This window comes from Pseudorasbora parva, chromosome 14, assembly GCF_024679245.1.
Source record: "Pseudorasbora parva isolate DD20220531a chromosome 14, ASM2467924v1, whole genome shotgun sequence".
Classification (NCBI taxonomy): domain Eukaryota; kingdom Metazoa; phylum Chordata; class Actinopteri; order Cypriniformes; family Gobionidae; genus Pseudorasbora; species Pseudorasbora parva.
In genome coordinates, this window is record NC_090185.1 from 23558535 (window position 1) to 23702713 (window position 144179).

Sequence of the window (144179 nt, forward strand, 5' to 3'; positions counted from 1 at the left end):
GGCTTTAACTCCGATTTTTCCTATAGTAATGGGAAACTTGGTAATATATATAGGAATTTTAAAATTGTGATTTAGGTAAAATCTTAAATCAGTTTAAATGTTTTTTGTAAGGAATATTTTATAACTGCTTTTTCATTAGCTAGATATTATAGTGTATAATAATATAAATAGTATATGTGGGAAAATAGTAACCTATAGTATAGTAATTATTAAAATATTACTATATTATAATAATTAGTAAAATATTTTATCAATTTAATTTGATGGAGCGGTACAAACAACATTTTATTACTAAAATGGTTTGTTGACATCAGTACACCGTGACAAAAGCAAAAGTAAAATATTTAATAACTTGAAAAAATGCTTAATTATTTCTCCCACAGAAGAATAACTGAGTTTTGCAATTAATATGATTTTACTACAAAGGCATAATTAAGCTATTAATTTGCTTAAGTAAAACCGGTTAATTTTAGTTACTGCGGGTTTGCTACAAAAGTTTACACCATGTTTACTGTAGTAAAAAAAAAAACATTGTTATTTCAGAAGAGGTGAAGAGAGACATCGAAGATATAAATTACATGGATTTAACACTGTCTTATAGCCTAATGAAAAGTCAAGGGAAATAATTTATCAAGTTTGGTTGGTGATGGAAGAAAATGTACGAAAATACTTCAATACTCTAATAATAATAACGACTTTATGTCCAGTCATGCGCAATGCAAAGAACACGCTGCCCTTCGCCCCGCCTACCAAAAAAAACACAAACCAATCAAAACCACCAAAGAACTGTCAATCAAACCAACGTTTGCGGCGAAGCTAGCGTTTGAGTAACAAAAACGGGCACTAATTTAGGTAAGTGGAAATCTTTTGTAATAACCGCACGAACGATACTGATAAATACAAACATATATATATAAATATCTAAAAATAAACTTTCGAAAAGAAGACACGTTTTATTTAATTCATCTGAGCTTCAGCAGATGCTAGTTAGCCAACTATGCTACTTCAGCTAATAATAATAATAACCGATGATGCAGAAATAAATAATTTTTAAACATTAATGCACCAAAACCTCCAACTCACATGCACGTTTACATCTTTTATGTAAATAAAACACATTATATAAACCAACAATTTATTTATTTAATGGCTGTGCTTCCAAATATAAATTGATGATGCCTATCTATCTAACGTTAGAGAGCATTTAGCTGCTGTGCTGCCCTGCGGTGTTATTTTAGTATCGATATATACTATAGTTTTTGTTCGTATTTTTTAATTAGCTTTTATGTTTTCATCCTAGTTAAACTAGTAATAGTTTTTTTGTGTCTTTTTTATTTTATACAGTTATTTTGCTTTAGTACATCAAGTTTAACTAAATTAAACTAGCTGAGATAAGTTTTTTTTTTACAGTTAATGTTTATTTTATTTCAAGTAATTAAATCTTTTTTTCCTTTTTTATTTAAAGAGATAGTTCCCCTAAAAATGAAAATTAGCCCATGATTTACTCAACCTAAAGTCATTCTAGTTGTATATGACATTTTTCTTTCAGAAGACATGTCCTGGCTTATCCAAGCTTTATAATGGCAGTGAATGGCTGTTTCTGTTTTGAAATCCATGAAAGTGCATCTATCCATCATAAAAGGGCTCCACACGGCTCCAGGGGGTTAATAATATCAGGCCTTCTGAAGCGGAGTAGCGTGATTGTGTAAGAAAAGTATTCATATTTAAAGCTTTGCCAACTTTAATCTCTAATTTATGCTAACTGTCGTAGGATGCTCCAGTAAAAATATGCTAGTTCTCGTGAGAACCAATTTTTGTTTTGCTCTATCCTCTGCACTTCCGCTTTCGTCGCAGGAACTTTTGTTGCCTTCACGTGCTCTCTGAATTATCGCAAATACGAGGTGCCTAGGTAAAAATTGCGCATGAACGCCCTCTCATTTCAACATTTGAATGCAATGAGCTCGTAATCACGACTTCAGAAATGGGAATTATCACATTTCCGATAGCACGTGAAGGCTGCATTATGCCAGCGTCCTAGGTGCGTCATACGCTGGAACGCCAGCAGGGTTGCCAGATGCCAGCAGGGTTTTCCAGCCCAAAACTTCGCGAAAAACCGCCCAAAAACCGCCCAATTTTTCCTGGCTTGTTTCTCGTTTAAATACATTGAAATCATTAACAAGCTTTAAAATGACTCCTGTATCGACTAGCCTATCCGATTTCAGAAACAACATTCAGTGAAATGAATGCAATGGTCCGTGTAGGCTACTACTTTTGCGTCCATTCCTTTTTCGTTTTTAACCTTGGGAAAAAATCATTAAATGGAATGGTTGTTGTATTTTTATATACTATGTTGAATAACAACATTTATATCAAAACGTAGGCTATACACAAATTCCATGCGCACAAAATAAAATAACTTTTTTTGGATTTAAAAAAAAAAAGTTACGTTTTGCATTTTTATTATCTAAAAATTAACAGATTTATATAAAAAAATGTACATTTACAAATGTTCTTTTGTAAAATTATTTCCAGATAAAGATATGATCAGTCAAATGAAACACAATAAACTTACAAATAATGATTAGGCCTACAAATTAAAAAAATATCGGAAATGTCGTCCAATTATCTAATACTAGGCTATTATTTGATGACAATACATTTGGAAAACAAAATACAGCCATTTCTGCTTTTTTTCTTTTAAACAAAAAATCAAGCTGCACCCTTTTTTAAACTACATCTTTCATTCTGAAATAAAATAATGAATGAACAAAATGTACACAGACTTTCTCTGCCTCTGTCCGTAGTCATTCTGTTGATTCCAGAAGAAAAGGCACTGCTTATGGACACTTACATTTAAAAAAAAAAATAATAATAATAATTTATATTATTTTTAATATTACTTAAGATATTTTTTTATATTATTAAATATTCTTTAAGACAATTACCTTGCAGCCTATCTGCTAATTCTAGCTATTATTCAGTGAAAAAAGAAAAAAAAAGAAACTGCTTTTCCATATTTTATGTCTAAAAATGGAAAACGGAATGGACAAAAAAGCATCCTCAGTCTGACTATACTCATAGACATCTATATGATGTCTATGATTATACTATTAAACTATAAGCTTATGTCACGGAAAATAATGTGATCAACTCTTAGGCGATCAATGAGTGTTTATTGTCAATAGAAGTCGCTTGGAACAAAAGCCTAACATGAAAACATTATGGATATACAAAATAACCCACTATAACATTTCAATTATTTCAAATACATGAAACATGCATAGTCATGGATAACATTACATGAAAATCGCGCTGACCATATTATTTAGACAACATGTGTCAGTCTTTGCAGAAGCAGAACGTTCGTGCACGGCGGCCATCTCTAGACAAAGCATGTCAGCCAAGCCAGAGCTGTAGTGTGTGTGCGAGTGAGTGAGTGAGGCTGCTGCCTGTTGAACAGAGGGTCGTAGGAAGAAGGATCTGAAGTGCCGGTGTTTCGGCTACAAAAAACCCGCCGCACTGATCCAAAACCAGCCCAATTTTTATCCACCCGCCCAAACCTATTTTTACCCGCAAAATAGATTGCGAAACCGCCCAATTGGGCGGAAAACCGCCCAATATGGCAACCCTGAACGCCAGTCTCTCATGAACTTATCAGAAGTAAGAGATTACAGTTTGTAAAGTTTTAAATATGGATATTTTTCTTACACAAATGAATCGCTTCGCTTCAGAAGGAATTTATTAACTCCCCATGGCTGTGTGGAGCACTTTTATGATGGATAGATGCACTTCTATCGACTTTAAAACAGAAACAGCCATTCACTCCCATTATAAAGTTTGTATTCGTCTGAAAGAAGAAAGTCATATACACCTAGGCGGAATTAAATGCTCATGGTCTAATTAAAATTTTTGGGTGAACTATCCCTTTAACTATAATAATCATTTGACCCAAATATATATAGTTATTAAAAAGTGTGCAAACATCACTGTTGCTTACGCGCAATCAATGCATGTATGATATGTAAGTATGTATTTCATCTAGTCTAAATAGATACTCCTCATATTCTGTGTCCTAGAATTCCTTGAATTTCATGTAATGGGGGGTGTAAAGCAAGAGCAAACTGATGCTCCTGCATCTAAAGACTCTCAACACAACGACTCTGCTCAGGAGGAGGTAAGATCAGGACTTCTTCAGTAACCTTGTCTATTATTCGTCACATAATACCAGTACTTTAAATATGTAATTGAGTGATTGTAAAAGGTTTTGTGGTCAAGCACACTCATATTTGTCTAATACATTCTTCCCAAATTTGATTTGTATTAATTTGAGTCGATTTGTTACAGAACCAATCGACTTCACAGCCAGTAAAGAAGCGAGGCTGGCCAAAAGGGAAGAAGAGAAAGAAGGTTTTGCCAAATGGCCCCAAGGCTCCGGTTACTGGGTATGTGCGTTTCCTGAATGAGAGACGCGAACACATCCGAGCCCTTCACCCGGATCTTCCCTTTCCGGAAATCACCAAGAGACTCGGAGCAGAATGGAGCCGTCTGGCTCCTCTTGATAAGCAGGTATTATTAATAATATATTAATGTTAATTGACTGATAAATTGTTTTCTTTTAAACTGGAATATTGAATTGAATATCTTTCTGATGAAAATTGAATTATTTTCAGCGCTACCTAGATGAAGCTGAAAGAGACAAAATGCAGTATGCACGAGAACTCAGGGAGTACCAGAAAAGTGAAGCTTATCAGATAACATGTGCAAAAGTTCAGGACAAGAGAATAAAGAGAGGTGAAAATGTATATTTTTCATGTCTCTTGGTATTTGCCTTTTTGTGCATTATGCTGTAATTTGCTATTTTTTGTATTTATTTTTTTACAGAAGAGGTGGCTTCTGTCATTATCAATGCCAACAGTTCAGGATCTACAGGTTTTAAGGTAAGTGTACAAACAGCCTGAATTCCTTAATATTTCCAGAACATTCCTGAAGTAGATACTTGAAAGACGTGGAAATTGTTCTTGCAACCTGGCTCATGAAGCGATTTCCTACAGAACTCGGAATTCCCAACCAGATTTGACGTCCCTATTTTCACAGAAGAATTTCTGGACCAAAACAAAGGTGAGTTTTTTGTTTTTTTTTGCTGAGCAAAACATAAACATCTACATGTTTTCTTAAAATGACTCGATTCCCAGCGCGAGAAGCAGAACTGCGGCGACTGCGCAAGGCTAACGTGGAGTTCGAAGAGCAGAATGCAGTTCTCCAGAAGCACATCTCCGACATGTTCAGTGCTAAAGAGCGTCTGGAAGCTGAGCTGGGCCAGGATGAGCTTCGCACACAGGCTCTGCAGCGCCACCTACAGGCGATCAAACAGACACTTGTCAGCAGTCTGGCCACTGTGCCCTTGCCAGGTTAGTACCATACAGTGCCCATAATATTACTACCATGATAGATTGTTGCAATGGGATACAACTTTGTTTTTCATTTAGGCACAGGCGAGACGCCATCGATTGGAACGCTGGACTCGTACCTAAGTCGCTTGAGTAGTGCTTTAGAGAGCAGGCCTCATGAACATCGCGCCTTAGTCCTCAAGCTACAAGAGCTCTTAGCTCACCTAGACAGGTAACTATTGTGCGATACAATGTACAATAAGACCATTAGTGGACAAAGTACACAAATTAAGTATTTGAGTAAAAGTACAGATACCCTAATAAATACAATATTATTCCAGTAAATGTACAAAATAACTTGTTTATTTATTAAAAGTAAAAACTACTACTTGATCAACCATGTTAATTATTTATTCTGTTCTAGCAGCTGTCAGTTAAAATTAATGCATACATTTAATGTATTGATCTGCAAATAAATGAACGCTTATTTTATTTAAAAAAACGTTAGTAGGTCTATCCACCCTTTTCCGGCACTTGTGATGCTTTGTACGGGTTATGGGAGTAACTTCTGTTAAACTGTAAGCAGTCAGCGCAAGGTTCACGCCATGAACACAATACATATTTTTCTTAAAAATTGCAATGCCTTTTTCTACTTACCCTTTAACCATCAAAAATTAAAAGTATATTTAAAAGTGTAAAAGCATTAACAAATTACTACAACAGAAAATAAATGAATAACGGCAAAAGCTTGATATATTTCTGCAACAATGTTACAGACTTGGTAAATATGAGCAAAGGCGGCTGTGAAAATAAATCTGCATTGTTTATCCTTTTGATATTCATTCCAAAAATTTCATTGAAGTAAAAGTATTGAAAGTGTGGGGGAAATCTCATTATATTTTTTCTGTAGTTCACGTTGGCCACAATTATTGGCACCCAATTACTGCAATGTCCTTTTCCCAAGATAACAGCTCTTGAGTCTTCTAATGCCTGATGAGCTTGGAGAAAACCTGACAAGAGATCATAGACCATTCCTTCATACAGAATCTCTCCAGATCCTCCATGTTGGTGCTGCTTCTCTTCAGTTCACCGCACTCATTTTCTATAGAGTTCAGGTCAGGGACTGGGATGGTCTTGGGAGAAGCTTCATTTTGTGCTCAAAGACACAAAGGTTGATTTTGATGTTTGTTTTGTATCTTTGTCCTGATGGAAGTTCCAACCACGGCCCATTATACGATTTCTAGCAGAAGCCATCAGGTTTTTGTTTTTTTATCTGTTTGTATATGATGTAGTCCATGATGCTTTGTGTCTGAACGAGATGTCCAAGACCGCCAGCATTTAACCATGGGCATGGGTTACTTATTATCCCTGTTTGCACCAAACCCATTTGGTGGGTTTGCTGCCAAAAATCTCTTCTTTTTTTATTACATTTGACCATAGGAACCGGTCTCCAATGAAGCTTAGTCCTGTTGGACAACTGAATATTTTGTGAAACCCTCAAAACAATTTTGCTACAACCCTTTGTACATGTTAAACAATAGGATAAACAATGCAAATTTATTTTTATAGCCCCCTTTGCTCATATTGGCTAAGGGTACAGAGGGCACTGTATGACTGTAGTAATCTTAGGGCTGGGACAACGCGTCGATGTCATCGATGACGTCGACGCAAAAAATACGTCGACGCAAAATATGCGCGTCGATTCGTCAGACCCAAAATAAAGATGGCGGCGCCGGAGAGTAGTAGCAACCATAGATATACATAATAAAGTATATTATGTAATTAAGTCTATTATTTATTATGTATATCTATGGTAGCAACACGAGTGGCTCCTCAGACTTTCAGAAGTGCAAGGCTTGCGGGTTGGCGCGCGGCGCGCACGGAGCAAGCGCTCTTATACACAGGTGCGCATGCACGCGTTTTGTTGTCACGGCTACATAAACAAATTTCTGCACACAGGAAGACAGATGTTTAAATTAAGTTACGGTACCCACATCCAGTTATGGTGTCCCGCCTTTGTTTTACTGTCTATTAAAGTCTGCCGCGTTTAAGTTACGGTGTAGCCTGTGTACTGTCATAGCCTACATGTTTTCATAATGCAGAATATTCACTCAGCGCGCTGTCAGGCAGTTTGGGGCTGCCCACTGCACGAGTGTGTGCACTCGAATGCCGTGACATCGTGAGCTCACGCATACAATCAGTAGTAACAGTTCGCAATTATATCCATATATCCTTGCTTTTCTTGTAAACCCGATAAAATCCATGGCAATGAATGTCATCGGGGATGTTTAATCCACAAGCATTCTGAGAATTATTCCTACTTGTCGTTCACATCAATCTAAAAGTTGTCCTTTTAGGCTATAGGCGATTTTCATTCAAAGATGTAAAAGTAATTGCTATGTAGCCTATTGTATCATTTTTTTGCTAGATAAAAACATTAAAAACATATAGCAATAAATAATTTCTCTGTTTAGCGTATGAATGGGCAATCCGATCCAGTCTGCGCTGTCATTAGAGTGTGATAGCCAAACTTAACCCTTGATTAACCAGCGGACACTATTTGCTATTTATCTTATTACAATCACATGCATTTTTACATGATTTGTTATTTGTTCTATTTTTTATATCTTTGCATTATATATGCAAATGTTTACTCATTAGAAATAATCTTATCTTGTTCATATAATTCAGTGTCACCTATCAACCTGTAAGTTTTGCTGCACAGCAATGAAGATACTCTTTACAAGACGTATTGTGTCCTTAATAATGGCATCAGAATGCAGCCAAAGCACATGATGGTAATAAGAAGATGGCTATAATTAATTGTAAATCATCCAAAATAAATGCCATGATCATTACATTTTATACAGGTGTTACTATATTGATTTTGTAAAAGGTGATCAGCAACCAAATATTGATAATATGGAAGTTACTGCCTTTTGCCTTGGCATGACTCCACATTTTTTTGCAGACAATACAAAGGCAGAGTGCAGTAACTTCAAAATAGGGTGTGTGTGTGTGTGTGTGTGTGTGTGTGTGTATTTTGTTATGATTTTATTGAATGCATTGTTCTTGTATAGTCTTTTACTTTGGAATTTTAAGAGCAATAAACATATATTGCAATGTTAAGGAATTAGTTTTTTTCATTCAGATAATTAAATCAACATGTATAAATTGCTATTAGGCAATTAATGGGGAGATAATCGGTAATCGAATCGAATCGTAACCGAATCGGACAGGAAAAATTAATCGTTAGATTAATCGATGCATCGAAAAAATAATCGCTAGATTAATCGTTTAAAAAATAATCGTTTATCCCAGCCCTAGTATTAGACTATGTAACATGCGTTTCCTTAATCAAAAATGTTCTTTAACTGAAACATTGAGTGATAATAATTCAAAGTGATTTCTGTGATTGTGATAGGCAATCAAATATTATATTTACCTGCTTTAGAAACATTCCAAACACTGTTAATAGGGATTAGAAGTGAGAAGGGGAGACAATTACATTGTAACGCATCTGTATGAAAAACATGGAAAGAGATGCAAGGATTTGGCGTGAAAAACAAGAGATTCTTGGTGCATTCCAGTGAATTATTATATTTTAAAAATTAAAGTAGAGAGAGCAGACCACAAATGTGCAGTTTATGTTGTCCTCAGGGCTTGACATTAACACCAGACAAATGCGGAGTGTATTTCAGAAGTGGCGTGTGACGCAGTCACTCCTAATAGCCACTTTAGTGGTTTGAATTTTATTATAATGCATACATTTTTCGGCATCTGAAATAATAAACTATGTTCAATGTAGTGTTGTCAAAAATAAAAAAAAATTAGACATATTGATACTGAAATACCTGAAACACTTCCAATACTCATACTCATCATCCACAGAATAGATACACAATACTAGCTGTGCTTTCTCGTGATTCGCACAGTTTTTGTGCACAAATAAAGCCACCTCTCAGTACTAAATTGAGTTCTTTTCACTGCTTGGCAAGTATTCATGTAAACACAGTCAGTTATGTTTTAAGGGAAGGTAAACAGAAAATGCATGTATAACAGTATAATGGATCCATGTGTCAGGTCTTAAAGTAACAGCAGCCTAATTTACCTGCACTGGAAAACAAATATTGTTGGTTTAACTTAAAAAAGTAAGTAATCTGGTAAGTAACTTAATAAAATTGAGTTAATTGAAATTAAACATTTGAGTTGATACAATGAAGGAAGTTGGTTTAATAAATAGAAACTCAAAATATTATTGTATCTGAACCACATAAAAAATGTGATAAATCATGAAAATAGCTTCACTGCGTCATCACAAATAAAACACACAATTACCCAATATTCTTACAAAATCTTTTAATAATATTTGAATAAAGGTTGTCGATTCTCAAAAATGTTCACTGTATTAACTCAAATTTTAATGTTCAATGAACTCAAAATTTTAAGGCAACCAGGTAATTTTTTTACAATGTGCTGCCAAATTATGAGAGAATATAAAAAATAACTAAAAGGCAGATTTTCCCCATAGTATCGATCAAAATTTTGGCCAGTGAAAATTCTGAGTGGCTAGTAACTTTGGAAAAACACTAGCCACAGTGGCTGGTGAGCAAACAAATTGATGTCAAGCTTTAGAAAAAAGAAAATAATCAGGAAGGAAAGAAAGCAGTTACTGAAAAGAGCTCTTGCTATAGATATTCTTATGATACAATTTTATCACATTAATGGCAGAGTGGTACGTTATCCTCTTAAAGTCTGAGCATGAGAAATTACTACTTCTCAATGTTCAAGTATATTATGCTTTTAGAATGTTGTGCTGTACAAGTTTCCCAAAATAAAAATACTCTTATAAAGTACAGGTTCTTGACAAAAGTAATGGAGTAAAAAAGGCTTTGTCCACCACTGCATAAGATCTGGTAGTTATTTTTGTTTTTTTCTTCATTTTCTTCCAGTGAAAAGCTTTAAATGGTGGGATCTAAAGGTTCTACATCAGGCTGACCAAAGTTTTCAGAAGGCCTGGGACCCAATGATCTGCCTCACAAGGTGTAACAAGGGCCACACAGTTACAGTTTAATTGGATATTTTCACAAGGCTAGCTCAACCAATCAGCTAATTTGTGACACTTGATGCCGGCAGATTCTAAACATATTGACATCGATCACCTAATGCATGACATATTTGCTGTTTTGATAATTACAGCAGCTCATGGGAAGACTAAGCCCAGAAACCATGGATTAAAGGCATGCAACTATTGCCTTTGCTAGAATATTTTAATGAAATGTGAAGTGCAGCGTTTTACATTGGTTGACCTGAAGCCTTACTGCACAGCGCTGTGGATTGCAAGAAGCTCTTGATCATTTCTGCGGCATGATTTTTTACTCTAGGCGTTGAGTAACATTCTCAGTCATAATGTTTTTTAAATTAAATTTCCTTAAGTAATCTTAATTTTTGGTTGTATTCGTAAATCAGTTAGCATTGCAAAGGGTGATGAATTCTAGCATTAAATATATTTCATGTAAAGAGTTTACACTGCTTTAGTGATGTACTTGAATTAGATTTTTTTTGACTGTATGACTTATTTTATTATGGGGGAAACGTGTGGTGAAAAAAGATAATAAAATCTGGTAAGAATGGCTTTACTTTCTTTTAGATGATTATTCTTCTGTGGTTGAATCCATGTCCAGTAGAGGGTGACATTGACAACAATATAAAGAAAAGTCCTATATTCTAAAGAAAAAGGGAGTGTTCCCTTCAGCAAAATAAATATATCTCATATCCTTTGGAATTACAGTTTTGGTATATTAAATATAACATCCTTTTCGCTCTCCAGGCGTAAAAATTGAATGTAACTCTTACTGAATGCAGCTAAAACTAATAAATGTTCTCATGAAAGTAGGAAAAGTCATAAAAGGAGATAATATTATGGACGGTTAATGTCACTTTAATATAATCTTTTTAGATAATTTATTTTAATGGAGTCTGAGACCGTCATTCATTGTTAATTTGTGTTTAACGGAAAAAAAAAGTCAGTCACACAAGTTTAGAACAACATGGCAGTGATGAAACGATGACAATATTTAATTGTTGGGTGAACTATCCCTTTAAGTTAGTTTTTCGACCAATTAAAAACGGACATTGGAGTCTCATGGGCCCCGAAACCTTTTTTCTGACTTATTCCCATGAAAACAGCATTTCATATATTGTTTCATAAAAGGTGCACTTTAAAATGATAAACACTTAAGTACTGCTCCACACTTCGGCTGGATTAACGCCTGGAAAAGAGTGGAGGAGAGGCGTCCGCGTGCTCTGCTGCCTGTCACAGTACTGCTCGCGTGCACGGCTTGGACCGTGACGTCACGGTAGTAGCTATCCTCGCGGCGGCGGTGCTGAACAAGATGGCTGTGCGTCGCGTTACGAGCGGCTGAAAAAATAGCGCTAACATCACACATTGCCGGGCTAATAGCGCTTTACATCGAAAGGGGAGTTGAAAATGCCCTCGAATTGAATTATCTGAAGCAATTGGAGTAGCAGCTGTTGTTATTTTATAATTTTTTGGGTAGAGTTTGATAACGTGAAGGGGAGGTTTCTCAACACAGAAGAAATTCCATAAATCGTTTTAAAAACAGTTTTATTTTATAAAATAACTCAAAAAGGGCGCGGATAATAATAAATAAAGAGATGTCACTGCTGTGTGTTGGAGGTAAGTGTATTATTTCATGCATGGATGCATTACTTATACCAGCTGTTGGTTAAGCGCTATGTTATACATTTATTATATACCTTAGTCGTGCTAAGGGTTAAAAATTACATTGTATTAAAAAAATACTGTCTTCAGCAAATCACCGAATTCTGTTATTCTCTACCAATTTAATTAAAATGCATAGTTTAGTTGTCTTACGTGCTTTCAAGAATCAATAGTCTAAAAAAGGATCAATAGTCGGTTAAATATTCGCCTTCCGTGGAGTTTAATTGGTTTGTATTTATGCAACATGAGCTGAGCTGTAAGGTTACAGACAGTGTGTAAGAAGTGTATCCTCTGTGCAGTGCCTCTTTTTAGTATTTTAGCTTAATAACTCGCTTTATTTGGGATACATTGTTTTTATGTATTGCATAAAATGGGCAATATGCACTAGAAATGCACAGGGAGATCAGTATATTGAATCCACCCGTGTTTTAAATCCAGCCAGGATTCAGGGGTGTGTTCCCTTGATATTCCAAATGGAGCTTTTGCTGCCCTGCTCAGCTGGGATCTACTTTGATGTATGATACATCTATTTTTAACTGTGTTTACTGTACGATGGTAAAATGGCTTTACAGTTCAACGCGTTCATGAAAAATGTTACAGGTGTCATTTTCTTTGTTGTGATTGCTACATTTATTCTACTTAAGTAGACTTACAGATCTAAGTATAACAAATCCAGAACAGTTTAAATCATTATATGGTCTACTCTAAATGGACAAATGGATGGATATATGATCAGATCCCCCTTTGTGGATAGTCTGATGGATCAGGGACCCCATGTAATATATTGTAATATACTAAGTGATGCATTTTTGGCCTGCACTATAATAATATAATAAAATCTTATTATAATATTCTATTAGCAAAAGCATTATATAATCACTATTAATGTACAGAATTATTTTAATATATGTATTTTTTTAAATATTTAAATTATATTTTCTTATTAATTTTGGCATATTCAATTATATATATATATATTAAAAATATGTTACAATGAGACTGCTCTCAGGTTTATAAGTTATATTTGTTTGTATGTTTTTTTTTTCATTAAAAATAATATTCTCAATGACACAATTATTTTCAAATATTTATTTAAAATTGTATTAGTATTTAAAAACATATTTAATTAATATTATTTTTTATTTTATTAACATTTTTGGAAGACTAATATCCATTCATATTTAAAAAAATATATATTTTAATATTAAAAATAAGGGACAATGAGGCTGCTGTCATGTTTATATTGTTATATATATATATATATAGAGAGAGAGAGAGAGAGAGAGAGAGAGAGAGAGAGAGAGAGAGAGAGAGAGAGAGAAATAGATAAATAGGTGTGTGTGTGTGTGTGTGTGTGTGTGTGTGTGTGTGTGTGTGTGTGTGTGTGTGTGTGTAGTGGAATATAGATATAGAGATATAGATGTGTGTGTGTGTGTGTGTGTGTAGTGGAAATTAACAATAACCAAGATTAAAAATGCTGCAAAATTGTAGCTTATTGCTTTTGTTAACAATTCTGCTGAGCAATGTTAACATGCAACCTAGATTTTCGTTTTTTTTTATTTATATTAGGGGTCCTTGGGTTTTGTCTGAGAGTATGAATATGGACGCTGTAAATCTTTGGCTGAATGTCTTTCACTTGCACTTACTGTTAGCCTATTTGGTCTGCCATGTGCAATGGGCCACTTGCCCGTGTTCGCTTGCCATACTCAGTTCTTGATTGCCATTTAACGCAAGATGACATGCAAATCAGATTGGTCTGTTGTAGAAGATCTGTTTTAGGAGACTCAGAATTCTGAACGATACAGTAAGCCATGTTACTTTGAACACATCCCACACAGACATTCTGATCCATGGCACGTCTGCCACCACTCTGTAATTAAACAGGCAGCAGATTCACAACCAGCGTCCGAAAGTGACAGTGGGTGTGTGGGTGTGTCATATAGACTGGCATCATTCTTGGCGCCTGCCGCAGTAACCTGAGCAGATGTACTGTAAGGCTTGCCTAATTCCCCCTGGATGTGTTTTGTAGTTAAAAGTCTTGCATAACCATCTTTTTGCCAGTTTTCAGTGAAATTGTAATGTGCCTTTTCTAAGCTGTGTTTAATATAGATAAATATTCTAGGTTGTTATTTAAAATCTTGAAATCGTGACACAGAATGGAATGAGTAGATTAAAGGAATCACCAAAAAACAAAAACAAAACAAAAAACATTTGTAGTCAATTCGTAACCATTGACTTTAATTTTATGGAAAAGAGCAGCCTGCATATTCTACTACACATCTGTATTTGGGTTCCTCAATGAAAGAAAGTCATACAGGTTTTTGAAAGGAGTCAATTATTAGAGTTTTATTTCTCTGCCTTTAAAGGACTGAGGCCAGATATCGTTTTCATATTAATAATTTAATAGAATTGCCTATTTAACCTCCTATATATATATATATATATATATATATATATATATATATATATATATATATATATATATATATATATATATATATATGACTGAATTGTAGTTAACACTAACAGCCGTTACCATGTATAATTTAGCAGTGTTTCTCTGTTGTGATAGCATATTAAAAATGTGTAATACATTTTACATCGAAATAGTAATGTAAAAGCAGTATTGTTATTGTTAAATGGTTATTTCACCCAAAAATGAAAATGCTTTCATAAATTCCTCACCCTCATGTCGTTCAAAACCCGTAAGACATTAGTTCATTTTCGGAAAACAAATGAAGATATTTTTGTTGAAATCCGATGGCTCAGAAATACTTTCATTGACACCAATGTCATTTCCTCTCTCAAGACCCATAAAAGGCCCTAAAGACGCCGTTACAAAGTCCATCTCACTACATTGGTTGTACAATAATTTTATGAAGCGATGAGAATAGTTTTTGTGCGCAAAAAAAAAATATATAATGACTTGTATAGTGATGGGCCAATTTCAAAGCACTTCTTCCTGAAGCCTTGGAGCTTAATGAATCAACTTATCAATTTATGATTCGCGCGACTTTGGCGATCCGAACCGCTGATTCGATACACTGATTCATAACGGTTAGAAGCTTCGTTTTGAAATCGGCCATCACTATATATGTGGTTATTTAGGGGTTTTTTTGCGCACAAAAGCTATTCTCATCTAGCCTAGAAATCTAGACGCACCCTAGTAGCAGCAAATTTAATCTGCCCGCAAGTGTCGTCTAGCAACTCTCGATACCATTCTGAGCTGTATTCCCCTAACTCTTGCCGGACCAATCACATCGTGTATAGAGTCGGTGGGCGGGGCCATAATGACGACGGCCGAGCTGCGTTTGCGTGCTTCTAGTAAACACAGAAACTGGCGAACGGCGGCGGTCTTTCGAATCAGCTTTGACCGCGACTCTGGAAGACTTGGAGTTAAGCTTTTCTCTGAGAAAAGAACAAAGAGCGGCACTGAAGTCATTCTTAAAAAGGGAAGATGTGTTCAGAGTTTAGCCGACCGGATACGGCGAATGTTTAATCTGTCAACAAGCTCTGTTTCACCTTCGTTGCTCTGGTTGGTGGTAGCGTTATCCTATTGCGTGCAGAGGGAGTTTGAAATACAACCTTTTATCCCGCCCCTCGGCTTGAGCTGTCAATGGTGAGTTTCCAGACCAAACATCTTGATGTGGGTGTGGCTTGTCAGGCTAATTCGGATTTCAACAAAAATATCTTCATTTGTGTTCCGAAGATGAACGGAGGTCTTACGGGTGTCGAACAACATTAGGGTGAGGAATTAATGACAGAACTTTCATTTTTTTGGTGAACTAACCCTTTAACTAAAAATTAGTTTTCCTTAATTGAAACAGAGATGCAATAAAATCAAATATAAATATTAGAGTAAACGTAAAATGCGACCTCATTTAATTTATATAAATGCCTCATTTGATAAAATTACTGAAACAAAAAATTTAAAAAAATCTAATGTATATAGAAATATTAAAAAAACTAATAAAAATGATAAAAGCCCATAAAATATTAAAACTTATAAAAAAAAGGAAAAAAGTTAATTCAAAATATGAATGCTATAAAAGTATAAAAATGATACTACAATAACATAATATATTGCATTTATGCTTCTCTCCACAGAGAAAAACAGCTTTATTCCATCAAATTTCAGCACATAGATAATTAGTTTTCAGATTGATGTCATCACTGATGGATTGCTTTAAATGCCTGCATGATAAATCCAAGCTTACTTTGAAGCGTGTTTTAATATCATCCCTTTTATCCAAGCTTTTAGTCCCCACCGCAAAAAACCCTTCTCTCACATTCACCCTGAAGTGGTTATTTTTAGTGTCAGGATATAGCTCGCTATGCCCATGCCCGGCTACCCAGAGAGATTAATGGAGCGCGAGAGGAAGAGGGAAAGAGATAAAGAGGCAGCACACGTGCATGCCAGCCACATGGCAGGGAATGGTGCGTGGGAGCATGAGAGAGGAAACCCTGGCAGAGACGGGTGGAGGCAGTGGCGAGTCGTGAGCGGGAACTTTAAGCGGGGGTGCAGCTGTTGATCATTTTGAAACTGTCATACCCTGCGTTCTGTTCTGAAGAGCTCAGCCCTATGCCCTATACATGAGAGCTTTGAAGGGATGAAGGACACAACCCTGGTCCTGGAGTGCCCACACTACATTTGAGATGTGTTTTTAAACAAACACAGCTGATTCAATTCATTAGCTAGTTAGTAAAGACTCCAAGACCTTAGACGGGTGTGTCAAAAAGAAATTATTTCCAGTTGTGACCACTTTGGTTTGGAACAACCCTTCAGTACGGCAGCCATCTCATCACTGTTTTGCCTCCGCTCTGTGCCGCTCAAAATGCTGGAGATGTTCTGTTTTGTGGTCTGTCTGTAATGATAGGGTTTAATTTGTTTGTTTCAGACAGTGCATGGCCAATTTTGTCATCATATGTACTGTACACACACACTTACAACTGGAAAGACTTTATTTCTGAATGCCCACAGTAAAGATATGCTGTACACTTCATTAATCCAGCCAGTCTTATCAAATTGCAAGCGTTCTAATCAGAATGAAACATCATAATATGTGAACAATATAATTTGCGCACTAAATCCAGCCGAAACACCAGCACAGTTGGCAGATATTTAAATGCTCATGACAGAGATTATCTGCATTTCACAGTGATTGGCTGCCGCTTGGCATTTTCTGCTTAATATTTTCTCAACTTTTCCACAGTCTCGGCCACTCTCAATGCCGCTATCTATATGCTGTCAATCCCACAATGTATTGTGTGAGCATTGACCATAAAGATCGGCTTAATTTGGAATTAATTGAAAACGCCCTGCTCTGTTGAGTTCTGTCATGAAACTAGATGGCGCAGGCAAATAGGTCCTTTACTCAACCTGCTTGCAATCACATCATTCACTATAGGGCACAGCTGATTGGTTCCTGCTGTTTCAGTAGCCAATGAGCTTGCTGCTCAACCTTCAAATACTTGGTTAGCATTTTCTGTAGCAGTTACAGTGCACTTTCAGAAACCCTCCCTCTTCCCCAGCTCCACCTGTATGCTATATTGTCCAGCTGCAGCATATAATCTAGGTATTGGCAGTAGAAAGTCCCATACTTGCTCTGCAGCACCAGCAACAGCAGGCAGCGTAGCAGTTTTTATTCCACCAATATCAACATCTATACGGCTGGTCTGGAGCTATTAGCATTCTTGGACCACCAGCTGACCTATCAAACTTCAGTGTTTTGGATGCTTTTGTCCATTCTAGGCTTCAAGCAAGACTCCCTTGGTCAGTCTGGGTTTATTTACTAATTTTGACTAAGCTGATCTACCAGGTTAACTCACACCAAACCTGTACTCTGTACCAAACATTCTCTCTGCTCCGCAGGGAACTGATGTTCAATGTTCCACAAACATTCAAGTTATCATTCACAGTCTGTTGGCAAACACATAAATGCAACATGACTATATCCATTTGGTTTGCTTGTGATATCATCAGTTTTTCATAAGACCCTGACTCATATACTTAAGATTCAGTATAACTTAAAGTTACTCTCAGCAGTTAAAAATGTCAACCGGTAAGCATTTTTGAGAAAGTGAGAAATTCTGCACTGAATTTAGAGAGGTACGCTGACTGTGAAGGATTACAGTGGAAGGCTCTGAATTATTTTAAGGTCCCCTTAACCCGAGGATGCTTCACACTGAATAGGGGAATATGAATTATGAATGGGGCTGTTGACGTCACTCGGCTTTAAAAAGGAGCTCAGTTGGAGAACAGTTTTCCCCTAAGCATAATTGACAGTGACTGCCTCTCTAGCCCTCTCTACAGTTTCATAACCACCCAAATTGTTCAAAAGCTATAATAAACTTGTTTATCGGAGAATTCATTTCTTTGCTGAGCTCAGTGATTCTTTTTTTGCTTGACATGTTGGTTTAAAAGCCTTTATATGTTTTCATATTTATTTCTCTTCAACGCTTACACTAAAGTACTGCAGTGGTACCATTACCATGGTAAAACCATGGACCTTTGATATCAGGTAAACTTAAATTCACCCTATACTGTAGTATTAAATGATTATCATATTTATTTACCATGGTACCACTGTACAACATAGTCAAATTGCCTTCTCACTAATTTTGATATGTATCTTATGCCACTCTCTCCATGAAAGAAAATAAATTGATGCAAACTGGAGTCTAGGGCCTTGAGGAATCCCTTTTGCAGGAATGCAAATGTGTTAACATCGAATCTCAAATGTGCTGCCTGATATGTAAAGTGTGATTATTTTTAATACCTGTTTATCACTTATTTACATACACATCTCTCTCTATTACAGTGAAGAAAGCCAAGCTCGATGGACCACAAGGTAAGCCTGAAGCCTCACTGTATCTAGCTTTCCACACAAACCTATCTATTGTGTTTTTGCAACAGTCTAGTAAATAAAATGTTATTTCCATGCAGAGAAATTCAACACCTACGTGTCACTGAAGGTTCAGAACGTGAAAAGCACCACCATAGCCGTGCGAGGCAGTCAGCCATGTTGGGAACAGGACTTCATGTTGTGAGTTCCCCTTTCCTTAAACGGGTATTTCTTAGCAGAAACAAATGGGCTAGAAACACAATGCAAGTAAGCAAGCATGTAGATTATGTATGCAAATATTTGCACAGAGGGTCCCATTGTACATGCACTATATTGCCAAATGTTTTGGGATGCCTACGTTTACATGCACATGAACTTTAATGACATCTCATTCTTAATCCATGGGCCATCCTGAAACTATTCCTGCAAAGTTGGGAGCATGAAATTCAAAAATTGTCAAAAATGTACTGGTGTGCTGAAGCACACTTTTCAGAGTTCTTTTCACTGGAACTAAGGGGCCAAGCCGGACCCCTGAAAAACAACCCCACACTATAATCCCCACTCCACCAAATTTAACACTTGGCACAATGCAGTCAGGCAAGTACCGTTCTTCTGGCAACTGCCAAACGCAGACTCGTCCATCGGATTGCCAGACAGATTGCATCCGATGCTTTGCATTGCACCTGGTGATGTAAGGCTTGGATGCAGCTGCTCGGCCATGGAAACCCCTCCCATGAAGCTCTCTACACACTGTTCTTGAGCTGATCTGAAGGCCACGCTAAGTTAGGAGGTCTATATCTATTGACTCTGCGACTTCGGCACACTGTGCGCCTCAGCATGCATTGACCCCGCTCTGTGATTTTACTTGGTTTTACCACTTCATGGCTGAGGTGCTGTTCCCAATTGCTTCCAATTTGGGATTCCCTAGGTAGTGGCAGTCAGGTAGTACCCCTAATGGTTTCACTCTCTTTGGCCCAGATGTTGCCTAGCACTGAATGCAATAAATCTTGTCTTTATGATACAAATGTGTTTTAATTATCCTAGAAGAGTAGATACAGTAAACGAGCAGCAATAAAACATTTAAATCAGGGATGGGCAACTTCGATCTTAGAGGGCCACTGTCGTGCAGAGTTTAGCTTCAACCCTAATCAAACTCACCCGAATAAGATAGATTACTATAAATTACCGGAAAGATACAGATTGGTTAATTTTTATCAGGGTAGGAGCTAAACTCTGCAGGACAGTGTCACTTCTGGACCGACATTGTCCATCACTGATTTAAACAGTGAAGCTCAACAAAGCAATTATTAATGCTCCTACTTAGCATTATGGGTTTATTCAAAATGAACGATTATCTGCAAAATTCTTGCCAATCTCATCTTGAGTAATTTATAAGCCAGATCCAATTCAGCTCACGGTATGCAATGTTTAACGTGGTAGTAGGGCTGTTTCGAATGCCATTTTTTGAGCTTCGAAGCTTAGGTGGCAATCAATATCGAATATTCGAAGCTTCGGTGGGTGGGGCTAAATATATAATAATAGTGTCGGTTTGCATTTGTATCATCTTTCACGACTTCACGTTTCACTCTTTGGCATCGTAAATATGTTGCGGCAGACCCAGTGGAGTGCAGTGTTGCATTTTGTGCAATATGATCAGGTGGCACACATTCTTTAAATATTAATAAACATTTAATAATCTTTTAAATAGAACAGTTTCCGGTACGCATTACACGGGCAGGTTTATGCTCCGAAAACGGACAGTGCACAAGTTATACAAAACACAAAGTCTGTTGAGAGCAAGAACTTTATAAGGTATTAATAACGAACCTTTCTTTAAAACAAATGCATCCCAAAACAGAAATTAAATTAGTACCACACAGTGATTTCAACAAACTGTAATAAATAAAGAACACGGTAGCATGCTTATAAACAGTTGAATAAGAATGAATGAATTGTTTTTAAAATGACACAAAATGTAAAATCTATTACAATTAGTTTTATTCTATATAAGGGATTTATTTTGTCTTATTCTGACTTTTTGTTAATTTAAATCTTTAAAATGCGCAATGCTTTTATTGAAAACATGTTGCGGTGTTATTTTTTATTTATTATTATTATTTCAAGCATGAGTGAGAATGAGTCCGCTACGGAAGTCACGTGTTGGAAAAAAAAACAACGAATATTCGAATCTCAAAACTGAAAATCGAATGCCACCTCACCGAACGAATATTCGAATATTCGATTATTCTAGTACAGCCCTACGTGGTAGCACCACTGTCCCCAAAATTAGACCCCATGGTCTGTGAGAGGGATTTTGGATTTTAAGTCAAAGTTGAGGGTACTATTAGGATTTGATGCTACTTTAATGAGTGTAGTCCTGTAGAGCTTCACTTGGAGCGTCGCTGCAGATGCCCAAGGCACAGATGGCATTGTTGTCTACACCCACTTTGGTTTTTCTTGCTTATTTTCTGTTTCTTTTTCCTGTTAAAATGTATCTTTTTTTGTCCTTTGCTATTCTCTGGGGTCTGGTTTTTCAGCATGTCTAATCTAAATGAAATTACAGAGTCATGCAGTTTCTCCACAGTATTTCAAAAATGTGCTTTTTGTGGATTTTATCTAAGCAACTTTTGCCTTAGGTCTATTTCTTTTTAATGTGTTTTTATTATTAACTGAAGCTATATGAAACCTTCCTAACGGAGTGTCGTGTCCATATAGTCATACCATATATGAATTTCTCTGTCCATCTTTCTTCACTCCATCTTCTAGTGAGATTAACAGGCTGGATCTGGGCCTGACCGTGGAGGTATGGAACAAAGGACTGATCTGGGACACCATGGTTGGCACATTGTGGATTCCTTTGCGCAGCATTCGACAGTCGAACGAGGTACAGCCCAGATGGCCGGCCGGGCCCCCAACAGCTTGCAGCTTTTCTCATCTTCTGTAGATCTGTATGTGGAGATCTAAAGCCGATGCCTGGAATTGGCTCTCATTTCAAACATGCTGCAGAAACTATTCCCTGTATGACTCTGTGTGTTAATATTTGTTAGAATTTCGTACCAGTTTTTTAATGAAAAGTTCAATTTGTTTCTGCATTTTCGGCATAAAAGGACAGTGTCCCTGGATAAATCTGGGAATAAATGGCTTGTTTAAGGAAATAACAGTGATTGGTCACTAGCCTTTTACAGGCACAAACCCGAGCAGGTACCTCGGTAGTTGATCCAACCAAATGCACAGACAGTTTTGTCTCTGATGGCAGATATACCACTATTTCTTTTGTACTTTTGTGTTGTAGGAAGGTCCAGGACAATGGTTGACTTTAGACTCCCAGGTAATTATGGCTGAAAATGAGATCTGCGGCACCAAAGATCCCACCTTTCATCGAGTGCTTTTGGATACGCGATTCGAACTCCCATTAGGTATCCTTGCTGTTTATTACTTCCTCCAATATTGTATTTTTGCTTGTCCTAAGTTTTGTTGCTAACTTATGGTTTTCATACTTCCAGATATACCGGAGGAGGAAGCTCGATACTGGGCCAAGAAATTGGAGCAGCTCAATGCCATGAGGGACCAAGATGTGAGTCTCCTCATTCAACTCCAGCCTTGTTGTGTTTATAGTCCTCCCCAGAGACCAAGGGCAGAACATGCATTAATTTGAGTCTGTCAGAGAAATGCCTAAGCCCGAACAGCATTTTTTTTTTTTTTGAATTACTGATCTAATAAAAAAATACTTTTATCTGTTTAAACTAGCTTGCCAGTAATTTATGTTTGGTCATTTTGCAGTACACATACCAGGAGGAGCATGAGAGACCACTTCCAGTGCCATCAACTCAGTGCTGTGAGCTTTCAAGCGCAACTCACACACACTATACATTACATGGCCCCTTGGCAGGTTAATGTGTACAGAACCTCATTAGAAGACCAATCACCCCACCAGCAGGTCCAATATGAGACCGCTTCATCTCTGTGCACTTTATGGATGGCTTATCATCATGGTGCAGATTTCCTGGACAGTATTCAGCAATATCTGAAGCCTGGATGGTTTAAGGAGGAGTGGCTTGTTATAGCAGCTTTGGCTTGCCAACAGGGCATTTTTTATTACTTCAAATCAAAGTTATTAGCCATTAGCACTTAGCGTGCATAGGCAAGGTCACACCCACACTGTTGACATCCAAATTGACAACCATTCCACACCTGGTAATTTCACACTGCTTATTGATGGTCAAACATGGGCATGTGGACCACAAAGATGTATTTTTATCACAGATTTCTTAGGCTTCTTATAATTTTTGTCTTTCCTCATAGGTAACTGGAGTCTATGGGGGGACCAACAAAGTAAGTGAAACATGCAGCTTGGTGGTGACTTCAGGACCATGTTTAATAGGAACATTCCTATTAAACAATCAGATTTAAGGATTAACCCACACAATTTACACTTTCCTCAGACGATGACCCAGACAGTGCTGTGGATGATCGAGACAGTGATTATCGCAGTGAAACCAGCAACAGCATCCCACCTCCGTTCTACACCACTTCTCAGCCCAACGCATCCATGCACCAATACCCCATCCGAAATATGCACCAAGGCTCCCGCTACAGCGACATACACGACTATGACTATGATAACCAGAGAGCCATTAGGTAAATTGTCCAAATTCTTGGGTGCAGTATTGTTGCTAATAACTAGTCACTTTAGCATCTATCCGTTGGTAATAGCATTCACTGTCTCTGTACAACTTTCCTCTGTTCTTATGCATTCCTATGCATTGATGACTGTATACAAGGATTGGATGAGCAGTCATTGTATACACTTCATGGGTTTGGAGTCACACTGGTGTGATTTGAATGCAACATTTCCCCAATTGCTCGTTTTGGTCCAGTTCACTTCAAAACGAGCTTTTATTTCCTGTACATTTTGTCTTACAAAAGTGCTAATCCCGACATTCTTGCATTGCATGCTGGAGACTTTGAGACTTTCTATAAGACTCTGGCCCTGTCCCAAATGGCACCTTAATCTTTCGTGGTCCTTCTCCAAGTCAAGTTACCATTCAGACTGATGGGTAATAGTCCCCTAAGAAGTCTTCACCAAAAGTAGCTTATGAGCAGCCTTTGGAAAACTATAACAACAAATGGGCCTCCTAGCTCTCTCACAGACTTCACAGATGTGCATGAGAGAAGGCCACGAGACTGCATATCAACATCAAGTGCGTCTTTTGGGACAGGGCCTCTTTCAAAGCCTCTTGAATCCTTTATAAAGTCTTATTAATAGACAGATCCTGATCCCAAAGTGATGCTTTTTATATTAGTCTCTTAGCAGCTTGGTTAACCAATGCTTTAAGTTGGGTCATTTTCCTTCCAATGTGACCTGACGAGGTGAGATGAAAAACAAATAAAAAAGACATTTCTCATGCTCCTCCTCTTCCTGCCTCCCCCATCCCCTTCCCTCCCACCAGACGCTATGATAGTTTAGACTCCGCCACCAACGGCCGCAGCGATCTCGATTCGGCTTCTGGCTCGAGCAGGCGGACCAGCCGCCAGTACTCCTTAGACAGTAGGCACTCGCTCTCTGATAGGTGGGTCTCCGTAGCTCCTACACCTCCACCTTCTTCCACCTCCTCCTCCTGCTCTTCTTCCTGCTCCAGCCTGTGATTCCGTCCCGCTGTGATGATGTCGTGGAATTGGACTTGTCTGGTCCTGTGGTCCTCGCTATGCTTGCCATGCATGCGCACCAATCCTTTTTTTACATACATAGTCTATTGATATATTTTATCTATACCTATTTGTATATGTCCTCTATCATGATTGCTGTGTACCTGTTAATGGCCTGTCTCGTGTTATTAGGTAACTGACCCTTACACCTCACAAGCTTTTTCTTGTGTCTTTTGTACCGTGTAATCGGAATTTGGTGCAATTTTGTGAAGTCTGTTATTTGGCTGCTTTATGCCTGACAGAGTTAGAGAATAACATTGTATTTCCGAAGCCTAGTGTGTGCTAATTATATAGCCTTCAGACACTATGTTGTGTGTGGGCAGCAGGCGGGACCATGTCTAGCTGTGACAGTCCAGAGGATGTACATATCATTGATAACCCTCTGTGTGTCTCACGAACCAACCTTACTGAAAGCCATAATGTGTTGTGTGGAAAATAGGAAATGAACATTTGTCTTGGGAATTCACAGGGTTGTGTGCTAGGGAGTTAGAAAAGTTGACTAGCATATATGACTAACTAGCCGAAAGACTTGACAGAAGCTTGATTGTAAGTCTAATTGTGTTTGTGTCCCTTGGCTCTTGTATTTCCTCCAGTCCGAAGCCCAGATGCTTTTTTGGCTCAGCCTATTACACACCACATCTATTTCGCTTCTGATTCTTCATGCATTGCTAAACCTTACATCCCATAATCAATATTGTGTGTGTGTGTGTGTGTGTGTGTGTGTGTGTGTGTGTGTGTGTATGTGTGTGTGTGTGTCTCAATTTCTCATTCTCTCAATCTCTCTATACATAATTGACTCATCAGTCACTTCATCAGTGAGGATAAATAGCCTTTCTAAACCAGAAAATGCTGCACCCAAATTTTTGCGAGCTCAGTGACCCTCAATTTTTTTCTTTTATGTGTTGTTCTTTATTTTCCACCTGGACGATGACAACTCTTTCCCATTGCCATCTTATCTTAACATTTTTGTGTTTGGTCTGAGATTGTGAAACAGCTCCTTTTGAGTCCATATGTTAATGTGAGTTTTTTCCTTCGACTCCCTCAAATTAGCCTTGTGACTTGTTTTCTCTCACCACCTTTCCTGCTGAAGAAAACCCCTTCAACCAACCATGAATTTGTTTGCTTGTCTTGTCTCTGGTTTGAGCTAGTCTACCGGGCTGGCCTTACATTTGGGGGACTAGGTAAGACCAGAAAACCATCTTTAGCTGGTTTAATTAGTTGTTTTCAGCAGGGAGAGACTTCTATTAGCTGACAAGCATCATTTTCCTCTGTGGTTGGTTGTTCCTGCCTCTTACTCTCTTTTTACAGCGCTTAAACCTTTATTTAAGCAATCACCACCTTCTTTCTTCCATTACTTAATATAACTGACAGTTCTTTACTCCCACAGCCCCACTGGCAGTAGTCGCTATGCCTCCTCGGGTGAGCTGAGCCGTGGCAGCTCCCAGCTCAGTGAGGAGTTCGGCCCAGAGGATGTTGAGAGCTTCCGTGGTTCTGGAGAGTTCTACGATGAGAACGACTCCTACCATTCCTGCCATTCCTCTGTTAGCTATGGTAAAGACTCACCTGTCTGGGACCCGGATGAGCCGCAGGTCGTCTACAGTGATGATGGAGAGTACAACAAAGATGGAGGTGAAGAAGTTGCACTCTTTGAGGAAGAGGATGGTGAAATCTATGAGCAGGAGGAAGGGGAGTACCACTATGAGGAGGAAGAGGAAGGAATGTTGTATGAAGAGGATGAAGAACTTTATCCATTGGATGGCACTCTCAGTGAAGAGCAGGAGCCACCCTACACCCCTACCCCAACCAGCACTGCCCCAGCATTGGCTCCTGAGGCCCCTAACAGCCGTCCTCCCCTGGAGAAACAGGCTTCAATGCACCAGCAACAGCCCCCGCAATCCCAACCACCGTTTCAGACCATGGAGCCTAAACGAGAGTCATCCCCCCCTCAACAGCCACAAGATGTCTTTGCCAAGGTACCTCGTACCTCAACCCCACCCCGGATCTCAGAGTTGGAGCCAGAGAATGTCTCAAAGCCTGCAGGTATGCTGGCAGCTCATACAGAGGAGCCCTTGCCCACTTCTGCCACTGAGATCCCACTTGAAGAAGAACATGAGAAGGAAGCTTCTCCTGAGAGGTAAGCTCTATGTGCCAAGTCCTTGAAAGCTTAGATAAGGTGTAGTCTATCGTGACATTTTGCTGCATACAAGTTAAATCTTATAATTTCACCATCTTTTCCCAGCCCACCAAAGTTGGAGTCACCTGTTGACCCTGCAGTAAGGGCCAAAGCCAACTGGCTACGACTCTTCAGTAGGGTTCGCCTTCAGCTGCAGGAGGTATGTGAGGTCTGAAGTTGTGAAATTTATTTAAGATTTGTTTGATCAGCTTCCAAGTACATAGAAATACAGTAACCTTTTTAAATCAGATTTTGCCAGCTTATGCTTTTTCAGTTGGTTCTGTTGGCCAACATTGGGTCGCTAGTCTTTGGTTAGTTCTGCCCTTTTGTTGTCCTTTTATTTCCTGTCTTCTCCATTTCATGTTTCTTTTTTGTTGCCTGTTTTACATATTACTGTTATGTATGTTTACAAAACAAGTTTTCGTTTTGAGATTTTGTACTTTGGCCCTTTTTGTGTTCCACCCCATTTGTTTTTGTTTTTGTGTGTTTTTTCTTTCAGTTTTTTGTCATTGCAATAGCGATTGTCATGCTCTTCCCTGCTTTGCCGAAGTTGGACAAGCAGTCTGAAAGGTGGGTGTGGTAATGTGAGGGTTCAGAGTAAACACATTTTTCTGTCCATTGACTATGGCGCACTTTCTCCGAGATACACTTGGAGTTATGATAGAATAATGATGAGATAAAGATGTCCGGCAAATCCGGTCTAATTATGAGAGAGGCCTGCAGCTGACGTCAATGAGATCAGCCGACTGCAGGCTCTTACTGGGTCCAATCAAAACAGACAATGGTTATTTTCTGCAATACAAAATATATCTTTGAAATTACATTGTGAGGTCTGCATGGATATTGAAAAGAACATTAATATGGTTTAGTGGATGAATTAAAAAGAGAGATATGGAGTTCTGTCACTGATCCCTCTGTCACACTCTGTCGTCTGCAGGCTCGGGGTGAGACTCCAGGACTTGCATCACTCTTTTTGCAAGCAGGGTGAGTGTCACCAGAAGACTGCAACTCTTTTTCAGAGCAGCTAAACGTCTGAGCAATTTAAGCATAATGCTTTAGATGAGATATAATGTATATAAACATCTAAATATTGGAAAGTATCTTAAGCATTATGAATTTCTATGGAAAATGCTCTTTTCCAAAGGATTATCACTATTTTTTAAAGACCTCTATTTTTAGGGGTTCAAGCACTGTAGCCCTGAAACCCTATTGTAATTGATTACATTTCCTAGGATCAGCATTCTCCATTGAAAGTGATTGAAACTTTGTGGGCTAGTAGTACTGGTAGTACACCATCTACAATGTCACCAAGGCTAGCCCCGATCAGCCTGATGGTGAGCTACAGCGATGAAAAGTACAAAAACGCTCATAACTTCTAATTAGGAGTAGGCTCAAGTGTCTTACATTCTGATTTGATCGTCTCTTCCTTTGCGAAATTTTCAGGTATTTTGGATTGTTTGGGAAAAAAAATTATCACAGGCTGGAACTAGTCCTAGGTTTTTTGTTCGATTGGAACCAGTTAATGAGTAATGTTAATAATGATTTAAAAAAAAATGTTAAAAATGTCGATTCATGGTCTTAAAGGACCACCAAAACGTAAAAATTAGGAGGACCCACTTTTTCCTAAAAAATTTGCATGCTGTGTCAGCCCTAGAGGCTGTTTTGAAGAAATTCAAAAGAAATCGGCCACCGGGGGCACCTTTGCATTTCTCATGTGCGAAAAGGATTGTATACAGCGCGATTTTTCGCACACGTCCGAAGCATTCATACCGCATGGTAGAACTCCTCGTTTGAGACAACTTTGTCTCTAGGACCGCCGCTGTCAATAAAATTGTTCATTAAATATTGGAGGTTTTTTGCAAAAAACGACTTTGGTCAGCTTAGTTGTAGGTTTTTGGCTCAACCTCGATAACTGTTAAAAAGCTTTAAAAAACATATATTTCCTATGGTAATTTGCCTGTATTGGCTGTAAATGGTCTTTTCCATCTATGATCACAATGTTAACAGGCTTGCTAATTAAAACACAATTTTTACGCATATGCTTAAAGGCCTTAAAACACTTGAACCCCGATAATTGCTGCACTCAGCTATATTTTTAATTTTTCCTGCTCCCCTATTCAAATTAGTTGTCTAAATTAGATCAATTGGAAATTATAGATCAGATTTTTATTTATGTTAAATGTAGGTGCTACATTGCATCAATTAAATGCTGTATCTACATCCTGACTTCTCTTTGCAAAATATATCAAAGCTTACAAGCTTTTGTTCTGCTAATCAAATGAAAGAAATTTAAATGATTAACGAAGCACACACACACACACACACACACACACACACACACACACACACATATATATATATATATATATATATATATATATATATATATATATATATATATATATATATATATATATATATATATATATATATATATATTTATATATATTAATAAAATACATTTTCCTGTTTGATCCACAGGCCTGGAGGTGCTCTCTACAGCATAGACAGCATGCCTGACCTACGCAAGAGGAAAGCCATCCCTCTCGTCCGAGATCTGGTGAGTCACACTCCCCCACTTCAATACGTCAAAGTTTCAACCAAAGCATTGGTGGACAAAACATCACCTTCCTAGCTCTTCAAAAGCTCCATCAATATATGTCAGCATGGTTATTTTGGGCAGCAGTCTGTCAAGGGTCTGTAGTTCACAGAAGTCTCTACGGCACATCTGTTTGAATCACGGCTACAGGGTTAGACATTTTTAGAGCATTACTCAGCTCCATTCACCCTGTAGACTTATGAATATCCACCGGTCCAGTCAGCCTCCCGACTGCCTCATGTCTCTTTACAGTCTCTTTACAATCCCATTAATTTTGCTCTCTATATTTCTTCCTGAGCTGACTTCATTCCCTGCTAACCTTGTTTCATGCCTGTAACCTAAGTTCGAGAGCAAGCATCGTTGGTTCATGCATGGAAAGAGGCAACATAAAATATAAATTGAACCCATTAAGTTGGCATTAAATGCTCAAGAGTTGTTGCATTAGCGCTTGTTAATTAACTACATTTTTTACTTTTACTTTCTGTAAAATCTTCTTATTAGACTGACAGGAGAGTTAGTAATGTATTGATTAGACAAAGAAACGAGAGCCAAAAAAAATAGTTCAGTAGCTGACAGCTGTCGTGTAGGTCTGGCCGTACTTATTCAGCCAAGAACGTTCCTGGCAGCCTTCACCGGAGGGCTGTCAGAACAAGCAAAGGCACCAGGCTCTCTTTGACGCTACGGACTGGAAGATGAGGGAGAAATTACCATGCTGCACGAAACAGCTCCGCAGTTTGTCGGTTTTAATCCAGCTTACCATCACCGACACTGACTCTACGAGTCAGAAGCCAAAATGCTGACTTGATCAGAATTAAAACGCGTGTCAAAAACAATTCATCCAAAAGACAAAGTACCCCCCCCCCCCCCCTCTCTTTTGTATTTCTGTCTGCTCTTTCCATAGTTCAGTCTTCCTCATGCATAATTGTTGCACAAGCACTTTTCGAGACCTCTTTACATAAATACTTTATTGTTGTGGTTGAGTCAGTAGTTTTATAAAAAGTATAACTTGAATGTAGCTCTAGTTGTCATGTTTTATGACTTAATCAGCCCTGCTTGTGCAGTTTATGAAGTATGTAATCAAATGCAATCATACCAAACTTCTAAAAAATATATATAATTTATTTTCCAATGCCTCGTCTCCTGCAGGCTATGGTGAGTACTACCTTTTTTTAACACTCCTTGGTAAAATACTTCAATTCCAGCCATAAAAACTGTTTTCTGTTTCATTGTTTATGAATGTATACTTTTAAAGAATTTCGACATGGAAACTATGATGCTTTCATCACAAATTCATAGTTAAAGCGTTACCCCAAAAAGTCTGTGAAAATTCTGTCATTAATTACTCACCCTCATGTCGTTCCAGACCTGTAAGACCTTTGTTCGTCTTCAGAACACAAATTTAAGATATTTTTGTTGAAATTTGAGAGCTCTCCGTAGACATCTATTTAATTAACCTTTCAAGAACCTCAAAGGTAGTAAAGAAACTACATTGTGACTACATTGGTTCAGCCTTCATTTTATAAAGCGACAAGAGTACTTTTTGTGCGCAAAAAACCAACAAAATAACAATTTCAAAACACTGAATCAGCATATCGATTCATGATTCGTGTGTCAAACTGCTGAAATCATGTGACTTTGTCGATCCGAACCACTGATTCGATACACTGATTCATAATGCTCCGAAGCTTCACGAAGCAGTGTTTTGAAATCGGCCATCACTATATAAGTCGTTATTTAGGTTTTTTTGCACACAAAAACTATTCTCGTCGCTTCATGTATTTATTGTAGAACCACTGTAGTGAGATGGACTTTTTAACAACATCCTTAGGGCCTTTTTTGGGTCTTGAGAGAAGAAATGACATTAGTGTCAATGAATCCATCGGATTTCAACAAAAATATCTTCATTTGTGTTCCAAAGATGAACAGCGGTCTTACGGGTGTCAAACGACATTAGGGTGAGAATTTAATAAAATAATTTTCATTTTTGGGTGAACTAACCCTTTAAGGATCATTATTGCAGCTATTATCATCATAGTTTCTGGGATGTTATATATTTGTCCACAGTTTTTCTAACCCTAATTGATGGAGTGTGTAGCTTTTTATTTCTTAAACAGCCATGCAAGACATATCATGGCCATATTCCAGGATGACAATGTAAAGATTCATCAGCCTCACATTGTGAAATGATGGTTGGGAGGGTGCATGAAGAATCATTTTCACATTTGAAATTCATTGATATATATCTATATTTGCTTCTATGTAATTTTTATTACAGTTTTTTTACTTAAATTGTTATATTTTTGACAAAGTTTGACAAAATTACTGTTAAAATCAGTGTTCAGTTCATATCCTATATTAGAAAGCAATCAAATATATACACACATTTGCTTCTAATTTTATTTTAAACCCTACGTTTGTTTTCTCTTGTAGTCCCTTGTCCAGAACTCTCGAAAAGCAGGCATCACTTCTGCTATGGCCTCCAGCACACTTAACAATGAAGAATTGGTATGTCAACCAGCCCTTTTTTCTTCCTGGATATTCACATGTTGCAGTACAGAACCATTTCCCATTTACCTGTTGATTTGTTCAATGATCATGCAGAAGAGTCACGTCTATAAGAAGACCCTGCAGGCTTTGATATACCCCATTTCCTGTACCACACCACACAACTTTGAGGTGTGGACGGCAACCACACCCACCTACTGCTACGAGTGCGAGGGGCTTCTGTGGGGCATCGCTCGACAGGGCATGCGCTGCACTGAGTGTGGGGTCAAGTGCCACGAGAAGTGTCAAGATTTACTCAATGCTGATTGTCTGCAGAGTAAGATTACTTACTGAGTTTCTTTCATTACTCTCAAATATTGTATTTATTTAAATATAAATATATTTAAAATATACACTACCGGTAAAAAGTTTGGAATAATTACAATTTTAAATATTTTATATTAACCGAGCACCATATACTGCATATAAGAATAATTTCTGAAGGACCATGTGACACTAAAGACTGGAGTAATTATGCTGAAAATTCTGCCTTGCATCACAGGAATAAATTAAATTTTGAAGTACTCAAAAACATTATGATTATTTCAAATATATTGACCGGTAGTGTAAATATAAAATACATTTTTATATAAATACCTTATCCATCTTCTGCAGGGGCGGCGGAGAAGAGCTCTAAACATGGAGCTGAGGATCGCACGCAGAACATCATCATGGTGCTGAAAGACCGCATGAAGATCCGTGAGCGGAACAAGCCTGAGATATTCGAGCTGATTCAAGACGTGTTTGCAGTCATCAAGGCCACACACGTGGCGCACATGAAGCAGGTCAAGCAAAGCGTCCTGGACGGAACGTCCAAGTGGTCGGCCAAGATAAGCATCACCGGTAATGACCCCACTTCAACCAGCAGAAGTTTGTTATGTGTCATATTGGTTATCTTAGTATTAACCCTGTTTCTGCGCTCAGTTTTATGCGCCCAGGGCCTGCAGGCAAAGGACAAGACCGGCTCAAGCGACCCTTATGTTACAGTGCAAGTAGGCAAAACCAAAAAACGAACAAAGACTATCTACGGCAACCTCAACCCTGTATGGGATGAGAGCTTCAATTTGTAAGTGAACTATTTTTGTATCTCGCTTAATATATTATATCAAATACATTTTATCGAGAATCAGTGCTCACAGTGATACAAGCATGTTTCAACAGTGAGTGTCACAACTCTTCCGATCGGATCAAAGTGCGCGTGTGGGACGAGGATGACGATATTAAGTCCAGAGTAAAGCAGAAGTTCAAACGTGAGTCTGACGACTTCCTCGGTCAGACCATCATCGAGGTTCGAACTCTGAGTGGTGAAATGGATGTCTGGTACAACCTGGGTGAGTAACCAAGCCATATTTTTCTTAGAAAATATTGAAATACATTGATAAGATAAATGTAGTTATATCTGTGATCCATTTATGTTGCGATCACGTCAAGCTGTCTTGCAGTGCTTAATGATTAAATGGTTTCAACTCTTGTTTAACCTTTAGAAATTAGACCAAAAATTATAGAAAGATTAATGTGAAACTGCATGGGCAATGTTTTTTTTTTTTGCAATGTATCAAAGTGATTGACATTTCTGTTCTAAGCTCAAATATGTTTGTTTGCTTTGTTTTGTTCGCTTTCTTGCTAACAAAGCAATGTCATAAAATTGTTCCTAATGCTATCGTTGAAAGACTCTTAAAGGGATAGTGCACCCAAAAATGAAAATTCTGTCATCATTAACTCACCGTCAAGTTGTTCCAAACCTGTATGAATTTATTTGTTCTGCTGAACACTGCGGTTTGTTGGTAACCAAACAGTTTATGGGCCCCATTGATTTCCATAGTATTTTTTTTCCTCATACTATTGCAGTCAATGGTGCAAGTAAGATATTTATACAGGTTTGGAACAACTTGATGGTAAGTAAATGAGTAAATATTAGGTGAACTGTTCCTTTAAAAGTTGTATTAATTACCTAAAAAACTAAATCTGGATTAACTGATTCTACACATCCTACTTTACATTTTTTGCCCTTCTAAGAAAGCACTGGGTCATTTGGCTTAAAAAAATAAATAAAAAACATCATAAAAAAACAAAACAAATAAAAAACACACCCACAGATAGATAGATAGATAGATAGATAGATATAGATAGATAGATAGATAGATAGATAGATAGATAGATAGATAGATAGATAGATAGATAGATAGATAGATAGATAGATAGATAGATAGATAGATAGATAGATAGATAGATAGATAGATAGATTGATTGATTGATTGATTGATTGATTGATTGATTTAGATTTTTTATGATGGTTGTACGATTAATTTTTTTGTGTGATTTTTGCAAAAAAATTCATATGATCTTTTTCGTATGTTTTCTTTTGTGATTATGTATTTTTCTTTCATTTTTATGATTGTCTCACCACTTTCTTTTTTTCGAAGTTGTCTTTTGTATGATTTCAATGTTTACCAGCTTAATTTTGTTTCCTTTTAGACAAGCGTACAGACAAGTCTGCTGTGTCGGGAGCCATTCGTATGCACATCAGTGTGGAGATCAAAGGAGAGGAAACCGTAGCTCCGTACCACGTCCAGTACACTTGCTTGCATGAGGTCAGTCTGATGCTATCATGATCATGTTTTTCAATCTCATTTACTACAGTTACTACTGGTGTTCCTCAGGGTTCTGTTTTGGGCCTGCTTCCATTCGTTATCTACTTACTCCCTCTTGGTTACATTTTCAGGAAATATGGTATCTTTTTACACTGCTCTTTTCTTCCACCTTCTTTATCCAATTGTTTAGCTGAAATTAAAGATGGGTTTTTTGGCTAACTTTTTAAAAATCAATAGTGATAAAACCAAGAACTTTTAGCTTTGTGGCCCTTGCCTATGGAACTCTCCCTCTTGATATTCATAAAAGTGAAAGTCTACATACTTTCAAATCCCGTCTTAAGACTTACCTTTTTACCCAGGCCTTTTTATGACCTGCTTTTTATTAGCATACTGTTACACTGTTGTATTCTGTGACACTAATGGGATTTGTTTATTGTTATTTAATTTGTATTCTTTTTTTTATTACTGCTTGGCTTGCTTTTAAGGTGACCTTGGGTCTTATGAAAGGCGCAGTTAAATAAAATGCATTATTATTATAATTAATTTTCCACCTACGGTCATTTATCAACAAGCTACATAATCCATGCTAGAGTACATCAAATCAGTCCTTAGCAAGTACTTAGCATTTACTCCATCTTTCTCTCCACAGAACCTTTTTCACTATTTAACGGACATCCAGAACAACGGGGTGGTGAAGATACCAGATGCCAAGGGTGATGACGCATGGAAGGTTTACTTTGAAGAGACGCCCCAAGAAATTGTCGATGAGTTTGCCATGCGTTACGGAGTGGAATCCATTTATCAAGCCATGACGTATAACTGTCCCCACTATTTTGGCATTGATGTTTTACTTGTTTGCTTAGGTACTTAGGTACTTTTTGTGACTTCTTGTTTCTAGACACTTTGCCTGCTTGTCATCAAAGTACATGTGTCCTGGTGTGCCTGCAGTCATGAGCACCCTACTGGCCAACATCAATGCGTACTACGCTCACACAACCCAGGCCACCAACAATGTCTCTGCCTCTGACCGTTTTGCTGCCTCCAACTTTGGGGTGAGTGCTTGAGCCAGCCATGTCTCCACATAGTGAAATTTTCAATATTAAAGTGTTTGTGGCAATAATTTAAGGTGGTTTCTTGTGTGTTCTCTGTAGAAAGAGCGATTTGTCAAGCTTCTGGACCAGCTCCACAACTCTCTGAGGATTGACCTCTCTATGTACAGGGTATGTATGTTTTCTTGCTTGTATTTGAAGGATGATTCTTAACTAATGTTAAATGGTTAGTGTGGCGTTCCCAGTCCAGTCTGATAAATAAAGAATGATTAGCGACTAAGTATTAAAAGCATAAAGTAGTATTAAAAAGTAGTATTTCTCTTGTGTCTCTTAGAATAATTTCCCAGCTAGCAGTCCTGAGAGGCTACAGGACCTCAAGTCTACTGTGGACCTACTGACCAGTATCACATTTTTCAGGATGAAGGTTAGTTGTGAATCCCTGACGCTGTTGACGGTGTAAATTTTGTAAGCTGTATTTGGCACTTTGTGTCAATATATCATTCTAAAATATCCGTATTATTTTTGTGTGTGCGTGATTTTATTTTTATATAAACTTTTTTAGTTTAGTTTTTATACAATTTCAATTTATACAATTTCCTTTTTTTCATGTAATTTTTGTATTTCTGAAATTACATTATTTTTTTATATGATGTTTATATGATTTTCTTTTCTGTAGGATTTTCTTGTTACACGATTATCATACATTTATCTTTTTCACACAGTTCTTTTTTCCAGACAATTTTGGTATGATTTTATTTGAATTTTTTTAAATATATTTTTATGATTTTGAGAATTTTCTTGCTTCATACAATTTTCGTACGAGGTTATTTTTCTGTAAGGTGTTCTTTTATGATTTGCATACAGTTTTATCTTTGCCGTATGTGTTTTAATCTTTTTATGATTTTCATACAAATGAATTTTTTCATGCAATTTGCTGTATTTTTTTGTTTGATTTTTGTGCATTTTACTTTTTTTATACAATTTTTTATAATTTTCTTCTCTTCTATGGGAGTTCTTTTACGATTTCTTTTTCGTTTGATTTTCTTTTTTTATGATTTTAAAGTTTACATCCAATACTAAAAATTTGGTTCATAACTGAATTACCCATCTAAATGAACCATGATCCCTTCTTCTCTAGGTCCAAGAGCTTCAGAGTCCTCCTCGTGCCAGCCAGGTAGTGAAGGACTGTGTGAAGGCTTGCCTCAACTCTACCTACGAATACATTTTCAACAACTGCCATGAACTGTATAGTCGAGAATACCAAACAGACCCGGTGAGTCGACACTCCCTGGCCAAGCCACAAAGCTTTTTGCCTAGGGAGCATCCGTGTCATTTTATCAGTGCAATTCATCTCACAGCTTTTGTTTATGCTGCTTTGAAGATGTTACAGACTCCCTTCATAAATATCAAACACTCTTCCTGTTGAATTAAACATCTGACCCCTGGGCTACTTACTATATTTTGCTGCAAAGCTTTGCAGGATTGTTCCATATCTTGTTCCCCTAGAGTAGTTGGCATACATTTGCTTGTTTGCTTGCTGGCTGAAATAAGCCATTCCTGCTGTGCGCTTAGTAGGGTAATTTCTTCCGGAGTTTGGCAGATTATGAAAAGACATAATGTGCTTCAGGCTTCCATTGGATTTCAAAATGAATGCTTTTTATGCAGAACAAAAAAGGAGAGGTTCCTCCAGAAGAACAAGGTCCAAGTATCAAGAATCTGGACTTCTGGTCTAAGCTAATCACCCTTATTGTCTCAATTATTGAAGAGGACAAGAACTCTTACACCCCCTGCCTTAACCAGTGAGTCCCGCACCATGTTATTTCACAAAATCGCCCAATGCACATCCTGTTAAGGATATTAATATTCCTTGCTCTGGTCCACACAGGTTTCCCCAGGAGCTCAATGTTGGAAAGATCAGTGCAGAGGTTATGTGGAACCTGTTTGCCCAGGATATGAAGTACGCAATGGAAGGTGAGACTAAGCTAAGGGACTTTTCTTAACCTTTATTTTATTTAGATTGCTCTGTATACAAAACAGATGGTTTCAATGCAGCTTTACATAAACATGAAAATAAAAAAATCGATGATGCAAAATGTATAAAAATTTGGGAGCTCAAGTCATTGCAGTTCAGTATAGCCCCTTTCACTCTGCACGTCGGACCCGCAATATTCCCGGAACATTGCCGGGTCGCCTTCTGTGTGAAAGCAACCACATCCCGGGATTGATTACCGAATTCGACCCGGGTCGGGGACCTAGTAATATTGCGGTATTCGACCCGGGACGAGTGCTGTGTGAACAAAAGCCAAAACTAATGCCGCAACATGTACGTAGTTATTGTGCGACTCCTAGAGCTTGTTTTTTCAATAATACAACCCTGCAGTGCCAGAAGAGCTAGTCGGTGTTTTAAACGCAGAGAGTGTTCGTATACAAAAGAAACTAAAATTAAACAAGCAGAAATATGTGCAAACTGGACACAAGTCAAGACCACAGAGCTCCTTACTATCCGCGCTGAAGCTGAGATCGCTCGCCATTATACGTCACATCCGGATGTCACGTGTCAACTCGACCCGGGACCGTTACGGGTTGTGTGTGAAAAGTGCACATATTACGGTATTTCGCTGGCAGTGTGAATGGACCAAATCTAGCGGCCCGGGAACAAATGCCGGGTCGCATTATCCGTGTATTTGCCGCAATCGCAGTGTGAAAGGGGCTTAAGTAAAGTTCATCCATTATGTAACAAGTTAAATTCAGACATAAGCAGCTCTACAGAAGACCAAAGTGTTGTTATTTACGTTGAGTCAGTTCTGGGACCGTTACGTTCTATGTTGATTCATTTCAGTTCAATAAATGAATCAATGGTGCAAATTGTTGTCAATTATGAAACTAATTCGATTCAGCCGTAAAGCATCTCTACTGATACTCTACTTGTTATCTGATAGTGTAAGTGCAGTCAAATTGATAATAATACTCAATATTTAGTGTTTTTTAAACCCCATCTTTTTCTGGATTATGCTTTTGTGTGGATATATTTGTATACATATATATATATATATATATATATATATATATATATATATATATATATATATATATATATATATATATATATATATATATATATATATATATATCACTATCAAGACTCCAAATCCTCATGATATGTAATTAAAAGTTTCAGCTCAGGTCTTGAATGATCATAACTTAACTATCAGATGAGATGCAAAGAAAACAAAGTTAGAATTTTAGTTAGAAACACAAGCATTGCAGGGTTTCTCTCTGATAGCCACTTAAATTTCACACTTGGTGAAAAGTCAACATGTGGTGGATTTCTTCTCATCTGCTGATTCAGTAGGGGTCCTCCATTCTGCATAGATGTATTATATGCTGTTAAATCTTCAGCTGTCTCTTGAAGAACTTTTGTCTTCACCTCATGTCTTCCAGAGCATGAAAAAAACCGCCTGTGCAAGAGTGCCGATTACATGAACCTGCACTTCAAAGTAAAGTGGCTTTACAATGAATATTGCAAAGACCTGCCTTTCTTCAAGAGCCGAGTGCCTGAGTATCCCGCGTGAGTGGCATCCCGCACACAAAAATGATATCGCACACACTCAAAATGTCACTGTGACCACGGTATGATGGGTAATAAAGCTTTAGGTGGTGATGTTACTCTGCAGGTGGTTTGAGCCATTTGTCATCCAGTGGTTGGATGAGAATGAGGAGGTGTCTCGAGACTTCTTGCACGGAGCCCTGGAGCGTGACAAAAAAGATGGGGTGAGATTTATTTCTCTTGCTTTCTGGTTCCTTTGGCCATTCGATACAGATTCAAGAACCAATATTTTATATTATATTTTATAAATCAGTTTATAGATCAATAAAATATATATATATGCTTAAAATAGAAAAAATAAAAATAACTAATACTATTTTTAATTGTTGTTGTTATAAATAAAATGTATATCCCACATTTTAAACGTGTTTTCAGACTATTATACAGTGTAGATAGATTAATGTTTTATTTTAAATATAACTACTGAAATGTATCCCAATTACAAATGTCTTTATAATCTTTAACATACCTGTTTTACATAACATAACATATTTGTTTCGAACAGTGTTCTTTTTTGATTTTCATACTATTTTGTTTTTATTTCTTTTTTTATTGATTTGCTTTTCTGTATGATTTTTTAAGATTTTTGTACATTTCTTTTTGTAATACATTTTTTATACGATTTTCTTTTCTGTAAGTTTTAGTGCTGTCAAATCGATTAATTGCGATTAATCGATTTGACAGCACTATTATTTCTCTTTTTTTGGTACAATTTTCAAGTTTCAAAGAAATATATTAATATATAAATAATTTAGGCCTTTATATAGTATGATTATTGTATTAATACAAGTGCTGTCAAATTGATTAATCCTGATTAATACAAGTTTGTATTGTGTTGATGTTTTTTTAAAAATGTGTTTAAACAAGTTTAAGTTGTTAAATAACATTTCAAAGAGTTTAATTTCCTTATTTGACTGTTTTTATGTCAGACAGTGCAAGCACAATCATTTGAATATACTCCAGGGTTTCTACTGATAAAAAGCCATATGCCAATCGGTGAAGTAACTCTTTAAGACAATAAAACATAAAATAATATGTATTATTTAAATCTACTAAAAACAAATTCAAACTAAATAGGTTTTATAGAATAATGTGGTATATGTCATGAATTTATCAAATTATTTTAAAAGAAAACTTGGACACAAATCACTGACCCATAACAGTATATATATGACAAGTTTACAGTAAATTATAAAAGCAAAATAATATGACAAGTTTACAGTAAATTATAAAATGTTAGATGCGACAATTAATTGAGAAAAGTTTTATTTATTTTATAATTTACTGTAAACTTGTCATATTATTTTGCTTTTTACAGCTGTAATATGTAACAACAGACCTCCAGCCTGCAGCCAGACATGTCCAAATTTGATGAATGAGTGCCCTCGGAGGACCTCAGCATGTTCCTGAACCAATAAGCACACTCTTTAGTTCATTAGTTTCACCGAGCCCCCTTTGGGAAACTGCCACAGTCTCACCTCAACCCAATTATTTCCAGACGAAAGAGCTCACACCTGACGTCTAGTCGCAAATTGCTTGTGCGGTCTCTTGCGCCTTCTATTCCCAAACTTTTTTTTTGACTGCACATCCAAATCTTTCTTTCCTACAGTATCAGCAAACTTCAGAGCACGCTCTCTTCTCCTGTTCGGTAGTGGACGTCTTCTCGCAGCTTAACCAGAGCTTCGAGATCATTAAGAAGCTGGAGTGCCCAGACCCACAGATTGTTGGACACTACATGAAGAGATTTGCAAAGGTCCTAAGCAGACACTCCCTCTTTTTATTTTAATCATTATCATTCCATTTACTTTCAAACTGACATAATGCCATTAAGTAAAAGTCAAGTGCTTAGCTGAGATTTTGGTTGCAAACTTTGATAACCTACTGAAAACAAACATGTATGCATACAAATATGCATTTCAGCTCAAAATATCAAACATTTTTGAAGCTAAACAATTCAGAGTCTGTGCCCATCATACCCCAAGTGATTATCTTTGAACCTCAACTGACCATCTTTGTTGATCCTGGAACAACATTCCAAACAACCAATCAGATTTGAGTGTCAAGTTTAATGTTTATGTCAAGTTTAGGCTTACAACCGTGGTGTTTCTTCATCAGTGTTATTCACCTATCATTTCCCTCCGATTTTAGGGATAGGATTAGTACTATGTTGGTCCAAAATATGTTGATCCAGGAACATGTTTTGGCAAAATCAAGATGACCCAAGCCTTTAGCAACATTCATATTGACCTTCATGGTCAGTCTGTGAAATGGCTATTGTCTTAGAATTTGTTTTGACATGATTTCTTTGACCCACAGACCATTAGCAACGTTCTGCTCTCCTATGCAGACATTATCTCCAGGGATTACCCCAACCACTGCACCAAGGAGAAAGTGGTAAAAATCTAAAAAGCCCTGTGGAATCAGGTTATTTTTTTTGAAATAGTTGTTTAAATTCTGAATTTAACCCATTATGTTTGTTTTTTCTTTTTCTTTGATTCTAGAATGCAAAGGATGGCGCTGTTAAGGTCTGTAAATCTGACAAGGGCGAAATATGTCATGCAGCGAGATAGAGTCTCTGTCTGTATTTTATTTAGTGAGCCGAGTCAATCTTGTTGAATTTCAGGCATTTTAACAATGTTTTTGCTCCACACAGCCATGCATCCTCATCAACAATATCCAGCAGCTCAGGGTACAGCTTGAGAAGATGTTTGAGGCCATGGGAGGTAAAGATGTAAGTGAACCACAAATCTGCTGACATTGGTTTAGCAAAGCTTGGATTTGCAGAGACTTACAAGCTCGGGTGGCTTTGACCATTGCACCCAAGAAAAGAAAATGATCCCACGATTTATCCTCAAGCCATCCTAGGTGTATATAACTTTCTTCATTCAGCCAAACAGTTGGAGTTGTATTAAAAAATATTTTGAAGCCCAAAAAAGTGCATCCATCCATCATAAAAGCCCCAAAAAGTGCATCCATCCATAATAAAAGTACTCCATGGCATTTGTGTAAGAAAAATATCCATATTTATAACTTCATAAACTATAATCACTGCCTTCTGGTATTGGCCGTACGCAAGAGAAGCAAAAACAAACCCCGGTCATGAAATAAAAGTCAAAATCAAGGATTTTTAAAGAGAAATGTTGGAGCAGCTTGAGTTTGTTGCCCAGGCATTTTTGAATCTTGACACACCTAAGCTTATGCTACTCCTACATCCTACGTAATATGTCAGGTCAGAGGCGACTTTTCTGCCGGAACTCAACTAACGGATGGAAGCCAGTGATTACAGATTATAAAGTAATATGGACATTTATAAATATGGATATTTTTCTTACAAAAACACATTACTTCACTTCAGAAGGCCTTTATTAACCCACTAGAGCTATTTAGAGCACTTTTAAAGGTCCCAATCTTCGCGATCTCATCTTTGAAACTTTAGTTAGTATGAAATGTTGCTGTTAGAGAATAAATAATACCTGTAAAATTATAAAGCTCAAAGTTCAATGGCAAGTGAGATATTTTATTAACAGAAGTTCCCTTTCAAAGCCTACAGCGAACGGCCGGTTTGGACTACACCCCTGCACTTCCTTGCAGGAATAACGTAACTAGAACCGTTTGCTGACTAACCCTCCGCCCACAAGAACACGCAAAATAGGGGGCGTGGTCTTGTGTCTCTCCCATGTGGAGAAGAGCACACATTGAGCGCTTGCATCGCCCCGTTATGGTAAGAGGCGGGACCTTTCCGGGAAAAGTGCGCTAAGCTGCTGTCGAATCACAACACGGGAAGCGCTGGCTCAATCAGAACTCGTTACGTGTTTCTGAAGGAGGGACTTCATAGAACAAGGAAATCATCAGGCCGTTTTTAGGACAGAGGAAACAGCGCTGTACAGATAAGTCAATAGTGTGAAAAATACCGTTTTTTTACACGCGAAACATGAACTCATGTTATATTGCACACTGTAAACACAATCAAGGCTTCAAAAACTCACGAAAAACGGGACCTTCAAGATGGATGGATGCACTTTTTTTGGGCTTTAAAATCCAAGGTACCTTTCCCTCCCATTATAAAGCTTGGAATAGCCAGGATATTTTTAATATAACCCTTGTGTTTGGCTGAAAGAAGAAAGTCATATACACCTAAATTATTGGACAACTTTCATTTTTAGCTGAACTAATCCTTTAATGCCCCTTTCAGTTGAATGTTGAAGCGAGCGACATTTTGAAGGAACTCCAGCTGAAGCTCAACAATGTTTTGGATGACCTTGCAAGAATCTTTGCCACCAGGTGAGGTACCTTGGGATCAGAAAGAAATAGCCTTTTTTCCTCTATTTTTGGAGTAACATCTGTTCTCCACCTTGCTCTCACTAGTTTCCAACCAAACATCGAAGAAAATGTCAAGCAGATGGGTGACATACTTAGCCAGGTGAAGGGGACAGGGAACGTGCCAGCAAGTGCTTGCAGCAGTGTGGCACAGGACGCAGACAACGTCCTCCAGCCCATCATGGACTTCCTTGACAGCAAGTAAGATATTAATCTTCTTCTTAGAAATTTCACACTACCACTGCAATCTTACCTTTTTTTCCCCGTCAGCCTCACGCTGTTTGCCAAAATCTGCGAGAAGACAGTACTGAAGCGAGTGCTGAAGGAGCTTTGGAAGCTGGTCATGAACACAATGGAGAAGACTATTGTTCTGCCGCCTTTGACTGACCAAACGGTAATGAGCTGTTCAGAACTTCATTAAGAGCAGATTCTTGAGGCGTACTTCATGTAGAAATCCTTTTATATAAATGTGAAGATTGTTTACAGCATTGTATATTCTGGTATGGATCATGGAGACTGAGAAGGACTGGAAATATATCTTCTCTTGCCCAACAAAACATGTCCCTTTCCCAAATCAAATCACCTTGGACGAAAGACACATCTTTCCACTCTAAAAACTTTGGGAGTGCACCATATCATTCAAGCACCTCTCGAGACTGCTCTCTGGTCCTGTAGTCATACAGTTGTACATTTCATGTATATTAATTTTGACTCAAAAGTTTTATTAACTGTATTTCTACAGTTTTGAATCCTAGTTCATTTTTGAGAGCATTTCTACAGGAACAGAGACAACTTACTGCTTTTAATTTGTCTTGATATAACTGTTATTCTTTTTGTATTTTTGTTTGTATTTGTTTATTTTAACAAAAGAGACCCATATCAGTTTTTTCAAAGATTGTGACGGGAGACATCTCCCTATTGGCCTAGTTAACTAGTTCCCAATTACTGTTATGCTAATTGAAAAAGGACAAAAAATTAAGTAATAATTCACTCCAAAACTGTCAACATTTACTCATTTGTCGTTCCAAACTGGTAGGACTTTCTTTCATCTACGGAAACAAAAGATGTTGTTTTAATGTTCACACTGTTCTTTTCACTTCTACAACGAAGGCCCTTTCCTGTTTCAAAAAGACATTATAAAATTGGCCTATATGTCTTAAGCACTTTATTCAAAGTCATACGATGGTTTTGTGTAAAGAATTCAAATTTGAAGGGATAGTTCACCCAAAAATTAACTTACCTTCAAGTTTCTCCAAACCTGTATAAGTTTCTTTCTTCTGCTAAACACAAAAGAAGATATTTTGAAGAATATGGGCAACCAAACAGTTGATGAGCCATTGACTTCCATAGTATGGAAAAAAAATATATACATCAACCCATCAACTGTTTGTTTACCGACATTCTTCAAAATGTCGTCTTTTGTGTTCAGCAGGAGTAACTCATACAGATTTGGAACAACATGAGGGGTGAGCAAATAATGACACAATTTTCATTTTTGGGTGAACTATCCCTTTAAATTAGGTAAACATACACTTTTAATATGCGGAAATTTTAATGAGGCTTGAGAGCTACTGCCAATGACAAGCAAAGGGACATTTTCAATAAATAACTCCTAAAATTTGTCTGTTCCTCATACAAACTGATCAATTTGCGTCAGAAGTCTTTAAATTCAGTGCATATGGGCTGCTATATGTCCATTTTATAGCTTAAAAAGCCCTTGGTCCTTATCCACTTTCATTGTATGGAAAAGAGTGGTTGAACATTTGTCAAAATTTCTCCTTTTATGTTTCATGGATGAAAGAACACACATCAGTTTGGAACATGCTGAGAGTGAGAATTTCCATTTTCGGCTCAATTATTCCTCCACACTAAGCCAGATTTAGTCCCTCAGGCGAGCACAGACCTTGGGACTTACCGTAATATTGTATCAGGCCCTGTAGACTGAATGTCAATGCTTCTTTTGATTTGATGTGGGGCTCTTTGTAGCTTCACTGACCCTTCTCTCTGGTTATTACATTCTCGCTCTCCCCCCGCTCCACCTACACAGATGATAGTAAGTACCAGAGCACTTTTGTATGTGCGTCTGTATGTCCCGCAGTCCGTCCACGCTGGGTGACCCCTTCCCACCACCTCCTTCTGCTCTGTGTGGCTGCCATGTCCTCCCTCTTGTCCAATGCATCCTCATTCACCGGTCACGTCTTTCTCTCTTTCTCTCGCTGTCTCTCTCTTCTCTTCTTTGTCCATCTCTTCTCCTTTCCCTGGCCACCTCAGTGGTCTGTATACCCGAGGTGGCTGCAGCATGGTGCATTTCCTAATTGACTTGGACAAGGCCCTTTTCCGATTCCCACCCTTAACGAAACTTCCAATCTGATATCCGCCCCACGTATGACTGCCAACCCCTTCCTCTACTCATTCTCCTGGAAGCGACACTCTAGCGCTGGTGTCCGTGGTGGGTCTATTATATGGGTGACGTTAACCGGTTTCAGGTGGTCCACCCTCCCCGTCTCTGTCACCTGTTTGAAACCTCTCCTCTGTGGGTTGTTGCTTGCGTCTGATCTTCACCTCAACTCCCGAGCCTCTCTTTTTAGTCACTGCAGACATTATTCTGTCAATCTGTCCTGGTATTTGGTTTTTTCGTGTTGTTGTACCGAAACTGGCCTGATCGAATGCTGAGGTCTTATACTGATGTCTGTTCTGGCTTGAGAATTTTAATTAAGTCCAGAAGTAGTATTTTAACAATACAGTTTAGTCGTCCGTTGTTTGTAAAAATGTTATTGTCATTTTACAGTGTAAATATAGTTTTTTTGTTTGTTTCAATCCATTAGTTTCCATATGAAGATGTTTTCATAATTTTCTTTTCTGAATTGCCTTGAAAGGATTTCATATTTTTCCCCATTGCTTAGTTTCATTGGTCTTAAAGATTACAAAGAATACTGTAAAAAAATCTGATTTATATATTAAATGAATATGAGCGTTAACTACTTTGCTTTAAAGGGACAGTTCACCCAAAAATGAAGTCTGTCATCATTTACTCTCCCTCACGTCTGCCACAGCTCTCGCATATCATTCAAATTTGATCATTGATCAAATTTTTTTATTTAATTGTAAAAACAAACCTTTCAAACTTTTTCTTGTTGCGTAAAACATCTTTTAGCAAATAATGACTACTTTTATGACTTATTTTTAGACTTCTTGGCAGCTCCAGTCCCCTTTCACTTTAATTGAATGCAAAATTGTGTCATGAACATTCTGCAAAACATCCCCTTTTGCATTTCACAGAAGGAAAAAAAAATTATGTTAGGGTACATAAATAATGACAATTTCATTTGTTCTGTCTCTGTAACAAACTGTAATGACTGAAAAAAAATACATTTTCCATTTTTCTCCATAATTTGTTTCTTCCTTAAGCTATGTGATTGGCCTGTTAGTCATTTACTGGATGATAGAAACTGTCAGCCTATTAAAAAGCGCCAAGACCAATTCTCAAGTTAATTACACTATCCTCTCTTCACAGGGCAGGGTGAAGCTTGCTTGTCACAGTGATGTAAGAACTGAATACCCTTTAGCTCAATGTGTCCTGTCTCTCTCTCTTTCTCTCTCGCTCTCTCTCTCATTCTCAGTGTCTTCTTTGTGTGACTTGGGTCCCCCTGTTGAAACAAACCGGTGGAAGCAGTGTTTTTTTACCTCTTGTTTTCAATGCAGTTGTGGGTTTCCCTATAGACACTATTTATAGATACCTATGTGCCCTTTCAAATCCTCACATAGATCATTACAGGTGCTCTGACACTCCGGGTTATATAATGCATGACAGTCGCTTTAGACGCTGATGTCTATGCTGGTCTAAACGACTATTTCTTTTTATGATTTCAGAAATACAGACTATTTCTGTATACTAACTATTTCATTTTCCTAGGACTACTACATTGTACATATTTGTATAATGGTATAATAAGGTGCACAAGCCTCATTCACTTAGTGATATATCCAAAGATTAGAGTATCGTCCAGTCGTAGATACTAGATATATCACCAGAGTGTTGTTGTTCGGGCTGTGGACCTACTGGTTTTGTAAACCTTTCAACTCTTGTCTCTGTCTTATGTATGTAGCTAGTTTACCGTCTCATGTTGCACAAACAATTGTGTGTCGATGCGTGGCTGTGTGCAAGCGTGTTTGGGGTGGCGGGGTGGGGCACGCTGGGATTGTGCGAGTGCGTGTCTGACGTTTAAGACCGTTTCTGACCTCTGTGATGTGGCATTTCTATCTACAACCTCGTCGATCTCTGTGACCTGACTAATACCCCCTCTGTTCTTCTATACCTTTCTTTCTCTTTCTCGCTTCCTCCTTTATTTCTCTTCTTCCTCCAGGGCACTCAACTCATATTCAACGCAGCCAAGGAACTCGGCCAACTCTCCAAGCTTAAGGTATGTAAGTTTGTTTAAAAAAATGCGCAAGCTTGTTTTACACAAATGCTGCATCCCAAATCACATCCTGTCCATCGTAAATAGTATTCAAATCTAGATTTAGTGCGTCCCAAATCGTAGTACGTTAAAATTAGTACTTCAAAGAAGGTATCCGGTAGCCTAGAAATCCAGACGCACCCTAGCGGCAGCAAATTTAATCTGCCCGCGAGTGTCGTCTAGCAACTCTCAATACACTTCTGAGCTGTATTCGCCTAACTCTTGCCGAGCCAATCACATCGTGTATAGAGTCGGTGGGCGGGGCCATAATGACGACGGCCGAGTTGCGTTTGCGTGCTTCTAGTAAACACAGAAACTGGCGAACGGCGGTCTTTCGTATCAGCTTTGACCGCAACTCTGGAAGACTTGGAGTTAAGCTTTACTCTGAGAAAAGAACAAAGAACGGAACTGAAGTCATTCTTATAAAGGGAAGATGTGTTCGGAGTTTTGCTGACCGAATACGGTCAATGTTTAATCTATCAACAAGCTCTGTTTCACCTTCGTTGCTCTGGTTGGTGGTAGCGCTATCCTATCGCGTGCAGAGGGAGTTTGAAAGACAACCGTTTATCCCGCCCCTCGGATTGAGCCCTGACTATGGTGAGTTTCCAGACCAAACATCTTGATGTGGGTCTGGCTTGTCAGGCTAGGTATCCGGATGGTCCATTTTTTCCATTTAGAATCCTAAGTGTAAATCCTTGCACACTCTATAACCTATTGTGAGTTAGATGAGGAGTCGATTAGAACTACAAACAGATAAAATAAAGTTTTAAAAAAACTACAAACATGGCGTATGTGCGAGTCTGACAGTTAAAGTCACAATATGTAGTTTATTAGGCATGGTAAAACATGGTACTCGCGGTAAATCAAGAAAACGAGATTTAAACAATGAGACTAACTGTGTTGAGCTGTATAAGAATGATTAGTTTTCTATCGATGAATGTATCCAAACATTTGCTCACCTGTCTAATAAAAAACATTGTATATTAAAAAGTCTTTGTGTTTCCATGGTTTCTACAAAATCAAACCAGAAATCGAGGGTAATGTGAGTGTGATGTCATTGATAGGCGACGCATGGACTGTGTCCTGGTTAAAATAGCTAATTTCTCTGGATTTAAACATTCTTCAAAACATTTGGGATAAAGTACACAAGTCAACAAAATATATAACATTGTTATGGTGGTTTTTCGATCTTACCAAAAATCTTACATGTTGTCCCTTTAAATAGAGGTTTTAGATAAAGGGGTTTAAGTGATTAATTATCAGTATCTAACCAGACAGAATTATATTTATTCGATGTTAACCACATTATATTTCTTCCGCTACAACACTGTAGAGATACGTTTGGTCATTAACTTTTAAATGCATAATTATGCAAATGCATTAACACATGGGGACTCAAGAAATACCCACGACAGATCAACATGCTACTACATTTTTCTCCGAAATGGTAGGAAATTAAATTAAATTGAATGTGGAGGATTTTAACTGTGACAGGATGATTGAAAGAGCAGTTTAAACTGTGACAGGATGCGTGCAACTAAGCGACAGAGCTGTCTGTTAAAGATGTAATTATGACAAAGTAGTTTGTCCTAAAACTTGCCTAGTCTTCTGCTACACACTCAAAAGTATTTACTTTTTCTGCACAGAAACAGTACATACTTTTAGGACATAATATAAGTAGGCGAACTGGAATGCAGCATGAGTGACATTTTCTGAAATTCATACTTGTGGCCAAAAATGTCACTTGTGACAGGTGAACATTTGTCTCTTCACTGTCATTGGTAAAATAAAATGAAAAATATATATATATTTTTTAATTAATGTTGTATATGCAGTATAACAACCAAATTCATTATTAATAAACAAATGATTTTTGATAGTATGATTTTCAGTGTGACTTGAGATAAACCAGGATTATGTTAACTATGTTAACAATTTTAATTGTGAGTTGTCCTTTTTCTAGGAGCACATGGTTCGTGAGGAGGCCAAGGCACTGTCCCCAAAACAGTGTGCAGTGATTGAGTTAGCACTGGATACTATAAAGGTGTGTAAAGAGCTGAATGTCAGTGTGAAAATTCTCTTCCACTTGCAATAATGACACCATTAACAGTGTTGTGGGTGGCTGAATTAAGTGGAAACTGTGGTTACCCTCTTACTTCTACACTAAAATAACAATAACAAAAACATAAGTCTGCTACATATATGTTTCATTTGTACATAACTATCCTTCATTGTATTATTTACTAGACAACTGTTGCCCTTTTATCATATTCTGTAGATTGTCTTTGCACCTTGTGATGTAGAGCAAAATATAATAGACTTTTTTGATGTTAAAAACTTTCTTCTATCCCAGTTTAATAAGCAGAAAAGCCATGGTATTTTTCAGGGAATCTGAAATTAATCAGCTGCGTCTTTGTAGCTATGAAAATATTGCTCTTGTTTGTTTGAGCATCTCGACCTGCCAGGCACAGCTACATTGTCTCAAACATTCTTTGTTGTTTTGGGGTTTCTTAGCAATATTTCCATGCTGGAGGTGTGGGACTGAAGAAGACATTCCTTGAGAAAAGTCCAGACCTGCAGTCTCTGCACTACGCCCTGTCCCTCTACACTCAGGCCACCGACAAACTCATCAAGACCTTCGTTCAGTCCCAGAATGCACAAGGTAAGGCATCTCGCTGCTATGTCTGGACCTCTGCACAATGTGAAAATGTAAGAAAATTATTAAATAAAAAAATTATAGTATTATTTATATTATTAGTAGTACTGTCAAATTGATTAATCATGATTAATCACATCTAACAGTTTGTAAATATAGTTGTGTGGGTGTGTGTGTAGAATATCTTGTCTTCGTCTTCTCCCTCACACACTTTGGGAATCCTGACACACTTTAGGTCGAGACGCCCCTGGCACAGCCATTTTAATAGATTATCATTTCAAATGTAATTAGAGTAAATGTCACAGCTTTATTTTAGTATTTAAACACATATTAAAAAGCAAGCGTGTGCAAATGTGTCTATGTGTGTGTAAAAAGCCACAACAGGTTGAAGATGGATTGTTAACATTTGCTGAGCTTGTTGGACTGTCTCTTTCTTTTTTCTGTATCTCTTTCTTTCCATTTCTCAAATCCCCATCACTATGTGCTCTCAATTTCTCTCTGTATTTTTCTGCGCCCTCTCCTTCTCTTTCTCCAGTTCATGGAGGGAAGGGGGTAAGGTTCTCCCATAGTGAAGACGTGTACCCAGAGAAGGGTACGTTCAGTGGGGCTCATTGCCCTTCACGACGAAGAACTAATCAGTGCTCCACCCGAATCAGATCATTCACCTCCCATTCCAACGGGCCAATCGCATGCCCCACGACCACCCATATCTTCCCACAGAAAAGGCCTTGCATGTATAAGTACCTGGGAAGAAAATGCTGTATGTTCGCATACATTGGTCTGAGATGTATCTTGACGCTACAGCAGCAAGAAAGCCCAGGATGAAGTGTGTTTTGAATGGCAGTGAATGATGAATGCACGCACTTCTGCAGTGAGAGGCGCATGTGTGCACTGCGGATGACAAGCCGCGAGTGTCAGTGAGTAAGCGAGTGAGAGACCGTGACGAAACGTTATTTTCCGAGGGCTGAAGCACGTTGTCGAATGTAGACGTGACATTAATTGCGACTGACTCGGATTGTCCGCAGGCAGGGTCTGTTCTGTTGCTCTGCGTGATTTTCCATCACGACCACGCAACGTGGTTTCCCTCCCTTTAGTCTCGTCCCTTAGGCTCACAATAACAAGACAACCCTCCCTCAGCCAATCAGAGTTCGCTCCTGGGGTCAGGTGATGTGCTTTCTGTCAGTGTAAATCAGTTCAAAAAGGCCCTAAATTGGCATTTAAGGTCCCCGTAAAAAATTCACGTGGCTTGAGATATGATTTATTATGCTTCAAATCTTAGACGTTGATATACTTGAGTCAAATTAGTTTCCTGTATTAGATTTTTAGGTTAAATATATCTTTAGGTTTAGGCTTTTTAGGTTAAATATAGAAACAGCATTTTTGATATGGGTTATATAAGTGGAAGAAAGTTTGGGTCATATTTTTATAAAAATATTGTATAATGCAATAATTTTAATAAACCCAAAAATATATATTAAAAATTGTGTATATATATATATATATATATATATATATATATATATATATATATATATATATATATATATATATATATATATATATATATATATATATAAAAAATAGGTTCAATAAGATATTTTTTTTACATTGTGCAATAATAAAATAAAGAAATTATAATAAAATACATAAAAGTCTAAAAGAGTCTAAAAAAATTCATTGCTCAATAATTCTAAATAATATTGAATATGAATAATAAAATGTTTGTAATATCATATTTATTTATTCTAAATTATTAAAAAATTATATATTGTAAATTTATATTTAAAACAATAATATATAGTTTTAAATAAAAAAGTAGCTGTATTATGAGCCATTTTAAAATATTAATACAATTTTAAATGAGAAATCATTAATAAAATATTATATATATATATATATATATATATATATATATATATATATATATATGCAGTTTTTTTGTTTAAAAAAAAAAAATGACCCAGACATTTTCATGACATTTACCTAGATGCTGTTTGGTTAGAAATAGTCTTAGAAAAAGTGCTGCATCAACCGCCGTCAGCATCACCGTTAACATGCCACTGTTCAAGCTTTTTCAAATCCCTGCTTGCTCAGATGGTTCCGCTCTGCAGAAACTGCATTATCAGCCTGTTTCTCTGACAAGCACACATACAACAGATGCTGAAAGCAAGGAATTTTAATTATTATTTGACTGCAGCTGACCTAGATTCTGTGGAGAGGTGCAGACGTTTTAGATGTTTAAGCCACATGTAGTTGAACGTGAAAATTCATTGGAGTCAAAAGTGAATCAATCAAAAGAGTTGCTTGTGAATATCATTGTAGCATAGCCCAAAGACCTTGGCAGCTTTCCACGAGTGTGAATGCAGATGTGTGGGAATGGAAGTGGTTTTCCGCATGTACCTGCCTGCATTGAACCAAGTGAAGGACGATATCGCGTTCTCCTTATCTTCTCCTTCCTATGAATGATTGGACCAATAGGATGCTCTCCCCCCTTCCCCGTCATGGTTATAAACCCTTCATGAAACACAGAAATCAAGTGTGACCACACAGCATGTGTGCAGATGGTACACTCATGATAATCTGAGGAAACACACTTCTCTTTGTATCGTAAACACTTCGTTGCAAAAGAATCCTGTGAGGCATTACTTTATTTTGGTTGTCTGTGTATTGTGCTATTTTCATTGATTATTTCAAGTCTTGTCAGATTTTCATGCAGACATGAGCTTGCTGGCTTGCTATTTTTGTTAGCTAGCTAGCCATAAGCCGTCAGTGCTGTACACGGACACTGCAATAAAGTGTACCCATTTTTTTGCCTGAACAAACCTCACAAATTCAGATTTAGAGACGTGTTGCAGGGATCACTTGTTAAATCATTTTCAGAGCTTATTTGCATCTTGCTATACCATTTAAAAAAAATTAACAATTCACCCCAATTATGTAAAATCAAATTTGTTCAGCTCATTCTTTGTGAATAGTGTACACTAGGTCTTATGTAAACTATTATACATTTTATTAGCTGATTAAAGATTCTGTGGGAATAAAACAAATCCACTATTCGGTAAGCTCTGAATTTGTATTTAATAAGTGCTCCAACATGGAAGAACAACCTGAATTCCTTTTCAAATTATGATCTCTCAAGCCAGGTTCAACACCATTATGCTGTTTAAACCTCTTTATCATCCAATAACTCAAAGCATACATTGCCTCTGTATGACTCTGTGATTACTGAATGCATAAAGGAAGTGATTAGAAGTTCCACTGAGCCATACCGATGCAACGTATCCTGTCAGATCAGATAGGGAGTCTTGACTTATCTCATCTTGTCTGCAGGTACTGGTGTCGATGATGCAGTTGGAGAGGTGTCTATCCACGTGGAGATCTTCACTCATCCAAATACTGGCGAGCACAAAGTCACAGTGAAGGGTACGTAGTTCCTCAAGTAGTTTCAGTTTTGTAGTGTAATGAGAAGAATATTAGGGAGAGCCTAGACAAGGGATGTCCAATCCTGCTTCTGCGGGCCACTGTCCTGCAGAGTTTAGTTCCAAGCTCAAATAAACACACAAACCAGCGGATCATGGCCTTACTAGGAATACTAGAGACTTTCAGGCAGATGTGTTGAAAGTCAAGTTGAAGCCAAAGTCAGGACAGTGGCCTTCCAGGACCGACTTTGGACACCCCTGGCCTAGACTGTAAAAATGAAAAGGTATGTGATGCACTATTTTGGTTCCTCCCACTGGAAAACCACTAGAAACGCTTCTCAAGTACCTCAAAACATTGACACTCTTTAGAGTTCTTGCATGTACTTAAGGCTTCCATCTTTTAAGTTCCTCCGAGAACTCTTCTTCAAAGGGTGCCTTAAAGTTCTCCCAACACCGTCAGAAAAAACAGCAACAATTTTACCTTTAGGGGTAAGTTAACAGCTTATCAGTAAGGCAGTACCCTTAAATGGGACAACTATGTACCTTATCTACCCCTAAAAGGTGCATAGTAGTACTTTATAGTCGTAATAAGAGTATATTTCCCTTAAGGAAATACTATGAACATTTAGGGGTAAATGATGTAAAAGGTGTCCCTTTAAGGCGGGGTTGTCCAGACCTGCTCCTTGAGGGCCACTGTCCTACAGCGTACAGCTCCAGCCATAATTAAAAACACCTAAACCAGCTAATCAAGCTCTTACTAAGCATACTAGAAACTTCCAGGCAGATGTGAGACAAGTTGGAGCCAAACTCTGCAGGACATGGTCCCCCAAGAGCAGATTTGGACACCCCTGCTTTAAGAGTACTGCCCAGTGACGAGCTGTTTTACCCCTTAATTAAAAGTTTTTGTGCATTTGTCCTGAGAGTGAAGAGTTCTTTTAGAGGTTTAAGGAACCCCAAATGGTCCCTCGTTTCTTTAGTTTTGCCGTATAAGTAAAGTGATGTCCAATAAATTTGAGTTCATGTATTTTCTTTAAGTGGTGGCTGCAAACGACCTACGTTGGCAGACTTCTGGAATTTTCCGGCCCTTCGTGGAGGTCTTCATCATTGGCCCTCATCTCAGCGATAAGAAGAGAAAGTACGCCACCAAGTCCAAGAACAACAGCTGGGCTCCGAAATACAACGAGACCTTTACATTGTGAGTGACACACACTTTCTTTTTGTTTGATTGCGGGTTAGTTTCTTCGTATGTAATCTTGTTGTCGTTGCTTCTTTCTCAAAGCACCCTGAGTAACGAAGTGGGGCCGGAGTGCTACGAGCTACAGGTGTGCGTGAAAGACTACTGCTTTGCACGAGAGGACCGCACTGTTGGCATGGCTGTACTGCAGCTAAAGGACGTAGCACCGCGGGGTAGCGTAGCATGCTGGCTACCACTAGGTAAACGCATTCACATGGACGAAACCGGCCTGACCGTACTGCGAATCCTGTCCCAGCGAAACAACGATGACGTCGCAAAAGAATTTGTCAAACTCAAATCCGACCAGCGTTCTGCTGAAGAGGGGCGGAGCTAAGACCAGGAAGTATCTAGAGAAACCACTGCCCCCTAATGCTCAATGTTGCACTAGCGCACAGAAAAAATACACAACACATATTTATCTTGGTTCTTCACTTTAATGACCAACCGTTTACGTGACAAAGCAGTTATATATTTGTACTCAGTGCACTGCCATTAGACCTGCCAGGAAGGGCTTGTTCAACAAGCACAATTTGGCACATGAAACAGACACAGGATATTGTATCTCTTAAATACTTGATGTTTATGATCTCCTTGATTTTTATAATGCATATTCCAAGACAAAAAGGTTCTTAAATCCAACACACTAATCTATTTATTCAGCAAAACATTAAATAGCACTATCAGTTCATGAATAAAATATAAATTCAGAAAATATTATTTATTATATTTATGATAATTAATATAACTTTTAGTCGTTACATTACAATATATATTTATATTAGGACCTTTTTTCCAAATGCATCTGTGAAATATAACCCGATTAAGGCGTGTAAACACACTTTTTTATTTTATTTCATATCAAGCAATGTGTAACGATGTCGAAATCCTCTTTAGTGAGGCCTTTTGTCAATCATTCCTGCACCCTTTAAAGGTGTCTTAATGTCAGGGTATCGTTTCTCCACTATGTACCACCATTTTACCCCTAAACTGATTATTAGGGACCAAAACCCACTATGGGTCAGACTTTAATGTTATGCAATCGTTTAGAAGCACAAGAAAATTGCGGCAATTAAATAGACCTACAACCAAATACACCTCTGAAAGCAGAGTGGTTGCTTTTCCCTGTAGTGTGAAAATGTCCTGGGTTGGGGATGAAGTTATTTTTTAGAGACATCACTCGCAGGAAATACTATTAATTATTGTAAAGGCTATCCCAGACAGCAACAGTTACAGCCCACACGTACCGGATCTGGGCCGAAACTGTGAGGGTGGCTGGGAAGAGCTACTGACACTTTGTGAAGATGCTTCGCACATTAAGATTCAGTCACAAGTCCAACTCAGTCCTGTCTTTGTGTATCTAATATGTTTTCCAATTTGTTCGAGTGCCTGTGCAGTTTATCAAGTGTTTGTCGGCATGATAAGGCACGATGTATATGTGCAAGTCTGGATTGACAAACACTGGTTATATTAGACACCAGAGTTGCCTGTTTCAGTGAGATTTCACAGTTAAATGTCATACCACTCCAGATCATTCCATTTAAAAAGGGGCTGCTTTTTCCCCTTCTATACATCCACTAAAGCAATCTGTGGTTTCACACCTCAAAAAAAGATTCACAGCCATTGAAAATCATTCCTATAGAGTTGCCATAGTAACCGCTGATGAATCCTGCCATTTTACTGCCAAACCATCCACCATATTAGAAAAGCACAAGAGAGACGCTTTATGATGTGGGTTAAACACTATTTTCATTCCTTCCTGCTGTACTGCGCAAAACAGCAAGTGGCAAATGGACCGCGCTATTGATCTAGTTAGGAAAATGTAGAGTCGCTTAGTGAATTTAGCCATTAAGCACCTTGCGCTACAGCAATTTTTTTATGATTGCCTATATTATTTCTCTATAAATAGTCTATGCATCAGTCAGAATCATCAGTGGTCAACAGCTTTGGATTGTTTACATCGCGAATGGTCAGTACAAACAGCAACTGCAAACTTCGCTGGTTTTGTTTCACATACTGAATCCTTCAGTGTTCATCATTGTAATATTGAACAGCGGGGTTTAATCACAGGAAATGGCATTAATGAATGTTGAAATGACTGCAGACTGGAAATAGCATTTGTAGCAAGAGAATGCTCTGATTTGGATGATAGGATGTTAAAGCTGTTTGTTGCCGTCTGTGAGTAATAATATTAAAGGATTATATTATAAATTATAATTAAATTATTATTATTATAACTAATTATACGTAGTACGAGACAAAGCACACTCAGACACAAGTGCACATGGCGCCCAATAACTCCACATGCACCCAAACAGTCACTCCTTGCCTGTATATAAGAAGCAGTGCATGTTGGGAAAGATTATTCTTGTGCCAGCATGTATCTTTGATGTGATATTCAATTGTGGTCTTTTTTTTTTTGTCATTTATTTTGATATTTGGGTATTATTTTCTATTTTTTGAAAGGCTTGTGAATATATAAATATGTATTACTGATGTGTAGTGGTACAGAGTTCTAGCATGAGAGATTTTTTTATACAAAGATGTTTCTAACTTTTGTTTTTTCTAAATATGATTGTTCTTATCGGGGATGGAGGTAAAACACTTGCCAGCCTTGGTTTGTTTCTACTTCCAATAAATGGTTAAAAAAAATACATTGTGTAGTAGTCTTTGTTAAATGTGAAAAATGACTAGATATTCTTATATTTATTTATTTATTTATATAAATAAATGGGGAAAAGTTAATAATATTTAGAAAGACAGATAATTATACATTTATAAAAATGTTTCATTTTAAATATTGCTACTGTAATGGTATCACAATTACATAAATATTTTAAAGACATTTGTAAAAGTATAGAAAACAAGTTTTTTTTTAAATATCCATTTAACCATTGTTATTAGTACAAATAAGATACTTGTACATAAAACTTAATCAATGCATATTTAATACATCAATATCTTGTGCATTTTATTGAAATATAGTATGATTATTGCATTAATCCTCGTGTATGCATGCGCATGTGTGAAATTAATTATAAATTAAGTTTAATCTAAAAATATTTAGAAAAAAAAACGAAGGTTCAAGACACTTATTTTATTTTGCCTGACGCAAGTTTTAACATTTTATTTCAAAGGGGAATTTAGTTATTGTTTTGTTTTTTTTACATGAGGGAGGACTGGATAATCTGATGGCTTTATATAATAATAATTTTATAATTATTATAATCATTTTAAGGCTTTGGGCTTTAATTGATGTTGATAAGGCAACAAAAAATGCATTTCAGGAGGCAAAGGAACACCCACATTTAAACTCTGCGTAGGAAGGAGATCTTGAGGGACTCTGGGATTTCGAGCTGGGCGGCGGTGACTTGCGGTGGCGGCTGATAAGGGAACGTGACGGGGAATACCCGTCTGACATCCATCAGAAGCTGTGGAGGTTGCCCCTCAGAGCGCCCCTTCAGCAGCCCCTGGGAAACCCCACAGAAAAGCAGCATTATCACTCCTGGACAAAACCCTGGTATGATATTCTGTTACAGAGCTCACGTTCACAATTTAACTCTTACCTGTACTATACGGATGTAATTCAGCGTTACTCTCTCTTCGAGGTCACTCTGAGGTGTATAGAGGCTTAAAATCTTCACAATCTGAGAGAAGATTTAATATGATAAATTATATATAAATTATAGACACCAATCAAGCAAAACATTATGACCTAATATTGTGTTGGTCCCCTTTTTGCTGCCAAAACAGCACTGACCCATCTAGGCATTGACTCCACTAGACCCCTGAAGGTAAGCAGTGGTATCTGGCACCAAGATGTTAGCAGCAGATCCTTTAAGTCCTGTTGCAAGGTGGGGCTTCCATGGATTGGACATTTTTGTTAAATCACATCCCACAGATGCTCGGTTGGATTGAGATCTGGGAAATTTGGAGGCCTGACACCTTTCTATCAGAACCAGCAATAAGTTCTTCAGCAATTTGACCTTGTCTGTTTAATCGGACCACATGGGCCAGCCTTCGCTCCACACGTGCATGTTCACTTGCTGCCTAATATATCCCACCCACTAACAAGAGCCATGATGAATAGATAATAAGTGTTAGTCACTTCACCTGTCATAATGTTATGCCTGATCGGTGTATGTATGTATGTGTATGTTTATGTATTTTATATATATGATAGATATATATATATATATATATATATATATATATATATATATATATATATATATATATATATATATATATATATATATATATATATATATAATAAAACTTAAAACAAAATACAAGCTCAAAATGTAGAGCATAACATGCAATTGTCTCAACATGTAAATGTAATAGGCACGCCACCTGCTGGTTGGACAATGCGTTGCAGGTTTGGACCATGGCTTGTCCATCTGCTTCAGTCTTCTTGCTCATTTGAAGAAGCTGTGCCGCCTGTATCAGAGGCTCCAGAGTGGTCACAGCACCCCCTGTCTGCAGCGAACGACTCCGCAGCCACTCCTCCAGTAAACTCACGTTATACCTGCGATAGACGGATATAAATACAACTACTCACTCAAGCAGACGTTCAAGTAACAGAACTGCGGTGCTGACCTGATCTGGAGGCCGCGGTTCCAGCAGCACATGTCTTTGCGCAGCAGCAGGCTGTTGAGGGTGGAGGCGGCCAGCAGGTACATGAGCTGATGGAAGGTTTGTTCCAGCAGGGCCGAGGGCAGATCCTGACGGGACAGGGCTGTGTGCACCGCTGACAGTTCCCTCAGGACTGCTCCCATAGTGGTCCCCTCTGTACTGGCAGGAAGCCGGGGGTCCGAACCCGCACGCTTGCGACCGACACCCAGCTTTACAGCTGAACCAGCCAGACCAGGAATGGTCTCACTTTCAAGCATTGCTGGGACTAGAGTTAAGAGAGGAGCATTTATTACTACAAGGTCAGTGACAGATCTATATGAAGGTTCTTTCTGTCTTTACCGATCATAGGTTGTAGATGGCTCTCAGAGATGGACAGCAGTTGCTGATAGGCCTGAATACACAGATCGCTGAGCGCTCGGATGGACTCCTGCACGTCCGTCACCAGAGGAACCAGATCCTCGCAGCCCCTTACATCCTTCACAGAATACGTTCATATATTTAATCAATCCAATTATTAGATTTTAATATTATGTTTTTCGTTCTGTCACCTGTTGGTGAGAGTGCTGGTTGAGCAGGTCTTTGAGCAGGAGAGCGTTCTTTAGCCACACAGCCGTCATGTCCAGATCATTGCCGTGTTTCTACAACAATCACAGTTAACAAATATGACCAATTAATGTACTCTTAATTGTCAGAATACGAAAATATTGTGAACTATAAATTGACTGTAAAAAAATATTTAAATAGCTTTACAATTCAAATTTTCGAGTAATGCAGGTATGAAAAAGTAGAAGGCCAAAACACGAAATCGAGTTAGCATTTTAGCACTTCAGGTTCCATCGTTTTCAAAGTTTGGTTTTGGTTAAATGGCAGAAATAAAGTCTGTGATAAATACAAGCTCGAAACACTAACGTTTTTATTCCATAACATAAAATATATCATTATTACCCCACTCGTGATTTTAAGCTGTTATGGGTCTTGAAAAAGGCGGTTGCTAGCATGTAGCTAAATGGGACTACAGAGGCTTATTTTGGGACTAATAATGGGATCATCTGCAACTTTATAGCTCACAAATCTTTTCCTCTTTTTTCTTGCAATTCCAAGTTTGAAACAAGCTTCATACCATTTACTAATGCTGCCTTCACATGCTATCGGAATGATCATAAATACTAGTTTCCTAGTTAAAATTGGACATGAACTCCCTCTCAAATCAAAATTTGAATGCGATGAGCTCGTAATCACCACTTCAGAAGTGGGAAGTAGGACATTTCTGATAGCACGTGAAGGCAGCATAAGTGCCTCGCCGTCACCTTGATATTTGATTCTTTAAGAAAACTAAATATTTTATGGTAATCAACATTACACTATACACCATTAAAACTGTCTATTGAGCTTAACCTCTATTGAACCCAGAAATAAGCCAATAAGGGATAATTAGCATAAATTGATGGCATGTAAAGATATAAATGCTTGTTTAATTAAAGTTTTTTGTTCACCTTCATGGTCATTTTAATAGCGCTGACAGCAGAGCCGCAGAGCCCCTTCACCCGTGTCTTATCGCCACTACAGTCCGCTTGGCGTATGCACAGAAACAGAACCCGAGCCGCCAGTCCAGGGGACAACGACAAAACTCCCTCCGCCCTCACATCTGTCCCAGAGAAATGTGACATCCTGTCAGCCAGCTTGAATAACCATCTCAAAAGTTAACCAACTGTTGTGTGTGTTGTTGACCTGTTATAAGGTGTTTGATCAGCTTGCTCTCATCTCTCTTCCTGCACTCCAGTAGTCCGCTGAGTGTCTGGCTCTTCTGAGGGCCAGGAGATGTTGTGTCCTGAGACACACCTATGGCTAGACCGGAGCAATAAATAGACATTTAAATACATTCTAATCAACCATTGAATGTGGGTAATTGTCATGAAAAAGAAACATAAAAAAAATACAATACAATGCACAATACGAGTACAATGTGCATAAGCAATAATTTCATCGCTTGTTTCTGTTCATTTTCCTGTGTTTTGATCTGGAGATTCAGCACTCATTCAGAAGATAATAATAACACATAATAACGCCCCCTACCAAATAACAGTGAAAACATGGAAAGCTGGAAAATTCAGTCAGTGGTGGGGAAAGAGTTAAAAAGCAAATTATGCTTTATTCAGCAAACACAGAATAAATGTATCAAACAGTAAAGAAATGTATAATGTAAACCTGAAAGAAAAAAAAACAGTTTCCACAAAAAAATTAAGCAGCACAACTTTGTTTCTTGAGCAACAAATCATCAGGAGTAATGATGGCATAGTTACATGTAGAACCTTTAACATTCAAAAGTTTCTTAATTGTGAAAATAATTGCTCAAGAACTGCTTGCTTAAAGGTTCTTTGAGGAGCCAAAATGGTTGCATTTTATTGAACCGTTATTTCTCAGTGTAGTGTAGATGTTTAAAAAAATGTTTTGTACCACACAGACCTGCATAAGACAGGATTCTCCTGAGGCTCACGGTGTGTTTCAGTTCCTTGAGCTCTCGACGCAATCGGACACATTCCTGCTCTCGAACCGCCACCTGCTCCATTAGTTCCTTCATATACACACATAAAAAAGCAAAGAATGACAACTGAACAAAGCACAAAGAACTATAAATGGTAGGTTGGTTGAGATAGAACAGGTACATTTATTTCAGGATCTCCAGGTATATCTCTGTCATGGGCCTGCTGGAGTTTCATTCTGAGAGCTGAAATCTCCTGCTCCCACTGAGCTCTCTGAGACAACAACTGCGTCTCTAGAAACCTGCAACCGTAAAACTGAGTGATAATAAAGGAGTCGACGAAGACTCTATAAGGCCTCAATGTATTAGTCTGATGAACGTAAGGCGAGTGAAAGGAAACTGACTTGTTGGCCACCCGTACAGCATCGTACGCATATCGGAGATCCTCCCCCTTCATCCTCTCGGCTGTGTCCTTCGCAATGCTCATATCCTCCATTAGGATGTTCTGTGGTTAAATAGTAATTTTATTATTAATATATATATTACTTTTTTAGAAACAGACTTTTAATTTTTGATTTAAAGTCTGACCAGAGGTTGCTCATGGCTCCAGGGTCTCCTGTCGGTGGGTGACGTGACGCTGATCCTCCTGACCTCCTCGGGTGAAGGGAAGACGGGCGAGCTCGGGAATGGTGTGGTGACGGGCGAAAGAGGCTCCAAAGACACAGTCGAATCTGTACGCCTATGTCCACGTGAATGCTGCAAGGAAGCACAAATATATAGTCTTGCTTTCATTTAAGATTAATTACAATGTTAACACAAAATAAAACTAGTAAACAATGTTATTAGCTACTAAATTCATTTTGTAATACATAATGTCAGGTTATTTTATTTTATTCTTACATACACTATACTGCCTAAAGTTTTACGACACCTGCCTTTACATGCATTTAAACTTTAATGAGATCCCATTCTTAATCCGTAGGGTTTAATATGGAGTTGGCCCACCCTTTGCAGCTATAACAGCTTCAACTCTTCTGGGAAGGCTTTCTACAAGGTTTAGGAGTGTGTTTATGGGAACTTTTGACCATTCTTCTAAGAGTGCATTTATGAGGTCAGGCACTGATGTTGGACGAGAAGACCTGGCTTGCAGACTCCGCTCTAATTCATCCCGGAGGTAAATTAGAGCTATCGGGTTGAGGTCAGGACTCTGTGTAGGCCAGTCAAGTTCCTCAACACCGAACTCGCTCATCTGTGTCTTTTAGGACCTTGTTTTATATACTGGTCCGCAGTCATGTTGGAACAGGAAGTGGCCATCCCCAAACTGTTCCCACAAAGTTGGGAGCATGAAACTGTGTAAAATGTCTCGGCATGCTGAAGCATTAAGAGTTCCTTTCAGTGGTAAAGTTTACTTTTCACTTGGCAAGTACCGTTCTCCAGGCAACTGCCAAACCCTGACTCAATGTTTTTCATTGCATTTGTTGATGTCAGGCTTGAATGCAGCTGCTCGGCCATAGAATGCCATTCCATGAAGCTCTCTATGCACGCACTGTTCTTGAGCTAATCTGAAGGCCATGCGAAGTTTGGAGGTCTGTAGCTATTGACTCTGTGATTTTACGTGGCCTACCACTTTGTGTTGTAGTCTCCAAATTACTTCCACTTTATTAAACCGCTAACAGTTGACCGGTTTAAAATCTACATGAAATTTCTCAAAGAGCATTTTAAGGACAAAAACCTACAATGTCTTGAAATACAACATCTAAACAACGTCTTGAGATGTGGCAACTGTAGTATAAGCAGAATTATTGACTCCGGCCCGTTGAAATATTAGAAAATAATGCACACCTCAATGGCCCATCATCATCTCAGACTGCAACATAGTATCGGCCCAGATCGTCGATTTCACGCACACAAGATGAAGGCACCGGATCGGGGCCAATACTATGTTGCTGTTTGGGATTATTCCATAAATTTTTTTTATATACATTACAAATTCTCTCGGATGTACCTCATTGGCGGTGAAGAGGCTCATATCTCTTAGGTTGTCATATCTTTGCTCTAGTCTTGTGAACTCTCTAAGTAAACTCTGGTATCTCCTCCTCTCCTCTTCCAGCTCTGCTCGCACGGATGCATCTGCCTGATCCACGGACTGCTGATGGCTCTCTGAAACATGCAGTTTATTCAAATGTTTACTTTTACACACAAATTATATCATGTTTATATTTATTGTGTATATCTAAATACATTAAAAAGAGCCTCAGTCTGCCATTTTATTGATTTATTAAATGCATTTACCCTCCTGAGCCTTTTCCTGATCCTGTAAACGAATAGCCAAATCGTCCCTCTCTTTTTCCAAAGAATCTCTCTCAGTTCGGAGAGCTTGGATTTCCTAGAATAAACAGGAAGTAAAAAAACATAATTGGTGAATAACAACAAAACCAACCACCTATAGCAAGAAAAAAAAAATTGTGGCTGATGTTAACTATGTATGTGAAACATGGCTCTCACCTGTGTAAGCTGGAGAATCTCTTGGGCGGCCTTCTCCTCAGCTTTCCTCATGTCCTCCTGCTGTTTGTCTGCGAGTAAAGGAGCAGTGTTTGCAGTCTCCTGCAGTTGGACCTGGAGTTTGAGGAGGCTTGACCGCAGCTGTTCCAGCTCAGAGCTGTGAGATTCTCGCTCGGCCTGTAGAGCCTCCCTCAGAGACGCACTCTCTCTCGCCTGAGAAAGGAAAAGCACATACGATTCACATTGGGTGGCTATCTGTCCGGTTTTATAATACTCTTTGCGCCTACCAATGCATGGACAGTCATACATCCTCCTGATAAACATATGTTATATTACATTAATAATGTTATATTTTTTATATACATTTTCTGTTAAAGTCTCAGTCAGGACCGAAAAATTCTGACCCAATCATTGCAGTCAGTCCGAATACAATGATTGGATGTTCTACCTCTATTTTGCCAATGAAAGTAATTCCAAACAGTGTCAAAGCAGAACTATTTCCTCTCTTCTCACCAGATTCTTTTCCTGAATGATTAAGAGTTTTTGAGAGATTCAATGACCCATTCATATAGTCACTTTCTTCGTTCCTGAATGAATCAGCCATTTTGAACAAATCAGTTGAAAACACTGACTATCATAAAGTACTATTGCATTTTTTCACAGTAGTGAACATATAGAACACTGTTTAACTATTTAAATGTTACTAGCGTCATGACAAGTATTAACTAAACAAAAAAGTGATTTTTTTAATTAAAATGTCAAATTTAAAAGCATGGAATAAATCAAGTCTTTTTGAAATGTGAAAAAATAAAAATGACAATTGCTCAGTGCTTTCTTCCACCCTCTCACCTGTTGGTCGGCTCTGAGCTGCAGCTGCATGAGTTTGACTTCCATGCCTTTATTGAGTTCTCTGTATTTCTCTACCGATCGAGCCTCAGCACGCAGGTGCATCAGCTCTTTACGTGCCGCTCGCCTGCGCACGCAACACTGCATGAGCACCACTGCGGTTCTGACGCGTCTGAAAATGCACCGGGCCAGCCAGCCTCGCACCTGCGCCTGCAAAAACACCACCGCTCGCTCTGTCAGCACCTAAAGAGAGAAGAAATTTGTACAACAAAGCGTTACTAATTTACTAAAAGTAAATGTCTTGGCTGAATGTAAAATTTCAAGTTTCCATGACCTTAAATGACTAGAATAATCAAGTAAATCTTTGGCTATTTGTTCAGCATTTAGCATCTGCAGGTGTAGGTGTAGGGTCAAAAGAGGCTGTAACTGTCAACTATACCCAGACACACTAACAAACATTTTAAAGCACTTTACCTGTCTATAAATGCGACGAGCTCGGGTGCCTCTGATGAAGGCCTGGATTTTGATAGTGGCCTCTCTGATGGTCATATAAAGCTGTCGCACAGCCAGCATGCGGTATGTTTTCTGGATTATTAAAGCAGCTCTTGTATAGCGGATGGTCCACGCCAACCTAATGGTTAGGTAACAATGAAGTATATACTTTAAAATTGGAGTCACAAACAAACACTACTAGAATGGGAACAGGCTACATAGTGTATTTTCCAGGTAACACTCTAACCCACCTTCGGGCTAGGGTTCCTCTGGTGTAGCGCTGCAGGATGAAGGTGGCCCGCCGGAGCCGCTGATAACGCCTACGCTGCAGCCATCCTCTCACCCAGCTTTGGATCAGAACCCCTGCTGCACACAGCCGATCCCCTCTCAGCTTCTCCAGTACTGCAACTTGTCCGGCCCGGAAGAAGACCTTAGTCTTGCCAAAGCAGTACTGCTCTGGATCAGGGATGAGGTCGGGCAAGGAACTCTTGCAGGAACGCCGTACATCCTCCTCAGAAACAGAACCACGAAGCAACACCCGGTAGCGGGTAAAGAACTCCTCGTACGTCCACCTGGAGTATGGATGAAAGAGTCGGGATGTAAGAGGGACCTTATGCTTTTCTTATTTGACAGACTTATTTGAGTACTTGCCTGGAGGGGTAACCTGCGGCACTGATTCGGATGGTCTCTAAGACTCCACACGCTCGCAATTGCTGCACTGCTCGCTTGGGATCAAATCTGATACGGAGAGTTGAGAAAAGGTTACTCAAACACTGATATACATAAACACATAGGATATATTATTTTTCTTACAGAAAGGGCTGTTTGAGGTCATTGGACTTTATGCAGCGAACATAATGCGGGGTGGTGCTGTTCAAGGTGTCCATCAAAAGGTGCAGGGATTGACGAAACTAAACACACAAAGACAGAATATGCAAAAAATGTTTGAAATCTCAAACCTAGAGTCCCTAGACAGCAACACGGTGTTGCTGTCTGGGAGAGAACACCTTAAGGGATTTAGATGGATTTGAGCATGACTGGTTAACTATTTGAAAAGAGTTTTCTTCAGACAGAAAGCAGCTCACCTGAAAGCCCACAGTTAATTTGTGCTCTCTGTGAGCTCTCTTTCCTGAACGTACGCTCCCGTTTGCAAGAGAGGAGTTGGGGAGGGATCCCCCTGCTGACTCCTTCTGGAACAACTCTGCAACTAGTTCTGACTGGGAAGGGTACAGAGAGTTGTGAGGAGGCAGAGTAAGTACAAAACTAAATATTTTAAAAGCCAATTATTGGCTGACACACAATACCTGGCTAGCTCTCAGTATATTGATGGGCTCCTCAAACACAGTGTCTCGGTTCTTGTCTAAAAAGCCATCACACTCGTACTGAACCTAATGCAAAAAAACAACAACCCAGTAATATTATCATTGAAATGTTTTGAGGCACCATTTGCAAAAATATTCTCAGTAGAGGTTTTCTAACCAAATCAGCAAAATGCACAATGACGAAGGCAGAGTTGGACATGCGCGGTTTACGAAAGTAAGGGCTGTGGTTCAGGTGCTGATCGTAAACCTTCCGAGCCCAGTTCTCATCGGAGCCTTTCGGCATCTAGAACAGAGCAAGAAGGGTTTTACACTTTGGGTACATAAGCTTACAAAGTGTTGTCCCAGATCCGGTACTCGTTGAATCCTCATGTACCAGATGTGGCCCGGATCTGGGCCGACACTATGTAGTTATTACAACGTGTAGTTTCCTCACTCTGCATTCCTCATCCAGAAGATCAAGTAGTCCCAGCTGGCCTTCGATGAGAGCAATGCATGGCTGGTTATCGCTGAACTCGATACGGTTCCAGGGAAGTTCCTCTCGCAGATACTCCTCTTGCTCCAACTGAAACACGTGCTGACAAAGGCGTACCACATACTTTAACTTGATGAATAAAGTTGAGTCAATTGATGGCTAGTCAAGTTCTGAAAAACTCAAAGTAACCAAAAATAGGCACTTGTACAGTGTAGTGTGCAGTCCACTAGTGTGGAGCAATGCTTTAAGCAGGAAGTCACAAAAATATTAAAAGACTCATCAACAAGGCACCAACATAAGTCCAGACATCTGGAAACCTACCCTGTTAAACTGCTGTTGGAGTTTCTCATTGGCGTAGTTAATACAGAATTGCTCAAAGCTATTCCTGTCAAAAGTCTCAAACCTAGAAACGATTAAAGGAAAAAGATTGACAACGCAATCCTACATGTACATTTTTGTGATATTATTGATTATTACAGACAAAAATAACTCTTACCCATAGATATCAAGAACTCCTATGAAAGATTTGGGCTGTTCCCGGTGTGCTCGTAAGGATGAGTTGAGTCTATGCACCGTCCATGTGAATAGTTGCTCGTACACATGCTTAGCCAGAGCATCCCGTGCTTCATTAGCCTGCTGGCCCGTAATGGGCTTCACAAGCATCTCCCCACCCACCGCCAGTCTCCTGTGACAGAGCCATTGGGCCATCTGAGCACCTTCCACTCCCAAAAGCTTGGCAAAGACAGCCAAGGAATGGTCATCGGCCTGCCAGTTTGGTGAATTAGAAATGTCCATATTATCACCCACGACTTGTTAGAAAATTAGCGAGGACAGCATTTATCTATACAGGCAACAAACGGTTCTTCAAATTTTTATTTGAAAGTCAATCTTTGGAAATGGTGTTTGTACATTAATGTAGCTGCGGTCCCCACCACGACCACTGGCTTGTATGTTGACATTCCCCAGATGAAGAATAGCTGCCAGTATACGAAACATCTCCATCTGCTGGTCCGGTTGCACTCCTGCAGGAGTGAACCACAATTTCAAGTTCATCACGTAGCACTGAAGGAACACATGGATGTGTTTCAACTTACCAAGTATAGTAAAGGCATTTCTTGTCCGCTCCAGCTCGACAACATCATCTGTGCCTGGAATGTGCACATCTTGTCCTTGGTTGGTGTAATGGAAGTTCTCTGCAGAATCTAGTGAGGTACAGCAACACATGGTGATTGAAGAACATAACCAAAAATCACATGTGTATGCTTGAGTGACATCAATTTAGGCCTCACCAAGTTTGAGTGTCCTCAACTCTGGCAAATCCCTGGAAGCACAAAGCTGGTAGAAGATGTGGTAGTTCCTCTCTTGAGCTGCCTGTTCATGAATCACCAAACAATGCATCTCAATAACCAAACTTGATCGCTGAATCATGAGATATTTATTCACTATATAACAAGCAGCCACCTGGAAAACAACTCTTGATTTCTCCAACAAGTAGGTCCTCATGTTTGCCCCAATTATATCCCCTTTACGTCCAAATCCTATTTCAATATACTTTCCAAAACGGCTGCTGTTGTCGTTTCTGGTTGTTTTGGCATTGCCAATTGCCTGTAAGAATTAAAATGATAAGTTAAATGAATTAAATGGTTAATAAACAGCCTCATACTTTACCAGAATAGCCAGCAATCAAGTTACTACCTCCATGATGGGATTGGATGCCAAAACTTTCTCCTCCACACTGGTCTGCTGGGCCGCACCACCCACAACAGCAAAGTAACGCATGGTGTACTTAGCAGATACAGTTTTACCTGAGCCTGATTCTCCACTGATTATGATGGACTGGTTTTTCTCCTCTCTGCACATATAATTGTTATTAAAACCATGTGTTTTGGTTACAGTATTGTGATACAAATCAGAATGAAATTCCCTACTGTATGGTGTGTAGTACAAAGGTAAAGTGATGTTATCAAAGGGTAATACTCCAGACAACAACATAGTATCGGCCCAGAACCGGCCCACATTTGCTGGATTCCACACCTACCAGCTGACACTATGTTGCTGTCTGGGACCGTGGTACCTTTTATATCTACATATTAATTTGCATGGTATTTCAAAGTAATTTAAAGAATACCATAGGTTTTGTCCCAAATATATGGTACTTTTTTGTAAGTGAACTATTCTTGTTATTTGCATGCTCTTGACCTTGTCATAGTGCAGTACGCCTCTTCAGCCACAGAAAAAATATGGGGCTCCATGTCAGCCATATCCTGGCCACTGTAAGCGTCAATCACCTCCTCTCCGTAGATGGGCAACTGTTCATATGGATTTAATGCCACCAACACAATCCCTATTAAAGTATGAGACCGTTGTCTGAATGAGATTAACGTATCTACAAAATTAAATTAATGCACTTTAAAAACATACAAAGCCATCACTATCTTTACTTAATTTATGTCAAAAAACTCAGTGCTTGGTAAAAATTCTTTACAGTAGCCAATATAACAATGAGTAATGCTATTTAAATGTCAGTACCTTGAACTTTACACCCAGTAAAATGGAGGTTAATGGGTGATGTATATAAAAACTTGCCACTGTTTACTGTTGAATTTAACTCACCACAGTAGGTGTAAATGCTACTGTAGTCAAGAAAGCGCACTCGCAAGTTGTGAAGTACGGCAGGCTCATGGAGGAAGGTTAGAGCTGTGAGGTCATTCTCCCCCTCCAAAATATCAGGGTTACCTAGCGGAGGGAGACCTGTGGGAGGCAACACTGGATACTCCATCTCCTCCAAAAAAACAAAAACACATATACATATATAATACTCCTATATATGCACATACATATCAATTATTATATATATTATATATACATACACACGCACACACAGCCTATCGTTTGTAACTATATAAATAAAACAAAGCAGTTTGTCTTGGTTAATTAGTTGTTAATTAATGTTTGTACTGCTCAAAATTAGGGAAAACATTTTGTTTAGAAAGTGAGAAAGTGTTTGGACACATTTTATTTTTCAGAGGTCAGAACATGCATATTCTGCAGGCCTCGTGGTTTGATTCCAGCATCATATGTGTGTTTTTGTCTTACTCTGCCATCACTGAATTGGATTAAGATCTGTTGGTCTCCAGGATGGTAGTCTTGAAGCAGCTGTGCAGACACCCACACAGCTTCTGGGTCTGGCACCCACACACATGCACCCTGAGAGGCAACAGAAACATAAATACATATTCATACAAAGCATAATCAACAGTGTGTGTCAGGAAAAAAACAGTCAGTCATTTGAAACCAAAAAGTGTTTCAGTTATAGCACTCTTTGTGCTGTTATACTGCAACGTATGGCAGGCTCACATTAGAGTATGGCAGATTTTGACATTTCATACATTTATTTTTTGATGTTTTAGCCTTAAATTAGATAGGATAGACAGTATAGACAACTGACAGAAAGCGAAGAGGAAAAGAAAGGGGAACGGGAAAGGAAAGGTCCCCGAGCCGGGACTCAAACACCCTCGGGGCTATTGGCTTCCACACATTTTAAATGAAATGAAGTTGTGTGTTTGTTTTTATATTGTTTTACTGTATTGTATTGCTCATGTGCTTAATGAAGAAAATGAAAATAAAAGCCCATTATAGAAGTTTTCGTGATAACGTTCCTGACCGGTTTCACAGACAAGGTACAGAGTAAAATGCATTTTTGAGGTGTAGAAAACAAAGTTATCTTAAAATATGTCAGTGCCATTGTTGTATCTCAAGATGCATACAAGTTGTTTTTCTAATGCACATTTATAAAAACTTTCACCCAAAACATTAGAATTACCCATAGACTGTTAAAGAAAAAAGAAAAAAAAAAAGGTATATATTACCCCATCATGATTTACTTACCCTCAAGTCATCCTAGGTGTATATGGCAATCTTCTTTCAGACAAATACAACTGGAGTTATATTTAAAAAATGTCCTGGCTCTATCTTCCAAACATACAATGGCAGCATTAGCATTGAAGCCCAAAAAAATGTATCCATCCATTATAAAATTCACACGGCTTTTATATATATATATATATATATATATATATATATATATATATATATATATATATATATATATATATATATATATATATATATATATATATAAAAATTTCACCTTTAGGTGAACACCCTTTAAATGTCTTGATTGTACTAGGCCTAATTCTGATCAACTTAGCCGTTAGTAAAATCAGATCATAAACACTTGTGCTCACATTTCAAGTGAAACCGGATGAAACTGAAGTAGACTGGTTGACATTACACTGCTTTTCAAACACAAATTGGTACAATGCGTTTCCGAGAGAGTTGAGCTGATCCCAAACACACACCTGAACCAGCTAATCAAGGGCCTTCAGGATTAGAAACTCTGAGCCAGGTGTGTCGGAGCTAAAGTGTGCAGGAAGGTGGCCTTCTAGGAGCAAGATTGCACACTGCAGTCTATAGACCTGAGTATGATCATGTCTAAAAGGTATGAATACCAAGGAAACTGATTCACTATTTTGAACGTTATACAACTGGCTCATGTGCCTGAGTGACTATCTGTACCACCCTAGTGACACTCTTTCTCCTCAATCAGCATAAAAACACTCGCTGCACCATTAAACATTAACACCAGCCAGTTTTTTCTGAAACTGTCATACAACACAAAACATGTATCTTTCTATATGCATGTATGTATCTATCATCTGTCTGTCTACATATCTATCTATCTACCTATCTGTCTACAGGTATCTATCTATCTATCTATCTATCTATCTATCTATCTATCTATCTATCTATCTATCTATCTAATCATAATGACATCCAATGAAACTGCAAAAAAGAAAAAGAAAATGCATTAAAATATTAAACACACCTACCTTTGTGTAAAGCTCTGTGGTTGCCATCTGGCCAGAGTTAGTTTCTGCTTTGACAGCTCAAAGGAAACCTCACTACAACGTCAGATGTTCTCTTAATTTGTGTCTCAGAGCGAGTGACTGGTCCGGTGCCCTTTGGTCTGTTAGAGATTCAGCCATCATATCCGTAATAGTAAGTTAACAGTTAATCCTTGATGTAAGAGAGGGACATTTAAAACGGCTCTGCATCTGAACAGCTTCAAAGCAGCATATAATGCATTGCAAAGAAATAGCGATAACGCCACCTGTCGCATCATTGCAGAAAGAGGCAATAAAGATATTCAACACAGGAACATTTTATTTTAAGAAATGCAGAAAAGAACATGGATGTCGTTGTGATGATGCGGGCAATGAACAAACTTTTTTTTTTATTATAAAAACATACTTTTCACCCAGCAAAATGTTTAGCTAAGTTGCTTATCACAGGATGTTTACACATCACTTTGTATAAATCACATCACATTTTATGAATCACCATTCACATTTCAATTCCAGGTTTAGACTGTGGAAATGTTATTCAGTGTCAAGTATGAACAACTTATAAAGAAAAAAATCAGGCAGTAACAAGCACCAGAGGAGTCGAAAACAGAATCTGAAAGAGAACCAAACCACACACACACAAAAAAAAAACTGAATTTGAATGCATAATACTGATTTTCAACTTATTGTTAAAACAATACTAACAGGGAACAGAGTACATTTTTTTCACAAACATGTTCCTTTCTCTATTTGACAGAGATTTAAACATTTTTTTAGTCACAGAGAATAATCGTCGGATCAGATTAGGTCAGCTGTGATAAAGTTTAGCACCTACTAGAACTGGAGGATTGTATTTTTTGTATCTCCAAATCAAATCCACATACTCCCTCAACAAACACCTCAAAACATTTAATGCAGAAAGCAGTTCAACTGTTAAACTTTTCCAACATTTAGTTCTTTCAGAAAATGTTCAAAATAATAAAAGAAAATAATACAAAAAAATCGAGCCAACAGTCTCTGTGAGATCCCAACTGGTGGGTGTACATGGATATTCAGCGGAGCTGGGAGATGGTAACATGGTGTGTTGATCAGCTTGTTTTGGGAAACACATGTGCAGGTAATTCAGACACATTTGAATACCCTGTGAAAAAAACAATAGTTTCAGTTTATGTGACCATTTCCTTCAGGAAATGAGCGGAAACACGCAACTGTCGTTTTTCCTCAACTACCTTTGCTATACTTCCTGTTTGTCATCATTACAATTCCCCTCCTGTTTGAGTGCGTCTCCCTCACTAGCTGTTTCCTCCACGTGAGCCAACATGTCGGCCATCAAAGCCTCTTCCAGTCGCTTTCGAACGCTGTACACAAGCTCCTCTTGCTTTCTGTGAACAAAACATTACTTACATAAATATCCCATGCATACATTTATTATAGGAAATATGATACTGTGCATCATTGAAAGGGCTGGAATACCTGATGTCCTCGTCTGTGACGATGAAGGCTTTACAGAGAGGCTGAGCCGTGTTGAGCCAGACTCCCGGGTTCTTCTCCACAGCGGCGGACAGCTGGCCCGTGATAGGAGCCGCACTGGTGTGAAGGGCACTGGCAATCGCTGACAACAGGGTCTTATCTGTGCACCCAGGGCCTACTCCTAAAAGTAATGCATAAAATATTATAGAATTAATTCATTTCATTTTAGCTCTTTTTCACATAGAGCACTGTCTGTCACTTGATGGCTGCTCTGTCAAGTCTTCATCTTTCGTTAGCCACATTTCTAGCATCTGTAAAACCACATTCTTTCATCTTAAAAATACATCTTAATTACCACAAACACTCTCAAAGACAAATGCAGAAAAGCTATTAAATGCGTTCATGACCTCAAAGCTAGATTATTGTAATGCTGTACTGGGTGGTTGCCCTGCAGGCTTAATAAACAAACTCACTGGTCCAAAATGCAGCAGCTAGAGTTCTTACTAGAACCAGGAAGTTAGCAAAGTTCTGTCAACACTGTATTGGCTCTCTATTAAACATTGCACTAAATGATTGCTCTTCAGTGCATGAGCGAGCTCTTAACATCCTTCACGTCTATTGCAATCTCAAAATTCCGGCCAGTTGATAATACCTAGAATATCAAAATCAACTGCTTTCTAATTAGCACCTAAACTCTGGAACAGTCTTCCTAGTCTTGTTTGGGAAGCAGACACTCCGTCCGTTTAAATCTAGACTAAAAACACATCTCTTTAACCTGATATATACACAACACATTATCACTTTTCTATAACTCACATCAGTTAACGGATTGTTAGGCTGCATAAATTAGGTCAACCGAAACTGGGAACACCTCCTATAACACCCGATGTACTTGTTACATCATAAGAAGCATGGTATCTGCGCTAATATTAGTCTTTCTGTTTATCCCGAGGTTACCGTAGTCCGCCGGTTCCGGACCATATCCAGATTTGATGGTGGACCTGCACCTAGACACGACATCAACGCAGCCTTGAATGTCAGCAGAGATCCTGTCAACTAGACAAGGCCTTGTCGACATGACAGCCATCAGCACAGGTCCTCAGCAAAGACCACAAGAACAGGACAAGTCCTCTGCACAGATCTATGACCAGTTTCATCTCCATATTGGTGTGATGAATCCAATCTTCAAGCAAAAGGAATTGAATGAAATATTTTAATGCTACCGGTCCACAATCTGATTTCTGACTTGCGATGCAGCCTGAATCATAATCACACCATGTTTGTTCACTGGCCAGAGGAGAACTGTCCCCCACAACTGAGCCTGTTTTTTGTTTTTTTTTCTCCATTCTGTCACCTGATGGAGTTTGGGTTTCTTGCCAATGTCGCCTCTGGTTTATATTTTTGATTTAACTGCATTGACAGAATAAGATGAGAACTGAACTGAGCTGGATGATGACATCACTGTTTTCAGCAGAACTGCTTTATAGATTAAATTAACTCATTTATTAATTGATGAGCTTTACAACGGAACTGACCCAACACTGAACTGACTTCAGCTGAACAATGACACTTTTATATTTTAGAGCTGCTGTAAAGCTGAAAAGAACAGTTTGCAATGCATCATTGTGTCATTTTCCTGTTATCACTGTATTGTATAATGCGCTGTATAAATAAAGGTGACTTTGACTTGACTAGTATTATGATGCTACAAGAAATTAATGAAAGAAATTAATAATTATATTTAGCAAAGATGCATTAAATTGATCAAAAGTGACAGTAAAGACATTTAAATGCGTTTCATCCTGAAAAAAAGTAGTGATTGGTTTAAAAAGTGTAACAGAAGCAGTAGAAATGAATGTACAGGTTTCCAGACTGAGCTGCAGATCAGGCTGGGTTTACCCAATCTAATTCAAAATGTGTATTAAGCAGCAAATCAGCTTCTTAGAATGATTTCTAAAGGATCATGTGACACTGAAGACTGGAGTAATGATGCTAAAAATTCAACTTTGCATCACAGTAATACATTTCGTTTTAAAACATATTCAAATATAAAATTGTTATTTTAAATACTGTATTAATTGTAATAATATTTCACAGAATTACTGTATTTTTTTGATCAAATTATTGTAGCATTGAAGACAAAAACCTTGGAAATACTTACAATTGTATATTAAAAGTATTAATATAAACATTGTTTTAATTTTTTGTTTTTGTTGTAAAGTTCACTATACCTGTAAAGTTTTTGGAATTTGTTTGTTTTTAGGGCCTGCTTTTATTTTGAAATGACCACATTGTCTTTTATTTTGAAGGTTAATTGTCTCTAGTTGTTTCTTACTCTGGCCTTACCTGTTTAATGTAAGTGCACTAATTCTTGAGTATAAATATCCCTGGCTGCATCCGAAATCGCATATTTCCCTACTATATAGTAGACGAAAACTGTATGTGACAAAAGAAGTATGTCCGAATTCACGACACTCTTAAAAGAGTAGGCATAAAGTACCTGGATGACCTACTATTTCTGTCGAGATTCTGAAGTGTGCATACGATGGACACTTTGATATCCTATGAGGCCACGGGAAAAGATTTGTGTATGGCAGTGAACTGATGCTGGTAGGCAAGTCCAGATTACATTCATACTTCACATTTCTGGTGCAGCCTCTGTGGTTGCGCCTGGTCTTCTGCTGTTGTTTGTGTTCTCTGTCTTGCTATAGATTCATTTTCATCTCGTGTTCTTCAGATTTAACAAACTAATGGAATACTGACTTATTTATTCTTGCTTAAAATAATCAAACTTGGATTAAGTTCTTCATCTTGCCCGGACGTACCTTGTAAGCCTTTGGGGAGATCCATTGTTTTCACCAGCTCCTCTGCGATGTCAAAGGCATTGAGGCCACTCAATTTCTTCTCCCAAAAAAGCTGTCAATGAAAATTATATTAGCCTCATGCAACTATGGCAAACTACTAATAGCGGTGAATAAATCCTGAGAATATGGGGTACGTTTACACATGCGTATAATTTCTCAAATTCGCGTTTTTGTAGTTTACACTTCCAAAAATGAGAACTTTGAAATTTCCTCCCCAAAAGTTTGCGTTTTAAGGCCCCCAAAAGAGTTGTCATGTAAATAAATGGCAAAAATGTATCAAAAGTTTTTAGTTTTTAGGCTTTGTGTAAACCTAGATTAGTATTACCTGTCTGGGCTGGTCAATGGCCTTCTGCGGGTCTGTCTTAACCTTATTGCTGGGGTGGTTGGTAACTTTTGTGACGGGTTGTTTGAAGATGGAGGCCGTCTGCCGTACTGGGAGGGATGTGTTCAGGTCAGGTTTGCCCTGTCAAAGACAGAACATTCTTGATGACATTGGGAATTGCTGATCTGTTTCTGGTTATTGTTGCAGGTAGACAAGCTTGACCAGTAAAACTGGCTTGAAATTGCTTAATTGGTTTTAAAGGGTCACCAGCCATGCAAAGATCATTCTCCGCCTATGTCACTGCAGATATTAATCTAGAACGGGGGTGTCCCACCCTGCTCCTGGAGGGCTACCGTCCTGCAGATTTCAGTTCCAACCCTGCTCCAACACACCGGTCTGTAATTATCAAGCAGCCCTGGACACCATGATTAGCTGGTTCAGGTGTGTTTGCTTCAAGTTGGAGCTAAAATCCTTAGGGTGGTAGCCCTCCAGGACAAGGGTTGGACACCCCTGATCTAGAATAATGAATATGATTTTATGAATATGAAATCACAATTTTTGAGCCCCCAGTTGATGTGAGTCCTCTCACCTTAGACTGGCTATTGTTGTCATATCGGGGTCTCTGTCTGTTCTTGTTCAGTTTGCTCATGAGCATCTTGCCTGTGCGGAAATCAAAGGAGCTGAGATCCATGGAGTTGCCAAGGTAACGAGCCAATTGAGGCTTGCTCCGGAACTTCTTCCCAGTGGGGCTGGGGAGGGGAGCAAAATAGGACACATCTCAGAGATTTGATAAACTCATATAGATGCACATTTGGAAAGAGAATGAGTTATGGTGGCGGTAGTTGCAAACGGATATTAACACACAATATACGCAAACAATGACATGCAATGCCTAACTTGGAACAAATTTTGAAATATCCCAAGCCTGTGATGACAAAATGACAATGTTATTAGATCATGAATATTGTGAAGAACTCGTTCTGTTGACTATCATGATGCCAATTAAAATCACATTCAAAATGCGATTTTAATGCTTAAAACACATATGAACTGATTGTAACAAATGCAAATACACTCATTTATAAGCAATTCAATCTAAAATGGATTAAAGTCTACACTCTTTTAGAAAAAAAAAGCTACAGTGGGGGTACACTTTTGTTCCTTGAGGAACAAAACGCATAACTGAAAGGTACACAATTGGTCCTTAGTGTACAATTATAGCTTTGTTTTCCTCTACTTAAAGCAAGGGTAGGCAAGTTCGGTCCTAGTAAGTCACTGTCCTGCAGAGTTTTGCTCCAACCATGAAAGACGTCTATAGAACTTTTATTGAGAATAAACAGGTTTAGATGTTTTATTGAAAATGTTTGCTCACCATTATGGTGATCAGTGTTTCCTTTAGTCGGGCAGTTTGATTTCTTAGCTATTTATGTGAGTTTGTGGTTTTTGTTACAGTGTTAACAAAACACATAATCTGTTAATATAAAAAAGCCATAAGCAAAAATTGCCATGAAGAAAAATGTTGATAACACAGATAACAAGACTCAGCATATGAATCTTTACAATGCTGACATACTTAATGCTGTAGTGCATTCTGGTAGTCATGAGTTTATACTGTGGTGGCTTAGTAGGGTTGGAGCTAAACTCTGCAGGACATCAGCTCTCTAGGACTGAACTTGCTTACCCCTGACTTACCCTTAAGGGTAACACCCCAGTGACAGCCACTTGTACCTTAAAACATACAATTTTGTACTTTTTTTTTTTAACAGTGTAACTTAAAATATGCAATAGAGTAAAATAATATTTCATTTATTTAATGATGTATATTTGCTCAAAGAGCAGTTTGCGCAATTAAATATGGTGCTGCCCTGACTAAGGTCTATAGCACATTTAAACTCAATGAACTTTCTTATAAGACAAGTGCAAATACAATCTGTACTGTGCCTAGAGTGTTCCAACACTTGGGTAAATGACTTCTACTTTTGAGCTCTGTAAGCTGTCCTTGTCAATCTACTCTGCCAAATGTTTTCATTTGTTTCGCATAGTTTGAGACAATAGTAATACTGTTTGTCTAGAAGACCTCTTCACATGCATTTCACATTCTTCACTTGAACAGTTGCACCCCTTTAAATCAAAATACTGTATTAGAAGTTAGTTGACACAGGTGTGATGCAAAAATGAGTTCACTGAAAAATTCTGTATGATGATACCATGAAGATTTCGTGCTTGTTTTAAGTTCATGCACAAGTCTGGACAAACTTTTTTGGGGAGGGTTTTAGTCGATGGCTCTTCAAGCTTGCCGTGCAAACATGTAACAACATAGATGCTTTTTTTAATTGATTAAATAATACAATACCACAAACTATACAAACGACCTGCCTCCCCCCTCTCCCGCCTCTGTTCTTCCTCCTCTTCCTCACCTCTGCTAAAAAAAGAACAGGCATGTCTATTTGTGACATGTCGTTGATAAGGAATCCTTGGAAAAATTGTTTAATTAGACTATGAAACACAATTTGTTCAATTTCAAAGTTAAAACCAATGGAATGGAGATCCAAATGAATCACTCTTTTAAGTGGTTCTTCTGAATGGTTCTGCCAGAACCAACTTTGTAAGGTGGGTGGGCGAATCATAAACAATGCAAATTTCACACATTTCTTCAATTCAGTTAATTCATTTGACCAAAAAAGAAAAGAAAGTGCCATTTAGAGTGACAGCATCAAACTGGAACACAAGCAAACAGGTCAAAACGGATGTGGCTCAGATCTGGCCCGACACTATGTTGCTACCGGGGACTTTATTTTACAGTCCTGTTCCCCATGTACTTACTGTAGTTATTACAATAACTGGGTAATAACTAGGTACTAACCTTGAACTTACGCCTAAACCTAACCTTAACCCATGTAAGTAACCTTATATTACCCAGGACTTTCTTAGGCAAGTACACATACTGTAAAATAAAGAGCAACCAATTTCTCAAATGTGACCCTGGACTCCAAAACCAGTTAATTATATTAAATTATATTAAGTATATTTGTGGCAATAGCCAACAATACATTGTATGGGTCAAAATTATAAATTTTTCTTTTATGCCAAAAATCATTATGATATTAAATAAAGATCATGTTCCATGAAGACTATTTGTAAATTTCCTACTGTATATATATATATATATATATATATATATATATATATATATATATATATATATATATATATATATATATATATATATATATAATATAATATAAAATATTAGCCAACACTAGTGATAGGACGTCTGACTCAATTGGCGAATAATAATTTGTTACATTTATATAGCACTTTTCAAGGAATCGTTTATTTAGCTTGTTTCAATAAAAATCAAGCATCCCAGACAGCAAAATAGTGTCGGCCCAGATCCGGCCCACAGCTGGTACAAATGGAATCCACACGTACCAGATGTGTGTTGAATCTGCAGACACCATGATGCTGTCTGGAATGCTTGTTTTTCTTCCAAACAAGCTAAAGAAACGATTCACCAAATGAGAAAGACGTAGTATATATGTAGTATAAATAATGTGAGTAGTGTGTTCACACACTGTAGATTACAGTCTCCACTTAGCGTGGCATTATGGACCCTTCATGCACACAACTGTCGCAACTTTCCTTGCGGAGTGGATTGAGATGGGCTATTAGACTGGGGCTGTCAAAACCGGATGACAAAATAACCATATAAAATTCATACACTGCATGGTTGAGTAACATTGTGTCATTTGGGACACCATTTCAGTTATATATGTATTCACTTAAACATATTTAGTGCACTATAACTTTTTGTAGTTGTGAGCAGGGGCTAACCGAATTATCGGAGGTGGGCGGGACCATTTCAATTTGAACGAGATTCACATGCTCAATTGACATGCACCACCAACCCCCTCCTGAAATAAAGCACACAAAATCCTCTCCACAGATGGGCCTACTTTTTACATGACAATCCCCCGTCTGTACTCTGTACCTAACATAACACACATGGCTTTCCCTCCTCAATCCGAGCACTCCCACTTTTTACTCTCCCTGATGTCCACAGTGTCTGCTTCCCCTGACATGCTTATAATCTTACTTTTTTATTTAAATAAAAGACAATTACAAAAGACAAATCTACAGTAATACAGTGTCTACGTCTACGTTCAATGATGTTGCTTTGTCACAGCAAAACGTTGCGCCGTATCGTAGCCTCATCACTTAGGAATCTTCAGCTCAATGAAAGATTCCTCCGCTTGGAAATTAGGTTATATACTTATAGAGTTAGTATGCATCATACAGATGACGTATAAGTTAACCTGTAGTCGAACTCACAGAATGATATATGTATGCGTATTTTCGTTGTAGACCATGCTGCATTTCAGGCATCTGTATAATACATGAGAATTTTAAAAGTCGATTCATTGTGAATGTAAACAATGCATTGCCATTAAACCGGAGACATTTTGCCACACATTTTCAATCAAGTGACTGAATGAAATACTAGTTTTTTGGTTAAAAACGTGTGTTATGAACACCTTTCGCTAAAATGACCATCGCGGGACGAAGATGCTGCACCTGGTCCGTTAACGTTAATAAACAGTTTATTAGCAAGACCTGCAGCCATTTCCATCTTCAGACGATGAATTACTTCATTTGATCTGTGCACACATCGTTTTGTTGAAGTATTACATTAATTAGTTTTATCGCTATACGCGTTTTCTTTCTTTGAAATCGTCGCCGTTTGAAATGACTGCGCAAACTAGTAACGTTAGCCCCGGCAAAGCGGAGACTGGTCTATTCAAATGAACAAAAGCGATTGTTTTGCTCGTAAAACAGCATGACGATAAATGCAGATATGCGGGTCGCGATTTAATACCTTTGCGACATTAAATAGGTTATACTTACTCATTTTTCTCCATCGCGCATTCTCTGTTGGTGTCGCCTTTTTGTGAATGTTAAATCCCCCTCTCTTCCTCTATACTTTCACTCCCCTCCCCCTTCAATGAGACAAATGAAAGACATTATGCCCGATTAGGGTTGACTTAACGAGACAAAGCCCTGCGGTAGTCGGGTAGCTAACCATAAACCACATGATGACAATACAATGCTCTGTTTTGTTTTCAAGTTACTATTTGTTGTGTTTGATGATATATGTATACTCGTTCTATACAGGTCATTTCACTTTACATTGTAGACTATGAACGAGCTTGTCGAGTACAAAAATAACAGAGCAGTACAGCTTAGTCTATGCTTTACTGTAAAACATATACATAAAAAACCTGAATGTTCTTCAGACCATGTAAGATTTCATATTCGTATATTTATTTGCAGTATCGTTCGGCTACTTGTTTTCTAAAATTACAGGTTGTACAGTTCAGCGCGGTTCCAGTAGGGTTTTAAAAGTCCCATACAAAAAGTATCACGAAAATCCTGAATCCTGTGTGATTGTGCTGCGGGGCTTTTCTTTTGAGGATTTCGGGAGAAGTCTTAAGAGGCATTTTGGCGGAAACTATGGTTGCCATGGTAACATTTTGTGTGGGTAAGAAAGAAAATGCCCCCTCCAAAGTATTCTTGGGGTTTTCCATCAACTTGGAATCTAGTTAACAATTTATTAAGAAGTAAAAGGAATATCAGACAAAACGATCACATTTATATGGAAGCCACCTTGGAATAAAATAAATTAACAAAAACATTTTTTTGCAATTCAAAATTGCTCAGAGGTGGACAGTAGTGTATAAGTATTTTTACTTTGATAAAGTACATACTTGAAAATATAATTGAGTGTTGGTTTATTTTGGAAACCTTTTACTTCACTACATTCCAAAGCGTCATACTTTTTACTGCACATTTCATAAATAAGTTTATTTTTTATATTTAATACTTAATTAGGCCTACATAAAAATGTAGAAGGCTACTTTCTTAAGTACTCAAGTAAAACTTGGAAATACTACATTTTTAATGTATTTTTTTAAATGACATTCAATATGGAACATAGTGCAGAAAGAATGTGTTGTGTTGTGAAGTACAGACACTTGAAAAATGTACTTGCAGAGTAAAAAAATACTTAACTATTATTTTCCTCTGGAATTGCTAGATAGAAAGTGTGCATTTACATTTGCAATTGCCAGAAAAAGTACTGCGAGTTTATATACCACAATTCTGATATATATTTTTTTTTTCTTCAGAATTGCGAGACAAAAAGTCACAGTTCTCAGACCAGATGTCTTGATTACTTTTTATTTTTATTCCATGGCATAAGTAAGTACAAATATCATCATGGAGAATTCTGATCTATGCATTTGGGTTAATATGCAGTAAAAATAAGTGTTTTTGTTTTTTGTAAAACAGCACTTTTGAAGAAGAAAAAAATACATATGTATTATGAAGCCTATAAGGGTCACTAACTGTCAATTCCGTCACTGTTTTGCAATTTGTTTTTGTTTTTACTGAAATGTGTCCTATGAGGACAACAAAACTTAACACTTTTATAGTGGTTTCAAAAAAGTTTAAATATTTGAGCAATTCTGAAACAAAAACTTACCATCACACCAACCCCTTTTTCAGCCAAAGCAGCATGCTTTACCAAGCACTAATACACCACTCATACTTGAATTAATTAAATAACCTAAATTGGATGAGCTACAGTAGGCCTACTTAAAGTGAACTGAACCACTTATGAAGAGAAATATGAAGTGTGCTGATATAAAAGTAAAAAATTAAATTTAAAAAACATAAGGAAAAATAGAACCTTTTGCTGACATTACGAAAAAATTAATAAATGTTTTAGCCCGTGACATGTATATGTTTTTATGCTTTTCTTTTTAATTTATTAAGTAGTAATTTATTAAATCGTTCTTGAGACAGTCACACCATAGGACAACTTTGAGATTTGACTAAAAATATATAATTTTTTCATGAATAGCGCCAAGTATAAGACAAATACCGGTTTAGCCATTTACTACATTTTAGATGACAATACTAATTACATGTACTTCTATATTGTGTGACAGTGATAATGTCGTCACATTAACAATTAATTTCCATCTGCAAAGCTATTTTTTTTTTATTTTTATGTTTTTGCAATTATGTCTCTAAGAAATTTCTGGTCAGATGTTAAATAGACATTTAGAAAATGTCTTGAAGGTGTTTATGCTTTAAAACTCATGAGTTTTAAAGCATAAACATCTTCAAGACATTTACATGCATGTAATACTTTTTCTAAGACATTTATTAGATGTTTGTACACAAGATGTTCTTTGACACATGCATAGAGAAATAATTTATTCACAAAAGTATGACGAAATTACACTAGTAAATACAACATTATCTTTATGTGCAAACTCAAACTGAGTGATGTGCCATGCCGTGAAACAGACAGATAGCAACTAACTAGCAATACATGCTAGTTGTTTGCAGTCTGATTTACACTTTAACATAACATTTAACAGTAAAACATTATTCAAACATATAAGTATATAAAAATGAAATGTTAAAAGTGACAGTCTTCTTCAAGTTCTTCTGGCTGTATGTCGAATCACCAGCGCCGCCTACTGGCAGATCAACGCAAGCTGTTCCCGGTTCCCGGTAAGAATACACAACCGTTTTCTACAAATCCATGATACGGAATTGGAAAACTAGTCATCATCATCCTTCTTGAATTTTCCTCTAATGTAGGGAACATGATCCAAAATCAGCCGCCAGTCGGTGAAATAGACAACGGCCACTCCACCAACTGTACCCCATCTGACCAGCGTGGAAACCCTGGATTGCAATGAAAGACCCCAAAGTATTTACAAAATATTTATATATTTTATACATGCTAATCTCGAATTATATCAATAGATACACATGCTAAATGCAGACGAGCTGACTCTGAACGAACAATCAGAACGGTACTTAAATCAAAGATAATCTTACCACGTTCTGGCAATTGAGACATATTTTGGTCCGATCAGCTTTATTATCTTTTGCATCTTCTTAATGATCTCCTCTTTTCGGAAAGTAAACAAGTTGAAATGGCTGTTTCAGGACCCCAGGCTGCCCGTTATCAGCCTGATAGAAATTTCTGGAACTGTCGGGAACTGTGCACCCTGCTCATTTGCATAAAACAGATCGATTAGGAAGTGTATGTTTTACAATAACATTTTAAAATAATGCTTCGTAATGAAAATGGTAGACAATACTGCTGAAGTCCAATTTATTGACTTGAATAATGCACCAAGGCACATTTAATAATTAAAAGTAAAAAATAAATGAATACATTAAAAAAAAAAAGCCCCGACTATAGAAGCTTGTTTCCTACCACTGATTAAAGCAATTAAAAAGATAACTGACTTTTTTCCCCTCACAATTGTGAGATAAAAAGCCGCAATTACCTTTTTTTATTTTGTGGTGGAAACATGCTTCCAAAACTTACAGCACAAAGTGTAATTTACACACTTTTATGGAAGCTTGTGTCCGCCACAGAATACATTTTAAAAGATAATTGCGACTTTTTACCTTGCAATTGCGATTTAAAAAAGAATCGCAAGATTGTTCTCGCAATTGCAAGTTACCTCAACATTTTCAAGGTTGAGATATAAACTCGCAATTGCGACTATTTATGTTGCAATTATTTCTTCTATATAAAAAAGTACCAATTACCTTCTTTTTTGTGGCGGAAACTAACGTTAGCTTCCTAATAGTCAACCGAAACAAAGTTTACAAGTAACCACAATGCACATTTTAAGAAATAACTAAGTTGCGTCACAAATATTCTGGAAGAAAAAAGCATTTTTTGAGGTACGTGTGACATCGAATATTTGAAAGTTTTGTTTTGAGGAAGTAACGTTAGCGCGTAGCGTCTACTACTGTTCTATAATAACAATTTTAAAGGCCTTTTCACACCGAGGAAAATATATAACGTTTATAAATAATATAATAATCAGTTTATAAATTAAGTAACTATAAACGTTCTAATTCGAGTGAAAGCAAGGAGGATACAATGATAACCACAAACATTGACAGCCAATCAGAATCCAACTGACTTTAAACAGCGCGAAGATTTTAAGCTTCAGCGCGCGCTGACGTACAGAATAACGTTCTTTATTGATATCGTAGTCCAAGCATTTCTCGCAAAAGACACGCAATGGTAAGACTTTTATTACAATGTTTTCTTTTATTTAACTCATTTGAAGGTATACAAGATCCAAAGCAAGACATTGAAAAAAAAAAGTATAATTCTGTTATTAAAAATGGCACATTTATTGCTACATTACTGTTATATACATGACAGTTCTCAATACCTACTTTATATATATATTTATAAAAACAAAGACGAAAAATAATAAAGACAAAAACCGGAGGCACTCTGAAGACAACAGCAGTATTGTTCATGTCCCTACTGCAACTGCAAGACACCAGGTTCTGTAAAATTCACACACATCTTAATTCTGATGGAAATCATGGCAGCAATCTTACTTCGGCGCTCGACCATTCATTCAAAATGTTCACTCAGTTGGACATTCAAGATGCTTCAGGGATAAAAAATGAAAGTAATTCCAGACAGGAAATCCATGATGAAATGACAACACTCCTCCAGCATCTAAAACATTAAGCAGGGGGCAAAAACAAGTCCAGCACTTACATAGAAAGTATAGATACTTTCAAAATGAACATGCATTTGAGATGGTATCAGCTGGATAAAACAAGAATTACTTGAGAATAACAGTCTAGTGTTTTCCGGCCCCCATCTAATGCATCGACGAAGATCCTTCAGTTCTCTGGCGTGCTTCACAGATCACAAGACACTCTCGAAAGCAAAAAAACCCCAAAACAAATAAATTCCAACCTAGTTGAGCCAAAGATGACAGGAACGAGAATCCTAAAATTGCCAAAAAGGTACACACACACACAGCATAATAATGAGGATGAAAGACTACAATGTTTCTAAATTGCAGATTAAATACTACAACACAGATGCTTCCAGAAAGAAACAAAAACAAATCCAAAAAGATGGATGAGCCATTTTTGCATTATGAAATAATAAAACAAATGGTCAAGTTTACAATGAAAGTAAGTTTAGGCACTGACAAGGCATCACTCTCAAAAATGACAGTCTTGAGAATAAGAAGGCCACGATATATAAATGTTCAACAACTTTTTATCTTTATCAAGAATTAATATTATGTTTCCGTTATACTTTAGGACAACCTAACTTCAGTATTCCCCTTACGGTGAAATGTTATTACTCAGAAATCATATCCATTGTGGACATTTTGAAAATTACACAGGTTATAACACCATTTTTTTCCCTACATACATAATTCAAACCATCAGGGAACATCATCTCACGCACATGACAAAAATCGGGTTGAGACGTACACCTTGAAATGACAATATGATCGACTAAACTCACAGTAAGCCAGTCTGATGGAGACGGGAGATCGTGTACATTTGAATATTACATTCAAACAGGTTGCATTGGCGAGACTGAAATGATGGCGAGTGTTGCTTACGCACTACACCATTGCCTAAGAACACTTCTAGTGACGTACGGTTCCCTGAAATCAGGAACCCATCACGAGGTTAAAACCTCGATGCGCCTTCAACCGTCATTATCAAATCTCTTATCATGAGCATAGAGCTATTGGGGGGCATCTGGGATAAAATTAAGGATGGGTCGCCTCGCCCAAACCATACGTTTCTGAAAATATACGCAGGTTTTTTTTTTAATCGTACGGTGCATGAGAGCTTTAACTTGCCCTATAGACTCTACACTTCAAACTAATATGTTTTTGTTATTTAGAAATCTACAATGTATAGACTAACAAAAATATATATATTTATATATATTCTTACATTTTTTTTCTCAAATCGAAATAACATCCATTACATATGCATGAGGTGGACATGTGTACACTTTCAGACTTTTGGCAACAATGAGTCGATGCGAGCGAGTGATGATTGAACGTATATCCTGGTGGAAAAATAAAAGACGTATGAAAGGAAAGAAGTGAAAGGTCAACTTGGCAATTTTGTGCTTGGAAATGCAACGGAATCCAAGCTTTGTTTTGTCATTGTAACAAAAGCTCATTTTCCTTAATGATGCCGTTTCTTCCGATTGGCTGAACTTGTCAATAGCATCATGAGAGCTGATGCTGCGTGATATTTCCAAAGAGATGAAACGGTCTGGAGAACTGCGAATGCCCATGTGCTTTTTTCTCCCTTTCCGGAAGAGCCCTGGCCCACAGAGCTGCTGGGAAATGCCGTCCTCAAAAGCACCACAGGTTCGCCCCACTTCTCATAGGGTTTGGTTACATAATGCATGTAAGACTGTACCTTTCAGTAGGGAATGACAAACCACATTTAAAAAAAAAAAAACTTGCTCATATACAAGCAACTCCCAAACTTTTGTTCCACACGAGTAAGCAGTTTGCGTCTTTTATAAAACGTAACAATTAGGCACAAATCCATGATTAAATTGACGTTTGTCTCGTCTTTCGATCAAAACTCTCTGCAGTGGAAAAAAGGTCAGTTGTGGTCAGAATGTGTCTTTTCCTATGATCCATCGTTGTTGGGAAGCAGAAAAATACAAAACGACTTGAGAAAGAGTTCTTCACATTTGTGCTGGTAATTGCGGTCTGGAGTGATCACGGACAAAATCTGCTGTGTCAGTTATGGCGGGTCGGTTCGTGTGTCCAAAATGGTTTGGAGGGTGCACCTCTTTATTTCGTGGATGATATGCTTTCCGAGTCACTATATGCACACAGAGAGGATGAGAACGGTGGAAGAGATTCAAGGTCACTTCTTCCAGGAGCCCCAAGAAATTTCACTGGATCTGAGGATAGAAAACAGCCATATTGAGGGATTTCTATCAATGTTATCGTTGTTTTTGGACTATACCCGCAACACTTGTGTTGTTCTGACTCCTTGACATCACAAGTGTTGCTGGTATTGTCCAAAAACAACTTTGATCGTGTGAAGTTACACTAGAACAATTACACAACATACCAATGTTGTCATTAAAACTAAAACCATTTAAATAATTTTATTAATTACAGGGGTTGGACAATGAGACGCCTGGTTTAGACCACAATCAGTTATTAGTATTGTGTAAGGTCTCCTTTTGCGGCTAATACAGGTTATCTTAGATATAAGTCCATGACAGTGTCCAGAGGGGTTTCGAGCTATTCCTCTTCCATAATAGTTGCCAGGTCACTATGTGATGCCATTGGAGGAAAACGTTTCCTGACTCGCTCCTCCAAAACACCCCAAAATGGCTCAATAATATTCAGGTCTGGTGACTGTGCAGGCCATGGGAGATGTTCAACTTTACTTTCATGTTCATCAAACCATTCTGTCACAAGTCTTGCTGTGTGTATTTGTGTATTATCATACTGATAATCCTTCAGGGTACAATGTTTGAACCATTAGGTGCACATGGTCCTGCAAAACAGTTCGGTAGTCCTTGGCAGTGACGTGCTGATCAAGCACAGTAGGGAATGCCATGAGATTGCAGCCCAAACCATCGCTGATCTACCCGAGCGCTTCACTCTGAGGAGTAACAATCCAAGTGTTAAGCCTCTTTGGTGCTTCACAACACCCACGGATGTGGGAAAGACAGTTAAGGTGGACAATACATGTTTCACATTGTCCACCGCCCAAGATTTGCACTGTTGGATACAATGAAACCGACATTTGGCATTGGCAAGTGTGACCAAAGGTTTGGCTACAGCAGTCCAGGTACACATTTAATTCTGTAGTGAGTTGGGCAGTTGTGGTTTTATGTTTTTTTGGATACAATCCAGACATCCCTTTAAAACAGCTTCCTCCTCAACAGTTACTCCTGTTGGAGGAGGTTCGTCCATTGTGGAGGTGTTGTGGAGGTACATTATCCTGACACCATAGCTCTCGATAGACCACAAAAACTTGCTGTACTGGTCACAGCGAGACAGCGAGACACACACCAACATCCTCTTTTAAACCCCCGATATGTCTCCCATTAGGGAGACATTGTGTGGATTGCAATATTTTATGTATAACTGATATTACTCTGCTAATTCAACCTTCATACACTTCTCTTATAGCCTGACAAGCCAGACTCACATCAAGATGTTTGGTCTGGAAACTCACCATTGACAGCTCAATCCGAGGGGCGGGATAAACGGTTGTCTTTCAACTCCCTCTGCACGCGATAGGATAGCGCTACACCAACCAGAGTAACGAAGGTGAAACAGTGCTTGTTGATAGTTTAAACATTCACCGTATCCGGTCGGCTAAACTCTGAACACATCTTCCCTTTTTAAGAATGACTTCAGTGCCGTTCTTTGTTCTTTTCTCAGAGAAAAGCTTAACTCCAAGTCTTCCAGAATCGCAGTCAAAGCTGATTCGAAAGACCGCCGCCGTTCGCCAGTTTCTGTGTTTACTAGAAGCACGCAAACGCAACTTGGCCGTCGTCATTATGGCCCCGCCTGCCAACTCTATACACAATGTGATTGGCCCGTCCAGATTGAGAGGAATACAGCTCAGAAGGGTATTGAGAGTTCCTAGACAACACTTGCGGGCAGAATAAATTTGCTGCCGCTAGGGTGCGTCTAGATTTCTAGGCTACTTCTCTTACTGATGGAATGGAAAAATCAGAAAAGATTGGCCACCAGGTCAAGTACAGGCGAGAACCTCCAACACTATATTGGCCAGTGTTTCAGTTTCATTGTCCAACCCCTGTATTTTAAATGTCATGGCTGATAAATGGCAGATATTAAAATTCTATACCATTGCCTAAATAAAACAACAAAAAAAGGGAATTTTAAGCATCACATTATAATGTACAGTACAAAAAAATGGATACTGATTTTGAGATTGGCTAAAGATCACATTCCTCAAATTATTTGTGTTTTAAAGATGATGTCAAATGTAATCAACACACATAATTAAATATACAATATTGACCTATACATATAAATAAAAGAAAATGTCTAATTTTTGCCACACATACATCTTGCATACTTTGTTTTTGGCATCTGAAAATACTTGTAGCCATTGAACATGACTTATGTTCACTATTTAATGATGGAAATATAACTAGTGAACAGAAATTGTTTGCAATAACTGGTAACACAAAGTGAGGAAATGGACATTGTAACGTACCACACGATCACATGTGACTGACAGAGTTGCGTCCATCTCCTCCCAGGCCTTGATGTGGTCCGGAGGACAGCTGCATTTGAGTGTCTCCAACCACCCCGGAAACTTTCTCCTCTTCACGTCGCTTCAGACAAGCTGCTTTGGGGTTCAGGTTGCGTTCTGGATGGGAACCAATGTAAAAAATGCTAAATTAACAGCAGTCGCAAGGAAGCTATCAATTTTATAAGTATAGCTGTCCATGTAACAAAACATTTCATTGATAAAATTCTTCTTCTTCTAAATGTAATACCTTTTAAAAAGAAATTTCCCTTGATGTATTCAAGGTCAAGTGGACAATTTTTTTTATTTATATATCAAACAGTTTTATCATAGCCTACCATATATTACAATCTACTTAATTCCCAGCTTCACATCATACAAGTGAATGTGTATGTTTAGATACAGAAAAATCAGTAAATCAGTGAAAAAACATACCACGAACTTGCTGCTCCAGGTTTAGTATCACGTTGACGGCCTGGTGCAGTATGAGCAGTTTGGTCTGGGGTTTATCGTTGCTCAGGTGCAGCTGACACATGCGGCCCAGCTCTTTGAAGGCCTCGTTGATGTCACGCACTCGCAGTCGCTCTCGTGCGTTGTTGGCCACTCGTCGCTCCTTCTCCCGCTCGACCTTAAGCTCCGGCGGCAAATCCTCATCATCTTCATTGTCTAGACTGGAGAGAGAGAGAGATGACATAACATTTACATGTCAAGCTTTTTTTATTAAATCAAATTTCTTTAAATAATTTTTTTTTTAAAGTGTTTAAAATGGTTACAAAATTGTGACAAAAGCTGTCAGTCCAGGTGTCCAAGAATACTAGGTGCAAACCATTATAAATATCTTGAATGCAGTACCAGTAAAATGTTTGGTCACACCTGACAAATGTTTTCTTGTAATAAATACCCTTTGATCTAAATGCCTGTGCATAAATGTGTGAAATTAATTTAGTAGAGAAATATTTTGTCTATATACACTACTGTTCAAATGTTTGGGGTTGGTAAGATTTTTTTTAATGTATTTGAGAGAAGTCTCTTATGCTCCCCAAGGCTACATTTGATAATTGTAATATTGTAAAATATAAACTTCATTTAATTTTCTTTGATGGCAAAGCTTTATTTTCAGCATCATTTCTCCAGTCTCAGTGTCACATGACCCTTCAGAAATCATTCTAATATGCTGATTTGCTGCTCCAAAAAATATGAATTATTATTATTAAAGTTAAAAAACTATTTTTTGTGAAAACCAATTCATATTTTTTCGAAATCTTTGATGAACATTAAAGGTATAATTCACCCAAAAATGAAAATTCTGTCATCATTTACCCTCCCCCAAGTCAAACCTGTATGAATTTCTTTCTTCTGCTGAACACAAAAGAAGATATTTGGAAGAATGTTTGGTAGTCAATTGTGCAGAGATTTGCTTGGTTACAAAAATTCTAGATATCCTCCTTTGTGTACAGCAGAACAAAGACATTTATACAGCTTTGGAACTTGAGGGTAAGTAGATGGCATAATATTTCATTTTTGGGTGAACTATCCATTTCAGTTCAAGAAGAGTATTTATTTGAAATAGATTTTAAAAAAGACCTTGATAAAAATGACCTGTATTTTTTGCATTAGTTGGACCAGAGCAGAGCTCCAATGCTGATTAGCGTCCCAGGATGCATCTCATGTCATAATTCTTATACTTCAATAATCAATTTGTGTTATTTCATAGTTTTGCTGACTTCATGAGTTCTAAGTTCCATATATGTGGCATATTAGAAGTACTTTTATTCTGAACTCTCATCACTTATCCCTCTGGTTTTGGTTTACTTTCACTTTCACTGCCACTTGCTCTGTCATTTTCTTCAGGTGTTAATAAAGGTGCTTAAAACCTCATGGCCTACCACAGCTGTAGAATATTCAGTCCAAATTGGATCATGCCAGTGGATGTGAACATTCAACCCAGTTTTATGAAGAGTTGAACAGTTCCCTCATTCCTGTCATGCTTCTTATCGTAGTGGATGAGCATTTACCTACCTTTATTAAATATACAGTCAGTTACAGATTTAAAAAAATAAAAATTGTGTCCAAACTTTTTACTGGTAGTAAATATCAGAAACCCCTTTTAGATCAAGATATGAAGCTTTGTCTGCTGATGTTGCAGCGCATTGCAGATTCAAAGACATACAGTTGTAGTTCATACTCATTAAAACATATAGGAGAGAGTCCCACCTGTGTCAAAATCATCGTATAGCATTTTAATGGAAGTATATATTCATTTTGTATATAATAACATTCAGATATTTAATGTTTTAAAGCGATCAAGTGAGCATCCGGAGTCTTTGACCAAACATGCACTCTATGGTGGGAGATAGACTTACTCTTCTCCCTGGTCTGATAAACTTGAAAGGACTTGATGGGTAAACACCTCCTTTCTGAAAACAATGTGAGAGTTTGGGAAGGGGGAGGAAGGGGGAGAACACTATAAAACATGGTACTTTGTGTGTTGGGGAAGCCCAAACACTTTAAAATCAGGCCTGGCCTAATGTGAAGACAGAAATGTATAGACATTTGTTGTAGGAGATCATATGCAGACTTCAAACCACCATATGCCCGAGCATTTTTCAATTTAGAAAGCCATTCTCGAGTATTCTGAGATGACGCTAAAAAAAAAAAAGCGAACTTGTACCTTGGTCTGGTGCGAGACTGTTTGCTTTCCTTCTTCTCTTCTTCAGACTTATCGGCCACAGAGGAGTTCTCGTCATCCTCCTTGTCTTCGCTCTTAATGTCGGATTTGTTTGACGAATGCGTGGCGTGAGCCAAGCCTCCGGGCAAACCTGAAGCTAGAGACAGAAAGTCGTCAAATGCATCGCGCTGGAATTAACTCGCAACTTTCAGCATTTGCATCTGTTGTTTACATGTTGGGTTGGTTCAGAAAGAGAAATTGAAACTGCTGCTCACTGTTAAAACCCTCTGGTGCTCCTCCAGGCTGTGGGGTGCCTGAAGCATGAGCTGACTGTAACAGGGTGCTGCTGGGAGGAAGGCAGGCATGGTCGTCATGATGGCTTCCAGCCTGCAGGCAAGTGCAACAAGGGAGAGTAATTAGCACATATCAATACCCACAGGTGCATTATTATTGTTTTGTATTACGTGATACCACATACAGCTCTAAACTATTGTCCTTATCACTGTTTGGGATGCTAATTTGAAACTAGCTACTGATAGTTGTTAAACTACAATGAAGGTATTGCACTTTTCAAAAAGTAACAAAGTAGATGATTATATTAAAGATATGCACACACACACACACACACACACACGTTAGAGGCCCTTGTTACACCTGGGGCCTATACCATGAAGCCGGTTTAGCCGGCTAGCCAGATATGTGTAAGCTTAGTTTGTGCCAATCCTGGGTTTTAGGTAACATTAAAGTGGTTTGCTTCTAGCAGTGTTTACCTCCATATTAACTTATTAATTAAACTACCATCATGGTACAGGCCCCTGGTATTAAGATTTGTTTTGATCGATCGGATCACAAGTAGACGAGGGAGACACATTCCCGTTTACACCGTCTCTTGTCCAATTTCAACCACTTCTGTCCTGGTTTCTTTGACCCTATAGACCCTATGGGCGGGTAAATGAAAGGGCTTTTTCAGGTCTAGCATTAATAGACGAAATAAGCTTGTGTAATTTAAATACAGTGCCTTGTGAAAGTATTCAGCCCCCTTGAACTTTGGCCACATTTCAGGGTTCAGATATAAAACTGTAATTTTTTGTGAATAATCAACAACAAGTGGGACACAATCATGAAGTGGAACGAAATTTATTGGATATTTCAAACTTTTTTAACAAATTAAAAACTGAAAAATTATGCGCACAACATTTTTCGGCCCCCTTAAGTTAATACTTTGTAGTGCCACCTTTTGTTGCGATTACAGCTGTAAGTCGCTTGGGGTATGTCTTTATCAGTTTTGCACATCGAGAGACTGAAATTTTTGCCCATTCCTCCTTGCAGAACAGCTCAAGCTCAGTGAGGTTTGATGGAGAGCGTTTGTGAACAGCAGTTTTCAGTTCTTTCCACAGATTCTCGATTGGATTCAGATCTGGACTTTGACTTGGCCATTCTAACACCTGGATATGTTTATTTTTGAACCATTCCGTTGTAGATTTTGCTTTATGTTTTGGATCATTGTCTTGTTGGAAGACAAATCTCCGTCCCAGTCTCAGGTCTTTTGCAGACTCCATCAGGTTTTCTTCCAGAATGGTCCTGTATTTGGCTCCATCCATCTTCCCATCAATTTTTACCATCTTCTCTGTCTCTGATGAAGAAAAGCAGGCCCAAACCATAATGCTGCCACCACCATGTTTGACAGTGGGGATGGTGTCTTCAGGGTGACGAGCTGTGTTGCTTTTACGCCAAACATAATGTTTTACATTGTTGCCAAAAAGTTCAATTTTGGCTTCATCTGACCAGAGCACCTTCTTCCACGTTTGGTGTGTCTCCAAGGTGGCTTGTGGCAAACTTTAAACAACACTTTTTATGGATATCTTTACGAATTGCCTTACTTCTGCCCACTCTTCCTTAAAGACCAGATTTGTGCAGTATATGACTGATTGTTGTCCTATGGACAGAGTCTCCGACCTCTGCAGTTCATCCAGAGTGATCATGGGCCTCTTGGCTGCATCTCTGATCAGTCTTCTCCTTGTATGTTTAAAGCTTGGGAAATCTTTTTGTATCCTAATCCGGCTTTAAACTTCTCCACAACAGTATCTCGGACCTGCCTGGTGTGTTCCTTGTTCTTCTTGATGCTCTCTGCGCTTTAAACGGACCTCTGAGACTATCACAGTGCAGGTGCATTTATACGGAGACTTGATTACACACAGGTGGATTCTATTTATCATCATTAGTCATTTAGGTCAACATTGGATCATTCAGGGATCCTCACTGAACTTCTGGAGAGAGTTTGCTGCACTGAAAGTAAAGTGGCCGAATAATTTTGCACGCCCAATTTTTCAGTTTTGATTTGTTAAAAAAGTTTGAAATATCCAATAAATTTCGTTCCACTTCATGATTGTGTCCCACTTGTTGTTGATTCTTCACAAAAAAATGACAGTTTTATATCTTTATGTTTGAAGCCTGAAATGTGGCAAAAGGTTGCAAAGTTCAAGGGGGCCGAATACTTTCACAAGGCACTGTAAAAACACACCCTGAGACAACGGAAAAACACAGTACCAGCTCTAGTTTCTGCTCTGATAGCCCACGAACATTGTGTTTGGTACGTTTTTCGTCTTCAAACCAAACTCGAGTCTTCAATAGACAAAGTTTAAATCCCATCTGGCTAGCATACTCATAATGTTGACACATTAGGTCAGTAGAAGGAGAGTAGGTATTCTTTTGTGTCTGTTCAAACGCTTTTGATCACATGAGCATCTTCAATATGACAGCAACCCAGTCGAATACTTTTCCTAATACCTCTGGAAGTGGTCAAAGGTGGACAAACTCAAAACGCTTTAGACCGTTTACACCTGCATTAGGTGTCATCCACTTGTGATTTGATTGACCAAAATCCAAATGGGTCCAAAAATAGTGCTGTATTTTTGCTATATACAGCAAAGTAAACAATCAGATGGAAGGGCGATGGAAACTTTTTTCAAGATAAATTTAGGTGTCTTTCTAAAACAGGAAACTTGGGAGACTCCAAAAGGACACCAAAATATCCATAAAATGGATAAAATTAATTTAAAAAAATTAAGTCCATAAAATTAATTCAAAATGTATGAACACTGAAGCATTTCGGATTTCACAGTGTATAGTGCACAGTGCAACAGCAGACAGACTTGTTAAATTTTAGACAAGTCAAGTTGCGATACTGAACAGGATCACATGTTCACGCGTACGCTTCCTGTACGTCACCGCAATCGTCTTTACCTTGACTGCAATCCTCATCCATCAAAACTTTACTAGCGAGACGCTGGTTTGCTTTATCCAGCCGAGAAACATAGTTTGTGTATCATCCGGCCATACAGTGGTGGGATGTTTTGACGTTCCGTTCAGTCTGTATTTCACACAGCGCGATGTGTGAGGGCTCGCGCTCTTCAGAAACAATCACAGAATATGACAGACACTGTAATGAATAATTCACTGAAAACACAACGTGAGCTTCTATTCTCTCTGCCATCTCTGATGCAATCAGACTGATTTTCTTAGTGCTGTTTTGGACGGATTGTTTGAATTCGCTTACTGGCTCAATGAACTTTACCCGGAGTTTAGCGGCTTCACAAACGCAAATCGACAATGATCTGATCCCAAAACAGAGAAGCGAATTCAGGTTAAAAAAAATGTCTGCCTACCAGGGATACAGGTGCTTACGCCATTGTAGATGCTCAGTGTGATAAACTCCTGACTACCAAGATCATCTAACTGCATGAGGTAAAATAACATTAATGGCGCAATTTCACATACTTCATTAAATTTGCGTTAAATTATTTGAATACGTTAAGGATTTTGAATTAATTGCATACGTTAACATATTAAGTTGACAGACCTAGTAAATATACACACTCGTTCTAAAAACATATACAATATATAATATTTGACATTAAAATAAATTATTAACATATATTAAATAATATATAGGCAACACTATTTTAGTGTCCTTATTACATGTTACATGTATTAACAGTAAATTATGAATAATTACAGTTAACAATCCCTAAACCAAACTCTATATTAAGTACGTTATAAATAATATTAAAAACAACTGTTTGTAATTACATTGTAACAAGGACAGCTTTAAATAAATTGTAAGCAATACTAATATTGAATACTGCATTTTTTTAAACCCATCCAAATTCAACTAAATTTACTACCAATTAGTGTTGTCCCGATACCAAAATGATGACTTTGATAAGATACCAGACTAAAATACCTGCTGTGACATATCCACACAAATTAAGAAATACAGCTCATATTAGCGCTGTCCTCCTTAAAGTACTGGTACTAATAAAACTCCATATCAACAACACCAGAACGTGCATTTTTACATATTTTTGACCATTCAAACCCAAACAATAATCCGCTGATTCGCGATCACATGTTATTTGAAAGGCGTGCGCACGCTTCAGGTCAGAGTCCGGCTCGAGCAAGTCCCGCGCTGCGCTTTATTTTCTCATGCGCGCATATTTCTGTACACATGTCCTGACACCTGCTGTGACACATCCACACAAATTAAGAAATACAGCTCATATTAGCGCCGTCCTCCTCATATTAGTACCGGTACTAATACAATTCCATATCGTACCGTTTGTAATAGCAGGGTATTGCAATACTTTTCTAGTGATGGTATATCGTGCAACACTACTAACAATTCACTTAAAACATGACTCCACAGATGCCATTTTGTGTTGTTCTTTGAATCATACTACTGCGTGTCCACACTAACCATGGCAGGGTGTCTGTTGCTCAGGGGCAGTCCCGGGTTGGCGAAGGCCTGAGGGAGACCCCCCATGGATCCACTGGATGTGGAGACGGCATTCAGAAGGCTATGCATTTCGGCATGGGCTCCAGGAATTCCCGGGGCCTGACCCACCGCATGACTTCGGAGCACGTGAATGGCTTCTTCTAGTCTGTCTTCCATTTTGTTCTGCTGTGGACCAAATATTTATTTATATTTTTGTATTATTTTTTATATTTTTTTATTTATATTTACCTTAAAGAATATATTAAATTATATATTGAGTATTTAACAAAAGCAACTTGCATTGGCAAATGTTAAAATAAGTAATGTGCATCTTTGTTTCATCTCAAGATGCACACCAGTAATGTGATTTTTTTTTTCTAAGGCAAAAGCTACTTAAACGTCCTAATTGAACTAAGGCCTAATCCTGTCTTAATCTAAGCCCTGCCTGTGAAACCAGGCCATACAGTATTTAATAATAATGGGAATGTTGAAAAGGGATCTTTTTAAGCTTACCAGTGCATGTAGTCCACCCTCATAGTTAGGAGACAGAGCCGTCTGGCCAGAAGCTCTTGACCACTGTGCTGCACCTGCTGAGGAGAACATGATACAAAGCCTTAGTGTGAAAGATGAGGAATACTACTGTGACACAAGATGGCGCTCTAGAGCTTCACATTCACATTTACACCTCGACCTACACAAAGCCCATCAATCTAAAGGGAATGATTTATGATTCTTCAGGCTGCTTCTTCTGCATACACGTATTTGTCTTGGTATCCATCAACACAAACAGATCTAATGAACCGGATCTACCTTTGACAGAAAAAGACAGCGTATCTTACTTGCAATACCCTGAGGGGAGCCCACAGGAGTGGAAGGAGTGGAGGAGAAGTTGTTGCTGTTGTGGTCCGAAGGGTAGATCTGTCAATCAAAAACAGATGGAACATGACTAAATTTGAAGCCAAGCACATCTCCAACTACATGGCTACTAATAATAATTTGTAATGAAAGGATCATTGAAAGCCTGAATAATGCTATCTGTCTTTGACTTCACATGGCCAAATGCTCTTTCATGGTGATTAATGGAAGCTCACTCACCGAAGCAAGAGCTTTTCCGATCTCATCACCTGAGCTGCTTGCGACTGTGCCTCTATTGGCTGTGGGAGTGAATGAGAGAACTTATTAACTTAATTTATTACATCAATGTCATGTCTACTCAGCTGGATTCATAATTTGCTAATCTGCTAAAAATGACCATTCAAAATCTAAATGAAAGATTGAAGACCATTTTCTTCTAAATTATACTTCAAGTTTAGACTAGTCTTAGACCAAAATTGATTTCACAAGAAGAATCAACTTTAAGATCCAATCTGAACCCAATTACAAGCTCATTTCACAACCTAGAAGACATTAAATTAAAAAGATGAAGGTAATTTACCCAAAATGCTGTCTGATCCATTCATGGAGGATGAGTGGCTATAGGCTGCGGAGCCCGAATGGAAACCATTGACGTCTGCTCCATGCAGAGGATAGTTCTGTAGAGAGAAACACAGTGACTGGAGCTTCTGGAATGAGTCACAATTTACTAAATCTTCAAAACATTCAGAGGACATACCATCCTGTCTTGTGCGTTTATCGCCGAGAAAGAGCCAGGCTGGTTGATGTGTGGCGAATTCCCCAGCATAGCTGTGTATCCTGACTGACCTAAGGGTCCAGAGGGGGCCCAGGGGTCCGAAGAGGAGTGTAGGCCCTCTGCAAACACAAAGGCAGATGGGAAGGATCAATACCAGTCAACTTGTGCAGACATGCTATTATAATCCACAAAAACATTTGTCTTTGTGCGTGTTTCTAATTTCAAACAAACAAAACTACAAGATAAATGCTTAGTCATTAATAATCTGTTTGCAAGATGTCTGCGTGAACATAATATGTACCAATTATATCGTGGAGATTGGGTTTTTAGAAGTGGCACAGACTTCTGCATAATTGTATTTCCCCATGTACACACCTTGCATGTAAAAGGATCCTGGGTACACAGAGCCAGGTTTGGAGCCCGGGTAGGCAGCACCGTCACGGATATAGTCATCACCAGAGGTGGCAGCATAGACCTGCATTTATAAACAAGGTAGATGAAGGACATAAAGAAACAAACATTTGTATAGTAACAGGCTTCATATAGACAAAAAAACAAGGCAAATCGCTTGCACATGAATGCACAATTTGGTATGGAGCCCATGAAGCTGGCAAGCACTTTGTGATTTTCGGTACAAATGACGTGTACGCGTGTTTCCATAGTGCCCCCTCAGATAAAGTGGCAGGGACAGAGAACAGAGCATGCTGGGAAATGCGCCACGGCCATCTCATGGCACAGTCGGCGCTTCCTCTCGCACTCCCATGAGCCAAAAAAGGAGAGGGAGGACAGCTACAGGGAGCACTATCACTAAGAGTGAGTCCAAATCAAGCTAACCACACTGGGTAATGACATCTTTCATAACACTGCTATGGAAAAAACAGGTACTTGTTTTGTTTTCAATAATAATAATAACATAAATAAATTATACTATATATATCTTTCAAAGGAAGCCTTAAAATGGAACCAAATGACGATCGGAGACTCATCTGAATTCAGGAGCCGCGAGGCATGCGTCCATACAGTGTATTCGCCAACAAGCACGTTTTAACATGTATGATTTGTATGTTTGTCTGTATGTGCGCATACATGAGCGAGTGTTTGGGAGGGAGGGGGCGCCGGCGGGCGGGTGGGTCTAGGGCCAGTGGAGAATACAAATCCAGCAAAGCGATATTTCTCTTTTGCCTGTAATTTGATTTAACAGGGAGAAGTGGGATGGGAATGGAGAGATGCACTTCTAATTACAGAGCCATCTGCCTACTCCTGGAGCCCGTCCAACTCCACAGGCAGCTGGGCTGAAGAGGGGAGGGGTGAGAACAGTGGGGGGAGAGGTCTAGCTGAAGAAGTGGTAGGAGTGGAGCAAAATAGACTGGTCGATTATGTAGAAACCACATAAAAGAACAAACAAGGGAGGGGAAAAAACCTGCGAATGGCCCTCTTCTCTGAAGTTCACTAGGAAACACATCCTCACAATGATTTGTTGATGCACTTGAGAAGATCAAGGCAAGCCCGGACAAGTTAAGGATCAATATCCTGTACTGCTAAGCCAAAGTTGAATTTAAACATACACAAACGCACATACAAACATACCTACACACATACATACGCCATAATAATGAAAGTGTTATAATGCTGTGGCGGCACAAGAGGAAGTTATACTGAGCCATAGAGTGGGATTCAGCAGAAGCTAGAACCCTAGCTCCTCAGCAGCCATTAATCTGAGCTAAGACAAGCGAAAGAGCGAGAGCGAGAGAGAGAGAGAGAGAGAGAGAGAGAGAGAGAGAGAGAGAGAGTACACAAGAGAGGGAGAAAGTACGAGAGAGAGAGAGAGAGAGTACGAGAGAGAGAGAGAGAGAGTACGAGAGAGAGAGAGAGAGAGAGAGAGAGAGAGAGAGAGAGAGAGAGAGAGAGAGAGAGAGAGAGAGAGAGAGATGCAATGAGACTCACAACTGGGTCACTTTGGAAGAGGGGGAGGATAAGGTCTAGCATGGGCAAATCTGTAGGATCGTGTTTGGGGAGAGGGTTTTAGAGGGCAAAGTGTTGAGCTAATGTGGATTTAGACTATGAAACAACAGTTATGCGTCCCATTACTCAAAGGAAGTGGTTTGGAAAGGGGTCTTGCTACTTGCATATTTTTACAAGTTAACACCGACTTGCAATAGTCAAAAGTTCAGAAATATTATAAACCTTAGTCATGGAAGAAGTCTTTATTTTGAAGGCAAATTAAAACACATACTGACTGTTCAATCAAAAGTCTGTCCACTGGAATGTTTTTGTTAGGATGTTATGTTGGCTAAACGATAGACAACAATAGAATCTTTTAGGAGGATCACCGTATTTTTCTTGTTTGTTCATGCCATATTAAATAAACTACTGGATGGCTACCTCTTTCAGGCGGCATGTTAACTATTCTAAACTCTGTAGGAAGGTGCTCCTCCATGAACACCCATCATCTATAGGCTTTGGGACTAATGTCAAACCATTTCAGATGCCACAAATACCTGAAGTCAACTCTAGAAGTTCCTCTAATGGACACTATATAATTCTTACATACTTAAGCTCTTATGGTAAGCTCTTCTGCAATTGCTAAAGAGCAGAATTTTGCCGATTTAACATCTATGCAATTCCTGACAATTAAAAACATTAAGGCCTGGTTTCACCGACAGGACTTAGATTAAGCCAGGATTAGGCCTTAGATGTAATTAGGACATGCAAGTAGCTTTTACGTGCCATAGAAACAAAAACATTACTGTTGTGCATCTTGATGCAAAACAATGACACTGACATATTTAAGTTGATTTCAGATAAAACAGCTCAAACATGCATTTTAGTCTGGGACTAAGCTTAAGCCTTGTCTATGAAACCAGGGGTAAATCTTCAAATTGAGATCGCAATGAAAAACATCAGTAAGAAAGAATATTTCAGAAAGGTCACTCACTGAAGATGGCAGTCCTGGCGGTTTCCTGATCTTTTTTGGTTGGGGATCTTTGAAAAGATTAAAACAGACATGTTACTCTTTTCCTTTGAATATTCACTGATCCAACAGGTCTAGTAAGTGATGGATGTTCTTTACCCATGCCTCCATCTGAGGGGCGTCTCCGGGGGTTGTTGGGGTATGAAGGGTAGAATTGTGAGCCTGACTTCAGACCGGATGGGGACATGGCATCTGCAGAAGGCATGGCGATGTCTGAGGGCAAGAACCCCGGCTTATAGGGAAAAACAGATTGGCAGGTTTGGGTCAAAAGTGGATGATATCAAGAAGGCACTTTCAAGAGTTGCTCATGAGTCAACTTACCTGGCCCCCAAAGGAAGAGTATGGGCCCCTTTCATTCTTACCTACAAGTAAAAAAACAGTGGGTGTTGTTAAATACATATGTGCAAAAGTTAATTAAAATCAAATTGACTTCTGAGAATGAATCATCTTGCTGAGGCCAAAGAGGAGCTCATTTACCTTGAGCAACCTCGAGGCAACCTATGGCGCAGTTTCTACATCAGCAGCCTTGAGATCAACAAACCAAACATTGGTAAAACTCACCACTAATCCCTGTGCCAAGGAATGGGGAAGATAGTCCGTCATGTTCATTGAAGTGCGAGCCCTCTGCATAGCTCTGGAAAAGCAAAAACAGAAGCAGGTCAAAACTATAAAACATGCCCCAACAACACCTTTAGACGGCCAACAAGGCAATGGGTTTGCCCGTACCTGGTTAAAAGATGGACTGTTTTGATCTCCGGCAGCCCAAGTACTACTGCGCTCTTCCATACCTACAAAGCAATTGATCACAAGCTGTCAGACCAACTCTCCAATTCTGGCATGCGCTAAACCTTCACATCAAGATCCTTCTTAATTCTCCGTTCATGCATTAAGGCCATTGGACATTTGGCGGCTGGTTCTCGGTGCTTGTCAGACAGTCTCTGGATCTCATCCAAAACCATCACACCACACTAATATCCATGTCATTCAGCAAGCCTCAACATCACTGACCATAAAGGGAGCATTCATTCAGTCACTGGATCTCATTAAGACAAGTTGGGGGGAGGAATATCACGGCAAGCAGAACAAAAACAGGCTGATCAAAGAATTGCGAAATTAGCATCATTGTACAATTGGGAGTGGAGACCCATAGGGACAACACAGGTCTCAGTACAAGGCACACAGGATATGTAGCATGTATAAAAGGTTCTCCTTATTGCCATCAATATGCTTTATATGTAGAAATATGGATATGCAAAAACATTGCGGAAACGTTTTAAAGTGTACTGGAGCAGAAATTCCTCATAAAGCATTCCCCTCTGCCTCCTGTCTTATGCCTTAATGCAAAGCTCTCCAAAGACACATGGCTTAATTGCATGCTGATTTGCATAATTGTGCATATTAATGCAGTTGGTTTATGAATATTCATATTCTCCTTTTGATTTTTTTTTAGGTCTAATTAAAAATGTGTGAGAGAAGAGGGGGTCTCAGCCAGAGCGGCCACTGAAGGCTGAGCATGAGTGATGAAGCTAACAAAGCAGAGCAAATAGCGACATCCACGCTGACAGCCGTGATCTATGGAGCCCACGCAGGCAGCATGGGAAATGAAGTGGGCACTGACTGAGTGAGTGAAAGAATCTCCCTGGCAGTATCATCTTATGTGGGGAAAAATGAAGTGGCAGAGATACAGATTCAGATGCAGAAGGACCATATAAGATGTTTAACATGGCAAATGGTTTTGGATGGCATTTGTCAGTAGGACTGACAATTTGAACGACCATATTAGCAAACTAAACTGGTGCTTTTTCTGGTTTTGTATATACAAAGTGGCTTTGTTGTGAGGATACAATGCAATTTATCTTTTGAGTTATTGGCTACTTATTTGCTGCAAGCATCAAAATGCAATTCTACAAAGACAAATCTCACATTCAGTCAAGCAGGAACCGATTCCATTTCCTGCGTTGAGGAAAGATCATTTCCTTTCTAGACTCCTTCAAATACATCAGCTACATGGCGTGTCATTAGTCAAGTTCACGTTGCAGCAGATATCAAAAGTGAAGCCATTAAGACTTGGTGTGTGTAAATGTGCTTGCATGTGAGGGGTGTGGCTTGGGGGGGTCCTGTCCTGTCCTAACGCTGTCCTCAGTGGGTGACGTGTTGGGCAGCTGTGGAGGTGAGCGAGAGGACGCCTGGCGAAGTCCTCCCATGCAAGAACTCCCGCAAACAGCATGGCTATGCCCAAGGAGGGGGGAGGAGATGGCTTAATGCAATTAGCACCCTACGAGCACTTTTGTCTTGAGGAACAGATGCACTTCTGAAGGCCACTGTTTCCTCTAAACATGTCCTTACTTTGTGGATTTTCAGCATGAATCATAGGAGACAGTCAGGAGTTTAAGTACCAGCCAATTTGTAAAGCTCAGGGTTTAAAGCTGAAGTGTTATCCGGTCCATGCAAAGAAAAGGGTTCTATTCAAGATCATCTTGTTATTTTACAACACTTTTTTGTGATCTTTAAGGAATGTTCTGGGTTCAGTAAAAGTCAAGCCCTGTCAACAGCATTTGTCACGTTGCCACAGAAAATAAAACATGAGAAGGATAGGAAAACACTAAATGTTAAAATATACGGTTTTGTATAATATATATATATATATATATATATATATATATATATATATATATATATATATATATATATATATATAATATTGTACAATAAATAATAACATTGCCTGTGCAATAATATTAAGTAAATAAATAAAAAAATAATATTATATATATGTGTGTAAAGAAAAAACTTTTTTTACATAGAGAAGACTCCAAACACACAAAATACGTCAGTGATGAATAACTATAAGTTTATCTGGCTGGAAAAGAGGTCTCAACACCAAAATGACAACTTTACAGTTCAAATAATACACTTTAAGGATAAACACAAGTGATTTTAAAGCCTCAAAGTGCTTTTTAATTTTAAAAAAACTGAGGAGAGATAAAAAATATTTTCTGTGGCAAACCAGGACATGCCTACAAACAGAGCTTGAGGCTTACTGAACCTGGCCTTCATGAGTACAAACAAATACTTCTGCAGAACTGTCCCTTGGACCTTAGTTTCTTAATAGCGAATCTGATAACATGTCATATCCTGTTATACAGAGTTTACAGGATGAGGTTTATGTTGACTGATGTGGAGACCTTCTAGAAGCATCTCACAAGTGACAGATTTAAGAGTCAGGGTCACCTCGGTGTCAGGTAGCTCTCCCAATAAAAACCTCAAACTGAGACATTAGCTTGGCCCTGCTATGTAATTGGCACTTTAGGCCGCCACAGACCGAGAGTGAAGCTGGTGATCTTTCACAGTGTTCTTTTGCTGTTTTCATGCGGCCTCCTGCAGGGTGGTGGGAGGTATGAGAGAGCTTTGTTGCAGACTAGGTCCATTTCCTGTCAGTTGGCAGGGGGAGAAAGTGTTTTCTTGTGTGGGGGGAGGAGTGTTTTACGCGGTGGGGTGGGGGAATCATTTGGAGACCGCAAGGCCTTTATTTAAGTCTTTGTTCTCAGATTGTTCTTATTCAAGGGAAATGTTTGGACTGGAGTGTCGATTGGGAGACAGACAGACAGGCTGGAAAGACTTAAAGAGAAACGCATGGGACGTTCATGCTTTTGACAGCTTGTGAAACAATCTTAACTGGAGCAAAACCAGCCAACAATGGGAGCAAAAAATAACACGCAAGAGTGGGTGTTGCAACTGGTTAAAAAGATGACAAACATAGAAACAAAGCAAAATACATACTTGTTAACTGACCATGAGATTTGGGCTGTTAAAACGTGCGAGACTCAACCGCTATTACAAACAGCAATGCAACTCATCAGTCCCTCCTCTTGACCTAACAAAGTTTTTATGATGTACAAGTTTGTGCAATAAGTGCTTCAACTGAACACCCAGTTCAAAGGGATCCAAAATGCCCCGAGCTTTGACTCTGGATATACTATGGTGTATTCATGAAATAGGGGATTTAGGAGAACAAGAAGAAGCATGTTCTCTTCCTCTGTTGAGGAGTGAGCCCTTAGCAACTGGCCCAAACACCTCTACTGCTCTAAAGAACACCACTTTAAACTCATGAAATGCACAAATATGGCAAAAGTAATGTGACATTTCCTTCTAAACAAGTAAAAAGGCATGCATTTAGTAGTGAAAATTTACCTGAACCACCAAATTGACTGCTAGCAAGAGTGGTTGGTCTGTTCTTCCCATTGGCCACAGGTGGCGCAAACATCTACAACAGATAAATAAGAAGCAGAGATCGAGTTTAAATTAGTGGCATAATCACAGAAAGCTCATTTCAATAGGCGTCCACAGACAGCGATTCCTCAGCATAGTTGAGAATTCACGCAATGTGACGTCAACCATAGCTTGTTCTAAAGGTCACGTCACCTTTGCCAGATATAACCCACTAAAATGGTTCAATCTGGAAGAGAAAAAAAACCTCTCTTTTGAAGATGCATCCTTTGAAGAGGGTTTCACAGAAAGGGCTGAAGAATACCCATTTTATACTGGGATAGATGATGTCTCTTTGTTTTTGAAGTGCAAAGAGAAACATGTAAGCAGCGACAGTGCTAGCCTTGCATGGTGCATGGGAGGGACTTTCTCGTGTGGTAGACATTTTTCACGATGTGAAACATCTTTTACACCAAGAGAAAGAAGATTCTGAATGCATAATCTGCAAATCCTTCGGTTTTTAGAAAAGGTTCAAGGATAGAAAATAAATGCGATAGGAGGTATAACTAAACCATCAACAATTTGAAAATTAGATGTGAGATCATAATGCATTTGGTCTGGCACGTCTGATTATCAATGTATTGTCTTAATTGATGCACTGCTTCAGTAGATGGCAATTTTCCAATGCAATAAATTAAGCATGGTCGAGCCATCCAATGAATCAAGCGATTAACATTTTCATATTTGCAATTTTTTTTAATGCTATTTAGGATGGCATGACCGCCAAGAATAATCAATTTTTAACAACAGGTGAAAAGAGAATAATAAATTGAAGGATAAGGAGGGGGAAAAAATGGTGAGATGTTAAAATTAGAGAGGATTGAGTGATGGTTATTACGCTGAAGATGTTTTAAATGGCAGACCACACTTCTCAGGAGCCAGTCGGGAGGATTGCACATGATTTAATGATCCATTTTAATGTTTATAGCCACCAACAAAATGTCCATACAATCACCGTTGTGACAGAAGATTCGATCAGTCCGAAGAGGAATGAAGAAAAAATGATAACCTCTGACTACAAGGTCAGATTTTGTTGAAGAGAATAAGGAAAGGTGCCAATCGAATGTCCGGATCGATGACAAAGACTCCTTCCTTACCGCACTGAAATCCAACAGGTCACTGAGTTCCTTATCTGTTCCCACTGTAGCCATTCTCTGGTGCGCCTCGTTCATACCACTCGGTCTTTAAAGCACCCTGCAGGAGAAAAGCAGAGTAAGAGACACAGCTGTGATGAGCTATCTAAAGACCCGATGAATGAGAAAGGCAGTGATGTCGAGTGTCCTCGTATGAAATAGTAGATAGAATTGGAAGTGTATTGTGCTTATAATATACATCTCATAAGAGTATATTATTTCCAGCATTTGCATGTCCCACATTTCTTGTGACAAATGAAAAATGGGACTAAATTGAATTAACTGACTATGCATTGCTTCAGGAGATTTCACGAAACACCAGTGCCAAGTTATTATCTTTGTCCAAGAATTCAATGTTCAATCTAAAAGTTGCCTGATAATTAATTTGGCCAAGGACATCCAGTATGTTTTACACAACGATACGGCTAGAAAAGCATTACTAGAAAAAGTTGTCAGTCCTTCTATATACCAATTGTAATGTGACCTTAGACCACAAAACCAGTCATAAGTCGCACAGGTGTATATTTGTGGCGATAGCCAACAATACATTGTGTGGGTCAAAATTATCGATTTTTCTTTTATGTCAAAAATTATTAGAATATCAAGTAAAGATCATGTTCCATTAATATATTTTGTCAATTTCCTACCGTGTGTGTGTGTGTGTATATATATATATATATATATATATATATATATATATATATATATATATATATATATATATAAATTCATTATTTTTAGTAATATGCATTGCTAAAGACTTTATTTGGACAACTTTAATATAGATTTTAAGGTTTTCAAATTGTTGTATCTCAACCAAATATTGTCCTATCCTAACAAACCATACATCAATGGAAATATGTTTCAGATTATGTATAAATCTAAAAAAAAAAAATGTAAACATGAAAACAAAAAAAGACCCTTATGACTGGCTTTGTGGTCCAGAGTCACATATCATCGACATCAGGACACCAATGACACTAAATCAACAATCAATCAGTTTCCATGAAACCATGATATCAGCACATGGAACATGCAAATCGGTGTTCTTAACTTATTGTACATCTCTATCCTGTGTATGATTTATAGTTATCTGGCCAGTTGTTTTGCATAAAAGGAGACCATCAAACAAGAAGGAAAAGATTTAAACGACCTCCAAATGGGGTAAAATGTTTTAAAGGTTGCTCTTTTAATCAACTACAATGAAATTGTCAAACATTTCTAAAACATAAACTTTTCTCAGTGGCATCTTAAGGAGTCCTGTTTGCTATTGCATGCAAACAGGTGGTGTGCTTTAGCAGTCCTTCTTATTAGCCATTAGTTTTCCCCAACCGGCTTATTATAACACTATTCCAAGCCAATAGCTATAATAGAAGTGTTTTTACACCTTTGCAAATTCATTTTATTCACACTGCTTTGTTGACTCCTAAAGAAAAGCAGCTAAATGAAAAACATAGCCCCGGAGTAAAAAGATTCGCCAAATCCCCCTCAAATCCATGCCAACCAAAACAAAGCCAAAACACACATAAAATATATATTTCACTCCGCATACTGGAATATTTTCATGTAAAATCTGATAAATGTGTCGGTTTTAACTGATATGACCAGCCCCGCTGGTTGTACGAGGTGGGAATCGAAAGGCGGTTCTTTTTAGGCCTAGCTTACAAAAAAATGGAAACGCATGGTTTATGTCGTAGGCATTTGACAGTTCTCAACCGGACAGATCACCGTATTCAGTTTTCCCATTCCTTTTATGATTTAATCGAATACGCGATCAGTCCGATTCTTGAACTAATGACCCCAAGAGTCGATTCTTTTAAGTAATGCAAAATACAGCAGCCCCAGATCAATTCCATTCCAGAACGAATGATTCTTATGAACCGGTTCTGTGTAGTGCATCAAAACACTTATGAATCAGTCAGTGCTTTTGATGAATTAATCTAGTTCACTGTCATTTCTTTCGTTATATGTCTGATTCGTAATAAACTAAGGACTTAAATAAGCATAATTACTGACTAGCTGTTCACATGACAACGTCCATAAGACAGGCCTACATTAGGCAAGGCCTACATTAATGAAATAGGTTACCACCTTTTTGTTTGTTTACTACTTGCATTTAAAATTGGGGCCTATTTTAAAGAATTAATTGTGCCTATTAAAGTCTGTAAAAGTGTGAACCTTTAAGACGTGTATTATTAAGTCTAGGAAATTTATGATTTGACGTCGGCTGTGCTGAAATATGAAATGGTCACAATTTGCCAATAGATTGCTGTAAATGCAATAGTAGACTATATACATTTTCCTAAAATATTATGTCGTCATAAGCTTTAAATTCGTCATTATGACGAATCATTCTGAGGAAACTAGAGCAGAATCGTTAAATTCCTCACGATTCCCATTCCTAACGGTAAATGTTCCTGTCACACACACACACACACACGTTAAAAGAAACGAACGAGGTTACACCGATAACCACTAAACACGCGTTTGAAACGCATTTCGTATCTTAATTTTTATTTTATTATTATTTTTTAGTCTGCTTTGGCACTGCTTGGCGGTTAGTTGTAAGAAAGCGCAACAGTGTTGAGCACCGAATTAACACCTGAACTAATCCACGTTATGAATAGAAATATGGAAAATAGGCTATAGCCTACCACGAAAAGGTAGCTATAGCCCAATTAAAAACCATCTGAATTATTGAAAGTGGAACTGTTTAGTCACGTCTCTTTCTTTGTGTAAGTAGGGCTAAGCTTCACCCAGACATTAACAATGTCAATATTTATTCTCAGTTGTAAACTTATTGTATTACGATAGCTATAACCATCTCAAAAACCGATAGGCCACCTCGATCGCACGCACGTAATTTTGATAAGCACGACATTATTATCAATATTAACCAGGCGTCTAGCCGATAATTCTCCATTATTCATGTGTTGTAAGATAAATGTACGAGTTTGGCTGGGGATAACGCTAAAGTTAATAAAAGTACCGCGGCAAAATGTCAACTTTTCCTCAAGAGACTCGCGATTTGATGAAGACGAGTGGGGGTGGGGGCACGAGGAATTTCCTGCCAAAAATATTCAACGAAGTAACTGAATTAACCAAAGACTTTGTGAAAGCAAACCTAAACACAACGCACTACAAGTTTAGTAGGAAGTTATGCATTTTAATAAGTCTAACAAATGTACGTAACTTTCAGCCATTGGTAATTTGTAAATTACATTTGCACTGACAGCTCTCGCTCTTAACTAGTCAGTTAAACTCATAAGCGCCCCACAAAACTAATCCTTACTTTGATAAAAGGACAAAGGAGTCATTTCTGTTAGGATAGAACTGGGTTAAAGACCACCAGCACAAAACTGGGCAGGACTTCCCACCAACACCACAGCCACTAAGCAAGAAAAAAAAAAAAAAACTCTGCATCCCCCCACTTCCATAACCAGACATCCCAAAAACTTGCTAAATTGAACTTCAATATGCAATTATGTGAGTTCTCTGATGTAAATGAAAGACCAAAATGATTCAACTTAATAACCCAGTACAACACTACAAAATAACAAAAAAGCATTACCTCTGTTTTTATCAGTTGTATTACATCCAGTAGTAAAAAAGAAAGGTTGGATCTCGCAGGGAAAAAACATAAACTTGAAAGAATTTGAAGCACGGCGCATTAAAGGCTGATAGGCGCAACAATGTGTGTTATTCCTCCTTTGACATCCTCCTTCAAAACACCAACGTCACAAATACAATGTTGCAGGTCTGTATCCAAACAATCCCGCGCCACGACTTCCTTTATGTTGTTACAATTGAGGTGAATTCATTCTTCTAGTAGACATCTTGACCACCTCCATCCACATTGTGAGCAGCAACAATGTATTCCTCCGCATGGAAAGAGGGGCCTCAAACGCTCGGGTGTCCAGTTTCATGTGCCCAGGGGAGTCAAGACTTTTTTCGACAAGGTCTACGGATTAAAATGCACGGATGAGTCAGGACGCGCTAAATGGTTGTTAATCATTTGTCAGTCAAGATTTAATAGGTATGCTGTAAGGAAAAAATAATTGATAATGGGAACTATAATTTCCGGCGGAGGTTGACGGTAGAAAAGTAAGCGGCATTTATACAAGAGCAGCAAGAGATGGAGAGATAAACCCGCATGTTAGTAGCCAATAGAAAGACGACAAGAAGTGATAGGCAGTTGGAATGTCCAATAGTTACACGTTTATTCACTCCTGAACCGCCCATTTCGTGACGAACGCTGTGTGTTCAGTGAGGCTGACTGAAGGGGTAGAGCACAGCCTGCGTGACATCATTTTATTTGTCTGGTTAATGTCGACGCCCGCGCGTTGTATCGCTACTTAGGCTGAAAACATTCGTTAAAGTCTATCTTAATCGGGCGCACAAACGTTAGGAATACTACTTTTTAAACTGCTTAATTAACACATTTTTGTCGGAATAAACGCCAAAGGTTTAACATTCAAAAGGACTTATTTGTAGGACTGTTTAAGAGTGTAGGCTATATCCTTTATCCTTCTCATTGGGTGCTTAGTGACTACTAGGTAGTTTTTAACTAAATCTGTACTTAATTTGGTTACACTTGCCCGGTTTCACAGACAAGACTTAAAGGGTTACTTCACCCAAAAATGAAATTTCTTTCATTAATGACTCACCCCAATGTCGTTCCACACCCATAAGACCCCTGTTCACTCGGGACACAGTTTAAACCAGCACTAGGTAACTTTTCAACCTTCATAATATATTTTTTAAGACTCTTGTGATGATAAATCGACTTACAATAGGTTGAATGACACGTCTGCCATAGCCTGATGGGGTCTGTATCGTTTTTAATCGTACTTTTAAACTTCGGGTTTCGGGTAGTAACCCAAGAACAAAAAGAACTACAAAATTTACGGCATATACGTCACTTCCACCAACACCCACACTTCCTTAAATTCGGATGTGCGAGCCCAACTCTGTTCGTCGGATAATATAGTCATGTCCGAAGCAGCAGAGACAAATAAGAAAGAAAAGGTTTTATTGGAGGAAAGCAATAAGAGGAAACGAAAAAGTGATGTGATTAAAGGTGCACTTTGCAGCTTTCCGTCCACTGGAGGGCGCCTATTCAAAACAAATGCGTAGTTTGATGACGCAAAGTGTGAGCGCAGCATCTTGGGAGATGTGGTCTTCTCATCACAGCCGGTGGAAAATAGGACTCGGGCAGAAATCACGTTCATGCATGCGGTTATTTACGTTACTGTAGTCTAAAGCAGAGCAGGACCGAGTGTTGTGGAGCTGAGCACAGCTGCTAGAGCGATTGTTAAACAAATACCCGCCTCGCGAATACCGGGACTTTTATTATGACGGGACGGGACACATTTGCCGGCGCCTGCACAGATCCGCTCTTCCGGTTATGATTTTGAGGTAATGTAGCTCTGTTTATCATATTAGATAGATTTAAGTGTGTTTAAAACGATGTTATGACTTTACTCCGTGCGTTCACTTGTTCACACTGCTAAGAGTAAAGCGCTCCTGCGAAATAAAAGCCGAAACCAAGGGTAGCGCAGATATGACGCAATTGACAGGCGACTCCCTCAAATGCAATGCTGAAACGTCCCTGTACTTAGTTAAAATAGCAATTTTCTCACAATTTACAAATAGTTGGAAACTTCTGGGATATTGTAGGTACTCAACTGAACAAAATATATAACACCGGCCTAGTGGTTTTTGGATATTTTACTGCAAAAATACTACATAGTTCACCTTTAAAGGCAGGACGAGGATCAACATGTGACGAGCGTTTGCTCGTCGGCGTGAGCTGAAGGAGGCGTGCCCGACCGATGCTGTCATGCTTGTTACGGTGAGCTACCACTCAAACATTGAACTGAAGTATCATATAGATTCTGTAAAACGGTAACCAATAGACTATAATGACGCTGGCTTGTAAACGTGACCATCGTGATTATTTGGCGTTTGAAAAAAATAAAACCCATGAAATTATATTCATATGACATGCTGAAACATATGCCACTGACTGTAACGTTACCTGGGATGAAGACATTTCACACGCGACGCCAGAAGAACTCTGAACTCCTCTTGTAGTGTTCAGGGGAACTGTCAGTGCTGCACCAACCCGCGGCGCCACTTTTATGAAGTTATTTTGCCCGCACCGCACCACTGTTTATATTTTTACAAACCGCCGCGCACCCGCGACCATTAAATAGGCATACGGGGTCCGCGGGTTATGAGACGACCCACGCATCACTAGTTTAGGGCTATCAGGGTTGTCATGTCAACAAATGCATGCGCGATGGCATCCCCCTGTTGTAGGATGACAGATCTTACGACAGTAGTTGAGAACATTATTTTTTTTAAGTGCTGCTTTAAGATATTTTAGATTTAGTCCGAGGCCTTTCTGTCCTTTGAATGTAACTGTATGCATCATCAAATGAAAACATCATCAAAGTGTTCCATATGTGACATCAGTTGGTTAGACTCTTTTGAAGCGTCGACAATACATTTTGGTCCAAAAATAACAAAAAATACAACTTTATTCAGCATTGTCTTCTCTTCCATCTTCCTCAAATAAAGAATCAAACATGATTCATGATTCAAGATTCGGATCGCATGTCAAACTGCTGAAATCACGTGACATTGGCGATATGAATCCTGAATCAATACGCTTAAAAAACAAAAAACAAGCTTAAACTACTTACATTTAAACACCACACCTACGCTTGCATGTATATCTGGAGGTGGTGGCGTTTTTTTTTTTGACAGTTGTTAACGGCAACGCAAAGAATTGTGGGTTATCTCCAGCCGTGAAGGATACACCTCATGCACACTCCGAAATCCTGTGAAAGAAGGGCACATTCGAAGGTCACATTTGGAGTGTCCTTCTCACATTTTTTAAATGAGACGGCCTTATGAAGTACGCAGCCTTCGAATGCGACCTCTGGAGGACGCAGCCTTCTGAAATGAAACCCAGCCAATTACTTGGCAGATAGTTATTATTTCGATTTTTTTTTGTGCACAAAAACTATTTTCGTCGCATTGCAAAATTATTGTACAGCCACTGTAGTGAGATGGACTTTGTATCGATGTGTTCAGTGCCTTTATGGGTCTTGTGAGTGGGAATGTACTGAATGTACTGGAGGCCTATCTGAAGCCTTTCTCAGCCATCAGCTTTCAACAAAAATATCTGCATTTGTGTTCTGAAGATGAACGAAGGTCTTATGGGTGTCCAACGACATGAGGGTGATGAATTTATGAAATAATTTTCATTTTTGGGTGAACTAACCTTTTAAGCCCAGGGCATTTGAGCTGTCTTAGGCGAAAACAACTTGCACTGACATATTTTAATGTTTTTTTCTAAGGCACAAAAGCTGGGTTAATTTAACTATAGCCTGCTCTTGGCTTAATCTAAGCCCTGTCTGTGAAACCAGGCCCATTTGTTCATATAAGCACAATACGTAAGATTTGTGAATTAAAATATCCACAAACCACTAGAATAATGTTATGTATTATGTTGACTTGTGTACTTACATTATCCAAAATGTTTCCAATGTATAAATCCAGAGAAATAAGGCATTTTAACCTGTGTAACATCTCCTGTCAATGACATAATACCCGCATTACGCTAGATTCCAGGTTTTATTTCCGTAAATCATGGAAACACCAGACGCTTTAATACATTATGTATTTCAGACAGGTGAACAACTGTTTGGATACTGTTGTCGGGTTAGTCCCATTGCTTGAATCTAATTTTTTGGATTTACCGCAATGCCTCAAAGACAACACTTTGCCAGTAGCCTACCCTGAATTTTCTCCACCCTACAACATATTTAAAATGGCCATTTAGCAACAGAAAGTTGTTCATCTTTTATTATTATTATTATTATTATGATGTTCTAATATCGATAGCTTACTATTGACAACAGTAAGCTAGTAGTACTAGACAAGTTTCTCATACCAGCCACAGAGCAAACACTAACATTAACATAACTTTTACTCAAACATATTTTTATGATTATTTTGACCAAGTAAAACAGCCCTGCATTACCCCCCAGTTTTAATGAATCAAATAAAGTGACATTAGTAATTCAGCACTTGTGGCTGTTTTATTAGAATAAAATAAAATAATGTGAATTTAAGTGATCAAAACATAATTGAAATAAAGTTCAAAGGAAGGAGGCTGACATTAAACGCAAGTTTAATAAAATAAGCATTAAAAACAAAAAAGTAAAAGCAGCTGACTGCAGCATATAGGCATGATAAAAACAGCCATGTAAAATGTCCCACGTCCTGCTTCATACCACAGTAATGTTAATAAAACTTTAATACATTAGCTCACCGATGAACATGCTGTGGAGGTGAAGATGACAACTGCCATGATTCCACACTCATTCGCAAGCCTGTGTTACTGTTTTGAATAAGCGACTTCAAGTTCAAAAAAAGTGTTTAACTCGCAATTCTGACTTTAACACACAATTGCAAGATGTAAAGTTAGAATTGAGATATAAACTTTCTATTCTGAGAAAAAAGTCAGAATTGCAAGAAGTAAAAGAAAAAAAAGTCCCACTTATTGTTTTAAATTGTTTTATTCCGTGGTGGAAACGAGCTTCAATAAATGTTGCACAGAAAGCATTTTATTTTAAAATGCATATTTTAGAGAATTAAGCTGGCATGTGGAAACAAAGCAACCAAATCAACGTCTAAGTTAACCATCACACCAAACATTTTGCCCTACTGAGAATGTACTTTTAGCCATACATCTTACCACAACCACAGAATCGTTTCTGTCTCTCCCTGTGGCTGATTCATAGAGCTGGTCTAGTGAGGGGGGGAAGAGGAGCATGGGATCACAGAATACAGGGATCATAACAGAGTGTGTAGTTGGGGGATGGGACGAGAGGCCATGCAGCATGGCCAGAAGAAGAGAGAGGGATGATGGCAAGAAAGAACAGATGAAGGGGTACAAGTCAAAGCTCCACACACAGCCTCAATTCATTGTAGATTTCATACCACTCCAATGTACTACATAAAGGAACAACCAAAAAGAAAATAAATCCTAGAAATTAGGTCAACCAAACCAACGACGGCCGTCTAAAAACTGGCGGAAATCGTGGAAAATGTCATGAAGGGGTTTAAATTCCAAAATTCAACAGACAATTATTCAGTTACATGTTACGGTGGAAGAAAAACGGAGAAGGGTGTGGTTTGATAAATAGTGTTAATAATAATACAAATAATTACAAATAAATTCAAAGTTGTATTCTTTCTTTTTTGTTGTTGGAGGAAACCACCTATTATTGAGTGAAGAAAAAAAACGCAAAAATGGGGCAGGAAAAACTAACCATTTCCGAACTCCACAGCAGGGAGGGAGCAAAATTAGTAAATAATATAATGAATCTCCATTGAATAACAAAAGGCACAGTAAATTGCAATAATTAGCCCCAAGGGTCCTATATGGTGGACAATGGAGCTGTAAGTCAAAGGAATACAGCTGGGTTGCACATACCTTTACTAGCACAGAGAGAGCGCCACACATACAATAACTATTGTTATGCTTGATCATGCATGCATTTATATACATATAGGCTATATATCATATAAGTTGTTCGAGCAAAAGACAAATGAGCCGATTGCTATGGGTCAGATCGTGGTTCACAGCGAACAGTGGGATTTCAAGAGAGAAATTAGCGAGCTTGTAAGATCTCCAAGTAGTTTGTAGTAACAGCTGGGCCTGACATGGAGAGCATGCAGTGGGTCATGTAGAAAGGAGGGCTAAAACAGACAAAAGAAAAGACGGAAAAAAAACTTGGAAGGCTTAGAAAGATGTCCAAGGATTAAAAGACAAAAAGATAAGTACGTTTTGATTGAGATTTGTCTTTTGATGGACAATGGATTTGTCATCACAGACAGTCGTAATATAGCAAACAGGACAAATCAGAGAGAGGCCGTGAAATGTGACTGATTTACACAAAAAATCCATGATGGTTCGGAATAATATCTTGTTTCCATGCATGGTAGGATTCATTATCTAAGAGACTCTGTTGAATCCTCCTTCCAGCCATCCTCCGCCCTCTGTCTGTAATTAACGCCAGATGTAGAAGTAAAATTAGCATATGTTTCACACGTTTGTGCTAATCATTCATACATTTGTGTGAGCGTATAAAATATTTATCTATGTAAAAAGTCTGAATAAAGACTATTGTTTTGCTATTGTAATGTTTCCTTGGCATAATATTATACTACTCAATTTGAAGCATTCAATGAAATTACCATGCAATTAACATTAAATTGGTATATGGAAATTATTCATGACAGCGTGTATTTATTTGGTTTAACAGAGCGTAAGTATTATTTTCGTCTGTTTTCCATCATGAATCACTTCAAAAATGGTTCAAAAAAGCACTTGCTTGGGGGAGTTCATTTGTGGCTTAGATATTACGTGCAGTTTTTCCACGACATCTAAACAAATTTAAGATGTCAAGATGCATTTTTGATATATGCAAAACTGAAACGTAGAGTGATTTTCACAAAACGTGGAATAAAATAAAAAGAACAAAGTAATAATTAAATGTTAACAATTCGCCACCTGGGAATTATACATTTCTATCTGCATTCGGAGCAGTTTTGAGATATTAAGCTTCAACGTTTTTGAATACCATTAGAATTTTTTTTTTTTTTTTTTTGTAGATAGATCAATGATGAAGAAATCACAATGTAAATACGTTGTCAGAGAATCAATCAATTTTGACAAAATGTCAGCTAATGTTATAATTTCAAAGTGACAAATTGTAAAATACATTTTAAAAATGGTGTAAAAAAATAAATTAAAATGAGATTTTTTTTCCTCCTTAATTTACTGCAAAACCCATAATATTCATGAGGGAAAAAAATTCTATTATTATTTGAATAGTAAAGTACTTTTGGTGGTATTTTTGTATTTTGAATGTTTTTGGGTTTTTTTTTTTTTTTTGTGCTTTTCATTTTCTGGTCTACTATCCAGTCCTTGATTCTGATTGGTCAATAGCTGTGTTTTAGAACACGGCTATATGACCAATTCACCCAATGATTCTTGTAGCACTCTGCAAACCCTTAGCAACCACTCTTAGCAACGTAAACATATATCTGTTCACTTCTCATTGATATTGTTCATTGAAGCTTACTGTATTATGTAGAGTTTTGAGAGAGAGAGAGAGAGAGAGAGAGAGAGAGAGAGAGAGAGAGAGAGAGAGAGAGAGAGAGAGAGAGAGAGAGAGAGACTGAGTGTATTACATGAGATTGAGATTTAGCATTTTCCTTCAGGTTAGTAAATCATTTTGAATCTCCACTGCGATATCTTGTCCTTTTAGACAGTTAAGCTTGGTACATTCTCTGCAAGAACAAAGAAATGTGTTTGTTTTCTCGAGGTGGCAAGTACTAGAACAAAGTTCGTTCTGGCCAGTACATACTTCACGAGAAATGCAGGTGCCGGACATGTCCATTTATCTGCATTAACCCCGCCCACTTTCTGACCAATCACACAATAGTTCTCGGACAAAGTTCTGCTCAGATGATGGCTGCGTCTGAAAACCTAGACAGCCGACTCGTTGCCTCTCTGCCTTATCAGGCAGTGGTTTGTAAGGCAGTTTTGTGCACGAAGGCACCTCACAAAACTAATTTCGGACAGACTTCTAAGGCAGTTTAACAGTTTAATGATCGACAGCAAAATAGAGAGAGCTTTGGTGAGAACTAAGCACATATTTAATTAACGTTACTACATTAGTAATTTCTCGCTAGAAATTACATCAGAAGTGGAAAATATTGGTAAAAAAACATACATTTACAAACTGACCAGCAAACGCAACTTTCGGGTACGATATTATTTTCCCAGCTCAACTGTCACTGAATGGAAAGCACATGGGATATTAAAGGCAGTGAAGGATACATGTATGCTGCCTTCAAACATCGATCAGATGAAGGTATCACAGGAGGCAGGAAGTAAAGCAAACATTAGATTCGGACGTGGCTTGATGCCTTCAAATGTGTCCTCTGAAGGCAGCATTTTCCATGTTTCGGACGCAGCCGATGTGTAGAGAACAAGCTGCGAGAACTGCACAAACCAGCTGTGACTGTCACAGCCTTGGGAGCGAGAAACTTTTTCTCTGATCTTGTGAGGTATGTAACGGCCTTTAGTGACACTGACAATGCTGGTCAAAGCATTTGTCATTTGCATCTAGTTTCCGTGTTTGAAGTGACTCACTCATATACACAGTCTTTGCCGGCATCTAAAGGCGTAATATGAAACTTATGTTGCGGTTCACGGTAAGGGACTATTTGTTTTTCCAGCAGAAGGAATGATTTTAGTGATTTTACTTCATTAAACTTGCATTGCTATAAAAAATAGCCTTTAATATTTTTATTGTGTGGTAACCATTTTATAAAAGCAAGGTACTCGAGGCTACTGCTGTATCGTGTGTAAGTCACGACTGAAGGCACAAGCACTCCGCTTCGCGTCGAAGGACAGCCTTTCGTATTGCTTACTTGAAATCCGAACAGAATGTTTTACGGTAATGAGGATCTAATGAGAGACATTATGAGAAAGATGACAAAAGCTCAGAACAGAAGTAAAACATCTGGATTAATTATAGAGATGAGAATGGCGGAATGTATTTCTTGTTGTTTTCACCCAATAACAAAAATACTGAAAATTGAAGTGCAAAATCAAACTATTCTACGGAACGGAGCACCTGCAGTCAGTTGGTTTGAACCCAAAGCTTCTCGCCGTGTGCATCTCCAGAGTTTTCCATTTCCAGGTCATCTGTGCACAGAACCCACCTTTTATCTCTGTTTGCTCTACAGCACTGCACAGTGTGAACCCCTAACCTTTTCATGCATTCATCCTCTGCACCGAACTCTCTAATCTCTGATTTACTTCTCTCTTTTCACATCACTAAAAGCCATCTGAGCTCTTCAAAGAAACTCCTCCATGGCTGCGGTATCACACAGATGTTCGGGGTGCGCTGTGCTGCACTCGTTGACTACCTGCAGTGGAGGGCGAGATCTTTGGTGCATACGGTAGTGATCAGACATGAAACTAGGCCAAGCTCCGCAACCCCAAAGCCTCACCCAACCCCCATACCTTCCTATCAACTCAAACAGTGACATCTCTATGACAATCACAAGCTGAATTATTTTATTCTCAAACAGGAATCTTGATTGAAGTCTTTGAAATACGACTGATTCTAAAAATGATTCTGTATTTACAAGCCTAATGGAAACATTTTTCTGAAACTTGACTTCACAGATTGATGACTTTGGCCCTTTGCCCATGTCCTGAGTCTATCTGAGTAGAAGGGGAGGAGAGAGGCAGAGCACGAAGTATCTATCTGTTTTGCTTGCCCTGCACATGGTAAACTGACCCCCGCTGACTTCGCTCGATTGGAGGCCAGTCAACGGACACTAAAACGAAGGCACCCACAGCACCCTGGGAAAAGGACCATCAACCCACCATGTTGATTAGAAGCGATACCAATGCTTACCAAATGCCTTGGTTAGATAAGACAAGACCAGGCACCTGAGCATGCCTGAATGGTTTCATCACACAGAAACTTGCCGATTACATTTCCTCCCAAAATCAAAATATAATCATAAAAAATAATTTGATATAATACTTAATTTAGCCTATTGTTTTATTTATTTTTGTGACATTGAGCACATTTTTCCTAAATAGTTTCCCAAATGTTTAATTCAATTTCACCCCAAATATATTGTATAGAACTATGTTAAAATAATTAATTTGTTATATATTTTTGATTATTAAGTCACAATTAACCATCTGGTGCTTTTCAAGTGGTCACTGTGGTGGTCAAAAATGACAGAATTTGTTGGGGGTATGGTTATGGTTTTGCTTATCTTCAGAACACAAATGAAGATATTTTTGGTGAAATCCGATAGCTTGCTGACCCCTCCATAGACAGCAATTTAATTACCGCTTTCAAGGTCCAGAAAGGTAGTAAAGACGTCAATAAAATAATCCATGTGACTCCAGTGGTTCAGCCTTAATTTTATGAAGCGTTAAGAATACTTTCTGTGCTCAAAATTAACAACTTTAACAATTTCTTCTTGTCTGTGAGAGTCTCCTATCGTAGCAAATAGTGCAGTGCTTCTGAGTTACGTCAGAGCTACGCCAGAAAGCTTACCATTGGCAGATGAAGAAATGATTTGAATAGTCATGTTTGTTTTTTTGGCGCACAAAAGTACTCTCATCGCTTCATAAAACTGAGGTTGAACCACTGGAGTCACGTCACATTGTCACCAGGCTATGTGTTTACTAACTTTGTGGGCCTTGAAAGTGTTAGTTAAATTGTGGTCTATGGAGAGGTCATAGAGCTCTTGTATTTCATCAAATATCTTAATTTGTGTTCCAAAGATCTTACGAGTAGACCTAATGACAGAATTTTCATTTTTGAGTGAACTTGCCCTTTAATAGCCTTATAATCTGTATTTTTTAATGCAAAATAATTTAATTTACTGTCGTTTTATATTTTTAATTTATGTTAAATATGACCCAGGTATGCTCTTGACAGGTTTTCGTGAGATTCATTCACACATTAAAACCCTTTAGAGAACTCCAAATTGGGGCAATGCGGTTGCCTTGGCATTTACACGTTTTTCCAACCATTTCACACACAACCTCTCAAGAGTCTCATAAGATTATATCATGTGTTCCCCTATCTCTGACACACCTGCCATTTTTGGATCCAACGTTGCACATTTTGCTCGGGCAGCCCCTGCTCTATCACCCACGCATCAGGTACAGTGAGTGTAGCGTAGACTTCCTGTTTACAAACCCCAAGACCTCCAGCTTCCCGCCACACAGTCCTGCGGTCGATCAAGCGCTAACTTAACGTGACAGAGCGAGATGCTGTATAAGTTCATTAACCCTTTCACAGTGCATTGCAAGTCCGCGTCTACATTTGTTAAACGCTCTTTCTGTAAGTAAAATAGCTCTGCGCGTGTCTGCAGGCGAAAATGAAAATTATATCATTATTTATTCACCTTCATGTCGTTCCAAAACTGAACGTCTTTCTTCCGTGGTATATGAGAAAGAAAAAAAAACGGCAAGTCGTCGAGTTTTTAAGGTCACCATGAAATCAAAATGGACTTTTTTTTATGGAATACTGCCGTATTTATAGTCAATAATTTGTCTGTGCACATCATTTAATTTACTTGCACTTATAATCAAAATCCAAATAACTTTCCATCCCACTTGCAATGACATCTGTTGAAGTCTGATGACGTGTTTTTCGGCGTGAGGGCGGGACAACCTGTCAGAGATCAACAGCAATAGCAAACCACAATAAGCCAATCGGTTCTCGGTGGATAAAATCAAGTCCCGCCCCACATTTTTTTCTCATTCAAGAAGACATTTCACTCGGATATAACAATGGGGAAGATAAGACGATCACAACTTCCTTTTAGCTTTCAAAGGACCCCTTAAAAGCAGTTCACAAGATTTGTGCTCTATATTCCCTTACGAAAGGAAAATATATTTACCAATATATTTTCTTGAAATATATTTTAATATATGGAATAATATATTGATGGTATTATAAAATATATTATATATTCACGCAATATATTGCAAAATATACAAATGATTGCCGCTTTCAATATATTGCAATATATTGGAAAATATAAATATTAAATCCCATATATGTGAATATATTGCATGATATTTTCAAATATATTGCAATATATTTTTGTTTCGTAAGGGTTCCAAAGTCATCTGAAATCATATGATAGATTTGAGTGAGAAACAGACCAAAATTTAAGCCATAATTCATTGATAATCTTCCGTTTCAGTGAGCTGGTTACCGCTGCAAATGGAGGCTGCATACCTCTCTTGAGTAGGTAGCCTACTTATTTTAAAGTGACTACTTCACGACTGCTAAAAAAGTATGTTCTATATATTATGAGTGAGTGTGTATATGAATGTAATAGGGACCTACTACATTCTATGTTGTCATTCTCATGTGACCTACCAGTATCAGTTACATCGCTTCACTGCCATACACAAATCCTCTCCCATGGCCTCATGGGATATTAAAGTGTCCATCGTATGCACACTTCAGAATCTCATCAGAAGAAGTAGGTCATCCAGGTACTTTTTGCCTACTCTTTTATGAGTACTGTGAATTCGAACATACCTCTTTTGTCCCTCTTTTCATCTACTATATAGTAGGGAAGTATGCGATTTTTAGATGCAACCATAGAGTTGTGTAGGTTTTAAATTTATGAGTAAAATTGGTCTGTGGTAAACCTCCTATTCATGATACTTGGATGTTTTGCTCTACACATTACACACACCGAATTTTGAAGCTATTTATTTTTAATAAATGTATGTTTAAGTTATAAGAACGTTTGGGATGTGCATTGTAGAACAAAACATCCAATTATCATCAATTATCAAATTATGTTTACCACAGACCTTATTATTATCATTAATTGAAAACCCTTATTTTAAAACCCCATAGAAAAATCCTGAGGAAACCAGCGGAGAATTAGTCTTCCTGGTTGTGACGCCATCCCTCGATTAAAGGGATAGTTCAACCAAAAATGAAAATTACAAAAAATCCTATATAATCCTATATGTATATGACTTTCTTCTTTCAGATGAATACAATCAGAGTATTTTATATATATATATATATATATATATATATATAATGTCCTGGCTAATACAAGCATTATAATGGCAATGAATGGAGGTTGAGATTTTGAAGCCCAAAAAAGGGCATCCATCCATCACAAAAGTACTCCATACAACTCCGGGGGGTTAATAGAGGCCTTCAAAAGCGAAGAAATTGTTTTTTGTTAGACAAATATATATATACATAACTAAAAATTATATATATATATATATATATATATATATATATATATATATATATATATATATATATATATATAAAGCTTCTGGCAGACAGCCTATCCAAGTCTACTTACACCAAAAGAGTAACCCCTGACAAGTAAGATGTAGAATAGCGTAAGCTTTGACACCTTTCGCGGTTCAAACAAATGGGGCTGTACAACAAACTCATGCTCCTCTTCCCTTATATCAAAATCCGCTGACGTTTCTCTTTAAAAAATATAACTTTAGACTTCGTGAATGGTGTTTTGTTTCGCTCTATCCTCTGTGCCTTCCGGTTCATCAATACATCAGGTCAGGGGTCACTTTTTCACTGTAAATTGATGCGTACAGGTTACACAAAATGTATCACTTCCCTTTAGAGGGCCTTTATTAACCCCCTGGAGTCGTATGGATTACTTTTATGATGGATGGATACACTTTTCTGGGCTTCGAAATCTCAACCTCCATTCACTGCCATTATAAAGCTTCGAAGAGCCAGGATATATTTTTAATATAACTCCAATAGTATTCGTCTGAAAGAAGAAAGTCATATAGGCTACACCTAGGATATTTGAGGGTGAGTAAATCATGGGGTAATTAAACATTTTGGGTGAACTATCCCTTTAAATAAGTGAGGAAATCAGATCTGAATCAGTATGATTCATGGATGAGGTTTTGTGAACTGAATCATTTTAAATTCACTGAAAAGAGCCGACTTAAACTTCTTTAAAATTCTAAGTCGCAATCCTTTGTTCCACGTCGCACGGATTTGGAACGACATGAAGGTAAGTAAATAATAAGACAATATTCATTATTCCTTTAAACAAAAAAATATCACTTTTTAAATTAAGTTAACTAACAAGGAGGTGCAGAATGTGAAGAGCGAAAGAAAGAAGGAGAGACGGATGAGGAGGGTGGAGGGGTGAAGTGAGAGATTGTGGGTATCGTGGGACTACTTCAGTAACAATAACAGCATGTTTGTGTGTGCCTGTGTGTGTGTGAGAGAGAGAGAGAGAGAGCGAGGGAGTGTGAGTGGGGGGTGTTTTCGCTTGCAAAAGTGATGAAATAACATCTCCTCTCTACAACACAGCTGGTGCTGCCATGCAGACAGTCATGCTACCTGACCTCGCCGACATTCTCTCCGTCACTGTCTTTCTCAGGAACTCACCTTCACCACAATATACCGTAAAACAATATATGTTACGGGGACGTACAGCACAGCTTCGCAGTTTCCTGTTTATTGTTTGGAAAGTCTTTCCAAGGGCCTTTGGAATGCCAGGGTGTTGGATACGCTCGTATCATTTCACCCAGGGCCAATTGTTAGCATTTCTAGCAAATGTTTGTCCCTGGTCATCGGGCGACCCGTACACGTAAGATAGTAAACGAGATCTTTGTAGCTTCCATGAAGGATTATATGATTACATATAGCAGCGACTTTTTAATATTTTCCTCTTTTTGTCTGATTCTTTCATCCCTTTCTCCTCGTTCCCCTCCCCCCCTTTTTTGCAGATTAGAATTCATTAGCAATCAAAGAGCCTCCAGAGAGCTCCAGCTCTTAATTACCCACTCATTTGCATTTTTGCATATTAATGACTGCAGAGTTTTGGTGGGGATTTTTGCCGCAGTGGTTTAAAGGTACCTCGCTTCTCAGTCTCTAGGGACCGAGAGATGTCCAGAGGCGAGGCTTTGGGGCGGCGGTGCGCCACTGAAAGCATTTCGTGCGTGGAACGGGGTTGGGGGGCACTGGCGATACGGGGATGTGAGGTTCAGGGGTTAAAGGTCAAGGTCCCTAATTAACATATGAAAGGGCGGGGTTGTGTTGAGTGGCACCAAATTATTGACATATGGAATAGTTACCAACAAATCCATACTTGTAAAAAAATAAACTAGTATGATAGAATTACCTTTTTCATCACTTAAATAAGCAGTGTGGAGGGGTTATTTTAATGTACCTGACCATCGATTTGAACCAATCTAAGTGTGATTTTAATGTCATTTAACTCTCAGTAATAATAGGCTGTCAATGAGGCCGATTAAGACATATTTTTCTCTTTGAAATGTACCTCCTGGAGTTCATTGTTGGGAAATCTGCAGGGGTTTTATCTAGTCCTGTCATAGCGTGAAATCTCTCTCTCACTGACTCGCACACACACTGCAAGAAAAAAAGAGAGACTACAGAGAGTAAGCCTGCAGATATCCCAAAAAAAAAAACTTGACGGGCTGCTTCAGGGTTTTCTTTGATCCCTTTGACCCTGTTTCCAACTCAATCTGTTCGGACAGAAAAAACACCCCTGAGTGAGAAAAACAATGTAACCCCTTCGCCTGCTCTGTTCTGCTTAATTATTAATCACCCCTCAATTCTCTGTTTTCATCCTGTTTCTGTTGTGTCTGGGACATTTGGAGGAGGAGGACACTACCCACAGCCTAAAATAAGCGCTTTACTAAGAGGGCGAACATTTATTCACATATTTTACATACAAAAGCCCTAATCATTCCCCCAATACTGGTATTAGTCATATTGTACATGCTGAAGTTCATTTTTATAAATGTGATTTTTAAGCATATTTTGAAAAAAAAATTATCACTTGGATTTCTCTCGTTTTATCACATGATATTTGAAAGTGCCATGTAATACAAAAAAAAACCCATCACAAATCACTGCTAATACTTACTGATGGTTTTCTTGACACAAATTCACTTTTCCAGTCTTTGTTGTAGATGAAGTCTTTATGGAACTGGCTTTTTTAAACAGGGTATTACAAAAGGACAAAATCTGAAATGTTAAGTAACAAAGAAAAGCATACACATTGATTACCAATTTAAAAGCCCAATACAAAGAAAACAATGTTTCATTTCAGGTAGGCAAAAGAAAACAATTATTTGCGAAACATCTAAAATATTTATTAATAGCCTAAATTGTGAAATGACTAAAAATGTAACAATTTTTAAATTGGGGATATTGTCATAAAATAAAATGAATGATTTCATGTTTAAGAATTGTAATATATTATTTATCCAAAATATGGTGGGACATGGAAATGCTGTTTAACATGAATCACTTAGCCTGTAAGAAAAGCCACAGTTCATAGCCTAATTAGATTAATTTATAGGTAATTAATTATAATTAATAAATAACTATAGATTAAAATGCATTTTATATAAGACAACCGAATTGTAAATGACACTCAATGTACACAAAGAACAATGCAGATCATTTGGCTATGGCTATATAAACCCATCACGTGATATGTTGAAGAGTTTGTAGCAGTAGAACAGTTGCGGTATAGCGACATCTTGTGGTGATTTAATGAACTACACCAAAGTGCTTATTTTTTTTACTTTTTTTTTAACCGCCTTCTCTGTGTGCGCGACCCATTGACCTGAAGGAAGGTAGGCCGGAACACAAACTATTAAATGCTATGTGTCTTGTTGGATATAGCTTCTTGACGTCACATGTAAGTGCTTATTTTAAAATGAAATCCCACATTACTAGTACTGATAATCTAAAAGTCTCAGCACCAAATTATCATTATTTTCACGAATTTATGTTGTCCTCTTGTCTATTTTCATAATTGGTGGGATCTGACCGTTAGCCTACAGTGGCATGTTCGCAAATTTGTTTTTTTCCCCTGTACATTTTCAGTCAACTGACTAAAATTAACAGCCATTACGCAAATCATGTTGGAGACAAAAGCGATAGTAGCTAGATGGTCTGAGCTAATAAAGTAGTTATTAACTTAGCTGGTTTAGATCTTCTAAAACTATCCTGGCATCTGAAATGATTAGTTCACCTGATTTACTCACCCTCAAGCCATCCTAGGTGTATATGACTTTCTTCTTTCTGATAAAAGCAATCAGAGTAATATGAATAAATATCCATTCCCGAGGCTTCCACGTTTTTTAATGGTAGTAAACGAGGCTCAGGTTTGACACTCAAAAAAAGTGCACCAGCCCCTCATAAACATACTCTACACTGCTCCGGTGGTTAATAAAGGCCTTCTGAAGTGAAGCGATGCATTTGTTTAAGAAAAACATTCATATTTAAAACGTTATAAAGTAAAATATCTAGCTTCCACAAAGACCGCGTTATGCATTCAACTTACAAAGCGTCACTGATGCGGTAACCCCAACCGTGAGGAGTATGTTTATGAGGTAGGCCTATAGATGTACTTTTTTGAGCAAAACTTCAAACTCAAGGGCCCAGTTCACTGCCATTTGTGTTCATCAGAAAGAAAGTCACATACACCTAGTAGGGTGAGTACATCATAGGGTCATTTTCATTTTAAAGCTACATTTAAAGCTAGTTGGATTTGCTCATACGTTGCAGGACCAAGATGGTCTACCAGATAATGCCAACTTTAAATCAGCTAGCAGCTTACATGGCTATGATTTGGCAGTAGCCACACTTTATAATAATACGAGCATGTTTGCAATTTTGATATAGGTAATTTATTTTGTACAAGAGTTCTATTAACAATTTACCCATTTACTTTCTGTGTGAAAAAAATATGTCTGGAAAATAGTTTTAAATGATGAGGCTCTTGTGAGAAAAACGATTTACCCTGCATAAAAGGAAAACTTTAGTTGTGTAATGCTGCCTCCACGCTGATAGGTGTCAGTATTGAGATCAAGAGCACCTTTGCATCTGTAAACATATTCTACATAAAAGGAAAAAGATAAGTACAATTAAAAAATAAAGTAAAAAAGATAAATTTGTTTTAAAATGTTTACTCTGAAAGTGCAATCAACCTTACATTCCTTGAAAGGAAAAATAACCCATCTTAACCCTGGTCTGTTGGTTTTATAAAGAGGTTTTCTGCACTTTTCAGCTTGGCCAGGTTGGGAGACTATCTTAAACCAGCAGGTTAATACATTTCTCCCACAGCGGGATTTAAAAAGCTTTTCATTTCATTCATATAGATATTAATATACAGACATGCCTTATTACACACTTGTAATTTTTGAAATCATAGCATACAAAGACAGGGAGATCGTAAACATTCTGTTTTTAATAGAAATGTCTCATTTCTTAAACGTCAGACATTTTTGGATATATTTTGTAAAAAGAAAAAAAAAAGAAAAAAATGGAATAAAAGGAAAAAGGAAAACAACATGGAATTGTTTGATTTAGACGATGTAGATTTAGTGGTCTCATATACAATACAAATTCTTTTCATCGCCAAAAGTGCAAATTCTCCCAAAATTCTCCTGTACATCTCAATAGCTTCAACACACACACACACACTGACAGACAATGGAAAGGAACAGGACTTGAATTAATTATAATAATAATAAAAAAAAAAATAAAAAAAAGGGTTTCTGCTGTCCAAGCCTGAGACACTGGGAATTTTCTGCCGCCCCAAAATCAACATAAGTGTTAAAAAGTGCCCCCAAAGCATGAAAATGAATTATTGTTGTCTGTGCAGAGCTTGCGTCTGTTCAGCTTACCCACATGATGAATTTGATACGAGAAATGTGAAACGTACAAGAGATGTTAGCTTGGAATATAGTATACAAGTCCCTTGTAAACTCTTAAACTTTATGCAAAAACATTCTGGAAAATATATTTTACCATCTAACAACATAGAAGGAATGCAATTAGAAATATCACATGTTGTCCATATGCAGGAAAGTTTATGTATAATGTATAAGTATAATGGTCCAAACCTGACTGCCTTGGACAGGATGGATTGCAAGTTGAGTATTTGCAGCCTTTTAGTGGACATTGTCAGGGATAGTTACGCCCCAACAATACCTATAATCTACATCTATTATCTTATAAATTCTGTATTTCTCTATGAAGCATCTAGCAGAACAATGGAAACCCAGGAAGAAATGTCCTTTAAGCAAAATGTAAATCCTTTGTGATGAGAGTTTATAGGTGCAAAACTGTTAGAAAGAAAACATGTACAACAACTTGAACATATGCCATTCTTTGTGTATCTCCAGAGATGTGTGTGTGGTACGGGGCGGCAGTTCAAATGGACTTCAACCCAAATATATCGCATGTTCAAGTTTCTTTTCTTTTCATGTAGTTTTTGCATTAAATAAATCATTACATCCACAATGAGATAAAAAAAAAAATGCATCAATAAGATGGAAAAAACAACAATAACAACAACAGTAATAATCAAAGGAGACAGCACACAATATTCTGGATGGCCTTTCGCAAAGTGCTTTTTTGTTACAATCACAGAACTGCTATCAGCTTGATGGCTTTGTGAAGCCCAACACACTCTTTTCCCTGCACATTCTGGGTAGAGGAACAGAGAAAGAAACTTTTAAGACTTAAGAAACCACCTCTTTTCCATCTACCTACATCTGTTCGTTCTAACAACTATTAAGAGAGTTATGGAATGCATCCTTGACTTGAAGACCTCAGATTTGATGTCTCCATCCCATAATTCGTCACTGTCTTAAGCCTGATTCTGAGACAATACACCATTCTAGAGTGTTCAAAAAATCTTTTTTGCCTTTGTTTTTCTACACTAGAAAAGAACGTAGTTGTTAGGCAAAACACGAATGAGGGTGTTGTGGTCACATGGGTAGTTGGCTTTTCAATATAATCTTCAAAACTCATAATATATATTCGGTCAGTGTACTCTCAGTACAATAAAGCTTTGATTACACAGAAGGCAAAATTTGAGCTTAAACCAAAGAACAAAAATGGACATGGACTGCTGTATTTATTTAACCTGAGAAGCAAAGACAATGGCCCATAATCCCAAAATCCCCCCGCCTCCCACCACAACCTCTGACATCTGCTCTCCAGAACATCTCCTTGATCAGTGAAACATAACCAGCTGAGGCAGTCAAAGACGTAGATGGCTATAAATTCCTTAGGTACACAGAATGGCACAGCAATACCTGACAAGACTCTCCAAAGCCCCCTTATAAGACACAGTTACCCTGCCCGACCTGCACAAAAATGCTACCCACCCTACCCAATCTGTGCAAACTAGTACCCCACCGCCCATGAGCCGCTCCTTGTGCAACACGCCCTCTGGGCATCAAACAGCAGTGGATCAGGTGAGAACAACTGTACAAATCTAGCCATAATTTGTGTCATCCTCAGCTAGTTGTGCTTTGACCCAGCCAGAACATCTAAAATTATAATAAGATTATCCTCCATGATTATTACGGTTATCACTGTCATTGTAATCTTTAATGCTTTTCTGACATCCTGTCCAATAAATTAAACCGATAAAGACACAAAATAGATAAAGATTTGGATATTACATACATGGTGCTTCTGAAGTCATGGAAATGTTTTTTTGTTGTTGTTGGTTTTTGAGACACTTTCTCGCTGTAGTGTCTGTCAGTGGAGTCACAATTGGGGCAGAAGCAATAAACAGCGCTAAATGGAAGTAAAGATGACAGAATCTCCTCACTGCAATCAACTTTTCCCCAGAAGACAATAATTTGAACTAGTTATATTTACAAGTTGAGGTGTATTAGACAATCTCTGAACAAACAACCTTTTGGTTCTTAGAAATGTCCGCAGAAAAACATTGTCAACCGACAAGTATTCAAGAATCGTTTAGGAAGCTAGAATGGAAGCCATCTTTTGAAGAATCCTCCTAATATTCTTTTAAGTTAAGGCACATTCTTTCCGCAATCCTTCTCCACTTGTCAAGCTTCAAGACTCTGCCCCCGACTCCTTTTGGACCCCCTGAACAAGGCTCACGCCCCCTCCTCCAGATCAAGCCAATGAGTCTGTGTGAACTCACAAAGACCTTTAATAACTCCACCAAACTGCTACGTAGACACAGATGCTTAGGGTTTGATCCTGTTAACCATTGGAAATAAGCCATTCCATGAATACTGTGTCTCAAGCTGCTTATTTCTCTTGGAGTTCCTTTGGACTCTTGACCTACAGTCGTCTAGGAAATAGTTTTGTTTACGCATGTTTATGTAAGATTTACCTCTTATAATGGTCAAGAATAGTCTTAAGAATTGTCATCCTAGTCTTCCCCTACTTTGGTTTTCAAAGATTTAATTGCAAACATTGGGAAGTGGAGATTAAACAGACTCTGGTGTTCACAGAAACTCAAAGGCCTTGCCTTTTGCCGGTTCCCCAGTCCCCCTCCTCCAAGGACAAGGACATGAGTGACTTTTAGTGCAAAAACTCTCTTTCTCAGCTAAAGCACCATTTCCAGTGCTATCAGGCTTTGTACCTCCCTTCCCCTCCCACCCACCTAACCATAAACCCCACAAACACAGCTAACATTATCTTCGCTAGAAATACAAACAAGCCGCAACACATTTTACAAAAAAAAAAAAAAAGTTTTAAATTCTCTCACACTCAATAATCACAGAAAAACAGACAGAAAGGGAACTCAAGTAGGCTTTTCCCACAACAATTCTACTCCAACTTCTGCAACAAGGGAGGATCAATTTGGGTGGTGCATAGGTACAAAAAAATTCCCGAAAACAAACCTAAAAGCTACTGTGAACTTCATATGGATGATCACAAGCAATGAGTGAAACAGTTGATAAGAGATGGTCTAGGTCATTGTGTTACCACACAAACCCTTACAGGCATGTGATGTATTATTAACTGAGTGTTTTGGGGTGTGAAAACAAGCTCACACACTGGAATTTCCAGGAGGATTAATTCTGCCGTAGCGTCCAGTCACACAAAAACTTACAGTAGTGTGATGCTTAGGGTGTGGCCTTCAACAAATTTATAGTGAACTCGACACTTGACCAGCGTAATTCAGCATTGCAATGCATTGACAGAAACTAGACGGTTTAAATGTTTAAATGGAGTATGTAGTTGTCATAAATCCCTGCAGATGCTGCCATGTCTTTACGCTCCTCTGTATTAAGACAAAATAGAGAACTTTTCAATTAACTTCAAGTGCAATTAATCATATATATATTATATATTATACGATTACAGTTATTTTCTGTTAACATCATATCAATAACAAAATCAGCCTGTCCTTTCTCTCGAGTGACTGTGCGCTTTTTTGGCAGCTTGGTGTCAAGACCTAAACAAAAAGGAACACATACGTACAAGCCAAAATAATAATAATTACTACTGTAATAAAAAAAAGCCAAGTATCCCCAATTAGATGGGCCTTTTTACTTTTAGCACATTAGCTCTTTTATTTGAAAGTACCCGTTTCTTTTGACTAAAAAGTGCCCTTCTCAGTAACAAAGTGCATTCAAATCTTGCTTTTCTTATTAAGGTGCAAAAGGCCGATAAACAGGGTACAGCACTACAGAAGGAATGACGCCACACAATTATATCCTCTAATTCACACCAGAACAAAATGCATCCATGGCTGTAACCACAGCCATTGTATACAATGAGATCCACTTGAAAGGTTTAGAAAGGATCACAAACTGTGCTTAGGATGCATGTGCCTGGAAAGTTTCTTTCAAATCTGCCACTTCATCAGCTATAAAAGGCAAGTCTTTCCCTCATACATGCCTTGCTTAAACAAGAGGCCTAACTCAACCAAAGCACCCACTCTGCTGGATTTGGGGGGGAGCCCGTCTCGACGTGCCCACAAAGTGCCTGCTGTCGCTTCAGGCCCCTCTCAATGAGTCATCCTGCTCTGATGTGGCCATAGGACGGTGCTGCACCCGCCCTCACCAATGCAAGCAAGCACATATTACTTTAAAACAAAGGTCTCAGTTTTAGGACGCTTTCTTTCCAAACTTCGGCCAATCATTTGCACTATGAAAAAGGCTTAATTAATCATCACTTTTTAACTACATACATTGCATTAATTCATAAAAACTGGACCCTCTCTCGTAATCGGCTACAGCTGTGTGCTTATTTGGACTTGGACATTAATTTATTGCTCACCTTATCGCTCGTTTTTTTTTCATTTTCTTTTCTGTGGTCCCTTGGGCAAAGAAATTGAATAAGCACTTTGTATCTCCCTAACCCAAACTGCCTCCTTAAATAGATATTTCTGTATCTCTGTTGGATATCTTTAGTAAAGCTGTGCAAATGCATAAAAAAAGGTGCTCGACACTCCTTCTGTCGCTGAAACAAACAAACAAATAAAAGATTCCCTGCTTAAGTTGTCCACTATCCATTTGCATAACAGTGGTGCCCTCACTCATCGGTTGCGTACAGTTTCACTCTCCTGCAGAAAGACTCAATGAAGCACATTTATCACAAATCATACTTTGGGCGGAAACTTCTGGGTTCCATTAAGTGCAGCTTAGGAAAAAAATGGGTTTCTCAATTATAACGCTCTACAACATCGAACAGCATATTCCCCCTGCAAACTCAACGCAGTGGGAAACCTGGAGTGAAGCTTAAGATGTAACCCTATCTATCTGCAATATATCTCTTGTAAAGGGTCTCATAAGATTACAACCTAATATATACACACGTATACAAATGTAAAGTGTCAAGTACCCAAAATAGTCAACTCAAAGGTCAAAAAGAAAAATCCAAATGACAAAATATTAAGACAATCCCAAAAATAAGAAAGAATATAATGCAAGTAAGACTGCCAATAAGGAAAAGCAGGCCTGTGAGAGGTAAGATTTAACATGATTGTGCCCAGTGGCGATCAGATGAAGGTAGTGCTTTAGAAACACAGGACCTCATCCCTTGTCTTACCCTCTCTCCCTGCCAGAAACAAATTAACGAGATCTCCCTATGTGTATTCGACTCAAAACGGTAACCTGTTAAACCATGAAAAGATAAACTATCAAAAAACATCTTTTATAGAGAAAGTAACACTTTAAATCAAACCCCTGTCCGATTCTTTCTGGAACATTTAGAAAAAAGGTGCTGCATCAGAATATTGCATATATTGCAATCTGAGACAATATCATTTTTTATAGTGTATGTACATGTTGCTCATTGCATTAGAAAAAGAGATCTATTGGTTGCCTTGATCACATCTTAGAGCATTCATAGCTAACCTGTTGAAGCAGCAGTCAGCCCGGTGTTTGACACCTTACTTTTTAAGACAAGGCCCTGTAGATGCAACCCAGAGATGAGGAACTGGTTTAAACTGCATAGTATCTTTTTCTCGTACGCACGTGGCTATGCCATTATGTTACAAAAACACCAACAAAAAGACCCAGAAAGATGGTGACAGCACGGGTGAGTGATTTGAAGTGCTCTTCGCTCTTCCAACAGACCAGTAACTTGGTGGTTAAGTCTCTATGCGGAATGCGGAAGCTAAAAAAGGAGGAAAAAAGAAACCAGAAGATTAGATTTGCGTGACACCCTGATTTGTTTTTTTTTATAAAGAGGACCATGTAGTTTAAAGTTTCGTATTTTTTCGTTTCATTCTTCCTCTCATTTTTGAGTAAAGCCCTCTCTGACAAAGTCTGACTCATGTAGTCGCAGAGTCCCTTTGTCCCGAGGTCAAATCTTCACTACCTTCTCCATCGGCAACCGGGCTATGCGTGTGACTACCGTGATTTTCCTCCATGACTGATGTTCCTGTGCCCCTGTCCGGATGCCGTCGACCTCTCTCCATGTCTGCTTCTGGGCCGTGAAGTTCCAAAGGACCTTCCAGGAGCTCAGAATCTCGTATGCGTGGCTTGCGGCCTCGTCGGGAAGGGATGCCGTTGCAGCCATCCTTCTTGAGATGACGGTGGAGGTGGTCTGAGCGCACAAAGGTTTTAAAACAGCTGGAGCACTGGTAGGGGCGCAAGCCTGTATGCACACGCATGTGATTCTTCAGGTCGTAGTTGTGGGCAAAGGCGGCGCCACACTGAGTACACAGGTAAGGCTTCTCTCCCGTATGCTTACGCATGTGAACCTTTAGCTTGTCCTGCCTGGAAAAGACCATACAAGAACTTAAAATGAGCCACTACCCATGGGTTTGTGTGAATTAAGTAAATAAGCAGACTCAACAGCAATTTAAGGTTAGGGAATTAACAAAACAATACCATGATATAGAATACATGATAACTTAATGCACTTTTAATTCCTTAAAATGCCCACTCCCACATTACTTGATGTTCCATAGTGAGGTGAGTCACTAAATACAACCCGATGTTGCAAGACACACCGTTAAGGTTAGCCTCACAGATCATTGGAAAAGGCAAACAGGCACAAATGCTGTATATTACAAACTACATATAAACAAACATCTAAGGAGGTTCACATCAAAGACAACGTATATCCTTCAAAAGGAGTCTGGCCTCCTTATCTTCACTTTCAAGAGTAAAGTCAAGTTTATTTATCATTCTTTTGTGCTGAAGGCAACCAAGGTCATATGAGGAAAAGAGCCATAAAGCTCACTGCTTTATCGCCATAATTTCTTTTTAGGCCAATGAGGCACTGAAGGGCTCAATGTTCAGTTCAGTCATAGTGGGCCCAGAGTTTCCCAAAAGAGCCATTTCAAAAAAAGTGAATGTTATAAGAGCACAATTGCTTGTTTTACAAGCTAAATCTGAAATCTTCAAAGGAAGCTGAGGTTAACTGAGGAGAGCTTTTAGTTAATGGGAAAAAAAACAACAACGTATGATCGAAAAGGTGTGCTGGGTTGAGGAACAGGTTTAAAAGAATGTGGTTTTACCTTTAATGTCTTTCCTCATTTGTCATTCCCATTTTAAAGCACCATAAAACTATATAAAATACAACATTATGTTGGATATTTTTATATTTTTTAAACATTAATCCAAGCAAAACTAATTTTTCATGTTGGACATCTCTTAAACATTTCTGACTTTTGACACCACCTGAGGCAAACTGGTCCAAATGGCTAAAAAAGTTGCCTTTTTTTAACAAGAGAATGCATTGTCAAATTGTATTGTTTTGCACTAATAAGGAAGCAATGGTGTGGTGTCAAATGCAAAAGCCTTCTGTTGGAAGACTCTGCTCTCAGCTTACCCCATGTCCCTTCCCCTAGGCTTGTGACCAGGGCAGAGAACAGCTAAACAAACTAGGGTGGTTGACCCGTCCAGAACATTGGCGGCTTACCGAACACACAAACGTGCTCACGCGCTTCCATGGACAGACACACACCCAAATATGTAAACACAGACACGTGCACACATTGATGCCTACTTGTGTATTTAAACATGTTTGAATGCATCTGGAGATTCTCTCACTCATAATTTCTCACCTTTCCTCCACTGTCACCAAAATATGGATAATATACACACACAAGTTGAGAGGAATCGTGTGTCCACACACATACACACAATGTAACAGTGGGGCATAGACAGATGAATTATTTAGAAGATAGGATTGATTTATTGCCGTGTGAGTGAAGCACACTCTTAACCCTGATAAAACAGGATTAAGATTACAGTACCCCTTCCCAATAGGTGGAGTATTTAGGTGGCAAACTTAGATCCATCCCTACGCAAATAGGGTACTGGATATTTTTGGTGCAGTGTCTATTTCCAATGCGTGTCTCCTGATTAATTCATTAAGGTGATGGTTTCATGGAAGAGGTGATGCCCTTAAGTGCAGGGTAAGCCATGCTAGCAGCTTGCTAAGCAAGATTCAGTCTTGTGGCACACAGTATTTTTCATCAGCCATTTGTCTAAAAGAGGGGCTGTATATGCTAGGGGCAATAATCAACTTAACACCCAGGGTCACAAGTTCAGCTGACTCACTGTTGTAGATAGGCCACCGTGCTGTAATCCCTTTCAATATCGGCAGAGTTTTATTACGGCCTCATCCCTGATAACAGTAGACCACGTTGCGCTACCACAACCCACTTTTATTGGACCCCCTTGTTAAAATTCCAGGACTTTGTCATGCAACCTTTCTGTCAACATAAAACAACTTTATGGTTCAACTGTGTTAGTGTACTGAATACCTGACTATTCAAATTTGAAAGCACACAATATGCTAAAGGGAGCAAATACTAAACTCAAATTTCCATGAGATAAAAAAAGAACTGACAAAAATAGCTTACCTGGTAAATCGCACTTTGCAGATGGCGCATTCATAGGGCTTTTCTCCTGTGTGTGTACGGATGTGGCGCGGAAGCTTGCCTGCACCTTGGATGACCTTGGAACAGATGGGGCACTTCTGGAAGGCCTTAGAGCGCATCTTCCTCTCACCGCTGTTACCCCCTCCAGTCGCTTGGTTTCCACCTCCGTTGCCCCTCACTGACCACAGTGGTAGAAGACTTGGAGACATGGAGGGAGTGGTGGCCTCCTCGTGCGGTGCACTATTAAAGTACTTCAAGTAAAATTCCACATCTTGCTCTTCGCCCTCTGGCCCATCCTCCTCACCCCCACCACCTGTCGTGGCCTGTTCCCTTTTCTGTTCCAAGGAGTCCATCATCTGTTGTAGCAAAGCACTGGCAGGGCCTTGTTCACGCTCACCCGCCACCTCCACCTCTCTTTCTGATTTAAGCTCTGCCTGATGGAGGTAGTAATGTCCATTCTGAGTGGGAGCATAAAAAGGTATCAGAGCCTCTGCACCTTTCCCTCGAACTAGATTTGAAGCTCCATCATGACACTCCTCATCCACATTCTCATCTTCGGGGTCACGAGGTGGCTGCGTTAGGGCCTGGGCCAGGGGGGAGTAGTAGTCAGCAAGGCTGATGGGTGTGCCATTGCTGTCAGCGCCGTTGCGTTGGCTAAAGTGCAGGTGTGCGGGAAGGTCCCTGAGCTCTGGCGTGCTGCAGCTGCTACCCCAATGCGCCCCCCTCTGGAAGAACTCTAAGTACTCGCGGGCACGCAGCCGGATGCCCTGTTCTTTTCCATTCTTTCCTCGCTCCTCTTCTTCCTCGTCTTCATCTTGCTCACTGCCCGCCTGCAAAAAGAAATGGAACTACTACATCATACTGCTACAAAACATTTATCAGTCAAGTTGTAAAAAAAAAAACACGTCACCCACCGGCGGGGAGAGCACTTTGGTGTCCAGCAGGTGTGTGCAGACATCTTGGACGGGTGAGATCTCAAGCACACGGGCAGCGCTTAGGATGTCAACCACACTGTTGCGGCTGACTGTGAGTGTGGCTGTATAAGCAAAGTCCAAGAGGGCGGCCAGCGCCTCAGGCCGCACAAAGTCCAGCGCATAGACTTTCTGCCGGTCGGCAGCCAGGCCCGAGGTGAAAAGCTTGTGGAAGTAAGTGCTGCAGGAAGCCAACACGGAGCGGTGGGCAGGGAATTCTCTCTCTTGGGCAACTAGCAGTACATCACACAGCAGCCCACTTAGCCGTTGCCGGTTGAGACTGCCCAGCAGGTCAGCACTGTGTTCGGGGAAGGGGATGCCCACTGGTCCTTCCTCTACCTCGCCTGCACCCCCACAGGCCCTCCCCTCACGTCTTCCCCGCCCACCTGCTCCCGACGACATTTTCCACCAGCCTGCCGCCGAGCCGCCAATCGCAGCCGCCACCCGTCCGTCCGTCCTGCCGTCTGTCCGTCTGCCTGTCTGAGAATTTTGAGGAACAATAAGAGTATTTAACCATTAGGTGACAAAGTGGCTGGCAGATATTAAAAAAATTATGATGATGTCTAAATCAAGGCAAAGTAGTTTACATAAAACTACAAGTATTTTCAAACACTCTTCGCCATGACATGAAGAGATAACAGAAAACAAAATGGTTTTAGAATTAAGCTGAACAACTCATGCTGCAGCTCAGGACGCTAACAGTGTTTTGGACCATATTTATGCTGTCCCTTCTTTGTGCGCTCTATTACCATCCAGGGTAGGATTTCCAAGCCCTGCATGCAAACGAAGACGAGAGGCTAATAGATAGTGGCCAAATGGTTGCTACTATACATATATATATATATATATATATATATATATATATATATATATATATATATATATATATATATATATATATATATAATATATACACACACACACACATATATATATATACACAAACACACTTAAGACATAAAAGGATATTCTGACAACAAACCGTGACTGTGAAAACACAATGTGCCTGTTGAAAGACAAGTTCAACATGAACTTTTTGTATATGATGAATATTTTTATATAGAAAACTGTTTTTTTCACTATTAAAAATGTTTGACTAAACTTATATGTTGTGTGTAATCATGGTGCAAAAATGCTGCTTATAAAGTGGTCTTTATAAGCATCAAACATAAAAAAATCTACCGGTTATGTCCAACATCTCTTGTGATGCAGTCAAAAGCTGCTGTTTGACTTTAACTTGTGGTAGTTGAGTCTTGTAGTAGTCAGCAATCTTGAAATGCATTCCAAAGAGCCTTCTAGTTTACATCAATCAGTTCAGGGTGTTAACTGAATTTAAATGTAGCAGCATGTCAGAGGGTGGTAAGCCTGCTGTCATGATGGCACTGGGAAAGGAGAATCTGTACCGTGCTGCTTTGCTGGGGTGGGAGAGTGCATGGCACATAGTATAGGCATGGGCACCATGTGCACTGAATTGCGTGTCAGTTGGCTTCTGGGGAAGGGGTGGGGGCAGGGGTTTGCCGGCTAAAGGCCTGAGTGGAAAAAAACTCACTAGAGGTGGAGGAAGAGTAGGAGGACACACGCAGGGCTGTAAGGGAACAGTATTAAATAGGGAGGTTGTCAATCCGGTCTGAGCCGGTTACCCCACCCTGCACTGTGTGCCAAGTTTCAGGAAAGGCCTGTCCCCTTGATCACGTGTGGGGGGAGATTAAAATGATCGACCGCAGTACAGGCGAGGGTAGAGGAAGGGGGGCTCTGAAAGGCAACCTTCCTTGATTTGTCCATTGGAAAACACACGCTCACACGTGAAAGCCAAACAGCCTAACTACCCCCCGCCCCTCCATCTGCCAAAGTGACCCAGCAGGGGGTGAGGCCATGGGGGATTATACTCAATAAGAGCAATGCATTCAAATGACATTCCTTCAGATCAAGCCCCTTGGTATGTTTGCAAGACCTGCTCAACCTGGCTGCTTGCTTGCTCTCACGCTCACAAAACCTGCCTTCCTCCACACCTAGAGATCTGGCACCAAGTCAGGTCACTATTGGTGTAGCAATAGTGAGGTAGTTGAGAGGTAGTTAGAAAGTAAAACTCAACTGCAAATCCAACCCGCACTACCGGTCTCGCTTGCGTTATTACTGTGGGTAACATTCAGACTCACCTTATGTGCACCGTTTTTACATGCCATCTGACTTTAGCATACAGTAAAGAAGTTCAGTATCCGAATATGATGAAAATGGCATAATCTAGGGCACATATGCACTACATGTTTCTATATAGCACACTTCAGTGAAGCCATTCCAATAATAGTCCCCCACTGGACCATGTCTTGACTTGTTAAAGTTAGATGGTAATGCCCATACGCCAATGGGCTAAGTCCTTTCCTCTTTGTCTCTTCATTTACTTTTTAGAAAAATTATGTGCATCTGTAGAGAAAGCTTTGATACAACCCATACCTCCCACTTGACTTACAGGTACATTCTATCTCATTGTTTTATTGCAGAGAATTTGAATACATCAAGATAGAGGACAGGCTGGAGGGTGGGTAAGACAAGTGTTTCCAAGTAAGGCACAGGTTCTTCATGTATTTATAAGGTAAGTTTTCTGAAATAAGTGCTCATTTTAAATTTATAGTTATTCTATAATTTATCATATCATTACCATTTATTTACCATATCACACCTCATATTGTTCCAAACTATGTTTCAACTTTCAATTTTGTTAAACTTCCAAAGAGTTGTTAAACTGTTTTTGCCCACACCAAGAATGTCAATAGGGTGTGAAGTCGTTTTGGATCCCATTGATGCTTAACTGTAAGAAGAAAAAAAGTTTCGTTTTATGGCATTGTGTCTCTCAGAAGAAAATCCTACAGGTTTAGAACAATTTTGTCAATGACAGGATGTTTCAATTTTGATCTCAAACCCTAAAATAAACAATTCCAAATTGAACAATTAAACTCAATTCACGATGAACCTGTTCCATACCTGTAAAAACCTTCCAAATCAGAAAAAAACAAACAATGAATTTCAGAGAAATAGAGCAAGAGCTGTTTTGTTGACATAAGGAAGTTCTTAGAAGGGACACTCAAAACCAAAATTCATCTCTCTGTACTTTAGCTTATGGATGATACAAGAAACTAGTTAAGCAGCATCCCTGTCCCTGAATAAACCCTGGGCAAAGCTGAA

The 144179-nt window shown here is 38.5% G+C and overlaps 6 protein-coding genes and 1 long non-coding RNA gene across 18 annotated transcripts in view; 2 read left to right on the plus strand and 5 right to left on the minus strand.

The window, feature by feature from the left end:
• Positions 1 to 604: 604 nt before the first annotated feature.
• hmg20b (high mobility group 20B) lies at positions 605 to 10841 on the plus strand. The gene is made up of 9 exons (XM_067415940.1): positions 605 to 852; positions 4077 to 4174; positions 4345 to 4566; positions 4671 to 4791; positions 4882 to 4937; positions 5052 to 5118; positions 5193 to 5408; positions 5487 to 5619; positions 10340 to 10841. The coding sequence occupies exons 2-9, from the start codon at positions 4097 to 4099 to the stop codon at positions 10350 to 10352; spliced, it is 906 nt and encodes a 301-aa protein (XP_067272041.1). The 5' UTR covers positions 605 to 852; positions 4077 to 4096; the 3' UTR covers positions 10353 to 10841.
• A 718-nt stretch (positions 10842 to 11559) lies between these two features.
• unc13a (unc-13 homolog A (C. elegans)) lies at positions 11560 to 57969 on the plus strand. The gene is made up of 44 exons (XM_067415935.1): positions 11560 to 12087; positions 18954 to 18983; positions 19079 to 19178; positions 21744 to 21861; positions 22270 to 22393; positions 22481 to 22551; positions 22758 to 22812; positions 23280 to 23309; positions 23420 to 23615; positions 24428 to 24547; positions 26071 to 26817; positions 26923 to 27016; positions 27794 to 27840; positions 29338 to 29416; positions 31886 to 31960; positions 32057 to 32276; positions 32615 to 32842; positions 32924 to 33065; positions 33161 to 33330; positions 34475 to 34590; positions 35240 to 35403; positions 35489 to 35642; positions 35742 to 35810; positions 35974 to 36063; positions 36778 to 36912; positions 37305 to 37438; positions 37525 to 37610; positions 39081 to 39207; positions 39314 to 39410; positions 40856 to 40999; positions 41563 to 41640; positions 41748 to 41771; positions 41900 to 41977; positions 43439 to 43527; positions 43612 to 43764; positions 43834 to 43957; positions 47078 to 47107; positions 47928 to 47984; positions 49984 to 50064; positions 50535 to 50682; positions 51212 to 51268; positions 54007 to 54099; positions 55131 to 55290; positions 55375 to 57969. The coding sequence occupies exons 1-44, from the start codon at positions 12066 to 12068 to the stop codon at positions 55661 to 55663; spliced, it is 5445 nt and encodes a 1814-aa protein (XP_067272036.1). The 5' UTR covers positions 11560 to 12065; the 3' UTR covers positions 55664 to 57969.
• Positions 57970 to 58545: 576 nt separating this feature from the next.
• On the minus strand, positions 58546 to 73103 carry si:dkey-110c1.10 (unconventional myosin-Va). 4 transcript variants are annotated; one of them, XM_067415944.1, is made up of 36 exons: positions 72325 to 72367; positions 71966 to 72049; positions 71174 to 71284; positions 70691 to 70859; positions 70277 to 70421; positions 69773 to 69929; positions 69539 to 69682; positions 69367 to 69448; positions 69172 to 69279; positions 68987 to 69099; positions 68574 to 68842; positions 68399 to 68480; positions 68039 to 68179; positions 67763 to 67888; positions 67588 to 67671; positions 67369 to 67500; positions 67097 to 67194; positions 66935 to 67021; positions 66535 to 66855; positions 66266 to 66422; positions 65795 to 66034; positions 64949 to 65158; positions 64736 to 64829; positions 64449 to 64603; positions 63032 to 63199; positions 62848 to 62948; positions 62628 to 62745; positions 62424 to 62536; positions 61693 to 61811; positions 61458 to 61609; positions 60513 to 60602; positions 60304 to 60439; positions 59929 to 60229; positions 59683 to 59857; positions 58893 to 58973; positions 58546 to 58796 (listed from the first exon to the last, which is right to left on the minus strand). In XM_067415944.1, exons 4-36 carry the CDS (start codon positions 70854 to 70856, stop codon positions 58635 to 58637), a joined length of 4827 nt encoding a protein of 1608 aa, XP_067272045.1. In that variant the 5' UTR covers positions 70857 to 70859; positions 71174 to 71284; positions 71966 to 72049; positions 72325 to 72367; the 3' UTR covers positions 58546 to 58634. The 4 variants fall into 4 exon arrangements, with proteins under 4 accessions (XP_067272045.1, XP_067272044.1, XP_067272042.1 ...); XM_067415943.1 differs by having other exon boundaries at positions 71966 to 72045; positions 72228 to 72367; XM_067415941.1 differs by lacking the exons at positions 71966 to 72049; positions 72325 to 72367 and adding an exon at positions 72970 to 73103.
• A 182-nt stretch (positions 73104 to 73285) lies between these two features.
• mbd3b (methyl-CpG binding domain protein 3b) lies at positions 73286 to 82637 on the minus strand. 3 transcript variants are annotated; one of them, XM_067415946.1, is made up of 8 exons: positions 82546 to 82629; positions 79994 to 80062; positions 78230 to 78389; positions 77644 to 77781; positions 77280 to 77370; positions 74458 to 74635; positions 74214 to 74366; positions 73286 to 74125 (listed from the first exon to the last, which is right to left on the minus strand). In XM_067415946.1, the coding sequence occupies exons 1-7, from the start codon at positions 82557 to 82559 to the stop codon at positions 74219 to 74221; spliced, it is 798 nt and encodes a 265-aa protein (XP_067272047.1). In that variant the 5' UTR covers positions 82560 to 82629; the 3' UTR covers positions 73286 to 74125; positions 74214 to 74218. The 3 variants fall into 3 exon arrangements, with proteins under 3 accessions (XP_067272047.1, XP_067272048.1, XP_067272049.1); XM_067415947.1 differs by having other exon boundaries at positions 79994 to 80059; positions 82546 to 82601; XM_067415948.1 differs by lacking the exon at positions 79994 to 80062 and having other exon boundaries at positions 82546 to 82637.
• A 2271-nt stretch (positions 82638 to 84908) lies between these two features.
• Positions 84909 to 85866, minus strand: LOC137039528 (uncharacterized). Its single transcript, XR_010897684.1, has 2 exons — positions 85558 to 85866; positions 84909 to 85401 (listed from the first exon to the last, which is right to left on the minus strand). It is a non-coding gene; the product is annotated as an uncharacterized lncRNA (long non-coding RNA).
• A 993-nt stretch (positions 85867 to 86859) lies between these two features.
• On the minus strand, positions 86860 to 113333 carry tcf3b (transcription factor 3b). Of its 3 annotated transcripts, none has more exons than XM_067415950.1 (21): positions 112817 to 113333; positions 109210 to 109306; positions 108038 to 108110; positions 104573 to 104634; positions 104408 to 104480; positions 104168 to 104208; positions 103946 to 104078; positions 103811 to 103857; positions 101251 to 101350; positions 100858 to 100994; positions 100681 to 100777; positions 100341 to 100399; positions 100085 to 100163; positions 99759 to 99835; positions 99228 to 99428; positions 94747 to 94858; positions 94475 to 94628; positions 94167 to 94220; positions 92239 to 92474; positions 91768 to 91923; positions 86860 to 89458 (listed from the first exon to the last, which is right to left on the minus strand). In XM_067415950.1, the coding sequence occupies exons 2-20, from the start codon at positions 109282 to 109284 to the stop codon at positions 91775 to 91777; spliced, it is 1959 nt and encodes a 652-aa protein (XP_067272051.1). In that variant the 5' UTR covers positions 109285 to 109306; positions 112817 to 113333; the 3' UTR covers positions 86860 to 89458; positions 91768 to 91774. The 3 variants fall into 3 exon arrangements, with proteins under 3 accessions (XP_067272051.1, XP_067272050.1, XP_067272052.1); XM_067415949.1 differs by having other exon boundaries at positions 99228 to 99431; XM_067415951.1 differs by lacking the exon at positions 109210 to 109306 and having other exon boundaries at positions 99228 to 99431.
• An 18274-nt stretch (positions 113334 to 131607) lies between these two features.
• Positions 131608 to 144179, minus strand: part of zbtb7a (zinc finger and BTB domain containing 7a) — a 17674-nt gene continuing 5102 nt past the window's right edge. For all 5 annotated transcript variants that reach the window (XM_067415953.1, XM_067415956.1, XM_067415954.1 and 2 more), the window contains exons 2-4: positions 140943 to 141479; positions 140011 to 140858; positions 131608 to 137911 (exon numbers count right to left, since the gene is read on the minus strand). In XM_067415953.1, the coding sequence (XP_067272054.1) occupies positions 137464 to 137911; positions 140011 to 140858; positions 140943 to 141401 (1755 nt within the window). In that variant the 5' untranslated portion in view covers positions 141402 to 141479 and the 3' untranslated portion in view covers positions 131608 to 137463. The remainder of the gene's footprint in view (positions 137912 to 140010; positions 140859 to 140942; positions 141480 to 144179) is intronic.

What these genes read in the sequence shown, in the direction of transcription:
- hmg20b (XM_067415940.1), top strand. Translation starts at nt 4,097, where the DNA reads ATGGGGGGTGTAAAGCAAGAGCAAACTGATGCTCCTGCATCTAAAGAC. An exon ending in ATTTCTGGACCAAAACAAAG is followed by an intron (nt 5,119 to 5,192) that starts GTGAGTTTTTTG and finishes CTCGATTCCCAG; the next exon opens with CGCGAGAAGCAGAACTGCGG. An exon ending in GGCCACTGTGCCCTTGCCAG is followed by an intron (nt 5,409 to 5,486) that starts GTTAGTACCATA and finishes TTTTTCATTTAG; the next exon opens with GCACAGGCGAGACGCCATCG.
- tcf3b (XM_067415949.1), bottom strand. Translation starts at nt 109,284, where the DNA reads ATGAACGAGGCGCACCAGAGAATGGCTACAGTGGGAACAGATAAGGAA. An exon ending in CCCCTCAGATGGAGGCATGG is followed by an intron (nt 103,858 to 103,945) that starts GTAAAGAACATC and finishes ATCTTTTCAAAG; the next exon opens with ATCCCCAACCAAAAAAGATC. An exon ending in CAGTCTCGCACCAGACCAAG is followed by an intron (nt 94,221 to 94,474) that starts GTACAAGTTCGC and finishes CATTGTTTTCAG; the next exon opens with AAAGGAGGTGTTTACCCATC.
- si:dkey-110c1.10 (XM_067415941.1), bottom strand. Translation starts at nt 72,996, where the DNA reads ATGGCAACCACAGAGCTTTACACAAAG. An exon ending in TCCAATTCAGTGATGGCAGA is followed by an intron (nt 70,860 to 71,173) that starts GTAAGACAAAAA and finishes GTTTTTTTGGAG; the next exon opens with GAGATGGAGTATCCAGTGTT. An exon ending in CTATTAAAATGACCATGAAG is followed by an intron (nt 60,603 to 61,457) that starts GTGAACAAAAAA and finishes TGATTGTTGTAG; the next exon opens with AAACACGGCAATGATCTGGA.
- unc13a (XM_067415935.1), top strand. Translation starts at nt 12,066, where the DNA reads ATGTCACTGCTGTGTGTTGGAG. An exon ending in GTCACTGCTGTGTGTTGGAG is followed by an intron (nt 12,088 to 18,953) that starts GTAAGTGTATTA and finishes TCTCTATTACAG; the next exon opens with TGAAGAAAGCCAAGCTCGAT. An exon ending in TTGCTGCCTCCAACTTTGGG is followed by an intron (nt 35,643 to 35,741) that starts GTGAGTGCTTGA and finishes TGTTCTCTGTAG; the next exon opens with AAAGAGCGATTTGTCAAGCT.
- mbd3b (XM_067415946.1), bottom strand. An exon ending in ACAACAATAGCCAGTCTAAG is followed by an intron (nt 77,782 to 78,229) that starts GTGAGAGGACTC and finishes TGTCTTTGACAG; the next exon opens with GGCAAACCTGACCTGAACAC. An exon ending in TCTCCCCAAAGGCTTACAAG is followed by an intron (nt 74,636 to 77,279) that starts GTACGTCCGGGC and finishes CATTACTTTTAG; the next exon opens with GAGTAGGCCCTGGGTGCACA.